This window comes from Strongylocentrotus purpuratus, unplaced genomic scaffold, assembly GCF_000002235.5.
Source record: "Strongylocentrotus purpuratus isolate Spur 01 unplaced genomic scaffold, Spur_5.0 spur5_scaffold_7, whole genome shotgun sequence".
Classification (NCBI taxonomy): Eukaryota; Metazoa; Echinodermata; class Echinoidea; order Camarodonta; family Strongylocentrotidae; genus Strongylocentrotus; species Strongylocentrotus purpuratus.
Window position 1 is genome coordinate 6,320,341 of NW_022145613.1, and position 144,179 is coordinate 6,464,519.

The 144,179-nt window shown below is 38.1% G+C and overlaps 9 protein-coding genes across 10 annotated transcripts; 5 read left to right on the forward strand and 4 right to left on the reverse strand.

Annotated features, from left to right (window-relative positions):
- The first annotated feature begins 5,751 nt into the window (after positions 1 to 5,751).
- LOC577172 (cytochrome P450 2C15) lies at positions 5,752 to 13,336 on the forward strand. Its single transcript, XM_030975034.1, has 7 exons — positions 5,752 to 5,961; positions 7,584 to 7,950; positions 8,894 to 9,045; positions 9,576 to 9,813; positions 10,319 to 10,721; positions 10,943 to 11,270; positions 11,803 to 13,336. The coding sequence occupies exons 2-7, from the start codon at positions 7,718 to 7,720 to the stop codon at positions 11,979 to 11,981; spliced, it is 1,533 nt and encodes a 510-aa protein (XP_030830894.1). The 5' UTR covers positions 5,752 to 5,961; positions 7,584 to 7,717; the 3' UTR covers positions 11,982 to 13,336.
- A 13,103-nt stretch (positions 13,337 to 26,439) lies between these two features.
- On the forward strand, positions 26,440 to 36,153 carry LOC100889327 (cell death protein 3). Its single transcript, XM_030973706.1, has 9 exons — positions 26,440 to 26,589; positions 29,522 to 29,795; positions 30,300 to 30,533; positions 31,452 to 31,567; positions 31,865 to 32,047; positions 32,834 to 33,074; positions 33,481 to 33,771; positions 34,217 to 34,326; positions 34,572 to 36,153. The coding sequence occupies exons 1-9, from the start codon at positions 26,521 to 26,523 to the stop codon at positions 34,710 to 34,712; spliced, it is 1,659 nt and encodes a 552-aa protein (XP_030829566.1). The 5' UTR covers positions 26,440 to 26,520; the 3' UTR covers positions 34,713 to 36,153.
- A 505-nt stretch (positions 36,154 to 36,658) lies between these two features.
- On the reverse strand, positions 36,659 to 43,669 carry LOC115919934 (survival of motor neuron-related-splicing factor 30-like). The gene is made up of 7 exons (XM_030974656.1): positions 43,569 to 43,669; positions 41,857 to 41,922; positions 41,060 to 41,205; positions 40,289 to 40,376; positions 39,679 to 39,755; positions 39,141 to 39,267; positions 36,659 to 38,517 (listed from the first exon to the last, which is right to left on the reverse strand). Exons 1-7 carry the CDS (start codon positions 43,629 to 43,631, stop codon positions 38,368 to 38,370), a joined length of 717 nt encoding a protein of 238 aa, XP_030830516.1. The 5' UTR covers positions 43,632 to 43,669; the 3' UTR covers positions 36,659 to 38,367.
- Positions 43,670 to 44,969: 1,300 nt separating this feature from the next.
- LOC115918335 lies at positions 44,970 to 53,432 on the reverse strand. Its single transcript, XM_030973970.1, has 4 exons — positions 53,047 to 53,432; positions 50,716 to 50,848; positions 47,391 to 49,996; positions 44,970 to 46,724 (listed from the first exon to the last, which is right to left on the reverse strand). The coding sequence occupies exons 2-4, from the start codon at positions 50,843 to 50,845 to the stop codon at positions 46,389 to 46,391; spliced, it is 3,072 nt and encodes a 1,023-aa protein (XP_030829830.1). The 5' UTR covers positions 50,846 to 50,848; positions 53,047 to 53,432; the 3' UTR covers positions 44,970 to 46,388.
- Positions 53,433 to 55,480: 2,048 nt separating this feature from the next.
- Positions 55,481 to 70,879, forward strand: LOC577488 (cholesterol 24-hydroxylase). Its single transcript, XM_777713.5, has 13 exons — positions 55,481 to 56,171; positions 58,575 to 58,655; positions 59,826 to 59,907; positions 60,887 to 61,047; positions 62,789 to 62,927; positions 63,241 to 63,354; positions 63,850 to 64,084; positions 64,931 to 65,003; positions 66,683 to 66,767; positions 67,520 to 67,630; positions 68,480 to 68,568; positions 69,445 to 69,517; positions 70,090 to 70,879. Exons 1-13 carry the CDS (start codon positions 56,026 to 56,028, stop codon positions 70,228 to 70,230), a joined length of 1,530 nt encoding a protein of 509 aa, XP_782806.3. The 5' UTR covers positions 55,481 to 56,025; the 3' UTR covers positions 70,231 to 70,879.
- A 5,755-nt stretch (positions 70,880 to 76,634) lies between these two features.
- Positions 76,635 to 92,143, forward strand: LOC100891437 (cholesterol 24-hydroxylase). The gene is made up of 13 exons (XM_030973921.1): positions 76,635 to 76,910; positions 80,682 to 80,762; positions 81,885 to 81,966; positions 82,885 to 83,045; positions 84,200 to 84,338; positions 84,619 to 84,732; positions 85,307 to 85,535; positions 86,300 to 86,372; positions 87,720 to 87,804; positions 88,849 to 88,959; positions 89,715 to 89,803; positions 90,921 to 90,993; positions 91,721 to 92,143. Exons 1-13 carry the CDS (start codon positions 76,765 to 76,767, stop codon positions 91,859 to 91,861), a joined length of 1,524 nt encoding a protein of 507 aa, XP_030829781.1. The 5' UTR covers positions 76,635 to 76,764; the 3' UTR covers positions 91,862 to 92,143.
- Positions 92,144 to 101,158: 9,015 nt separating this feature from the next.
- LOC588385 (uncharacterized protein F54H12.2-like) lies at positions 101,159 to 102,487 on the reverse strand. The gene has a single exon (XM_788072.4). The coding sequence runs from the start codon at positions 102,485 to 102,487 to the stop codon at positions 101,159 to 101,161; it is 1,329 nt and encodes a 442-aa protein (XP_793165.3).
- Positions 102,488 to 104,919: 2,432 nt separating this feature from the next.
- Positions 104,920 to 107,176, reverse strand: LOC115919766. 2 transcript variants are annotated; one of them, XM_030973922.1, is made up of 3 exons: positions 106,407 to 107,176; positions 106,185 to 106,220; positions 104,920 to 105,703 (listed from the first exon to the last, which is right to left on the reverse strand). In XM_030973922.1, the coding sequence occupies exons 1-3, from the start codon at positions 106,611 to 106,613 to the stop codon at positions 105,083 to 105,085; spliced, it is 864 nt and encodes a 287-aa protein (XP_030829782.1). In that variant the 5' UTR covers positions 106,614 to 107,176; the 3' UTR covers positions 104,920 to 105,082. The 2 variants fall into 2 exon arrangements, with proteins under 2 accessions (XP_030829782.1, XP_030829784.1); XM_030973924.1 differs by lacking the exon at positions 106,185 to 106,220 and having other exon boundaries at positions 106,407 to 107,175.
- A 9,363-nt stretch (positions 107,177 to 116,539) lies between these two features.
- LOC100891495 (adhesion G protein-coupled receptor E2-like) lies at positions 116,540 to 118,455 on the forward strand. The gene is made up of 2 exons (XM_003723225.1): positions 116,540 to 117,325; positions 118,195 to 118,455. Exons 1-2 carry the CDS (start codon positions 116,540 to 116,542, stop codon positions 118,453 to 118,455), a joined length of 1,047 nt encoding a protein of 348 aa, XP_003723273.1.
- Positions 118,456 to 144,179: the final 25,724 nt, after the last annotated feature.

The window sequence follows — 144,179 nt, forward strand, 5'->3', positions numbered from 1 at the left end:
GTCTCTAAAGAGAGAGCCGACCCTACCCCAATAAGAGGCTAACGAACGAAAGAGACGGAAAATTCGGTCTATATGTTGCCCTAATCCTACAACCTAATCCACCGCAAATACTATTTATGTCGACAATATTTTGCTCTTGCTATTTTATCTTTTCAGTATATAATATTACTCCTCCTGTTACTCCAGAGAGACAAACATCCGACAAATTTCCGTTAATGTTCGTCTCTCTGCCCTGCTCCCTCGTGTTGAGTTTGATCGCTGTTGCCCTAATCAACAACTACAAAAAGCCCACATACCAGGTGAAGACAAACATTTCAACCTGCACCAAGGACAACGCAGGGATATTCCCTGTTGCTAACTGCAGGTGGGTCAAACATGTTGGAAAAACTCTTTACCATTAGACGAAGATTAGATTTTTTTAAGGATGATTGGAAGTGATAAGAATTAAACATTAAGATGTAAATACTTAATACGATAAAACATACCAAATGTGTCGTATAATCGAATTTAAAAAAAAATCATCTAAAAGATGCAAAGGTCGTTGGTTCAAACGGCTCAGCACTAGTAATGACACTTGGCGAGATGTTAACCTACATTTGCCATCCTTTATCGTGATGTAAGTGGTGAGATGATATTCATTGAATGCTTTGAGAACTAAACTCATTTTTGTTCTTTCGTTTCTCTACCTTCTAGTGCATTTAAGAATTTCTCTTTTTAAATTGAGCACAACATACTCTAATCTAATGTACATATCTGTTGTCAGATTACCTTTTAGGGGCGGCCAAAATGAATCTACCGAAGAAGGATTTAATGTCACGAAAGATACAGCCAAGCTCTCCGTAGGTGATGACCAACCAGGTACACGTACTTCATGCATGTCGTACGATAACGCATCCTATGCGCATTTACGGGCCACTGTCCCAGCAGGAGACCAACAAGACTTCGACACTGTCATATCATACAATGGCCTATGAAGTGACGATGCCATGCTAAGACAAGGATCGTCATCATCAGGCGCGGATCCAGAGGGAGGGGGGGGGGGGGGGGGCGAGCTGGCCTTGGCCCCCCTATGCCCCCCCCCAAAAGAACAGAATTTTCCTTTTATTTTTTGCCAGGGGGGATTTTCAAATTTCCGGGGGCAAAACAACAAAAAAACAACTACAAAAATAGTGCTCACTACCCCCCCCCCCCCCGCCACTGAGCAAAATTTTCAAATCTCAGCACACTAAATTTTAAATTGATTTCAAGTTTGGGACTCCCCCTAAGAAATCCTGGATCCGCGCCTGGTCATCATTATGCAATATATATTGTTTATTCGCGTTATTCGTGTTAGGCTGCGTTCATGCTTAAATTTTGAAGGCAGAATGAGCGATCTGAAACGCTCATCGTAAACGCTCATCGTGATCGCAGTTCCACGATGTAGTGTTCATGCTTACTTCTCTGGCTCCCCCAGGCAATTCTCAGTGTGTGGCCTTAATTGGTCTTCCAGCTGGATTCGCAAACCTTCACTGTGCATGCTACGTAGACCCACTAGAGGTCAGTGCGTTGACCCCATTTAAACGCGTTTACAAATTGTAAACGCATCTTTTTGTGAGTTTACGATCGGCGATCGTGATCGCCGTTTTTTCGGTGATTCTACAAAAGTGAGCTAAGACGCAACCGTGTTTTAAACTAAACGCGTAACAGATGCCTGATTCTGGCCGTCAAAATCAAGCATGAACGCGCCCTTAGATACTCATTCATTGATGGCGGTGACGGAAACAGAGTTTTAGAATACATGTAGAGCCTTTTGGCACAAAATGTATGCGGATCAATAATGGCTCGAGCTCTGTCCTGACATGCTTGTCCAGTTTAATCAGTATAAGATTATTTTTTTTCTTTTCTCTCTCCCTCGAGTTCAGTTTCTTATTACGTATAAGACATATTCTTTAGTAACATGTGGTGTCACTTTATTATTCTTCGGTTATGGTAATCGGGAGAGAAAATAGCTCTCATGCAATTTAATAATGTGTTGATATCGAATATTGATGAAATTACCCTTACAAAATTGTATCATGGTAACCATGGTACTTTTGTCCAAGTTACCATCCACCATGGTAACCATGGTTTTCATGGTACCAAAACAATGAAATACATTGTTTAATGACCCAATGTATTTTATTGTTTTGGTACCATGATACCCATGGTTACCATGGTGGATGGTAATTTTGACAAAAGTACCATGGTTACCATGGTACATTTTTGTAAGGGTGATGGGGTGGGAACGGCGCTGGTACAGAGAACCAAGTCCTAGACATGACCGGAATTGTGCCAGATAAGTGTGTTGGAAATTTAGACAATGCAAAGAGTTACAAGACTGAGTATATTTTTTCATTGTGTGCTTAGCCAGATATTATGTAAAGATTATGAAACATGTTATGGTATGCTTTTAAATATAATATACATAGATATTTTCAAATAATCAAGATTTGTGAAATAAAACACCTTTTAACAGACAGCTGGATATTGAGAGTATGTGGTATTATGTGTTCTGATAAAAGATATTGAAATTATTTAACCATTCAATCGTATCTTAAGTTGGAAACATTTACGTAACTTGAGTAATGAAGGTACAGTGTACTAGTATTTTAGTTGGATGGCACGTACCTGTTTCACACATGCTATACCAAGAGTATTTGGTCGGTTTTTACCTGACTGATTATAAAGCATGTGTATGCATGTAAGTAAGCAACCAGAGGTACGACGGCTTTGATTCCTCTCCAAAGGACTTGGCTAGGGCGATTAATGCCTTACCAAAAGGCACCAGCGCTTGGCTCAATTGATTTCGAACTCGGGACCGTCTGGTTACAAGATCATTGCTCTACAAAATGATATATCTAAAGCCACCTGTTAGTTTTGTCAATATTACCCTAGGTATATAACATTGTTTGTGTAAACGATTCCTAAACCATGGAGGAAGAAAGCATGTAATAACGCCAATATTTATGTTACAACATGTGTATTTCTGCGGTTACTTTGTCGCCCTCACGCGGCTTGCGATCGCTTATAAATTACCGTACATCTTTCAAAATAATTTTAACAGATACTGAAAGATAGAGATTCAATATTATCTAGATTTCGCTTGGACTTTCAATAGAGAAACAATGTTATCAGAATACAACTCCGATGTGTAGAAGCCCTTTTCACTGATAAAAGTATTTTCATTGTATGTCCTAAGAAATTTAGTGTGAAAAATGGCCGCAGTGAGCTTATAACGAAATATGAATTCTTTTTAATTCTACAGACAAAATGTTTCATTATAATGAAGTGAAGCTCATGAAAACTTATTTTCATTTTTTTTCCTTATTATGCTCCCTATTCTTATATTTCTTGCAGATTCTACGCTTTTTCGATGCATATTCTTTTTTCTCTGTTCCTTGGTAAATGAGTAACACATACGTGACGGTACACATCGACTCATACTCAGATTTCTAGATTCAAATGTCAAATTATAAAATTCAATTATACAATAATGAAACTGAATTGAACTAATGAGATGAGAATCTCATCTCAACTTACGTACCCTCGTAAGTTTCACTTCAGAGAAAAGTGACATTTGGTGTATATTGTACGTCTTACCATGATTATGTTAGGTAATTATGTTTGCCAAGTTATTCCTATTTTATGTAGTCGTTTAATTCACTTTGTATTTCCTTGTTAAATGAATAAAAAAGGAAGCGATATAAAATTGTGTCAATCGTTAATGCTTAATGTTTATTAGGCAGCATAAACCAATTAAGTTTATTAGTGCCAAAGTACAGATACAGACAGGGTCACAATTGGGAATAAAATGGGGCCCTTTATCGTCTTTGGGAAACCAACAACTCGTACAAAGCTTTTTATTTGAATGGACTATGAAGATTGTTACAGGTAGTAGCGTAGCTACAGGAGGCACGGAGGGCCTGTATCCGCCATCAAATGGCGAAAAGAAGAGCGATAGAGAGAGGGAGAGGAGAGAAGAGGAGAGAGAGAGAGAGAGAGATGGAGAGAGAGAGAGAGAGAGAGAGAGAGGGGGGGGATAGAAGGGGCAGGATTAGAATATTCAACGGCGTGGAAATTCAAAGATCCTCCTTAATGATTGGCCTTGTTCATTCGTATTTTATCCCTCGAACGTTAAAAGGGAATCCAACCTGATATTAAGATTTTAATAAAGATAGAAGCAGAAAAATGAGCAAAGCAGGTTCGTGAAAGTTCGAGCGAAAACCAATTATAATTGAAAGTTTTATAACGTTATGAGTTTTCAAAGGTGCGATCAATCAAACGCAAATTGGCAACTCTGTGACGTATCTTGTGAGGTCTCGTCTCATTTGCTCTGTACTAAAAAACTTCATAAGTTTTTAGCTTCCCTTAAGAAAATTTCCAATCATACGTTATCCCTACCTTTGTTTTTATATCACCCCTGTATAAAACAAATCCATTCCTTCATCAATAACTAAGAAAATGAAAGTTTATAATAATAAATAATAATAAAAACGTTACTTATAAAGCGCTTACCACCGAAGTCTCTAAGCGCTATACACACAAAATAGACTGATATACAATTGCATCTTATACAAAAACTAAAAATGCAAATAAACATACAAATTACAATACATATGGAATACACGTCAAAGTGAACAGAGTTAATTAATCATCGAACGCAAGTTACTGCACAGAGCGAATTGGAGAGGAGCTCGCAGAATATATCACAGTGATGCCAATTTGTCTTCACTGATGACGACTTTAAAAATGTAATGACTTTCCCATTTTTTATCGGATATTGCTCAAACATTCACTTAATTTGTTTCTCTCTTTTTTCTGCTTTACTTCCCTATAAGAACCGACTGCCATCAGTGCCCCCAATTAGAGTCCCTTTGTACAGTGCATCTACCTCGAAGGATGCCGGTGCCCCAGACCATGGGGGGGGGGGGGGGGGGCGTTTCACAGAACTTGTCATCAGTGACAAATGACAATTTTTGTTATAAGATACTAAAATCCTTGCTTCTGATTGGTTATCAGCAGATTTGTCACTGATTTTTTTTATAATTTGTCAATGAAAAAAGGCTTTGTGAAACGGGTCCCTGGACTTGCCACCGATGACGAGAGTTAGGCAACATACACGAAGACTTGACACCACCAGGGATTTATCAAAACCCTCAACTTTCCCGCACATTTCCTTTATTTTTGAATGATTTCTTTACATCCACTAATAGAGGAGAGAGAAAAATCACCACAGTTCTTGTCTACCAGTGCCACGGCCATTCAATTTGAGAAAACTTGTCCGAACTATAGTCTAATCAAGGATTTGGAATGGAATCATGGGTTCAATTAATGCAACCATCATTGTAGAGAGAATAGAAAGAGAAGGAGATATAAAGAGGAGGAGCTATTAGAAAGGTAACAAAAAAGAGTGAAAGAAAAAGTAAGTGAGTGAAAGGAGAGAGAAAAGTGTAGAGTGAATAAGTAAAGACAGACAGATAGAGAGGGAGAGAGAGAGAGAGAGAGAGAGAGAGAGAGAGAGAGAGAGAGAGTCAGGATATAGTTGTTGTAATGCCCTTCTACACGTTTCCCGGAGGCGTGCATGCTCGCAGTCGTCTGCTAGCTGGCCATGTTCAGGCACCAGAGTGCACCAGAAACAACTTTCATGATCGAGGGCAAAGGGTCACAGCAAATATCCCTCATTTTTTTTGTTTAGCACACAAGCTCGACCGACGGCTGTGTGCACACATTTTGGCAAGTTCAAATAGTGTGAGTCTATATACTTCCATGCGTCTGATGTTTGAGCATTGAAACGGAAAGATATTGTCGGTACAATAATATATCAGTCAATCTAAAATTGAAACCATTTTCATGTGTACGTGTACTGCAGCTGCAACATTGCATTGTTAGATTCAGTCTAATAGAAGTTCTCGGGCGGGCGAGATCTCGTTGAAATTTTACCAGGTACGTTTTCAAATTCATGAGTTTTGCAGCCCCTAAGATGATGTTTTTTATGATTATTTATTCGACGTATGGTGATCTTGATAATGGTAACAGCTCATCGACAAACTAGACAAGTGAAATGCATGCATTCACTGTTGAATAGGCGTAATTTAAAGTCAAATGTCGTGCTTAGTTTTTGAGTTGGTTGCTACTGCTTGACAAACGCAACTTGTTTATTAAAAAGATTTTATCACAATAAGCAATATTTTAGAGGTAACACCTAAATCGGAGGGGTCGTCCAAAAATAGAGGCCCTGTAGACGAAAAATAATATTACCACGAATTTGATGTCTTATGAAAGATAATAAAATTGTCTACACTCTAAAAACTGAAATGTTAAATCACCATTTAAAAGGGCCGAGGAGTGACCACTCTTTCAAAATGGTAGTTAACACTTTGAACATGCTGGATCCAACACTATAAAGGTTGTATCTAGCAGGTTAAAAGAAACAATCTGACATTTTTAAAGAGTGGTCACTCCTCGGCCCTTTTAAATTGACATTTAACATTTCAGTTTTTAGAGTGTACGTTTTGATATCAATTTTAATGGAATAGAACCTATTTAATCTCTTAGTAAACAAATTATTTTGTGATTTTTTTCCTCAAAAAATGGCATTTCACCCCCCCCCCCAAAAAAAAAAAACGTTCATATATCGAAACCGGAGAGGTGTATTACTTTCCAGGAATTTGCCTATGTTCAAGGAGAATGTCATGTGTGAAGTAGAGGCTTATATCTCTTGTCAGTGAAAAGTTAAAGCAACACAAAGTTATTGACTTGATTTCAACAAAAAACTAAACTTTTGCCCATACGTATTACTGTACATGTGTGTATTGATGGCGTGTTTGGTGTGTTTGAATCGAGTTTCAAATAATACTTTTAAGTAAAACCTAAAATCCTCATGGGTTTGGTGTCATATGATGGATAATTAAGTAACCCTTAAAGTTGATATAAATTTTATAGAGTTATTTAACGTGTGAAATATAAATTTTGAGCCTAAAATATATATTTTTTGGTAGATAACTCCCCCCTCCCCTTATTTCGGCCGGTGTCTTTGTATATTAACTGGACGATAGCTCAACGGGGACACATTTAATAATGCAGAAAGTTCAAGTTCCAAGGTTTGATGACTAGACCTTCAGTATTATGTTAGGAAACACCCATCCTAGTTAGCTATAGGAGGGGTAACATTAGATATCCAGAGGTTTTGAGGGGAGGGGTTGGGGCAGCATCCTTTTCTGCATCTTTTTCTTCTAGTTGGAATTTTCTATAACATTTCATGATGCAAGAATCAACCCCATAATTACTTCTGCATGAGGTGATTCTTGCAACATAAAATTCTGAGAATTATAAGGAAGGGGCACCACAAACATATGGAATTAAGGAGATGTAGGGATCATACACCCTGGCCTAGCTGGACCCCCATCAGCATTTTATAAGGTGGATTTGGGTTTTAGAATGACGTCTTTAAATCCAATTTGAAACATCGGCTTCAGATCAAAAGCAATACTATAACATTATGTTTTTCATTAATAATAAGTGATAGTCTGAAACCTTTCTCCAAATATTTTTTAACATCAATTTAGGTATAATCACTCAACCGTAAAGCACGTATGATCCAATCGGATATCTGTCCTCATTCGCCTCACAACCTCTCGCAGTTTATTGGAGTACCGTTTTACCATCTATCCGAAGAAATTTACAGTCCGTTCTCGTCATTATGGAAAGCTTGAAAGGGTACGTCACAGATTGGTGGAATGACATGGGCATCATCACATCCTTACTATTCGGGTTGTTCGGAAGTGTCATCGTGTTCGGCATCGTTCGGCAAACCTTCGGGAAGCGAGAGAAACTACCACCTGGACCTCTCAAAATCCCATTCCCGCTCAATATCATCGCCAGCTTGTTCTCAAAGGAGGGTAAAATGGACATGATCCTCTCCGCAAAACGAAAGTAAGATCAAATCTAAATGTCAATGAAATAATTTCCAATGTTTAAGGTTAAGCCGATGCATGCACACGAGGAGTCATTTGCCCGACACAATGAAACAGTGGAACAGTGCAAGCATTGAGGTGAATTACTAACGTATGGATCAATTGCTTTTACAGGCTCGATTAGCGCAGGTAACAAGCAATCGAAATGACTCCCCGTGTTCATCGGGCAGTATACTCATCTAGGCCTACGGTGGTACATACTTTTAATACACAGCAGTGAGGGCATTATTAAGAATGACCCACATAAGGTACATTTGGAACAGTCTAACACGCCCGAGGCGATAGCCGATGGTGTTTGGATTGTTTCGAAGGTACTTACATGTAGTTCGAGTAATTTTACTAATGCCTGAACAAAATGATATGTATTATTTGTTTTATAACATATTGTTTTATAACATGATTTTACTAAATGACTAATGACCAGTCATTAGTAATATTACTAGTCAGGCAAAATAAATGCCTGGTCACGTGTACGCTCTCAACCAATCATTTGATTATGATCCGCTTCATCATCTTATACAGAGTAAATAAAACGCCAAATGGAACCGCTTGTATATTTTGTACGGGCAGATCCTGTACTCAGACATTGTGTATGGACAGTTTAAACCCCAAAATTTGAAAAATTCAGGCAATATAGGTTTTCTTATTATTCAATTTTCAATTTTGTTTCATTCCACAATAAGCTTTATGAATATTATTCCAATCAACACAACAACATGATTCAGTTGAATTACAATCTTATTTCAGGAGATAAACAAAGTCAAATCTCAGTAGCCATTAATTCGGGTATTATTTAACCAGTATGAATTGTGTTTTGAGCCAAAAGAGCGTTCACGTTTATCTTTTAAGACAGAGTTAACGCCCTTTGACTCCTTACAGACTTTTAACTTAATATTTTACAGGTACGGAGACCTTGTGAGTATCGAAATCGACGGACAGCCGAAGATTCTCGTCGGGTCTCCCGAACTGGTTCGGGAGCTCTTCGTGAAACATGGTGACGTCTCATCGAGCCGAGCCGCTTCGAAACCATTAAAAGCTATGATCAACTATACGGGTGAGAGAGAACGATTTTCTGTCATTCAGCCTTTCTGTCGTTACCACAGCAACTGATTCCAAAACCACAAAAAAAAAGAAAAGAAAAGCGAATCGAAATTTAGAAACCACGTATACGGGTCCTGCATGACCAGGAGGGAGGTTGGAGTCATGTAGGCCTATATCAAACAGTATTTTGTAATTTTGTTTCAGTTCAGAGGAAAGTAAAATGGAACATAAGTGCTCTGTCTGCATGTGTTTCTCGTTTCCAATGCTTAACATCCCGAAAGGTGACAAAGTTTGTGGTCTTAGTTAACTCGGAATATCTAAATCATGTTGAGTACGAAACATAAGTAAGCCGACAACGTTGCTCCGGAATTGCTTCGTCTAACGGTTTTAGATAAGGCCTAGACTTGGGTTAGGTATATTGTAGGGTTCTAGGCTGAAGCTAGGAAGTGATTTGTGAAGGAAATTATCGCGAACGAGCAAGTGTCGTGCGACCAAGTTTAACTTAGGAGTAAAAACACCAACCTCATATTCTTCGATCCACAGGAGGAATAATATTCGGGGAATCATGGCAGCCGCTTCGAAGGTTTAGTCTCTCTGCCTTGCGGACTTTCGGCATGGGAAAACGAAGCATAGCGTCGAAGATTACCGAAGAGGCCAGGATATTCACAGATGGATTATGGGAAAGTCAGACCGTAGAGGGTGTGAACCCAAGTGGTCTCCTGAACAAAGCGATCTCAAATGTTATTTGCTCAATCACGTTTGGGAAGAGATTCGAATACAGGTAACCAAAGCTCTTTTTTTAAAGGTGTGTGTGTCATTTGGTTTTTTTTACAGGCGTGCATCAATCAGATATATATATTTACGTCTGGGGACCGACCTTTGACGATCCGTCCGACAGACGTCACTCATTTTAGAACCGGAGTCCGCCTGAGCCATTTTGTAGACGTAGACAAGTACTGCTAGACCAACTCCTTAAAAAAAGGATTATACATAAGCTTATACATAAGAGTGGTTTATCCAGCATACGACAAAGTGATGTTGTTTAAAGGCAAGGTCAAATTGCTATAATGGGTCGATAACATTAGGGCTCCCCGTGTATATCCATTGCTGGATATACAGTGTATTGGGCCATTTACATCGAGATTTTTTAAAACTAAAATCGTGATTATGGTGGACGTTCCAACATAACATCAGGATGTTTGGCGTGACGAAGTGGGCCTTATGCGAATATGATTTGTAACTTCTGTTGATAGCAAAGGTTCACTTTTTTTGCCCGTTCTTTCCAGCGACCCCGATTATATTATACAGGTGGAGAACATCAAGAAAATAATGGCAGGTGGTAATATTCCGCCTGTGCTGCGGATCGTTGCTCAACGTTTCCCGGTCGTATTCCGTTCTCCTCTTTCCAAGAACGCAAAGAAACGTCTTCAGAGTCTCAAAGACTTTATCGTCCAACAGGTGGACGAGCACGACAGAACATTCGAAGGTGACGACATCAGGGACATCGTCGACTCATTCCTAGCAGAATGCCGACGCCTCCAGGAGAAGGGTGAGCAGGAATGTTACATTCGGAAAGAAGACATATGGATGTCTGTTTGGGAACTTTTTATCGCGGGAACCGAGACAACAGCATCGGCGCTTGCATGGTTCTTTCTCTTCATGGCTGCACACCCGGACATCCAAGAACAAGTAAGCACACAACAAAATATTAAATCTTAGCCAAAGAATTGACTATGTCATGTCATGTAGCCTACGACAGCTCGATTCTCAGAAGCAGGATAATGTTAAACAGGTCATATGGTCCTTTGATAATGTAATAAGCTGAATGAAAGCTTACTGTGCTGCTCTTAGTAATAGTTTTTCCTTCCTGAAATTTTAATTTATTCTCCTCCTTTCTCATTATAATTCAGGTATTTAAGGAAATTGTTACAACGATCGGGTCAGAGAGGGCGCCTGTCTACGACGACAGAAAGAACATGCCATACACAGAAGCGACACTGGCAGAGGTCCTTAGACACAGACCTGTTGCACCATTTGGATTACCTCACGTTGCCGATGAAACCATACATGTGCGGGACTACGTGATTCCAAAGGGTTCCACGATTTTGGCTAATATTCTTGGGATCCATCACGACCCGGAACTGTTTCCAGAACCGAGCAAGTTCGACCCAAATCGTTTCCTGAGTGATGATGGACAAACTTTTGTCAAGAATGACGCTTATACTGCGTTTGGCCTAGGTATGGTTTAAGTTCCGTGAATTCGTTAGATTGGGATTAACCCTAGCAATTGAAATAATCATTAGACAGTCAAGAAAATCATTTGCTGCCATAAACCATCAAAATATCGCTGCTCTATGAAATAATTAAGTGCTGTACCTATGATTACACCAAAGATTCTGCTTTAAAGACAAAGACAAAATAAAAGATTACTTGCTAAATATTATGTGTCAATTAATAAACACCCTTTGCCGGCGGCTTTCACAGAAAACTTTGAGACACCCCCTCCTTCCCTCCTTCTGGATGCTCTCTCTCTCTCTCTCTCTCTCTCTCTCTCTCTCTCTCTCTCTTCTATCCCAGCCGCTCCCGTGGGCTGATTCGTGTAAACATCCGTATGTCAGCATCAATCATGATTTTTTTCCCCAGTTAGTTTACAATAAAGTAGATATTAGATGGCAACTACAAGAACTCTTCTTCACCCGGGATACATAGGTATGGTTTTGTCTCAGTGATTAATAATGCAATTGTTTGTTTCATATTGTGATTTGTATAGGTCGGAGAAGCTGCCTCGGTGAGCAGTTGGCCAAGATGGAATTCTTTCTCTTCGCTACATCTGTCCTTCAGCGATTTACCATCAGACTCCCAGCGGGGGCTACCCCGGACTACAGCATCGGCCATCGAATGATGACACTGCTCCCATCCGACTTTCATATTCATCTTGATAAACGTTAACCTCGAGTCATCAAGGAGCCGCTAGAGAGGCAAAGTGGCCAGGATAATATTATATGGTCAAAAATGAGAGGCATATAGGTTACACTATGTAGCTTTAGGGTCGGTGCATCTTCTAATATCACTGGCATTTTCAGGAATAAAACGCAATTTATCGATTCCTTCCTTGAAGAAAGAGTACAGTTTTTTTATAAATATAATGCTTTTAAACTTTTAAACATGTTTTTCTCGAAATTGTGAATTTGTGGGTTGACCCACTTTGCCTCTCAGGGGCTTAAAAGAGAGTCGGTCTTGGGCTATCCCCGGCCTTTACATTTGTTGCCGTAGACTCTAACCGTTCGATATGTCATGTTAGATGTTCAGTTCTGTAAGGCTAAACATTGCATAAATTGTTTTTTCATTTATAATAACAGTTCACTGTATGCGAGCTTTCACTTATAAGATGTAGCTCCTTGTACATGATCATGTGAGGGATGAATGATTTATAATTATATAATCATTAGATAACAGTAAGCATATACTTTCTATTGCTATTGTAAAAAATACACCTACATCTTTATAATGAACGCAACAATTCAGCGCATAGGCTGACATACGTATCTACTGTGAGTTATATTCATATATGTACCTTACAGCATCATTAGACGGACATTATGTAGTCGGAAAAATTAAAGAGTCATTAAGTAGATATGGTCATTAGCAAGAAGTTTGCGTGTCCTGTAAACGATCGAACAATAGAATTACTGCCCTCTACGTACGTTTGCAGGCAGAGGAAACTCAAAGGCCTCCCAAGAACAATGGGATTAATCATTAGTCATAAGTTTAGTTAGTTATATTGTTATGAATTTAGGATTAGGGTTAGAGTTAAGGTAATATACCAGTTTGTATGGTGTCCGGTTAATGTTCCACTTTGGGTAGTTTACAGATGTCCTGTTAAAACAACATGTAGGTTTATAATAAGACATTTCCACGGTATGAAAATCGTGCATATATAATTTAAATGTTCAATTTCTCATAGATTTCCAAAATGTTTGTACAAAAGATTCACCAATAACAGCAGAATACGCAGAATACACAATGACTTTAGTAGGCAGTAGCCATAGGTATTACATGTACATAAACTTCAGGGCAATGTCGTAAATCGAGTAATTGCATTGTTGATGTTTTTGTGATATTTGAGCCTTCTATATACAAGGAACGGCATCCCTTATACAGGTATTTCTTTTTTTATAACCATTTCTCCGGTCATTTTCAACGGTCAACATACAATAGTTATATGAATATGTGAAATAAAAAACATGTGCACACAGATGTGTAGTTGAAAAGGGAAGTAACCCCATTTCTATCAATTGGAAGGACAAAATACTTATCCAGTCCGTAAAATTGAAATTATTTTATTCAAAAATGAATATTGTAGCACCACTAACTAAATAAGGCGCAACGGAATTATATATTTGAATATATGTCATCTAATAAAAATGGAAAACAAACTTCTCAAATAATGTTGGTATTATATAAATTTGTGTACGCAGTGATTATGTCCACCTATATCCTACTTTATTTTCATGGCAATTCAACTTAGCTGTGCCCAACCCCTTTCTCAGTTCAAGCCTTTGTCTCAATTATCCCCCCTTCCCCATCCCAGTCTCATCAAGGCGGCTCGTGTGTAAAAGTCTCCTTAATCTCTCTCTCTCTCTCTCTCTCTCTCTCTCTCTCTCTCTCTCTCTCTCTCTCTCTCTCTCTCTCTCTCTCTCTCTCTCTCTCTCTCTCTCTCTCTCTCTCTCTCTCCCCCCCTCTCTCTCTCTAAATAATATATTGAAGTTGAAAATCTCTTTTATTTATGTAGCAAAGTAAATATATTGCTCCAAAAATTGTTTTCATTTTTTCCCTTACACTCGCCCCTCCTTTTAATCAGGTGATAATGATTCTACTCGTGTTATGACTCTGCATGGATCGAGACAAAATGAATTCCCTAAAAGAAATCACCTTGCCCATGTCTGCCGTCCCTCTACGTCCCCCAAATTTCTTGAAGCCCTCAAAACGTTTTCGCCAGGCACATGTACCCAAGAACTAAACAGCCCCCCCCCCAAAAAAAAAGCAACCAAAAACAACAACAACAAACAAACAATTACAAACATAATCGTGTAGAACCGCTCGTGCCCCCTCAAACTTGTCAATTGCTGATTACACCATCTTTTGCTAACTGAAATTAAATTAAAGAATTAAACAATAGCAACTTTCTGTACCCCGATCTCTCACTCCTTTTTGTAATTGTCTACACTTTTTTATTACGACCATGCTCTTCTATCTTTGTCATGTAAAACATTGCCTTGTCCCTTTCTCGTCTCTGTTGGCACCCCCCTTTTTTCCCTCCTATTTTGTAGTTCCTTTCGTAGTTACGGACTCGTTAATTTAATTATCATTTGAGGTGTTCACACTTTTACAAGCCTTGCCTTTTAGTGGACCCCTCTGTTTCCAGCATGTATTTCTACATTTGTTTTAAATGCTTATAATTGATTTGTAATGTTTTGTTGGAAACATGAATAAATTGAAATTGAATTGAAATTTGTCATTGCTCTTCTAATACGAATTTCTGCGTATTTCGGCCGTAAAGGATCGCAACGGTTTTCAGCTGCCGAGAAGTGGCTTATAAGCTGCCTATCGTAATTTTATGTCAACATGATACCTGATTTACCTTGACCATGTTGCTAGTATGAATCAACGCTCGAAAACATTCGGTTTTATAATACAGATGTCAGGTCACCGGGGTCACCGGGACCTAGACCTGACGACGAACTTCATTGATGCGTCTAGAGACAGAAGAAGAAGAGTAAAAGTAATCCCCTCCACATGCCTAGAATTCCATTCTACATACATTACTTAAGCGAGATTTCATGATTGCAAATCGCCATGGTAAACCCTTTATTTACCCTTGTATTTATTTATGACCTCATGGATGAAAGGCACTCTGTGATTCCCACAAGCTTTTATTATGCCTCCTTCAAGTCTGTCCGGTTGTGTTGAATGCCAATATTGGCTTTACCTGTATGAGCCTCCAGCTTACCTAGTGCCAGGCACGTAGCCAGAGTTCGATGTTTGGGGGGGGGGGGGGCACTTACATGTAATCGATCGAGGTCAAAAAGGGGTCTAAAAAAAATCAACCGATCTTGGAAATTTTAGGGGGCACCGTGCCCCCCGTGCCCCCCCCCCCCCCCCCCCCCCCGTGGCTACGCGCCTGCCTAGTGCTATTCAAACACAGTCAGCGTTCAGTCATAAAAAACGCTTTTAATAGAATCTTTTCAATGAGATTTTATTAGTAGCAATATAAAATCACATACGCAATCGCATAAAATATTGCACGCCCCTACAGTACGGCTTCCATTGTATTTTCCAGTTCACTTGAACAGTACATACACTTGGGAAATCAGTCCAAAGGTTATGGATGAAGTGAATAGTTTCTGAAAAACAAATTGAATTCTTTTGATCAAACCCATCTGGCCATGATAATTTAGAGACATTTAGAGTTAATCGTTCTATGGTATTAAAAGAATTAAGTTATTATTTGTTAATGAATATTCTTTTTTTTTCCAATGAATATTCCATTAATTTTTCACGAATATATTACCCTACATTATTTCTAAACTAGGACATTGTTGCATTCTGACATCTTGATACTTTGACAACCAATTCAAGCATCATGTATTCAATTCAGCGCTGTATTCCTATGATATATTTTGTACTACACCGAGTCATACTTCGGTCCGAAATCAATACGTGGTGATGAAGTTCTGTAAACCTTCAAGTATTTAGAAAACCCCTAAGCCTGGAAGTACTTTATTGCTATTATGTCTGGGAATACCGCTTAGAATGGTGAGACGGGGAATCCCCTAAGAATGATGACAGTATGACCTTGCACGGAAGAAACGCACACACTGCGCATGCTGACCGCTGGTGTATTATCAGTATAGTTTTGTAGAGCACCGCGATTATCAAGTCAGATAATATCTCGACGGAAAAAAAACATTTAGTTGGAGAAATTAAAAAAATACATTTTGACTCTTGCCGGGCTTATTTCAGTGGAGCTAAACGTAGTCCCAACCGAATATATCACCAAATGAAGTAGACCGATTTTAATAACCTACTATAAGCCTCATCAGGAATACACATCTCGTATAGATCTACACAGTCAGTGGGTATCAGCAGGGACATGATGTCCCTGGTATCAGCATATAGGAATATTAGCATCGCTTCTTATTAAAACCTGGAATCGTGCATTCCATAACAATATGCTGAAGGTTGGAAATGTATTTTTGCACACCATCGATTGGGTCGAGCACTTTGATGTAGATGTTTTTTTTAAATTGTATCTTTATTATATATATAATAGAACAAGACTTTTATATAAAAAGAAGTTTCGGGTTTCATGATTATTGTGTACTCTAATTTTAATCCAACATACAACTGATATACATGGTACGGATGATTTTTCTTTAAATGTAATGCTGACAAAAGTTTATAGACGTGTACAGTTTTCTTCTTTAGATACATAATTAATGTATACAACGAATATAATACAAAAACATATAGCACACGCGGCATAATAATAATAATAATAATAATAATAATAATAAATTTATATAGCGCAGCTTTTATACAAAATATATTCAGCTGCGCTGGTTAAGAGCTCCTTTTTACTAAATTCTACAAAATAAGATCACTCAGTTGAACAAATAAGTTTTTAAATTGGATTTAAAAACATTGAGAGATGGAGTGCTTCGTATTTCTATTGGCAAGCTATTCCATAGTTTGGGGGCAGCAATAGCAAAAGCACGGTCCCCAAGAGTTACTTTAGTTTTGCCATGGGGAATCTGAAACAATAATTTATCTGTGGAACTGCGCAGGCTACGACTGTGTGATTGGACTTTGAGTTGAAGTAATTCTTTGATGTAATTAGGGGCTTGACCACTCAATGATTTATAGACAATTAACAATATTTTGAATGAGATTCTTTGACGGACTGGCAACCAGGCATATATATATTCAAAATAATGAAGAATATAAGCACTGCTCGAAGATAAAAGAAGCCCTAATTAATTAAGTCTGACATGTAACCAAAATAAAGTGTATTTGTTCAAGTGACTGCAATAACAATGCAATCACCGATCTAACATTATATACCCCCTCCCTCCGCTCTCACCGCCCCCTCCCTACTCCCGTACAAGTGTAGCAATGCCATAACAGCACCAAATCTGTTGCAAACAAGAAAGGCAACATAATGAAAATCTGAGCTTTTTCACATTACAAGTATGAATTGTCATCATAGCATAATTAATTTACATACGGGTTATAAAAAAGGGTTTCCTAAACATGCTGATATGATAATCCCCTTCCACAAGCTGATTAAAAATTAGATTTAGTTTTATTTGTAATCAAATCAGTGATTGTCTCTTCTATCCATTTTCCAGTGCAATACAGTGACGTACCCAGTAAAATCGATAAATAGGGCTACGAAATCCACCTCCTGAGATTACCTTTATTTGATAGACCTTTAGATTTTCTGGGCCTTCGAAAGGGCGGGGCGAAAGTCGGATCCATCTCATGCTGGATACGCCACTGCTTTATCCCCGTTACACATGATACGTTTTTAGTGAAACGTGAAGGTAATGAACCCGTGCCCCGATAATGTATATATTAATGTATATATTAATATATAATGTTTATATATTGTCACTGTACAACGTCACTCTCAGACATGGTACGTCACAAAATGCGCCAGTTAGTGGCTCAGTCCAACGTCATCAAATTAATGAAGCCTCATGTTCAACAGGCATTATAAGATCTCATTGGTGTACTTCAAACTATGGAGGAAGCAATCCCTTAGCCTGCAACGTCGGTAAAAGTTTCGCAACGGCGTGCTCGATTGCCCCCTGACGGCTCTTATAGTGTCTATCTTTCACGCTGGTGCCACTGGCAACATCCCAAGCGGTGCCATCGTAGACCCATTTGAGCTTATGTACCCTGCCCTCTGCTTTGTACACGATGGTTCGTCCATGCAGATCAAACTAAAAAGAAAAACAAAATCCGGGCAAATGTAATATCATGATGACAAATCGATTTTGGGGGAAGGGCACTGGCGTATGGCCGTAGAAAATGGGCAGGATGTAGGGCTCAATTCAATTCAAGTTTAATTTATTCAACCAATCATTAAAAACAATTTTCAATCTCACTGGTACTTGTACAAATACAATATAATGACAGGTTATGGACCCTGAGAAGCAAAGCTTATAAATGGGGCCCATTAACATACGATATTGAAATAAAAATAAAAACATACAATACAAAAAACATATAGGCCTATGTATATTATGCTATAACAAAATCGTTTCAAATATCTTGCAAACACACTCAGCCATACTCGCCCACTCACACGCAATGACATGCACCTTAAAGCAATAGAGAGCGAGCGAGAGAGAGAGATAGAGAGAGAGAGAGAAGGAGGAGAAGAGAAAATAATATTAAATAGAAAAGGGGAAAGAAAAAGAAGAAGAATTGGAAGCACATGCAGAATACGAAACATGAGATGAAAACTTATAGTTCTAACCAGTTTTACAAATTTGAAATAGTTACCTTTTGCACATAACTTTCAATCTTGACTAAGTTGAACTTGATATTATCTCTTCGTTTAAATCATTCCATTAGCTTATTTCCTAAGTTCAATTTCAATTTATTCATGTTTCCAACCAAACATTACAAATCAATTATAAGCATTTAAAACTTTATTTTTTATGAACAGGGAGGAATGTGGCCCCTTATGTCTCCTGGCTACGCCTTTAGGAGGGGGAGGCTACTAAAACTTAGCAAGTCACTATTATTGTTTGAACAAATAAATGAAGACAATAATAAGTTGATGTAATATCATATCACTATTAGCTTATTCTTCGAAGACTCAATCTCTTCAAAAGTATCCAGACCATATAAACAACAACAAGAAAACCACTAAAGGTAAACTACACCCCCCCCCCCCCGGGGGGGGGGGGCCAACGCGAGAGAAAAACTTTGGACATTTGTCATACCGTGTCTGACAGAGCTCATAGCTTTATATAAACCATTTAAAACGGAACTGACCTGTCCACTTTCGTTGACCAAAGTCTTGATAATCAGTGCAATATCCAGCCCTGAAGCCATTATTGATGTAGTTGCTATGAGAGCGAGAGAGAAGTCAAAGGAAACTTTCGATGTTTATAGATCATAACACAACATTGATTTACAGAAGGCCATATGCCATGCCAACCTCTGAGTCTGAGCCACTATACAAATTCATCAAGGGGTAATGTCTTGGATGAAACAGATCTTACATAATGAAGTGTCACTGAAGTAATAAATATGATGACGATAATAATAATAATAATAATAATAATAATAATAATAATAATAATAATAACAATAACAATAATAATAATAATAATAATAATAATAATAATAATAATAATAATAATAATAACAATAATAATAATAATAATAATAATAATAATAATAACAATAATTACGATTTTGCTTTCTTTCTTGAATTACTTGAAAGACGATAAGTATGCCCACAATTATTAAAGATGAACTTGAGTTCTGGTAAAAAAAAAAAAAAATGAATTATCACAAAATCAAACGAAACTTAATCTGAATGTACAAGATTACAAATAAATGTCATTTGCCAAACACTTTTGGTAGAAAATGTATACTGGCTGAGTAATGAGCATAGAAAGATAAGGAAATCAAGGTAAGTATAGGCCCGACACCATTTGTGTAGTCCCATATACATCTTTCTGTGTACAGTGCTTGTTACTTTACCAAGACTCATGACTGGGCCAAATTTATTATGATTTTGATGACTCCAGAAACTTGCAGTACACACCAATACTGACATGCTACATGATCAACCTTTCTGATCCATTCCACACCATTTCTTTCACAATGCAATCGCATGACCAGAACCCAACTTTATCTTTAAACAATTTTCTCACAACTGCGCCAGGAGTGTCAATTTTGACAAACATAGCGCATAACCAATGTTCCCCATATTATTATTATTATAATTATTACTTTTCTAATCCTCTATGCCACGACACCTCCTGCTCCTAAAAGGAGTAAGAAATGCAATCTTTTTCTTCAGCAACACAAAATCGCATGGGTAGTCACATCTAGAACATGGCTTATACTACCAGAGAGTCAAGATGCGAAGGAGTTATCACAGCAAACCCCTTGATGTTAGTTTCTTGACATGGAAATCGTGACCCTCAAATAGTGACCATTCCAAGCTTATAACAATTTAAATGTTATTCCGGCAACCCTGATAAAAACAATGTATACAACATTAACACACGAACTTTACTGTTGCAATGTATATATCTTTTGGCACTGACATGACCATAATGAACCCATAGGCCACGGTGACAACTTGAGTAAATATGCATAAAATGCCAGATTCTTACCTAGTAACAAGAGCACTCCTAGAAATTGCCTTTTCCTTTCTCCAAAACAAAGCAGTCACAGCCTTTCTAATCTGATCTGCAGAACTCGAGGCACTGTCTATTTATGTGTTTTTATGAGACGTGGACGGTGGTTGTGTAATGATGGAAAGAGATTGCAGATTCCCGCTCGGAAACGTGGCTCGTCTGTTGGGGATTTTAGCAAAATGACGTCATGGGGAATCCCCGTTGTCAAAATGGCGATGCGTGTTCACGAGACAATTTATGCCGGGGAGGAGAGAGAGAGAGAGAAACCTAATCGCAGAATAATAATGTCCGGATGTTGCGTTCATGTCTGATACCCTACCCTACATGTCTGGGCATGCTTCGGATCTTTCTTTGCCCCCGGCCGCGAATTTTTTTTCCGTACTCGAGAGGGCAAATACCCCATGTGCGCATGCGCGTGGACTTGTGATTTCTCTGCTACTTCCCATACGAAATGTACATGTATTCGCATCTACTGTGCACGATTCGCGTTCTACGAGTAAACGATGGCATAGTAGTCTTCAAACACAGACTCTGATTTGCCAGTTTGACAAATCAATATGCGTATGTGTCGCGATGTGCTTATTCAAGTCTGTGTAGTTGTATGATTCAGACCCAGTAGTGCATATGGAAATACATTGCAACTTGTATAGAATGGTATAGTAGTCTGCAAGCACAGACGCTAATCTGACAGTTTGACAACATACTAGTAGTGTGCTGAGAAGTACTTTATTCAAGTCGCCAACTTGTATAGAATGGTATAGTAGTCTGCAAGCACAGACGCTAATCTGACAGTTTGACAACATACTAGTAGTGTGCTGAGAAGTACTTTATTCAAGTCTGCGTAGATGTATGATTCAGACCCTACTGGTGCGTGCGTTAGAAATGCATCTCAATGTGTAGAGTGTAGTATAGTAGTCTGCAAGGACATAATAATATATTGTGTATTGATGAGTAGTGATTTTATGCAAGTTTGTGTAGTTTAATGATTCCAGACCCCATGGTAGGCCTATGTATTGTGCCACTGCTCTCTCACACTCTTTCTCTCTCTCTCTCTCTCTCTCTCCATATCTCTCTCTCTTTCTCTCTCTCTCTCTCTCTCTAGCCCTCCCTCCAGTATGCTCGCACTCTCTGTATTACTTTTATTTATAATCATGGTCTGCTGAGAGCCAGAAGGATGTTAACTCTTAACACAACGAATGCCCTTCTGGCTCTGAACAAACCCACACACCATGAGGTCATAAGTTATTGGCCTTCTCAAAACCGTCATTCTGTAATAATATTTCTAACTTTGGTCTAATAACTCCTTTGTCAGTATAATCCATGGTCAAATTAATAATAAAATCGTGATAGAACAAACACACATGATGAAATAAATGATTCAATCATCTTGATTGTGGGCACGAACGGAAAGACAAAGCAAGACAAATATTCAGTTGTAAAATTGATTCGACACATTTGTGCTTGCAGACTACTATACCATTCTATACAAGTTGCAATGTATTTCCATATGCACTACTGGGTCTGAATCATACAACTACACAGACTTGAATAAGCACATCGCGACACATACGCATATTGATTTGTCAAACTGGCAAATCAGAGTCTGTGTTTGAAGACTACTATGCCATCGTTTACTCGTAGAACGCGAATCGTGCACAGTAGATGCGAATACATGTACATTTCGTATGGGAAGTAGCAGAGAAATCATAAGTCCACGCGCATGCGCACATGGGATTTTTGCTCTCTCGAGTACGGAAAAAAAATTCGCCCCCCGGCCCCCCCACTTAGTGTTATTTAGGGTACGCATATGCGTGTTCCAACCGACCCCCCCTTTTCAGCAAAAGTCCGGTGTGTAAAGTCAATACGGCTCGACCTTTTTCTTTTGTATACGAGCCTTTTTCCGGACCCCCCCTTTTCAGCAAAAGTCCGGTGTGTAAAGTCAATACGGCTCGACCTTTTTCTTTTGTTACGAAAAGGACATTTTGGCAACACGCATGCGGTCATTTTGAAACCTGAGTGGGGGGGCCGGGTCTTTGCCCCTTGCATGCCATTTGGAATAATAGACTACATTAAAGGTATTACGTCCCATTTGCAGCCAACACCAAATTAATATGCAGAAGCGGATCTAGAGGGGGGGTTGGGGGGGTTGCAACCCCCCCCCCCCAAAAAAAAATCCAGGGACCATTTTTTTAAATCTTATCTTTTTTTTTTAACTTGTAATTTTATTTTATTCTATTTCTATGTATTTATTTATTTTTATTATTATTATTATTATTATTATTATTATTATTATTATTATTATTATTATTATTATTATTATTTCTTTTTGGGGGGGGGGGGGGGGGGGGGGGTTGGGCGAACAAATGTCACAGAGTCCCTTGCCAGGCGCGGATCTACGGGGGGGGTTAGGGGGTTTAAACCCCCCCTTGGGCGGCCCAAAAAAACAAACAAAAAAAAAGGGGGAAAAAAAAAAAAAAAAAAAGAAAAAAGAACGCACGCTGGAGAGAAACCCTTTCAAGTGCAAATATTGTGAGAAGATATTCAACTCATCTGGTAACTTAACCAAACACATGATAACTCTGGATATAACTGTGTATTTAACTGTTACTTGATTTAAAAAGACGTTATCATGCACTGCTTTTTATGGTCTCCATTGTGTTAATAGATGCCAGGAAAACATCACTTACGGGGTTCAAATAAACCCCCCCAAAAAAATCGGCTCGCCGCTTTGCGGCTCGTGGACGATGCTCCGCATCGTCATTATTTTGGTCAACCCCTCCCTTAGCAAAAAGCTAGATCCGCCCCTGATATGTAGAGCTTTGCATGAATTATGAATATGTCACGTATGTTCTATCTGTGAAATTTAAACGTTAGCAGTGTCCTATAGTATAGTATTCCAAAGATGCAAGGAAACCCGTTTACTTTCTAGACTTCACCGTCAGCCACTATCGAGTGACGGTGAAGTCTAGAAAGTAAACGGGTTTCCTTGCATATTTGGAATACTAGGACACTGCTAGTATAGTATTCAAATAATTTTTCTTTTTTATCGTGGATTATGCGATGCAATTAGACAAGGGTTTAACAATTGTACTATTTTTAACAAGGTGCCACAACCTCTTTTCCCAGATACAATAGCTTTTGTTATGAAACGTATTAAAGGATGTTCACATATCTATGCAATTTTATTAAAGAGAAGAAAAGGACTATGTAAAAGTTTTCTTAAATGGAAATGTATTTTCGACCTGAATGATAAGAGTTGGGAAACATATTGTTCTATTGGATTTAATTGTACCATTGATGTGGGCTTAAGATGGTTTCAGTTTAAAGTTTTGCAACGCATATTATATACGAACGATCTACTGTTTAAAATAAATTTAGTCCCAAGAAAAGAATGTACATTTTGTAATGAACATATTGAAACAGTTATACATTTGCTATGTGATTGTACGCATGTTAAACATATTTGGGGTAGGTTAGAGCAATGGATTAATACTGGAACCGGAAATTAATTAACATTTTCATTACAAGATAAATTATTTGGTTTTAAAAGGTTCAAATAATTATGCATTGAATTGTATACTGATTGTGGTGCGACATATGGTGTAAACTTGCAAAATAAAAAAACAATTGCCCGACTTTGATAATATTAGAATTTCGATTATAAATTACTTCAAAAACGAAAAGTATATTGCAAATTCGAATTGTAGAAATAATAAATTCACAAGAAAATGGTTTCAATTCAGGAATTTGTTTACGTAAAATGATATTTTTTTCTGTATTTGTATTTCTTTCCATGAGTGTCAGAAATGAATTATTGATTTGTTATTTTGTGTTAACTCAACAGTTCATCAATACTTGTATCTTGAAAAGCCAATTTTATTTATGTTCAAATGAAAATCAATAAAATCCCTGTGGAGGGAAGAAAAAATATGGAAAAAAAAAACTATTGAGTGACTGACTGACTTCATTTTTTCTTTGGTATAACATACATAAAATGAGCTGTCAAGGGTAGGCCTACATGAGCATTTGTTTACAATAATTATTCACTAAAAAGATTGCAACTAACGGTCGTTATTTTCCCACAAATAGACATTTTCAATTTGAGGGACGTTCTAAAATTAGTATTATCTGTCAAATGCCGTTGGAATTTAACCTTTTCATTTGTTTAGCCTGCAAATGGGACATAGTACCTTTGAGATAGATATTCCGAATCCTCAACTTTGGAATGACCCGTTCGAGGTTTTTTAAAAACCGCTGGAAAACCCTATTGTCGAAACATGGACTTTCTTGCATTTCCCACATTCACCGACGATCACGTCTCCAGGAGAATTTTGGCAAAAATCCCATTACCACTTCCTGCACACTTAGTACTATGCGTTTTTATTTCAGTGTGGTTGAATATCTGTTGCAGTCATTATCTTAATAATCCCACATCAGTCGAATTCATAACTTCAACAGAACATTTGATATCCCTCATCCTAACTCTAATAACCCTAACCCTAATCTAATACCCAGCTGCAACCCTATCCCTAACCCTAACCCTAAATCTAAACTGGAACCTAATTGCAACCCTAAATTACCCTAAACCCCTGCCTAAGCCTAACCTGGAACCTAATTGCATCCCTGACATTAACTATGCAGCCCGAAAGCAAATGTCGTCAAGACACATGTCAAGGCACCTGGACATAGACCTCTGAGGATGACCTTGCTGCGTCTATATATAGCTATGATGTCATGTAAGCAAACGAAAAACAAAGAAAGAACGGGAGAAGGGAGAATAATATAAGGAATCCATATTATTTTAGCGAGATTTCATAGTTGCAAATTGCCATGGTAAGTCCACTAGATTTTATTTATTTATGACGTCATGGTTGAAAGTCATCATTGGATTCTCACAAGCTTTTATTATGCCTTCCGCATGATTGTCTGGCCGGCTGTGTTGAATGCCAATGGCTTTACCTGTATGAACCCCCAGCTTACCTAGTGCTGTTCAAACACACCGTCAGCGATCAGTCATAAAATACAAAACACGCTTTTAATAGAATCTTTTCATTGAGATTTTATTAGTAGCAATATAAAATCACATACGCAATCGCATAAAATATTGCACGCCCCTACAGTACGGCTTCCATTGTATTTTTTATTCACCTGAACAGTACATACACTTGGGAAAACAGTCCAAAGGTTATGGATGAAGTGAATAGTTTCTGAAAAACGAATTGAAATAATTTGATAGAAACGTCGTCTAGTCATGATGGTATGTATGAATTTAGGGGAAATGTAGAGTTATTAGTACTGTAGTATTCATAGAACTAAGAAAATATCTTTAATATGTGTTCTCTTTTTTCTCCATTGAATATTCCATCAATTTTCAAAGAACATATTGCCCTATAAAGATATCGACTATGCATTCTGACATCTTGATACTTTGACAACCAATTCAAGCATTTAAATTTTAATTCAGCGCTATAATTATATTCCTATGATTTTGTTCTACACCGAGTCATACTTCCGTTCAGTTGTATATTAGCGTTGAAATACGTGGTGATGTAGTTCTGTAAACCTTAAAGTATTTAGAAAATCCCCAAGCCTGGCATTAGATTATTACTTTCTACTGCGTCTGGGAAAACCCGCTTAGAATTTGTAAGGGGAATCCCCTATGAATGATGAAAATATGACGTAACTCGGCAGAAACGGATACGCGACTGACCGCTACATCAGTATAGCTTTCTAGAGCACTCGCGATTATCAAGACAGACAACATCTCGAAAGAAGAAGAAAAAAATCCATCCGGTTAGAGGAGTTATAAAGAATATTTTGACGGGCTTATTTTCAGTGAAGATAAACGTAGTACCCGGTCGAACATAATCACCGAATGACGTAGACTGCTTTTAGGTATAGGTAATAACATACAAAGCCTCATCTAGAATACACATCTCGTATCTAGCTACACAGTGGGTATCAGCATAACATTAGCATCGCTTCTTATTGAAACCTGGAATCGTGCATCCCATAAGAGTTTGCTAAACGGAAGGATGTCGTTTTTAAAGGGCCTCGTGAACATCATTAATGTGGTCGACAAGGCGACGAACGACGAATTCGAGGTAAGAAAAATAGGAGGGAGGAGAGAGAGAGATAGAGAGAGGGGCATAGAAAGAGGGAGAGGGAGGGATAGAAAGGGGAAATGGAGGGATAGAAATGGGAAATGGAGGGAGGGAAGGAGGGAGAGAGATATAGAGAGAGAGAGATAGATAGAGAGAGAGAGAGTAGGAAACAGGTAGAGAGATAGAGAGAAAAGAGAGGGAGAGAGAGCGAGAGATACGGAGAGAGAGAGAGAGAGAAAGAGAGAGAATGGAGAGCACAATGGAATGGTACATCAACTCTTGCTGTATTCAAAATATTTTGGGACGTCTGATTCTTGATACCCGGTCGACATCGCAGCTATGGAAGACAAAATGAACCTCCCGATCTTTAGAAGAATTCAGGAGTTAAAGAATAACAGGTTGACAAATGGGTCTATGGCATAAAACCAGCTATCTGCAGTTATAAAAAGTGTGTTCATTTTTAAAAATAAAATAAATGATTATTTCCTGCTTCTCTCTCTCTCTCTCTGCCTCTTTTTCTCGGTTAACAATGTTAAATATGTGATGCATGGCCCTACGTGCTATCAGTGTTTGTGATATGGTGTAATATTGAAGCCCTAAATTGAGCTTCAAAATAATCATAAAGTGCCTTAAAAAAGTAAAAAATCTCATTTTCCCCAATAGACTGTGCATGTATTCGAAAACAAATGTTGTCATTTCAATTTCAATTCATCAATATCTTGATAATCAGACAGGCGATCGGCTTGTAAATGTCATGGGATTCCTGACTGACACAAAGGTATATCATTGCAGCATGAGTTAAATCCATAATTTTCTTTCAGAATCTAAGACAAAGATACCCAATCCCTTTAAAGGTACTATGTCCCATTTGCAGGCCAAAAAATAAAAAGGTTAACTTCCAACGACATTTGAAAGATAATACTAATTTACAACTTCCCTCAAAACGAAAGGGCTTGATAATGTCTTTAAGTGGGAAAATAATGAGCGAAGTTGTCGAATCGACTTTAGTAATTGCAATCATGTTAGTAATAAGTCTGATTTTCAGACCCTTGTACCAAGGGGTGTCGATTTGTATCCGTGGTTGGGGGGGGGGATGATAGGTGCCCAAATATTTTCGGCAATGGATCAAAGCAACCAAGAGGTACAAGCGTGTGGCAAGTTGCACCCCTCCCTTCCAAGTTATTAACTTTTTCAATTCACTCTCGATAAAGATAACATTTCAGAGAAAATGGGACCCATGTTAGTCCCACGTGGACTTGCTACCTGGGTTATTATCCTCTCAGGCGCGTACCAGGATTTTATTTTAGGGGGCGTGCGAATCACTAACAGAGCGCGCTCCCTAGGGGTGTGGGGGCAGGGGAATCAGGTTCTCCTTCCTCCGGGCGTAGCGCGGAAGCTCTGACGTTTCATTAAATTATTAAAGAAAGAAGACGATTCGTTGTACCATTCTCGACTCATAATCCTTGTCTGAATTCAGTTCCACCCCCCTCCCGCGCAAAGCGCGGAAGCTTTGACGTGTCATTAAATTATTAGAGAAAGAAGACGATTCGTTGTACCGTTCTCGACTCTTAATCCTTTTTCTTCCTATGTCCTCTTCCTTTCTTCCTTCTCTGTCTCTCTTCTTCTTTTTTTTGGGGGGGGGGGGGTGCCCCCTCGGTACGCGCCTGTATCCTCTCTGTCTCTCGTTATCTCTCTCTCCCACTCTCTACTTCTTTTTTTCACTTTTGCGCTTCGTGCTTAACATTTAGCTCGTTGCTTTTTAACGCTGCGGCTTTGCATTTGGCGCACTGCTTGATGCTGTTGATTGAATAAATTGAATAAATTCATCATTTCCTGATGAAGTGGTATGAGCGAGAATTCAATTTATTCTTGTTTCATATACGGTTGTCTCATTTACTTCGTTTTCTATTTATATATATGCGAGTAATAACCATTAACTACTCTCATCGGGCTCTCATCATTAATTTTTCTCTTCATTTTTTTTATGGTGAATTATTGGGGGGATGATTGTACAGGCCACCCCCCCCCCCAACTTGAAATATTGAGGGGGGATATATATATCCCCCCCCCCCCGGGATCGACACCCATGCTTGTACCGAATGGTCGTACGTTTATGCCTGCGCAAAGATTCAATCAGTTTAATTTTGGCCATTACAAGAAGTGGGTTAATGTTAATGATGTAGACAAAATGCTCATGTACCCTACAGCTCATTTCATGTATGTTATAAACAAAGAACAATCTGAAGTCAGTCACTCACTCACTAGTGTCTGACGGTGAAGTCTAGAAAGTAAACGTTTTTTGGGCATAATTTGAATAATAAGACACTGATAACGTTTAAATTCTACAGATAGGATTATATACATGACATATTCATATTCCTGCAAAGCTCTACAGAATTTGATTTTGGCTGTAAATGGAACATAGTAAAGCTGTACCTTTAACATAATTGTATGTTATCTGTAAGCCTACTCCACCACCCTTTCCCCAAGATTGTAGTCGAATGGTTCGAGCACGATGATTAAAAATGAATGTTGAGAATTCGATTCCCGACGTGACATTACAATTCTTAAAAATTACCCTTCTCGACCAAGGTGCATGAACTAGGTGTAGGCCCTAGGCATTTGAACTTTGGCCTGTAATTATGCACTATGTATCAAGGATCCTCGATATAATATAGTATAGCCAGTGTAGTTATTTCGAAAGAATGGAGGCGATAATTGTTTCGGTGTGAAATACGCTACACACATCATCATCATCATCATCATCAACTTCAGGTGGCGCTGTAAAGCGCTGCTGTGGTCTTCACGAGAGCACGCCATGCAACTCTTTCACCTGCCATTTGTGTTGCACTTTTCACACATAAGGATTATCGGCACAATTTCGCTTGCTTTCTTTCCCTCCACTTCTTATCTGTTCCCATGCGGCTTGCAGGTAACGAGGGAGGGTCGAAGATTCAAGATACTGGTTCATGGTCGCTTTCATCACCCGTCCGAACCCTGGGTTTACGACGTCACCGCCACCGATGTGATCACGGGAACATCGGAGAAAATCAGGCACTTTGACAGGAAAGAAGACGGCGTGAACGAGGCCACCAACGCCGTCCTCCACGCTTTGAGAGAGAAAGGCGTGGTAGGAGGTGTTCCCATGGTTACCACAGAGGACCGTGGACAGATAGCGCTCGCCTCACGGAGTGAAGGCATTAACCGTAAGAGTCTCTCTCTCTTTCTCTCTCTCTCTCTCTCTCTCTCTTTCTCTCCCTCCCTCTCTCCCCCTCTCTTCCCTGTCCCTCTCTCATCATTTCTTATTCTTTTCAAGGGCTCAACCGAATTCACTATTTTCATGTTGATTAATTGTGTTTAATTTGAAGTTACAAATGTATTTAATCTCTGATGTGATTTGAATAACGTCATTCCCACAGACAAGTCAGGTGTCATCGCAAAAGATGTAGGAATATTTTTCAACAAAAAAATTAATGCATAACTAATTATTATGTGCTCACTATGAAAGAGAAATATCGCATCCATAAGGTTTCAATGTAATAAGGCTTCAATGTAATTTGGAAAACATGTTGTTTTATCTTCTGTTCCAACTGGACTCTTTGTCTGTCTTTCTTACACTCTCTATTTCTCTCTCTCTCCCTCTCTTTTTCATTCTCTATAATTATGTCTTTCTTACTCTCTCGTTATATTGGTACATTTCATTACAAAAGAAGCCTTGCTGAAAATGCTAGCCAAGCAGGGCTTCATGTCTGAGCCGAACCCACCGGCCCCTCATGAACCCAGATCACCACCTCCAGCATATCAACATGAACCCAGATCGCCACCTCCAGCATATCAGATCATCCAATCAACATCACCCAATCAGCCAAGTGAAACAGCCTGCCCTCAAGTGAATCCTGTTAGTTCTCAGACGTCTCAGAAAGTTCCCCTTACTGCCCATCAAGGTAACATTGTGATAACATAAACAAGTACTTCAATATGATCGTGATTAAAACTTTCAAATTCTTTTAAGCATAGACTTAACAGGTAATGCCTTTGCCCGAAAAGAGATTTTAATTTTAAGACGGTTTTGTCTTGGGGTCATGGCACGGACACGACCCCACCCTTAGACAGACATGACAAACGGAAGGTACATAAGAACGAATTTGAAATTAATAAATAACTATAAAATACAGTGATCCGACCAAATCTCTGGAAAACAAATGAATCTTTCAAACTATTTTTTTCACTTGTGTAATAATGATTATGCTTGTGTTTTGTAACACAAAATATTCATTTACCATGTGAATGAACTTTTCTAATAGTAATAGATCCAAATACAAAACAATGGGAAAGAAAAATTGCTGCTACCCCCTTCCACCCCCAAGAAATAATATTCTCCAGAAAATAAATGTCTAGTATTCACTATTTATTCTAGGTACAACCTCCCCCCTCCCCCAACATGTATGTATGACGATCCCGGATCAACTTTTATCGAAAGTAGAAATAGCTTGCTTCTTGAAAATAAGATGATGATGTTACATACATAATCTTTTCACGAAACCTGATTTTGCCACGACTTAAAGCGTTACAATAATTAATGGTCACCTTTGACGCTCTTTTGTTTACGTTCGGTATAACGATTTAAATTTGTTACCGCCACACTTTCAATACAGTATGTTATCTCCTCAAACTCTTTTCGTAATCTGTAACATTTACTTTGATTACCCAACTTTTCCTTTTCTACTTCCCTTTCAAGCCTAATTTGGTTTCATGTTTTACGCCGTTTGTTATTGATTAAGTTAGTGCACTTTTTATTAAAAAACCATTTGTAATTCAACTATTACTATTATTATTATTATAATCATATATTTTAATCTTAGTCGGGGAAGCACCAGCAGTATTTCAGTATGGCATAGAACCTGATGTAGATGGCTTGTACACTTCTGTTCTGATTCCTCCCGCCCACCCTGATCAGGCGCTGCTCGATCCCAGATCTGTAAGTATACTTTTATGGCAGATATATTCAAATATTACTTCAATCTTTCGATGGATTGTATCGAATCATTAAAAACAGGGGTTTTATGCAATGAAAAGGAAAAAAAATCATAACAACAAATAACGTTCTGTGTATGGAGGGATGGGGGCTATAGAACACTTTTTGCAGTCGTAATCTTCATCCATGCTTATTTAGTAATCTCTAAATTAGATTGGACTACACTAATTTTATTGCAGAATTACCCATGATCGTTTCTTCATCCAAGTCCTCCTTTTTCCACTAACCCTGATTCTGCAGACATACGTCACATGGGAATCACCAAGAAAAGGACTCGTCTACATCTTAAACAACAGCCACTTTCCCTACCTGCCTGATAGGTCGAAGTTGAGGCGAGGGTCAGATGTCGATCTCCAGAACGTCAAACATGTATTTTCCCAGCTCGGCTTCGAACCACTGGTTCATCAAAATCTCACCAGGGTGGTAAGTAGGAATATATTTTTTCATTTTTATTTTTGACCAGCTTAGTAGTCAATCATGTTGTGGTCGACCATGCGTTGTCATGCCGTGATTTGGCTTCGGATTACTTGGTTCCAACCCTGATTCGGCATTTATGATTGATTCTCTCTATCCAGGTGCAGTAAGTAAGATACCATATATTTAGTAGCGTAGGTCCAGCCTGTAAGGGGGCATTGGTGTCAGGGAGGGGGGGGGGGCACGTAGTGGATGATATGAATGTGGGCGATCAAGTCCAGCGAGTGTAGGGAGGGTATGAGAAGGGGTCGCATCATTTTCTTTTTACGTCGTCTCCCACTCTTCTTTCTTTTTCAGTCTCTATTTTTGTCTTTCTTGGGGAGCTGTGCCCCCCCCCCCCCACAGGCCCACCCCTCCGTCATGCCCGTTACTGATAACTGCATTGAGTCGGGAGAATGAGAGAATAATGGAACAATAATTTCTTTCAGTAGACCTGCTAGCATTCAGAAAGTATGCCCCTGATTACTTCTGAATACTGACAACAGTCATGTGTTTCAACACTGATTCCCCCATCCTTCCTCTGAACCCGTGTAGATAAAAGTGGAGGTGTGTTATGTTTACTGTACCTGTTGGAGTGTTGGTACAAGTTTTCAATTCAATTTTGTAATGTTTGCATTCATGATCGCTCAGAATTATTAACAATGAAACAGACTCGATATTCAATTCCTCGTGTACAATAGTGCCTTTGTGGTTGAGTGTGTTTTACACTGTGTCTCCAAATGTATCATTGTGTAGGAGATTCTCAGTACACTTGACGAGACTGTTAATCGGATCAACGCAGAGGGCGACGCTCACAGTTCATTCTGCTTGTTCTTCATGAGTCATGGCAATTGGGAAGGCGTCTCGGGTACGGATGCACGCCCTGCAGACCATCGTATCGTCACCAGGGACGAGATAAAGGCCAAGCTTACTGGTCGAAGATGTAAAGCTCTTCTTGGGAAACCGAAGCTTATTTTCATCCAAGCTTGCAGAGGAAGTAGGTTTCAAGACAATGTTGTTCATTGAAGATTTCAATATAATATATATAATTTCCTCGGATTTTCGGTTTTCTGTTACTGTTGATATAGTATGGAACTAAAGATATTGAATAGTTATATAATAACGTAGAACCACAGCGAATTGATATAATGTACTGTGCACATAAAATGAAACACAAGATCATATTCAAAGTACATATTATAATTGGTTGAAATTCAAAATGCTTTTGCTCCTGGATGATCGAACTTGTTTCAAGAGGACACAAGAATTGAGACATTCATCCCAAGTAGTTTTCGCTCTCTATTCGGTTGTTTGGTACAAGAGAAAAAATATTAATCTACCATTCCGGGAATGATAGACAATTCCACTTTCTTTATAATTATGCTCCTATTACCATATTCTAGATGCATTTACTCGTAATGCTGATGAGCTTGACGCCATCGGGAAGTCAACGACAGAGGTCCAGGACGAAGAACCTCACTTCGAGATGGACTACGTATCAGCGACACAACCACTGCGGAGCAAGGAACAACCTTTCGAAGTGGATTTCGTACCACGGGTCACTCCGACTCCGTCACCTGCCATCGAGCTAGATTCCCTGGACAGTCCTTTCGGTACAGTCCACTTGGATGTTGATGGGGGCGGAGAGCTGCCTAATAACTCTGATATATTTGTGGCCAATGCAACCTCGAACGGTACGACGTTACAGTTGGTATAATAGTTCGTGTATATTAAGCTAGAATGGACAAAATCAGCCTCAAAAAGCTTTACCTGGCATTATAATTATAGGTTACCGGATAACGAGTATAACGAAAATAACGAAAGTCATAAAACTCCTCCCAAAACCAAGCACGGAAACTCCCCCCCCCACCCCACCCCCAGGACCAATGTTGAGGGTCAGTTGGTTGGTTTGTTTTCCTGACTGCTTAGCAATTATGTGTATGCTTGTAAGTAAGCAAGTCTGGAATCTTGCGAGGTGAAAATCCCTATAAGAGAAAATGACAAGGAAATGAGCCCTAACTGGTCGTTAAACGTTGTAAAAATATAACTGTGGTTTTCTCGTTTTGAAAAAAGTGCATTCTTACACGTTGCCATGCGAATCGTTCTGTGTTTAAAAACCTCGTTATGTTTTTCTTCTAGGGTACTACTCAATCAGGATGCGGAGGGAAGGGTCATGGTTTATTCAAGCCATCTCAGAGGTCTTTCTAGCGCATGCACACGAAGATGATCTTAATGAACTAATGAGGAAGGTGAGACACATTGTTGCAACGGTGTTTGTTTTATCAATTCGTGATATCTGTCTTTCTATCTATTGATCTATCTGTCTATCTGTCTACCTATCAATCTGTATGTATGTATGGATGTATGTCTCTCTATTCATATATCTACTCATCTGCCTTTGTGTCTGTCTGTTTATCTATCTATCTACGTAAATATATATTAATATGTAAATCTGTCTATCTTTCTATCTATCTATCTATTCATCTATATACAGGTGACCTGCCTTGTGACCGAGAGCTACCGGTCACAGTTCTCGGATGAGGTGACGAATCGTCCTTTTGAGGTGCGTCAGACTCCCGCATACGAGTGTCAAGGGATGCGAAGACGATTTTACTTTCTGCCCAAGTATCCATAACATAGCAGCGTCATCCTTTTTAAACTTGCACACGAGGCTGCTGACGTAGAGCTGCGTCAGGTCAGAGATTGGTGCGACCTTTGTGTGAGAGTAAAATCAAACATAAGTGAAATAATAATGAACATCGCAAATAATTGACTTGCAATACTGGCGTATGCGCTAATTGCCGTCATTGTGGCTAGATTGGCGCAGGAAATAACCCAATCGAAATGACGCCTTGTGTACAATGGGCATTTACAGGAGATAAAACAAATAACCGTGTTCCTCTTGAAACAAAATGACAAATGGTGTTTCAGTGCTGATTTGGAAATATATAATAATAATAATAATCCGTTTTTTTATATGGCGCTCAATCCACCGATCCAACGATGTGCCTAAGATCTTTACAGATATATATTTGTTTCTAGTAATTCTGAGGCTCATGCTTGATAACTCGTCTACGCTCAACTGCCACGATGTAACTATAACAAAATTACCGTGTTCATCTTGAAACAAATTACATTGTCGTAGCTACAGGGGATGGGGGACGTGCCCCTCCCGAAATAAATGGCGAACAGTTATATCTAAAAAATAAAGGTAAAGGTGGAAATGAGATGAAAGAACTCACTCCTATAATCGACGGCTCTGAAAATGGGCAATCTTAAGACGGCACTATCACAAAAATATAAAAGAAAAACGAACAAACTAAAACTGAAAGTATAACCCCATGCACAACTGGAAAGCATAATGCTTTTGGAGAGATGATGACGAATGAAGTATAGATAAATGATAATTTAATTTGAAAGTTATAGGCATCTTTTCCATTCTGAAGTATATGTTGATCATTATCATGATTAATACAATTTTCTACGCTGTATGATGTTTTGTACTTTGTTGTATGAAACTAATGATATTTGTGTTGGGTTATGGATTTGGTTTTGTTTCCTAGTTTTTTTTTATCACTATTTTGTAAATTTGTTATTTGTGCTATGGGTTCACCCGTAAACCTGTAGCCGCTTGCTTTACAGGGTACAGCTTCATACTTAATTTCTCGATATGTTCAAAGATTTCATGAAAGAAAGAAATTGAATGGAAATGTCTCTCTTTCCACTTTCCCCAATCTTTCTTCTCCGTTCACCCCTCAAAGGCTCAAACTGTCACAAATGCATTTATGTGGACGAGTTGACTTTAAAGTATTAACTTATATATAATTACCCCTATTACAATAATGGTTCTCTGTCTGTATCTGTTATAGCTGTGATATCTCCTTGGTTTAAGTCCGTTTGTAAGAAAATTATGTTTTCAAGGACTATACATAATTATATTTGTATACGTAATATTTTTTCCGTTTCTACATACGTTATACTATTTAATGTTACAGTATTTGCAATAATCGCTCATATTTCCCGTTTCTACACAGGGTATACTATTTAATGTTATTGGTAATAAATAATAATGTAAATAATCTTTTGTTAAATGTATAACTCATGTTTTAATATAGCTGTCATATATCCTTGGTTATAGTCCATGTGTTATAAAACTATGTTATTAATGTTGAGGACTACATTATTGTACGTAATATTTTTCCCTGTCTCTACATACTTATTTAATGTTATTTGTAATAATCGCTCATGTTAAAACATTTTGTTTGTAGATTATGCAGAATGCAACCTTGTGTTGCTTTGCATGAATGTTTTTGTTTGTTTAATAAATACAATTTTTAATTGAATTGAATTGTTTTGAATAGCCCCATATATTCCAAGTAGAACTAAATATGCTTATGGTTATAGTGCTATCAAATTAGATTTTAAGAGGGTTTATGTTTGAAATGAACTTCTTTAGTACAATACAAGTATACATTATACACTCCCCAATAATATCATTCTCTCTCCTTCTCCCTCGCTCTCTCACTTCAAGATTAGCTCGTCTTCTGATAAATTGAAAGATTAAGAACCCAGCGCAAACAATCATATTAAAACAATGCATTTATTATATTCAATATATTTACAATCCAGATACAGGATACACATTAATAAATATCATAACAACATTTGCAGATGTAAATGTGTGATTACTCTCAACATGGGATCTCACGCTGAAGCATACTGTCAGTAATATTTTGATTTAGAAAATAGGGCTTTACAATGATTGGGACTGAACTGTGTATGGAGGAGCAATAAACAAGGTATAATTACAGTATGCGAGTTAATGCCCTTAAAGGAATTGGACATCTTTGTCCAAGATTCCTAAACATAATCCTGGATTTAGCTTATGCTGCAATCATAATTATTAATCTTTAGGTCAGTCAGGAATCCCATTACGTTTACAAGTCGATCGCTCATCTGATTATCAAGATATTTATGATAGGAATTTGAAATTTCAAACTGATTTCCCAACGGGTTTTATTACACTACAGTTTATAGGGGAAAATGAGCATGGTGAAACTGGCCCTCAAACATTTTTTTAAATTTTTTTTCATCATTTTGAAGCGCACTTTTTTAGGGCTTCAATATTACACCATATCACAGACGCTAATAACACGTAGGGTCATGCATCTCAGATTTGGCATTGTTAACAAATGCCTTTAAAGGCTGGCTGATCAGACCAGTCACCAGAGTCCGATCACAGAGTCCATCCCTTGACCAACTCAAATACGCCTAATAATGAACATACATATAGTGTGCATTAAATCAATGTTCAGTGGAACATCTCTTCTTACAGATTCCATGGCACCAAGGAAGCTACCTTGTAGCTTCGGAAACGTGTTACAAAATTGTTTGAAAAAAGCAACCAAACAAACAACAGAGTAGAGGGCACTCTTGATACGAGCAGGAATACAATGAGGCTTCGTTATAACTTGACAATTTTCTATGGTTTTCCAAATTTTCATATTTTAGTTTACTTACCGTGACATTAGACAAAGAAACAATATGTATAGATACGGTCTATATGTCTTGTTTCTCATAAGCTTTCAAATTTATTTTGGGGTTCAATTTGATACTCCACTTTCTACCATTTCATAATCTCACTGCCTTTATATGCCATTTAAGAATATTCTTCAAGTTCTTTAGAAATGACTTCATGATTTCATATCATTAAGTTTTATTCTCTATTCTCTAACCCGTTATTCTTCGATGCTTTGTTTTCTTCTCTCAAAAGATTACTTCCTGCGCAGCATGCAACTTTGTGATCCTTGTCATAGTAATTTATTACCGTCCTTCTCCTCCATCTATCTTTCCACGTCTCTAACATCACCTTCTCAAAGCTTGGCCTTCTACCTGTGTTTATATCAGTTTGTTCACATCATCTAATGCTACGGTCACAAAGCTTCGTACGAACAATAATTTCGTACAAATCTCCGTTTTTCCATTGTCTTCCTGAATTCCATTGCCTGAAAATTGTTCGTACGGCGTTCGTAGCAGTTCGTAATCGCATTTGTGACTGAGGCTTAACATCTTGTCTTTCTGGTTTTCCTCCCTTCATGTACCTCTCCTTTCTGTTCAGTCTTCATTGGTACTACTCCCCTCAACTCTCCAATTCTATACATTTCGTTCTTCTTCACAGCATGTCCATCCCCATCCCTTCTGTAGATCATTTCCTTTTTCTGTTCACTTCCACTTCAATCCTACGCTCACTCCATCAAACCTATGGTCCTAGCAGCTGTCCTTGACTGCTATCATTTTCTCACAACATTGTGTTTTGGCATCTTGAACTTCGTCATCGGTTGACCCCCGACCCCACAGGTTCCGACACCCACTTTACCATCAGTGACATCGGGAGAAGCAAAGATGCTCTTCTTGGTAAAACCCTTCTTCCCTTTTGTGGCCTGTAACATTAAAGGGATTGGCAAAAAAAAACTGGTTAAAACATGAGTTATACAAATTGGTAAATATATCAATATTTATACATTTCCATACATTATAACTACATACATATACATTGCCATACGTTACATAATCCAGAGCAAAGGGGGATTCGTAGCAACAGAAAGGGGGAGGGGGGGGGGGAAGATATATTAATAAAAATTATCATATCGTCTTGCAAGAAGAACGCAAAATAACTATAATAATAATAATTATAATAATAGGAATTTCTCTAGCGCTGTCTATCTAGAAATTTTATTCCGAGGCACATTTATTATTACCCCGGCTTTAGCCTAGCTGCCTTTACAGCGCTCCAGCATTTCAAGGAATTAATTCCTGCCAGGTGCTCACTTACGTCACCTGGGTCGAGTGTGGCAAATGTAGGTCAATGTCTAGCCAAAGGACATTAGTGCCGTGGCGGGACTCGAACCGCGGACCTTGTGATCAACAGTCAGGCGACGTATCCACTCGATCACGACACCTCTACTATATATCAAGTACCGGTACATAATTACTAGTTGCAGTTGGTTTCTCAAATTGAACTGAATCATGTTGCTATATCTGGCATGCATGCTGGTCATCTTACCTTACTGCTGAAGTTAACCCATGATTTCTTCTGGTCTTCATGTAGCTGCTCCTGTTGCTTCATCCTATCAGCTTTCTTCTGCTGTTTCTTTTTCTTGTATTCCCGCTGTTTGATAAGCAACTGTTTCCTTTTGAGTGGAAAAGACCAAACAAATGTGATTGATTCAATGCTCATTATGATAATGAGCATTCAAATATGCTCTATCCATCCACAATACAAACTGTGTTTGAATTATCTATCATAATATGAATACTGTGCTAACTTGTAACGTGATAATTAAGTTGGTATTTGAAATCCTTCTGGCAATCAAGCACTTTGGTGCTATTATTACCCTAATCATTTAATCCATATCACACATAAAACGGGGGCGTGTCACAAAGCCTTCTTTCAATGACAAATGACAAAAATCAGTGACAAATCTGCTGATAACCAATCAGAAGCAAGGATTTCACTAGCTTAAAACAAACACTGTCATTTGTCACTGATGACAAGTTTTGTGAAACACCCCCCTGGATTGCTTGCATAATGTTTTACTTACTTTGATATTGATGAGTCTGATGATGGAGGTTTTATATTTGACTTGTAGTCTGCTGGTATATCCTTCAATTTGGATAACTGTAAGAGAAACAACAGCAATGCAATAGAACTTAGAAGACATGAGCTAAAGTCTGAGTAGGATGTATACAGGGTACATGAATGGCAGAAGCTAGGAGCTAGCAATGATTTGTACAATTAAAATGTACTACCGGTACTCATTGTTTAATTTACATGATGCAAATTGTGTTCAAATTATTTGAAGCAACATTATTTCTTCAGCCTTTAGACACAGATATATGTAGAATAAATGTGGATAAAAAAATATTTAAAAATTCTATTTCAACATATAAAGTAATAATCATTTTGTTTAAACTTGTCAACATTTAAGATGTTTTAACATTTGGATACATTTGTAGACAGTTTCATCAGGGGGGAAAACCTTCTTCTTAATTTTGAAGTACAATAACAGCTTTATTAAAGCTGGTTATATATGTCTAAAACAGCAAAAAGATGGAAAACAGAATTTCTTTTATCTATTGTCTGGCAATTCTGTTCAATATAAAACATTAGAGTGATAAAGACATATTTAGCAAAGCACCAGTTTAGCATACCTGTTTAACCTCCACATTCTCGTAGACATCAAATATAACAGTGGCTGTAAGCTCATCATCGATCTTGTCTATTGTTGCAGGGTAATACCTGAAAAAGATTGACACAAATACAGGTAGATAAGATTACATACAGTAAGAAGTAAATGTGAAATTGAATTCAAATTAGGGGGTAACATTAGAGTACCAATACTCATGGATATAAAATATACACACTAACTAGAAACTATCAAACATTGGCATAAACTTAATTTGATATACAGTCAAATCTGCTTTAGTGACCACCTATCTACCAAGACCACCTGTCTACAACAAGCACATTTTTTGTTTCCCTTGAAAATGGTTTCTCATTGAAACATGTACCAAAGGAATCTGTCTACAAAGACCACTTTTTTGTGTTTACCTTGGGCGGTCGCTGTAGACAGGTTTGACTGTACAAGTCTAAATGTAAAGAATAAAGGTTACTTGGATGTTTTAACGGATGAAGTGCACTCACATGAAAGGGTTTTACATCCTCTGTGTCAATGTGCAAAGTTTTAATTTTTTGACAAGACAAGCTTTGATACAAGGCCTCTGTCTCATGAAACTGTCATAAGTCGTAAGTTGGTCACCCCAATAAAAACATTTGTGAGGAAATTAACAGGAGTTTCAATTTCAATGTGCATGTATAACGGTTTCATGAGATGCTGCCAGCGTTTCTGTCATGATAATGGTGCACACAAGTTTTCTAATGTTTCATTTGATAACACATTCATCATTGCTTCTACTACTCACTGCTGCTCCTTGCTCCAACATGCTAAGCACCTGTCTCCTACATTCCATGGATGTGTGACTACGGGAACATCTTCTGCATCTGGTTCAGCTGAGGTACTGGCTCCCTGCGATGATCTGAGGAGATCTGATGTGAGTTCTATAACGTCCTATTGCCAAAACATGGTGAAAAGACATGTTTAAACCCTGATAAAGCTTCATATCACGATAAATACTAATCAACAGTAAATTGTCCAAATATCAGAGGGGTCACAAGATCATTTACAGACTCCAACTGGAAGTCTAACAAAGAATACGCTATAAAAATACATTGTGACAATTCATAATTATTATTTGAACCTCAATCAGATAGATTTTGCAACATCAAAATTCCCATTTATTTAAATAAGCGCTTTCTTTAGAAGTTCTGTTAAATGGTGTGTTCTGTTATTCTATATTTTGAGGTAGTCAGTTTGGTGGGCATGTTGCTGATTAAACAGAAAGTAATTATCCTGCCAAGCTGCCAAACCTAATAGGGCAGTATAACTATCAAAATGGCTTTCAGTTGCATTCAACACTAAAAAAGTATGCGTGTGACGGGTGTGAGGGCCTTACAGTTATATCTCACCGCAAAATATTGCATTTCCTCATGTGGTAAAAATGGCAGGAAATAAATAAAATCTGTTCAATCAAAATTTATGACTTATTAAGAGCTACTTAACATCAAAATCTCATGCATCATGGGGATAAATCACTTTGCAGTATGCTAGGCGCTTTTTTTCCCCTTGTTATTGTTAAAAGCAAAAGAAATTAAGACTTACCCCTAAATCATGCTTTAGTTTTAGAAGTTCTTCATTCTCTGGATCATTTGTTAAGGCTGCTTCCACCTAATCAAACATGGGGAGAGAACAATGTACAAGAGTATAAGCTTGGTTTGTAGTTGTTTAGTCGATTTTCTCAAGAAAGAGTAATTTTTGGTCCATTTCACCATGGCACCTCACATCGAGGCCCAGCATATATCATCCTCCCAGCGAAGCTTCGACTGGGACCTTCTACTTCTTGGTGCTGCTGAGAGGGACTATCACGCGCGTGCGCCTTATTACACAAATCCCTATTATTGTTGGGCAAGTATCAGATTGGCAACATGTAAACAAAGCTTTTTCACGTACATCAGGAAGATGTGGAGGTAAGCAAGCAAATTGCTATCGCTCCAGTATCAAATTTTTGGTTGAATATTTGACCGATTTCAAAGTGCTTTGTACGAGTAGAAAGAAAAGTCCACTAAGCACTAGCAAACTCTGAAAGGTAGCTTGCAAGACAAGCTTCGTCAGGAGCAGGAATGTGTGATTACGAATGCATTTGAGATTTTGTTTACATCACTGCGCCATCTACACATTCGTAATGGAGTTATCACAGTTTTTCCTTCATTATCATTTTGCCTTCGGCGTAGACTAGAAGGGATGAGATTGATTTAGATGACTCCATGCGCAGCGAGAGTTTAACACGGCTTGCAAGATTTTCAACATGGATGTCGATTTTGACCCATAATTTCTTTAAAAGGGACCATTAAACAGATTATTTCAGTCAAGTTAGTAAGTGGAACCGATGTACATGTATTATAGCCTAGGCCTAATTTACAATTGGATATACACGAGGTAAAATGACATTTTGGGGGATTTTTGGGGCATAACAATACGACCTGAAATGGCCGTGGCGTTATCAAGGGAATGTGTATAGACGCTTTCCGTCTCTAAAGAGAGAACCGACCCTACCCCAATAAGAGGCTAACGAACGAAAGAGACGGAAAATTCGGTCTAACCCGGTATGTGCTGCGCCGCTACCGCGCATTTATACTTTCTCTTCCCTATGTTGAATCAACGATATAAAACATGGATTAATTGGTTAAGGACAAGGAATCACCCTTTTTTCCTATTAAACTAAGACATCTTCAAATTATAATTGCAAGTGGTTGCTAGGATGCCCAGAGCATTCGAAAAACATTGATGAACCTCAGTTTAAATTTAATTTGTTAGATTTCAAAGAAATAAATAGTCTAGATCTAGAAGAATGATCTAGATCTAAGTTAGTAGGAACAAACCTGCTTTTTGAATCGTTTCCCGGTTTACATGTTTACGATTTAGGATTCCTTCGGCAATAGAGCTCCCTGCCTTCCTGGAGTTAAATATAACCTAGCCCTGGTTTAACTTGAGGCTACTATTAGAATTATGATTACAGTGCATGGGCACTCACTCAACATGTTCAATGACAATCCCTGAACACACACAGACCGGTATTTAGACTTTTTAGTATTGGTACTTGCTTACCTTTTGCTCACATTCACGCTCATTGACTCAGCTCAGTTCACACAACAATGCAATGCAATGCCAATGGTCACTCAATGCACAATCAGAAAGGCACTTGCAAATCCATTCTAATTAGAACATCCTAATCATATTTTTTAAAATGTTAAAAAATCTATGATATCAAATGAAAGTTAACTTTAGTGTCAAAATAACTCATCGTAAGACCTTACCTGCTGTAACTGAGCCTTGTAAGTTGCCAAATTGAGAGCGTATTCGTCGCTGTTGGACGCCATTTTCAATGAATTACGGTATCGCTTAGATACAAAGCAAAAAAGAGATTCCAAAAGAGTTAGAACTCTCTGCTACCAGATCGTTTCGCTCGTATCGGCTGACAAAAAAATGCATTCGTATTTCATTTCATTTACTTTTTAGATCGGCATAAAAAGGCACATCTGAAAGATACAAAATGAACAAATTTTGAGAAGCCGTTCCTTAATGTTTTGCTTATTATTATCATTAATATTATTATTATTGATAGACTATTTTCTTCTTGTACTTAATATCATTTCTATCATCAGTTTAATGTTGTTATTATTATCTTTAATAAGTAGTTCTTTTAATTTTCTTATCTGTCTGTAAATATTACTATTTTAACTTATTAATTTTATACATGTCTGTAAGGGACCCCACTGGAAATAAGCTCTCGAGCTTTCGTGGGTTATCCTGTTCAAGCTGACTTATTTTTGATATGTTATTATTGTATATTGTTGTATGTTGGAAGCTTGTCGAATAAAAATCAATCAATCAATCAATCAATCTATTATTATTATTATAATTAATATAATCGTTGTTATTATTATTATTATTATCATCATCATCATCATCATCAATATCGTCCTCATCATAGTAAGTAGAAGGAGTAGTAGTAAAAGTAGTTGTTGTGTATGTTGTTGTTGCTGTTTATAACGTAATTGATATGCATTTATTTCATTTTGTATTAATTTATCATATTTTGTGTTTACTTTTATTTATCTATTTGTAAATTTCATTTGTTATTTTGTTTAATTGTATTCATTCATTCTTTCTTTTAGGCCTATATACAAATCTGTTTTTTATTTTTTGTGTGTGAATACTACATGCATTTACAAAAAAAAAAATTCGGGGGGGGGGGTGGTATTATTTTATAGATTTAATTATTTGTTTAGTCATTTATTTTTATTTTTATTAAATTCTTCTTCTTCTTTGTTTGTTTGTTGTTGTTGTTGTGTGTGTGTGCTTTTTGTTTGGGGGGGGGGGGAGGAGGTGGGGGGGGGGGGGGTTATTATCGGCATAAGGCCATCATCAATGTATAAACTGAATGCATACACCTAACTAAAATGGGTATTTTACATGGGACTTTATCTTCAGTAACTTAATTTCTGTCGGTAAAAATAGGAGATTCGGGGTTGTCGGCGGGGTGGGGTACTTGATCCTCCCCAGCCAAACCCAATCAGGCATACCATATAGTACACACATGAAATACGAGAGCAGAACCCCCCCCCCCTTCCCCAACCACCTTCGAAAAGAACCCTGCATCCTACACGGCTTCTCTTTCCTATCATATAATATCAACCTTTCATATCAAACAAAGATTTAATAAGATCAAAGTGGCATTTATTCTCACGAAACATGATACATGTATTTTCCATCAACACTATTGTACCATATACTAGTAGGACTACAATTCATGTAATATTATACGTTAACAAATTCCTATAACACAACACAAGTGTTAAGTGTACACGTTACATTGTCGACGTTTTGTTCAAGGAGTGAATGATTTTTTAAATTTTACTTTTACAATCTTAATCACCTTAAAATCTTACGTCAACATTGAATTGCGTCAAAACACACTTCATTCGACTTTAATAATTAAATTCAAATCATTTATTTATTCATCGTCATATAAAAAAAATACACTTTGAAGGTCAAGTCAAACAAATATTTATAACGTATATGAAACCTAGTGCGAATCCGTAATCACAGATTTCATTAAACTGAAATCATATTATTGAGGATCATTAATAGGCCTAACACAAATTTGCCTGGGACATGAAGTTTCATACTTTGTTCATACTTCGTATTCCTTATATTGGATGATACCCTATTTAAAGGAGTGACCCAATATTGCAACCTGTTGTACTATATAAGACTGTTTGTTTAATTGTTTTACTGTATTTACTTTCCTCGGTGCAACTGACATGTAATCTACATTTCTTTAAGAACATCAATTATAACACACAAATATGTACAAGGTTGCAGATGTGACAATATAAGCTCACATTTTTTCAACTTTATCTACATTTTTTGATAATTGTAGTCGAAAATATTATAATTGCTCGAGTATGATACCATGATGTGAAATGGGTTATGGAAAATAAATTAAGGGTGAGGGATCCCCCTTGTTTTTTTAATGGGGGGGGGGGGGGTCAAGTGGCAAATCAAACATCTTCATTTTAGGGGAGCTGGCGCGTGTAAAATGGATCTCAAGTAATGCCATACTATCTCCGACCTGTTCCTTTTTGTTCTCTTTTTTTTGCAATATTTGTATTCGCACACTTAAAGGCAATCAACAATTAACAAACCATAACAGGTAATTTCTAGAATAAATGAACAAACAAACATGAACATGATGACATCTAAATTCTCAGAGTGATCGATTCACAAATAGGCGGAGTAGAAAAAGGCTTAAATGGTATCAAGGGTAACACTACACTTGCTCTCATGGTAGATAAAAGAATAAGATTTTTTTTATTCATTGAATTTTTTCTCAAAACTCCAATAATCTTTTGTACATGACATATAAGGTGGGGTAAAGTTATCGATATATTCATGGATACGATCTCAGATTTCGTGTCTCAGGTGTCGTGGTGACGAAGCCATTAAATTAAAATGTCTGAAATATGGCAACCGTAAAAGCTGTACAGTTTTTGCTCGACGTCGCAACTATAGTGGATGATAGTCTGTCAATATTCCGTTTGCAGACAACCCTGTCAACTCAGTGTGACTATTTACACCTTTGACACGTCTGATGAATTCCAAGTTGTGAATTGGTTGGATATTCTGTGATCCGTTGCCGTCGATACTGTTCCTGCCACCAGCGTCAACGTCGTTGATTTGCCGCTGCTGCGATGGCCTTTCCCGTGCTTCCTAAGCGCTCCACCTCGTCTCCTGTAGCACAGTACGCCGGTCCAGAGATGTAAGACTCGTTTATTGGCCATGAAAGCCAGGAAGATGTAGACGCCCTGGAGAGAGTTGAGGATGATGAAGACATACCACAGGGCTGACACGCCGGCAAAGGCTGCTACGAACCCGAACAGCCAGGTGAAACCCAACAATGTTGAAATCTATAGAGCAGAAAGAGAGAGAGGGGGGGAGAGAGATAAAGAGAGAGAGGGGGAGAGAGAGAGAGGGAGAGAGAGGGGGAGAGAGCGAGAGAGAGCGAGAGAGAGAGAGAGAGAGAGAGAGATAGAGATAGGGGAAGGGGGGGGGGGGGCGAGAGAGAGAGAAATATAGATATGTCAAATACTTGTAGTTCCCAAGAGAAGGTGATACGTTATATCGAGACTAAAGACTAAACCCCCTTTCAAGCATGAAGTGGTAATTCGCCTCAAAACAAAGCAAAAAACGTTAAAAAAAACAAAACACGCGTCTTAGTTGTACATCATGTCCGTTGTAAACTAAATGCCATTCCAGATAATTAAGCCATACGTTAGTAACTCAGTATAATCTAATAAAATATGTGGACTGTTCATTTTGCAATCATTTGTCCGTAATATGTCACCCTCACCCTCACAGGGCGAGTCAAAGACCACAGCAGCTACTGATGCAGCCCTACGTCATTCGGGAAACGAAGTTTCGTGTGCAACATAAAGTAAGAGAAAAAGTCAGACTAATGGAAAGGTTCAATTATACATAATGAAATCACAGGACCTTTCTTTTTTTCTAAATTGTCTTCTCCAAACTATTTTAAAGATTGTATGCCAGGATAAAGAAATTATGGTGACTTATACCTTCCAATATATCCGTAGCTCCTTTCCCCTTTCCTTGAGGGTGCTGGCATGTCGGATGGCGCGATTTCGGACCTTGGTCACGTGTCTTATTCCGTGGACCGTGTGCGCAAATAAAATTGTGTTGACGAACAAAAAGACGGCAAGTGGGCCACCGAATGCTATTAGATTTACAGTTCTATCACCGATCCAACATAGAGTTTCACTCCCATACTGAAAGTTTATCTCATCGCCTATTGTGAAATGAATTGCAACGCATGTGCCCACGATTGCACTGGATAATGTAAAGGCGAATGCTGAATATTTCAAAAGCGATATGAGGCTGTCTGACGACACGGTGAAGTTGTTCAAACTGCCAAAAGTCCTATCCAGTTCAATCGCTAGAACGGTTGTCATGGCAAAAACTAAGAGCCAAAGAAAGTGACCCACGACTGCTACAATCATGCATGTTTCCTCATCCCCTGTTGCAAGACCATTCAGTAACTGGAAGAGTTGAGCAGCAAAGAGAGCTACACAGAGGATCATAATGAGTTTATTGCTGACGCACTGCCGGAGGACAGGGAAGGTACTGTACGTCAGAAAGGTGACGATCAGCGCAAGTAGCGACAAACACACACCAACATAGCTAAGAATAATCTGTGACTGATCATACCGAAAGAAATGTTTCACAACAGTGTCGTTCACTGTTCCATTTTGACCAGAGCCCACTGGCACACAAACTTGGATGTTGCCGTCTGATGTCAGCATATATTCATCTGGACCAATCAAATCCTCGGTCTTCCTATCTCTAAGAAAGAGCGCCTTTCCTGTAACTGTTGTGAACAATGATGCATTTCGAGTTATCAGCGGACAGGAAAGAACATTTCCTCGATCGCAGATACGAACCACTTCATTCTTATGGAAACTCTGAATGGGTAATGAATCTTGACGATCATAGCTCGCTACCAACTCCGTTTCATAGGGGTGGTACAGATCACCTGTTTCATTGTCGTAAACAAATGATGTGCCATTAAAAGTCTGAAATGAAGGGTCTAAAAGCTCCTCATGGCCGTCTTGACATTTGTGAAGTCCTTCTACTGCGATACATCTTTGTGAAATTTCAACCTTCTGAATTGAACAACCCAACGACGACTGATAAACATTCAGAAGGGATCTGTCGATGGATTCTTCAAGTTCGGCATACGTAATGGCCTTTGCGTCAACTCTGTACTCTACGGATATGTACACGTGTCCTTCTTGCGGGATATTCGTGTGGTCAGAAATGCTTCCAGAATAATTAGTGCTATTATCCAATGAAATCTTATCGTTGAAGATTAAAGAATCGTTGGACAATAGGAGGCTGGTAGCAATGCAATTCGTAAGACGGTCCAACTGATCAATATCTGACTGAAGATATGTCTCATTGAGCGCTGTCAATATCACCGCAGTCAGTGATAATTCCAAATCAGCTCCTTCGTTTCCACATGTGAGATTAAACGACGGCGAATCCCTGACACACCTGCTATCAGTGAGGGTATAACCGTCAGCACAGGTGACGGCTACACATCCATCAGATGTCAGATCGAAGACTTCACCATCGTTGCACGTCACTTGCCTTTTTACGACTATGTTCTCAGAATAGAAGATGGACACCCCGCTCTTACCCGAAAAGTCAACAATTACGGAGATCGGAATCAAGGAAACGCTGTCGGTATCTTTGTCGATGAAGCTTTCATCGTCAATTCCTAAATCAAAATCAAAGCTTCTGCCGCTGCTCTGGATGACTGGTGTGAGTGACTGTTCTGGTGAAGAGCAAATTCTTTCCAAGTACTCACTGTGTTCATTCATCGTCTGATTTGTACTTATAACGCCCTCATTGCAAAGTTGACAGTATGGATTCTTGTAGAGTCGACCTGTCGAATCATCTGTGTAGACACTACTGAATGACATGCATCCCTCTCGTAGACTCTGTGGCGCATCAGTCGGGCAACTTGCAACATAGTTATTGTTTAGACATGCGCGAAGGCTACTTTTTGGCACATCTGTTGGAGGTGAGAAACGTGGTTCACAATTTGCAGAATTAATTAGTTCCTGAAGGGTTACGTTTCTCGACTCAAGACGTGTAGCATACTCCTTTAAGCAATTGAACTCAAATTTCCATCCAGTGATACTATTATTATCGTGATTAAGCTCAATCCCATTGCAGACAGCGCAAAATACATTTCTGTAAGTAACGCCACCATGTACCATCGGTAGAAGCACCAAATCAGTGTTTGACGAAGGCTCCCTTGATGTGCACTTATATCGCACAACGTCGCCCTTCCATTTATCTGGGCATGACTGGATCATCCAGTAGGCATCTACCGCACCTGAATTCGGAGAGATGCACGCCAGATCAACTTCTTCCAAAGCGTCCACTGTCTCATAGAAACCCCTTGTGCTCTCTGCAGATTCCATCGCAGAGCAAGCACTTTCGAAATCCCCGCAACAGTCGTTGTAGAACTCACAGGCATAGTCGCAATGGCAAGGGGTTTGGTCACCTGGTACGTCTCCACACTTCACGTCGTTACATAGAGAGGTGGTGCACACCTTAAATGTATTTTCTCCGATGTTGACATCGCGAGTCGATGCTGTAATAGAAAGGGAAATAATGAGAAGGGAATGCTATATCTAGTGAGAAGAGTGCATCGATCCTTTTTCCCGTCATAATTATGAAGAAAGGACACTATGAACTTTGGTGACGTTTCACAGGAAAATCGGGACCTTTGTTTTCTTACAGATTATTTTGTTTTCATCTTTATTGATATGGTGACAAAGGGCAAGGTTGATGTAATGGGAAGACAGGGATTCACACCACACCCCCCTCCCCGACATATTCGAGCGACGCTGTATTTAAACAAAACAGGTGAAAAAAGGAGGAGGATATAGACATCAAGAGAGATGGGGAGAAGGGGAGATATACTATGAGACAAAGAGGGGTAGGGGGGGGGGGAGAGAAACAGGGGGGGAGAGAAGGGAGGAGAGAAAGAGAGATGCCGATCGAGATATACATAAAATAAACAAATTCCCGCTTGGATCAGCTGAAGTTACTTTAAAGAAGATAAATATTACAGTGGCGTATCCAGTAACAGAATATTGATTAAAAAACAAAAGCGGGGGGGGGGGGGGGGTATTGAAACTAAGCAGACCGGTATGGTACGACATATATTTTATTTCCTTAACAGAGTGTTCAAAAGGGGTAGGAGCGTACGTACGCCGTTCACATCAATGTTGGTTATGTCACTCCGACGCCAAATGAAAACAAAAAAGAAAGTGAAACTAATATGACGAATGACAGAATTGATCATACCTGACACGCATATCAAAAGCTGAAGAACTACAGAAAGCCACAGAGGTGCCATGAGGAGGAAATGAAAATAGTCCATCGTTGAATAACCTCTCCAGTGGATAGACAGTCGTCGGGGACAAACAGAAAACATCGCCTGTGAAACAAACGACAAATTAATCACAATTGTATAACATATCGACAATAAAGGCATAGTTTTTAAAATTATATCACATCCAAGAAAACCTGATGTTCAGATCAAATGGATATTTTGTTAATTACCCGAGTTTGGTAAATCGACAGATAATATCAATGTCAATCGTTTCAACGTATCACCTCATACAAGATGGTTAAACTAACATGATTGTTAAGTAACATCCGTTATCTAACTCCCCCGCCCGCCCCTTCATGACGCCAACAGTGCCCCCCCCCCCCCAACAGCCTGACACCGGCTATGCCCCAGCAGACTAGCGTACGTGTAAATATGAACATGACATTATGACGAGTAACCTAGTACGCTGATAATGGTATCACTTTTGAATTGTCCCTTAGTCTCGTAAATCGTAGGCTTTGGTAATGGTAGGCTTTGCAAAACTATCTAAATCTAAACTACCCAGATATGAAACCATTTCGATGCCCTAGTGCCCTAGTGCCCTTTGGTAAGGCAATACTTCTCATTACCAAGTACCTCGAAGAATGAAGCCGTTGGTCTCCTGGTTCCTTACGTTCAAGCATACACATGTTTTCTTAGCAGTCAGGGATTACAAACAAACCACCCAATGTACACACAACAAAACTGTCATCTAAAAGGTTTTGATTTTCCAAAGACATTGATACTCATATTGATCATAAAAATACATAATATCTCCTGTACGTGCTGTAATTAGCACTGTCTTTTTTTATCCTTCAAATTTATATTCATCCGTCGTTCATGATCAAGTTAACGCTATAGGATACTGAATAAATTGTTCGTTTTCATCAATGAACTTGATGTGTATTTTGTTGTGACTAATAAGTAATAGAATTCAAATTATATGGTATTTTCGTCGCGATTTTTAAACAACTTTTCTAAACTTAAAATGTATATGATTCGGCAAAATGTGTATTTCAATAGTACGTGTATAGTTTCTCTATTATAAAGTCATTGTTTTATTGGATTCCTCTGTGACTTCTGCACTCCCCAAAAAGATTGTTTTTCTTTCATATTTGCTTTTGGCTGCGAATGTTAATACCAAAGTCCCGTTTAGAACACACAAAGTTGTGTTTACATTCATTTTACAATATTGATCAAATATCATATATATTGCTGGGTAAATGGAAGTTGACAGCAGCAGGAAACTGCAAAATGCGGCAACACGTTGTACTTGAGACACGGTTGTCTGCGGCGTAGTTACAGAGATCATAAGGGTACAGGCAAGGTGGACAGAATTTTTTTGAATAAAAAATGGAGAGAGGCAAAGAGGAGAAAGAAATTGATATTAACAGAAGACAATGGGACCCCTTCCATAACCTCCATCTACCGATCACAAATGGCCTGGTTAATTAATTTTTTTTATGAACCCAGTAAGATCGGTGCACAAGCTTTGTCAGAGCCCCTTAAGGCTTGGCTCACACTAGATGATCATTAACGCTTTTCAGCGAGGCACATAATATAGAAAAGAAGCAAATCGAAACAAAAAGATTTTTTAAATCCCCGTGCACACAGGATTCTTGGTATTTCTAACAGAAATAGCGATAACAATCATGTACTCAAATATACAGATGCATTAATTCTCATTGAGATTCTGATAAGCTCACTTGAATATTGGACTTGTTAACTATGCAGTTGTGAGTGTCGATGCATTTTCTTCAGTGTGCTCAATGATGGAGTGCACACCAAATTAGTAAGAGAAAAGGTGTATGAAGAGGATTTAAAGAGGAAGGGAGACATATTAAGATATGGAGAGGGGTGAGAGAGAGAGAGAGAGAGAGAGAGAGAGAGAGAGAGAGAGAGAGAGAACAAAATGAAATATTAAGATATTGATTGATATCTGCCGTGCTGATTGATTGTAAAACTGATTTGTCATCAAGCATCAATTATAATTATCGAGATACATACAATTGTTATTATGCAAATATATTTAACACTGAAGTTCCATAAAACTGTGCTTTACAAGACTACCAGGGCACAATTCAATGAAATAATGAAAATTTTGCAAATATATTTTGCAAACACTGCAGCATTGACCATGTCTACTGTAGGCTACATTTCCATGTTTATCAGTTATTGTGTAAACATGATTTATTAATGCAAGGATTGAGGGGTCATGATAAGTTTTTATTATAATGAAATAACAGGTAGAAAATGTTACTTACCTCTTTACTATCACAGAGAAAGCATGAAGATTATTACTAGTACATCAGTGGGTCTCTGCATACGCGGAATTAATCGCAGTATGATAATCTTATAATCATGTAGCTCTGGGATATCACCTATGCTCACAATTGAATCACGTGTAAATATTTGTGGAGTTTTGAAATCGAGTCGTCATCACTATTGGGGCAAGGCTTCCTCAAAATAATGTCCACAGTCAATCAATGTAAATCGGTTTCAAAACAAATGACTGTGAGAACTAAGTCGGGAGACTGCAACATTTGGACAGATCAATTGTGACGTTGGCTAAACAATAGTGAGATAAAATGCGTCCGTCCCAACTTCCGGAATAAAGTCAGATCATGACATATAGGCAGTGTGTATTGTATTAGCAGCCGCGTGACGCAAAATGTAAATGATGGGAAAACTTTTGGTGATGCTGCGTGGGTTTGTGCGTGTTTGTGTGTATGTGTGTGTTGGGGGGGGGGGGTTGAAGGATAAGGTAATGGGTTTTACCTGGATAAAATTATGCAGAGTGCTGATTCAAACACTTTCTACACAGCATTATTTATCCATAAACTTCTGAAATATGTTGAAGCAACTGTCCTATGAAGCAAGGGGCAGTTGACAATTTGGCATTGCGGTAAACATCAGGAGAAGGGAACGTAGCGGTGGCGGAGTTTTATTTAATTACTGAATAGTGCTTATTGCTGAACATATATTTTTATATACATCTCTTTAGAAATCTAGCCATCTGATTGGTCGAAATTAGAGTCGTGATTTTAGCCATTCCCGCAGTAAGAAACGAACAATGCCAGTAATGGTCAATAGTTCATGAGTGAGATTAACTCAAGATTCCGGGTACCGTGAAAATAGTAACATTTTGATGAGATGCCATGGCTTACGTGTTAAAACTTACATTATGCGAGCGCGGATACCATCAGTGCTTTTTGTCTGCGATTCCCAAATGATTGTAACATTCATTCATCTTTCCAGCGAAGATGTACAGACAGTGTCTCAGATTTTTTGTGATGTTTTAACCAATCTTTACTCAAGAAAGGGATAAGGTATAATTCTTGGTAGATTTTTGGGTCAATTCGGTAATAAAAAAATTATACCGATTGCTTTAATATTCGAGGCCTGGCTAGCTGTTTCTATACTTGAGCCTATAAAAACAGTCGGGCCTCTCACAGCCAGGCGATTACGCAGGGGGTGGGGGGAATTGTAAACAAAAAATAGTACACACTACCCCTTCCCCCCCCCTTTCCCCCGTTGAGCGAGAGAAAAAATGCTCATTGCCCATCCGAGGGAAGAAATGTTTTCCACTGTTACAGAGCTTGCGTCTGTTTTATTTTTAAACATTTACACCGGCAAGCAAGAAAGGATGCCTGATGCCAGTAAGCATACGCTTGTGTAGGGTACGCCTGATTCACAAACAATACAATCAGGTAATCTCACCCACAAAACTCTTTTTTTTTGCTATTTATATCGGGTAAGAAGGATGAATTCATTCCAAGGCTTCGACAAAAATGGAGTACCCAATCCCCTAATCTGCGTTGAACGGAAAGATGGGAAGTGTTGTGAAAGCAATCGGAAGTTGTGACCGAAGCTATATATAGTCTAGAATTCATTAACCTACTCAATGTGTATAAATTAAGAGACACGCATTAAAAGATAAACAGCAGGTGAAAAAACATACGGGTACGATTTCTCGAGGGGGGCTGAGAAAATATCAACTTTGGGGAATCTAAGTTTTGCAACCAAGTGAAAACTTATGGCATTTTATAATGCTAGAAATAACACTTCATCACCAAATAGATTTAATGTCTAATTTCTCGTCCCTCCTCCTTCCTTCTGTTGGTCCGCCTCATTTCTTCTATTTTTTTTATTCGAGAGTTTGGTTCTAAAGTTGAAATATATACCGAGCTGAAGACAGTCAGACAATAAAATTATTAAAGGTAATACAAAGTTTGGGAAATTTAAAAAAATGGGTGGATAGTGATTCTTTAAAATGTTGATATATTTGGATGCCCTTAGACAATTTAGCCCCTAAAACACTTCTGCTTTCGGGAAAAGTTTAATATAAAAATTTACCGGTGCTCCCGGTAAATTATGATAAATTTCAAATAGCGCCTACGGCCGTACAATGGTAGCTGTGACCATGAAAATCTCCAAACGGGATTGACTAATTGGTCGATTTGAGTCAAGAAACATTGTTTTATAGCTTAATCAATATCTTGATCTTGAGAGGGAGGTATACAACATAAAGAGTTTATTGTTCACAATTTCATAACTTTAGACTCGATTTCAACTGCGACAACGATCACTGAATATTGTAGGATCGCATATGTTTCCAATTTGTTCATTAAATATCAATTAACATATAGCCCCTCCTCCTCTTCATCTTCGACAGATTTGAGCAAGAAAATAGGTTTAATCAGTTTTTCTTGGAATAATACCATATGATTCCTAAGTGAACTCAATAAAAATTCAACACGCGAGTTTGATTTTTAGCATTCAAATTTTCAAAAGGACATTTTTTGAAAAGTTTATCATTCCAATATTTAGGTATTCTTTTTCTCCCTTATCCTCAATGTTTTAACTGACGGAGTGCTGCCAATTGTGAGTGCTGGCTCGTCAATCCTTTTTTAGAATTGTACAGAAAATTTGTTTTGTTTAGTGGTACCCCGAATCCTCACATACCGCACGGATAAATGAATTCATACCTTAAATCAAATTGTTACCATGCATGGGGCCGACTCTCCACCTATTGTGCTATTGTCATCGTTCTTGAACAAAAGCAAAAATGTCTACGGATCAACGCAACTGGACTCGGGTGAACGGGCCGGTTATAACTCAACACACGGATCTCAGTAAGGTACATTCATACGCTCCACATACTGGCATAACATCATATTCTCAAGATATACTGAGTGAATGCTCTCTGGTCCGACTCTGCGCTGCTGGAAAGACAATCTAAAATGGAGCTGAATGCCGGGTTTAGAATATTACTCTATGCACTCTTGGTCATTACTTCGACCGTTGGTGTTGCGTTTGTGGTGTTTTCGTGGCTGTTGTACCGATTTAACAGGAAATATGGACATTTGCCTTGCCCGCGACCTACAAGGTAGGCTAATAGTTATTAATTGATAAACAAACGTACTTTAATGTTTGTTGCTGATATAGCTGCACTATGAACCAATGGATCGCTTTCTGTTTACCGTTTTGCTCAGTGTAGTGTGTTGTATAAATGGCAGGGAGTGTAGTAGGTTTTCCTTCATCTGGGAATGAGCTTAAATAATGTAAACTTATATTAGAAGCAGAATAATGATCAGCACAGGTCCCTTCCCTTTAGTAAACAGACCAGAATATGACCCGTAAAAATATATTTAAGACCTAGCTGTTATCCTATTGCCATTGTGTACATTGTATATACATGTACATTACAGCGAGAGTAGAGGGATTTCTTGAACAGAATCGTGGTACGCAGGCGGCCGGCGGTAATTCACGACGTGAAAGGTGCATATATATAACAGTAGCTAGTGTAGAAAAGATATGAGACCATATATTTTGTATTCATACTTTTTAACACGTAAACAGGGAAGTGTAACACCTCCCTAACGTAAACTAACGAACACGCACACACATGTACCCGGATATCATACATACAAAATATTGAGTACATACATACATAAACATATTTATATATTAAATATAACATGGTCATATATCATTTCTACACTACTGGTATGTACTTTTAACATTATGAATCACTGCAACGTTCTGTTAAAAAAAAACCTTTACTCTCGCTGTATATAATTATATACAGCATATAATGTATATATGTATATATGTCAATATACATGTATATGTGTGTTTGTGCACATATCTCCGCTATATATATATATATATACCGTGGGTGTGAGTGTATGAATGTGTAATGACCCTGTGACTCTGTGACCCCTTTCAAACTCTCCGTTGGCAAATCTGTAAGTTCTTGAACTTTTCGAAATCCTTCTGGCATAAAAAGCAGAAAGAATGTTTTAGCTCCTCCCTTTCCCGCCTGCACAATACTCCACTTCCCCTCCACAATACTCCACTTCCCCTCCATATCAAGATATTCTCTAGGCGCTTCTATTGAAGAGATCCGGTAACTTTGCCTCAGATTCTGAAACAAAATCCTGGATTTAGCTCATGCTCAATGATAATTATAAACCTTTAGGTCAGTCATGAACTTCATGACTTTTAAAAGCCGATCGCATGTCTGATTTTCAAGATATTTATGATTGAACATCATAACCAAATTTTGCGTTTGCCAAACGGTTTTCATAACACTACAGTCTATTGGAAAAACGAGTATGATAAAACCGGTTACTCAAGGATTTTTAATTTCCTGATCATTATATATAAAGCGCGATAAATTTAGGGCTTCAATATTACACCATATCACAGACACTTGCAGCACGTAGGGCCGTGCGTCTAAGATTTAACATTGTTAAACGATGCCTTTAAATTATGCTGTTCTACATGCGTGTGTAATTTTGTTGCTTGTCAGAGTATATGAATTTTCGGTGTAGCTACATTTGTCATGTCGTTTCATAATATGATGTTCATTCTACATGTACATGTAAGTGAATACAAGATGTAGCAACTGGAATTTTTAGTTTTTAAATTATGACAAAAATAACAAAATTGATTATAATCCCAAGCGAATCAAAATCATGTTGACGGTTTGTATTATTAAAAAAACAACGACGACAGTTTGCTTGGTATCGAATAATTTTTGACTTAAAGCGTTGAAATTACCTTCTCAGTGCACTAACACAGATATTGAATAAAATACTAAGTTTGTATAAATATATTCATGAATAAATATATAACATATATATAACAGTTTGTATAAACGAGTATATTTCATATCAGAATTTTGACGCATACAGTAATGGTGTGAAGAACTTATCACATCGAAATATTTATTCAGCTTTTAATAATGATTTATTCAAATTTGGACTTCATGGTTTGGGTTATAATGTCCAGTCACAAGTCTCAAATTAATATGGAAAGACTCATTTCATTCCCTTCAATATTCCTACAGTGTATGTAATGAGATGCTATATATATTAACATCAAATTATATCTATAAGTGAATGGTTAACTATTGATCAATTCAATTTCACTTTATTTTTTTAAAGAAATTACAATGCGGTATTCCATAGACTAATGATGCAATGCTTATAAAGTAAAGTGACACAGAGATTTGAATATTGATTAAAAAATCGCCAGAATGAAGATTTAATAAATAAGCTTATGTCAAAAATAGACAGTAACCACTTTCTATGTAGTTCAAATTGAGAAAACATTTCGAAGACAATAAAACAACATCAATTTAGTGTAAACGTTCTTGTGTAGCAGCTATTAATTAAATAGTTACTGAAATACTTCGCTGTAAAACTAAAACTTGTTAAAATAATAATGTTGGAAGAAATTATGCAATTGTTTTGAATCCTGTTTCTATTTTTTCTTAATTTAGTTTCTTCTTTGGTCACTTGTCTCACATTAATGCTGTTTCAAAGAAGATGGATATGCAAACGCTGACTCTAATGCATCAATGGTAAGTTTAAAGATGGAAAATTTAAAGATAGCAAGTTTAAAGATGATGGCCCGAATTCACAAAGGAGGTTTGTAAACAAACCTATGTTACTGTGCGTCGTATGACGAGTTTTGACGCGTTTTGACGCGTTTTAGATTTGTCTGAACCTTGGTCTGAAACGCACCGAAACGCGTCATATGACGCACATAAACCTAGGTTTGTCGACAAACCTCCTTTGTAAATTCGGGCCGATAAGTTTAACGATGGTAAGTTTATAGACGATAAGGTTAAAGATGGTAAGTTTAAACATAAATTTAAAGATATTATGTTTAAATATTGTAATTTTAAAGATAGTATGTTTAGGGGTCCGAGGATAATAGCCCCCTGAACAATCACCCCCCGACCAATTACCCAAGGGACAATTAACCCCCCGGAAAATTACCCCTTTGGACAATCAGCCCACCCCCCCCCCCCGAGGACAATTACCCCCGAAAATTCTGCTATTATTAAAACCAATTTATTATCAGGGTGTACTTCCCCTTTAATGAACGGGGGGGGGGGGGGGGGGGTAATTGTACTCGGGGAGTAAAGGGAGGTAATTGTCTTACTTGATACGCTTATGCCTAGGTCACATTTGCCGCGGCGGCCGTGCGGTCTAAAATATCTACGGCCAATAGCAATTAAAGGAACGCCGCAGCATTCCCACGGTCACATACGGAAGCGGTCACATAATTATGTTAGGGGAGCCGCACGGCGTATTTTGAATGTGTGGAGACATACAATCTACGACTGCCGTACGGCCTTTGAAGTGATGACGAACGGTCACCTTAGGGCGTCCCTGCGGCGGCCGTAGCTTTTTGACAAATACTAAGGTAGACGCAAGGAAGACGCAGAGTATACGCAATGTAGACGTACGGTAGCCGCAAGGCGCATGCAAGGCGCCCGAAGGGTGACCGTACGGCGACCGTGCGGCCAGACTGATGCTACCACTTCACCCCTGGAGTATATAAAACGCAAGGCTACCGTACGCCCGACGTACGGTCCCCATGGAACCGCTCTACGGCATGGCTACGGCGCGGCTAGGCTAATCGCTATGGCGAACCTAGATATGAAAAAAGTTATAACTCCGTTTTGTAATTGTGACAACATAAACTAATAACTATTATGAATTATTTGATATTTCTTTGAAAGGATGAGAGATCTTGGACCAGTCTACTGTATACGATTCATATTACAGCCAATGGTCATATGCTCTAACCCTCCAACAGTCAAGGTAATAAATCTATTTTTATAAACATTGCAATTTTATCATAGTCATAGGATATATTTATACTGTAATTTGGTGGAGTTAATATGGTTTAAAATTTAAAGATAAACTTGAGTTCTAATAAAAAAATAAAATTAATTCTTACAGAATCAAACGAAACTTACACTGAATGTTCAAGATTACCAATAAATGTCATCTGCCAAACAATTTTGGTAGAAAATGTATACTGACTGAGTAATGAGCATAGCAAGATAAGGAAATCAAGGTTAGTAGCCCCGAAACCATTTGTGTAGTCCCATATACATCTTTCTGTGTACAGTGCTTGTTACTTTACCAAGACTGGGCCAAATTTATTATGATTTTGATGACTCCAGAACCTTGCAGTACACACCAATACTTACATGCTACATGGTCAACTTTTTCAGATTCATTCCACACCTTTTCTTTTATAATGCAATCGCATGACCAGAACTCAACTTTATCTTTAAATGTTTTTTTAAATAGTGAAATGAAAATCAAATGTGAAATAATGATAGAAACATTATACGATTACGAGTCTAACAACAATCTACAAACTGATCGATTCTCGTCACATCGTCATACAGACGCCCCATCGACCCAAATTAACGCCCCACCGACTCCAAACCGACGCCTCTTCATATTTTACTCCATCGTCCCCCCACATTTTAAAAAGGATTGACCCCCCCCCCCTGACTCACTATAGTCATAGTTAGTTATATTTCTCTGATATTATGACTAGGTTAATTGTTTTATTGTGTTCATTTGTTTTGGTGTTTTTTGTTGGTAATGTTAGATGTATCTTTTATGACATTGTCTATATGGATTTTGTTCATGTAGAGGGCATTCTTTTCAGGCAGTGTCAAAAGCACTGGTGAAGCCACCCTGGTAAAAGAAAGACTAAATGAATAGAATATAAAGGTTAATAATATTCATTATTATTATAATTAATTTCTTTAAACATCAGAAAGTTTGCCTGGACAGCCGCCATCTCAAGCCTCGTGCCTTGTATGATTTCTTCTACTCTGTGTTTGGTCAGAGATTTTTGGGATTGGGGCTCGTCTCACAAGTTAACCACGAGAAGTGGCATACTCGCCGAGCATTGCTAAACCCTGCCTTCAACCGCAAGTGAGTAATTCCAAGTTCATAAATCAGGGCCCTATTTCACAAAGTTTGTTTTCAATAGCAAGTGTCAATCACTGTTAAAAGCTACTGAAATCATTGCATTTGATTGGCTGAGAGCAAATTTGTCACAGAATTTAAGCATCTTCTACTGATAAGAAATTTTATGAAACGGGTCCAGAAGTTCATTATTTTGTGTTTTGTGTTAGGTGTTCAATGTTTTACTAACATGTGTGAAGTAGTGCAATTTTTTAAACTCAATATTTATCTCAATTTACAGGCAGGAGACACCTATTACTTGAATCAACACGTATAAGTTAACTTACAGTACTTCATGTGTGTCATATAATTGGGCAGCAACAAGTTAAAAAGGGTGAAGAAAATGGAGATAAAAGAAGTAAAGTTAAACGTTGAAGAGAGAATGGAGAAGATGAAAATCAAGAAGGAAAAAGCGAGAAAAAAAAATCAAGAAACAAAAAGAGAGAGGAAAAGAAGACGATGAATGAAAATATAAATAGTAGTCGAGTATTAGTAGTAGTAGAAGTAGTAGTAGTGGTGGTGGTAGTGTCAGTCGTAAACTTAGTCGCATAAGCAGCAGTAGTAGTAGAAGTCTTAGTCGTAGTTGTAGTAGAAGAAGCAGCAGCATCAGTCGTAATCGTTATCGTAGTAGCAGTCGTAATAGTAGGAGTAGTAATAGTTTGTTTAATTATGTCTTACATTGTACTACCCTTATATAACTTTTATTACTTTAATATGCATTGTATTGGATATTAACGACAGTATATCCTATATGTTTCAATTCATACCTGTGTATCAAGCTTACGTAACCACGCTTTTAGGTTTTTAATTTTTTTTATTGTAATTCTATTATTGAAAAATTATGCCCTGAAGTATGTTTAACTTTAATTTATGGGCATTTTACCTTCTTTCTTGAATCACTTGATGGTCGTATGCCCACAATTATACAATGGTCACATAAATGAGCCAGGAGTGTCATTTTTGACAGACATGATGCATTATAAATGTTCAATATTATCATTATTATTATTATTAGTAGTAGTAGTAGTAGTAGTAGTAGTAGTAGTAGAAGTAGTAGTCGAATGCGTAGTTATATTAGTATTGTTAATAATAATAAGACTACTAGCAGCAGTAGTAGTAGTAAAAGTAGCAGTAGTAGGCCTACAAGTTGTTATAGTTGTAGTCGTAGATTTAGTAGTAAAAGCAGTAGTAGTTATAAAGGTAGTAGTGGTAGTAATATAAGTAGTAGTGGTAGTAATAGTAGAAAAAGCAGTAGTAGTAGTAGTAGAAGTAGTAGTAGTAGTAATAGAAGTAGTAGTAGTAGTAGTAGTAGTAGTAGTAGTAATAGAAGTAGTAGTAGTAGTAGTAGTAGTAGTAGTAGTAGTAGTTGTAGTAGTAGTAGTAGAAGTAGAAGTAGTAGTAGTAATAGTAATAGTAGTAGTATTAATAGTAATAGTATTAGTAGTAGTAGTAGTAGAGAAGAAGAAGAGGAAGACGTAGAAGAAAAAGAAGGAAAAAGATAAAGCTGAAGAAAAAGAAAAAGGAGAAGAAGAGGATGTGACAGTGCTGCTGCTACTGATGATGATGATGATGATGATGATGATGATGATGATGATGATGATAGTGATGACGTTAGTGATGGTAATGTTGTCGAAGGAGAAAGAAGAGGATGAACAGAAGGGTGAACAGAAAAAAAATTAGTTAACGCTTCCAAATATATTCCTATCAGGTATCTAATGCAAATGATGGACCATTTCGACGAGAGTGCGACCCGTCTTCGAGATCATCTCATGCCCCTAGCCGACGACAAAACGCTTGTTAGAATGTTGGAGCATTTCAATAATGTCACTCTGGATGTCATTGCAAAGGTAACACTGTTTCCCTCCCCTTTCTTATCAACCACACCCACTCTCTATTCTCGCTTCCCCCCCCCCCTCTCTCTCTCTCTCCCTCTCCCCCCACTCTCTCTCTCTCTCTCTCTCCCACTCTGTCTCTCTCTCTCTCTCCCTTCATTGTCTCTCGGATCATTGAAAGAAGGCTAACCTTCCTTGATACAACTGCATAATACGACGAATTTATTGTATGCATATGAGTTCATATTTCTGTTTTGTTATCATTGATAATACACATAACGTTAATGATCCTGTTCCCATTTTCTCATATTAATTCTCTTTGCTAAAGGTCGGCTTTGACATGGATATTAACGCCGTCGAAAATTCTGACTGTCCCTTTCCGTCGGCGATTGCGCTAGCACTTCAAGGCATGGACGCTACATTTAAGAACCCCCTCTTAATGGTATGCTTTTTCAGCAGTCTTTTCAAGGAAAATCAAAACAAATGCTATTAAAGATAGCTAAAAATCAGGGTAGCAGACTGGTGAATTTTTGAACGAAATCGTTGTATATAACCCTTTTTTTAAACTATTTTTTATTTTTTGAATTGTATTAGTTGCTGTTTATTGTATCTTTTTATTCATATAAACACATGTAAATATACATTTGAAATGTATACAAATTTTAATGACATTCGTATATAAAAACTTGTGATTTGACTTGTCTCAATAATGTTTTTTTTTAGTATTATTAAGTTTAATCAAGGCAGAATAATTACTAGGTTTGTGTCTTACTTTACTGTAATGGCATAAAAATATGATTTTTCAACAATTATGCATTTTAGTTCTGGACGAGTCTTTTCGTACTACTTTAGTCACGTAATACATTGCAAAAAAGTTATTGCACACGCCTTCACAGGCATATCACACACGTTATCATCAATATTTTACAAATTATAGGTTGATCCTCGCAGCAAAGCACGCCAATATCGCCGATCGGTGCGCGACGCCGTCAAACTGGTACGAAACATTGGCCAGGATTGCATCGAAAAGAGAAGAGAGGCAAAGAAGAAAGGCGAGGAGTTGCCGAAGGACATCCTGACATGTATTTTGCAAGCAGAGGACGATGTCGGGAATGGCGAGAAGATTGAAACGGCAGATTTGATCGACGAGTTCGGGACATTTTTCGTAGCTGGTTAGCTAGTAATACATTGATTCGTCTCTTAGTATAAAGATTCTTTCAAGGATTAGTTGTGATGATTATAATCAAGATGGAACTGGTCGAAGTAATGGAGGGTTAACATACACAAATGGGGTCAATATCACAAAGATATTTTTCTTCATATTATATAGACATAGCCTATGCGTAAAAATTAAATTAAATTCTTTCCTTATGTATAACATACAAGGCACATCAATGCACATTGGCGTAGCTATGTTTTTGTTTCATGTTGGGGAGGAAGGTAGGGACAGCCCACCATGAGAATTCACCATCAAATTGAACAAAATTGATAAACCAGTACCTAAGCTAAACAAATTAACCAATGTACAGTTGAATCTCGTTTATATTGCAAACTCATTTTGACCAAGCAAAATTACTTCATTGTATGAGGGCTAAAAATAATAATATGAACACAAAATCAAAAGTGCGACCGTAATAATTCCCTTGTTATAAGGAGTATGTTAAAACATTGTTCTTTCTATAAAAAAAGGTTCCACTTTCCTTATTTCACTTTTCCGATGGAATGTTAGAATCACAAACTTCCAAATATATTTTCGGGGAAGAGGACATTTGGCCCCCTCATGACACTGGTGATACCCTTTTCCCCTCTCCAAAGGTCCAAAGGGCATGGATGCTGAATGGCTACACTTATGGGGGTCGATACTTCTGAAAAGACTGGTACAATAGCCCCAAACAAACAGGGAGTCTTTATAACCTCATATATGAATGTCATGTAGGCTATTAAACATCCCCTTTGTCATAATAATTTGATACGTAATATGGTTATAACCTTGAACTTTATTGTTGTTCAATACAAAGGTCAAGAAACAACGAGCAATCTCCTTGCATTTACCTTACTGGAGATTGGAAGACACAAAGACGTGGCTAAGAGGTAAATAACAACCTACAATTGTATTTTATAATCTGCATGGAAACAAACACGATTGCGAAGACTTTCATTAAATAAAACTGAGGCCATTTCAATAGCCTCGTGTGTCACCTACTGGAAGGCGCGAACATGACAATATTAGGGACTTTTAGATTGAGTGGACGAGAATTCGACGAACGCCGACTGGTCATGCGTGTCAACGTACTCAACTGCCCATGTTGACTACAAGAAATCTTTTAGATTGCACTCGGCGATATACATGCATGCAGGAAGTAACACTATGAACATGACGAACAAAGAAAGAGGACAAAATATACAGTTCCATATTCTACCCTCAACAATTGCTGTGGTAGAACATCCCTTCACTGCTATTATGTAAAAATGTATAGAACAGGTGAATATGCATGTGACACCTGTTCTACACATTTTTACATAATAGCAGGGAAGGGATGTTCCTTTGTCTACCTGAGGAACTGTATATTTTATGCGCACGCGGCATATACTAGTACCGTACTAGATGTAGGAAAATCAATGTTTACGCATTCTCGATCGCCGACTGAGACGACGTGACGCATGCGCAGTGCCTTAAAATGACGTCACACGTTGAAGTCAAACCTGTCGACGTGCAAATCTAAAAGTCCCTAATATAACGTGGTACGAACATTGCATGGCCCTATGTTATCAGTGTCTGTGATATGCTTACTTGCTTACTTGCTTAAGTCGGGTCAACTGCCCGAGCTGTGATGGCCTTCCACACATTCCTGTCCAGCATGGCTGCTTTTACCTCTGACAGTTCAAGTCCCGTATCCTTCTTGAGTAGGTCTGTATAGGTAAGATGAGGTCTTCCAGGTTTCTTCTTCCCGTGATAAGAGTAAAAGCTGAGATATTGGTTCGTTGATGTTCCTACAGCTGTGATATGGTGTAATAATGAAGCCCTAAACAAAAATTGCGCTTCAAAATGATCATAAAGTGCCTCAAAAAATAAAAATCTTTGAGTGACCGGTTTTACCATACTTGTTTTCCCCAATAGACTGTGATGTAATAAAAAAAAACGTTGGGAAACGGTTTTTTGAATTTTAGAATTCCAATCATAAATAGCTTGTTAATCAGACAGGCGATCGGCTTGTAAAAGTCATGGGATTCCAGACTGACCTTAAGGTTTATAATTATGATTGCAGCATGAGCTAAATCCAGGATTTTGTTTCAGATTCTGAGGCAATGTTACCGAGTCACTTTAACTTGATTTTTTGAAAGTCTTTGCGATCACGTTTCTAGCATCGATACAAATCAATTGACCAATTATTACCAAGTATGACTGGAATAGGCAGGAGAAAATATATCTTAGCAAATCCCACGCGTCATGTTATAAAAGTTTTGTTGACGTCATTTAGAGGTACCATATGTGCAACTTTAGATTTACAGGGAATTAAAATCAGAATTTAGGGACTTTAATCATACTAATTGTGTTTTAATCACAGTGAAAATAAAATATAAAGGAGGGATAGCAAAATACAAAGAGGGAAAATAATATCGATGGAAACGAGAGCTCAATATAAACCTGGAAAGAAGCAAAAGAGAATGTAATATACAACTCAAATCCAACTGTTTTTGTATAACTTGTGTGAGTTTGCTAACCATGATAGTAATCGTTTCCTGTTATGTATTCCGTTTTTTTTTACTAGACTAAAAGATGAAGTAGACGAAGTCCTCGGAAGTAAATCGATTATTGAGCACTCGGATCTCACGAAATTGGAATACATGTCTAGGGTAGGTAGTACATAGGGCATGGCGGAGAACAACCGTTGGCTGAAGATAGTGTCTTCCTGTTGAAGAAACAAACAAAAATACATGTATAAAGAAAAAAATGATAAAAAAATGATAAATGAATCGATAAATAAATTAAGAAAATCATAGATTAATTAATTCATGAATTGGTAAACAAACAAACTAATACATAAACAAATAAATAAATATATAAAGTATTCCATTGAATAATTACTAAACCCAAATAGGAATATTTCCTAATAACTCAGTGTTTCAAGATAATCCATAAATATTGTTACGTTGCAACATTAAGATGATATGATTATGAAAATGATTATGATTTTCTTAAGTAGATAGGAGTTACTGTTTAATAAACAAACATCTAAATGCTACTTTTTCCCTTTTTACTTCTTCTACATCATTCTGTGAAGGTGAAAATCAAAAGGAAATTCATGTAAATTCATGCAGGTTGATTTTAAGAGAGCTAAGATATGTTTTATCACCCCATCGTCGTAAGTCTAAGGGTTTCCCATAGTTTATATCACCGCATGTACTGTATAATTATATATATATATATATATATATAGTCATTTATTTGTTTATATCACACAGGACCTCTGGTAGCCTGTTTGTATTTTATTCAAATACATGAGTGAAGAAATCAAGAAAGGAATACATATTTTTTTGTTAAAGGCCACGTGTCATTTCCAGTAAAATAAAATGTCCACATTTTAACATTTCATTCTTTTTCGTAGGTTTTTAAAGAAACAATGCGCCTTAACCCACCTGTAAGTGGTGCAAGCCGTGAGCTTGCTTCTGATGTTCAATCGTGTGGTTACGTCATCCCAAAGGGGGCATCTGTACTGGTAGGTATAGTCACAAAGCATTTTATTTCGGTTGCTTCTCTCTACCCAGATATTAAATAATAATAATAATAATAATAATCTGGATTTATATAACGCCTGATACGGAATACCGTCTCTAAGCGCTTTACAGATATTATAACCCCTGGTCATCGGATTCATTCACGCACAATGTGCACCATCTCCACACCCTTGGGAGCATTCCTTCCATAATTATGGTCACCGTCAGGGCATAGACAATTACTAACACCAAATTGGTGTTTAAAGCATTGAATGCTTTCGTCATCCTAACAGGTCCCCATTTCTCTCTTGGGTATCGAATGTCAAATGTAAATTAATGCCTTGCCAAGGACATTATTCAAATGGGTAACTGTTAAGATCTAGCGTATGCTCGTCAGTGACATAGCCTAAAAAATCCTCCCAAATATATTTTGAAATATACATACTTGACTATCTAATTCATTACAGATGTTATACAGCGTTACTGAGCATTATGAATTTACTTATGTTTCATGTTTACCTTCTAATACTTTGTGTGGGAAACGGATTTGCGGATGATTTGTTCCAACGGTTGAGCTCAGGTTAAAAATGGAGATAAATTTAACATTTTGAAACGGTTGGGACGACAATTCTGCCTACTTTTATTTCGTCATTAGTCAGCTGCTACGAATTCCTTCCGAAGGTCTTTTTGTAGATCAACGTCTATTTGCATTTCTAAACATTTAGTATTAGCTTTATTATATTCTTTGAAAATGCCATTCCAAGATTAACATAACGTAAGATTAATTGTATCTTATGACTTTGGAAAGCTATTTTGTTTTAAATTCTTATGACATGACTTTCTCGATGCAGTTCTTGTCCTACCTGACGTCACGATTGGAAGAGTATTTCGATGATCCTCTTCTATTCAATCCTGATCGATTTATTCCAACTGATGAAACGTGAGTATATTGACTATCATGACCTTATAAGCTCACATGAGCCACTCGAATTCTTTGTAAGTACGGCCCTAGTTTGATAATGCGTGTGCATGTATGAGCTTCATTTAAGAAAAAGAAATGCTACCGATTACACTAATGTTAATTCGAATTAATCAGGGTAGGTTTTGCCAGATTTCGTTTTACCCCCGTCGCCCTTGGAATAGTACAGTCAAACCTGATTTAGCGATCACTTATCTATAAAGACCATATATTTATTTCCCTTGAATATGGTTCCTCATTGAAACCATTGAGTCCAACCGTTAAGGAGGCATGCACTAGAACAATTGGGGGCACCTGTTTAACTCGGAAATAAATTAGGGGGAGATATGTGGGGGGGGGGGTGGTCCAGGTTTCTTCTTTTATTGTCCTTTGCCCCTTCTCATTTTCCCTTTCTCTTTTTTCTCCCCCTTCTTCCCTTTAGTCTTATTCATTTGATGGTGGAAGGGGTGCAATTTTCCCCATGTTCCCTGTAATTACGCAAATGTATTCGTATCTCCATCAGCTTTATTCAGCGTTCACAGATAATAAGTAAAGTTGCAAACACCCATTAAATACTAATTATCATTATTTTATATTTATTCTTCTTCTTATTATTATTATCATCATCATCATCATTATCATCATTATCATTGTTATTATTATTATTATTATTATTATTATATATTATTATTATTATTATTATTATTATTATTATTATTATTATTATTATTATTATTAATATTATCATTATTGTTATCACCATCATCGTCGTCATCATTATTATTATCATAATTCATTCTTCTCATAACTAACGATACATTATACGTGGAAGATCATATTTGTATAATATCTTTTCAGGCCGAGGCACTTCTTTGCATACTTTCCCTTTGCAATTGGGCAACGGAACTGTATCGGACAGCAATTAGCTCTAGTAAGTCTTCCCCCCCCCCCTCTCTCTCTCTCTCTACATACTAGTCAAATGGCAATATAGTATTAAATATCACAAGTCATTAATCTTCTTCAGTATCATAACAAACAAACATTTAAAGTCGTTTATGTTTTATAAATTTACTCGTCAAGTGTTTAGTGCAAACAATGTACTGTTACTTTTGCTAGTATTAAGCAACAGTTATTATTTTTATAACTATGATATTTTTTAAAGTAGTTTTACTTCGTAACTTCAACTCGTACTACTTTTACTACTAATACTACTACCACTACTACTAATTATAATATCAATACTGCTGTTGTTGCTACTACTAGTCTACCACTGCTACTAAAAGGTAAACTAGTACTACTACTATTAATACTACTACTACTACTACTACTCCTACTTCTACTACTCATACTACTACTACTACTACTACTTTACTGTTACTACTACTACTATTACTGCTGCTGTTGTTAATTCTAATACTACTACTACTACTACTACTACTACATTATTACTACTTCTACTGCTCTAAACCCTTCGCTATTGACTAACTGTTTTTGATTTTGCAGATTGAAGCAAAGGTGATATTGGCAAAACTGTTGCAGAGTTTCGACTTTAGACTGGAGCAATCTCAGCGTCATATCATTGTGAGTCAGGTCACCAACAAACCGATTGATGGATGCAAGAATTACATCAGCCTCAGGGACTAAAGACTGAGTGTATCAACCTTTCCAACCACATGGCGGAGTGAAATGGCACCGTATGGACAGCACAGTGTCGTCTTCCAAACCAAGGCGTCATGTCTGATAGACGCTGGGCGACTAAACGCCAGAGCGAGTGGCCCAGCCAAGTGGCCTTTAGTAATCTGGTTTGGATTTCTTATGTTAACCCTTGTTTCCGACTGGAATTCTCTGGAAAGTCCAATTATCTCACTTACAATTGTTAGCTCGAGTCATCAAATGCTTCCTATTTTATTGTAATTTTGCATGTAAAATAGATTTGGATGTGATATTTTGTATTGATCATTTATATGTTCATCTTATACGCAAAACCAGTTTACGTCTTTTACCTTTTCATAATGAACGTATAACTAACGAAATCAACTGGGAAATGGCCATTGTGATTGGTCAATGAATCCAACATATAGCTCCGTTTAGTCTCATTTGACAACGCCCCCCTATCGTCGGAGTCGGCAGCCTAACATGTAAGCCAATGGAATTTTACCCCCAAAATCGCTAAAAATTCATTTTTTGTTTAAACGAAAAGCACATCCACCCGACGTACGTTATCACTAGCTCTTTCATTGGGACCATCATGTCCCATTGACTTTTGAAAGTTCACCCACCGTAATTTGATAAAAATAGGTTGCAAGCTCGCCGTTGCCTATATAACACATGTGAAACAAGTCGAACTTTGGACTCAGTTTGCCAAGCGATTGTAAGATTATAGGTCAAGCACACAAAGGATAAGAAGCATGAATTTTCACATATCACTTCTGCTTAGTTCATTATGTCCATTTCATCCAACCCCCCCCCCCCCCCGTAATTTTTCCATTTAGTAAAATCAAACATTTTGCCGAGGTAAGCAAAAACATGAATATTCATGATCACCATGGACTATTCGATCATTTACAGAGGGGTGCAATTGTGAACCACATCAAACTCCCCTACTTTAAGTCAAGTATTTCATTGTATAATGTAGTTTGGTAGGTTTATTTTAATAACGGTTTAATTATCAGATATTAATGATAGTTTAAAGATATGGAAAATGTTCTTTTTTTTATATTTAGCAAAGCAATCTCACATACAAAGTCACTACCAAGTGTCGTCTAATCCGCCGATTGTCGTCTGCTATATACGTCCAGCCAGCGAAAATGAGACAACCGGAGCAATATGAGTCATGAATAATTCATGCAGAGCATTTAATAAAACCATCCATTACAGGTCAAGAACGTGAATGTTTTTGTAAATATTTCATTACGTTATCTATTTAATCAAATGATATATAAATGTCATTTGATTTTTATATTTTCCAGACGTTATTCATGAAAAAATATAAGTTTGCATGGATTTCGTAATATAAACTGTATACCTTGTTCATATATATTAACAAAGCATAGAACACTTCGATTATATCAAGAAACTTCAGTTGTCTAAGAACTAGCCATTGTTTTTAATGCTTATAAAACTCTTAATACCTTCTGACATGATCTGGATATGAATTCGTTGATTATTTGCATTTTAAAGACTTCAAAGATTACATTGAAGCTTTTTAAAATGAATATAAATAATTATAAACTTCTAAATAACTTTTAACATACTTGTAATGAGGACAACAGAAAAGGCAATTGATGAATGACGTCAATGACCTTTACTTCTTGAAATGTTCAGTGGTAGCGTGTATAATGAAAAAGTATTAATCCTGTGTAAATGTAATAAATAGATCAAAACCTGTTTCCCTCAATCAATACTCTCATATTTGACAAGCTATCATGTTTTCTCCTGATCGCTATCCTTCTAGGTTTAATTAGAAACACGATTTATAGTTCATATATGAAGAACTGTCGATGGCTTATGATCGTGATGATGAGTCTGGTATAAAGAGCATGACAACATACTCGATAAGCACGATTTAAGTCCTATTTATTTTAATTCTATGCTATTAAGATGACTTGTCATGGTCAGATGCTTATTCATAAAACAAACTCAGATGTCATTTAACCTACAATATATAAGTAAAAACTGAAATCAAATGAACAAAGTTAAAATGAATACTTTACATACAGGTAGAACTTAAAAGAAGGTATCCTCAGTTTTTGAAATCAATCAATTTATAAAAAAAAAAAAGGGAAACATTAATTGCTTATTTATTATGAACAAATGAAACACTTGACAATATAAAATAGTGCTATACAGGCTTTATGATTTAGAATATACAAATAGTACCCCATAGGGAACCTTATCAAATACTTTGGAGAAATCAAGGAGTGCCATGTCCGATTGTTCAATGTCATCAATGGCTTTGGCGGGGTCCGAGTCTGGACAGCAAGGGTGGGCTTGGAGATGCAGGGTCGTTTCTTTCGAAAGCCATGATGTGCATCAGACAGGATGTTGTGGTCTCCAAGGTAGGTCATGATGCTGCTAAGAACGATATGCTCCAGCAATGCACAGGTCACTGACGTCAGAGAGATAGGTCTGTAGTTATCTGGGTTGCTACGGTTACCTTTCTTGAAGATGGGAGCAATATTAGCCATCTTTTATTGACACTCTGGTTAAATTAATGGAGGTTTGGAAGAATCGAGTGAACACATGTGTCATTTCGGTGGCGAGTGCCTTCAGAAATCCGGCTGGGATTCTGTCAGGACCAGTGGCTTTATGAACATCAAGCTCAGACAGGATCTTCAGAACCCTTGGTGGAGATGTGTAATGTGATCCATGGTTGGGTATAGGAGTGGTATTTTGTCTCTCCGACTAGTCATAGCTTCATTGCAGTTGAAGATGGATGAACACTGATGACTTAGGATGTTCGCCTTTGAGAGGCTGTCTGAGTAAGTCATTCCATTACATGATTTCAATGGAGCCAGACCTGAAGCATCGCATCGCTTGCTTTTTATGAAACACCAGAAACGCTTTGGGTTGTACACAGTGGCGTAATGAGCAAAAACATTTTTTTGTTTTTATTGGGGGGGGGGGGGGGGTTGGCAGACCATGCAGACCCTGATGAACGTTTTTTCAAAGAGGGTCTAGGGGCAAAGCCCCGGCGGGGGTCAAGGGGCAGAGCCCTCGAAGCTCAAGGGGTATGGGCATTAGTGGCGGAACCAGGAATTTCTTACTGGGTGGGGGGCACAAAATGGCATGGGTTGAAATATATGTAAATCGATGAGGTGACATAGTGAGGCTTTAGCGGCGAGGGAGCGGGGCGACCTAGCAGGGGTGGGTCTGGGAGGAGGTTCTGACCCCCTCCAAGAGTAGAAATCATTTGCAATTTTAGAACCACATTACACGCATTTTCAGACATTTCCGGGAGTACTAAAACGTAAGATTGCTCTCTCCTCCCCCCTCCAAGAGTAGGGATCTTTTGCAATTTAAGAACCACATTTGGCGCTTTAATGTCCACCGGCATTTCCTGGAGAAAAAAATGAATTCTTCTGATTGGTTAGAAGTTAGAGAAAAGTGATCTGTGACGACGTGAGACGTTGTATATGCTTAGTTGCTGCACAATGCACAAAGACGGTGGTCCGGATTTCGCCCTAAGTATTCGACCACGTTTGCATTAATAGATTTAATTGAACATATTAGGTCAGCCGTCGACACTGGTAATGTCGTCGGTATAGTGTCACTCGATCTCGAAAAAGCGTTCGATATGGTATCTCACGATATACTCATTCGTAAATTAAAGTTCTATGGTTTTCATGAAAATATGATAGTGGTTCAAGGATTAATTTTTTACTTGCGAAGTCAAATAACAGTAATAAATGGCAATGAATCAAATGTGTCTTTTATCAAACACGGTACAAGAGGGCAAACAAAAGGTTTTCATGAAGCAAATAATGACTTTAGCATTGATTATTCTAAAATACACTAGTGGAACTCCTCCATGAGTAGAAGATTTGTGGATATTTGGGGTCAATTTGACCCATGTGCTAACTACGAAAAGGTCTATTGAAAATAAGTCATGGTTTAATTTCATTTGGGGGCGCTACCAGTACGCCAGTGGTTATACATATGTTATCAGGGCTAACAATGTCTGTCAGGAACCTACTGTAGGCTTTCTTGGAAATTGTGTTATATAATCCACCAGGTAATTTCTGTTGAACCTCATGCATCTGTCTGGTGCTGATGTCAACTGCTTATCCAAATTCACCGAAGCTGGACGGGAGCAATGCTGGTCTAAATAAAGCCTATTGATAGAACAATAATGTATATCGTAAACCCACTTCTCATTGATTCGATAAACATTCTTTTGTAGGCATATTTTATTCTTTACATGTATCTAAATTTAGACCAAAAAGGTGAAAGATAAATGCAGTAGAATCGTAATATAGCCATACAAAGCATATACTATATGTTTTTAACGTGACGTACATCTACGAAATTGGCATGAGGCTGGCACACATATTTTATGCAAAATCAATGTTTATAGAGGGCGCTGTTTCATAATATGCAAATTAACCTGTCATCTATGGCAATGCAACATCACGAAACATTTTTGTAGTGGTGGTCATAGAGATATACAGACATTTGGCTGCCCAAAATTGTAGAAAAATCCTTATTATATAATTATTATACATTTTTAGAGAAAAATCATGTACTTCGGCGGTCACTTTGTATGACGTCATATATCTTAAATTGCTTAAGGCTGGCACAGTGTCAGCAATCGAATTCTTTAAATAGAAGGTTTAGGCAATCATAATCCATTGAAGAAAAAACACTATAGAGTACCCTAAAATAAGGTTAGTCCTATAATCTGGACTTGGCTGCCAGACTATTATGCTAGAAATGTCACTTCATCATCAAATAGATTTAATGTCTAATTTCTCGTCCCTCCTCCTTCCTTCTGTTGGTCCGCCTCATTTTTTTATTTATTTTTTATTCGAGAGTTTGGTTCTAAAGTTTAAATAAACAGGGACTTTTAGATTTACACGACGAGAGCGTGGACTGCCGCGTGTGATATTAGGGACTTTTAGATTTTCACGTCGACAGCTTTGACTTCAACGTGTGACGTCATTTTGAGGCACTGCATGCGCATGCGTCACGTCGTCTCAGTCGGCGATCGAGTAATAGTATATGCCGCGTGCGCATAAAATATGAAGTTCCTCAGGTAGACAAAGGAACATCCCTTCCCTGCTATTGTAAAAATGTGTAGAACAGGTGTCACATGCATATTCACCTGTTCTACACATTTTTACAAAAGAGCAGTGAAGGGATATTCTACCACAGCAATTGTTGAGGGTAGAATGAGGAACTGTATATTTTGTCCTCTTTCTTTGTCCATAATATTCATTATGTTACTTCCTGCATGCATGTATATCGCCGAGTGCAATCTAAAAGATTTCTAATTGTAGTCAACATGGGCAGTTGAGTACGTTGACACGCATGATCAGTCGGCGTTCGTCGTGTTCTCGTCCACTCAATCTAAAAGTCCCTATTGTGTTAAGGCATTGGGCAGTGCCTTAAAAGGACGTCACATTACCTTAAAAGGATGTCACACGTGGCGGTCATCGTTCTCGTCGTGTAAATCTAAAAGTCCCTATTAACAATCTGAAGACGTCTGGAGACAGTCAGACAATCAAATTATGAATACAATGCAGTTCCAACTATTTTTTAGTCTTCGAAGCGCATATGAAGTCATATCTTAAAGAGAAGGTTCATTGATTTAAAAAAACTAACTTTAATGTCATTATTGCAAAGGTGACACTTTGATTGGCCAAGGTTATCAAAAGCCAATGCTTGGAAACATTCGAAGTAATGATTATTAACAATTACAAAACGCTTAGATACAGCCCTGACATATAGCACCTGAAAAGTTCTCCGGTCGCTGCTGAGATATGACGTCACATGTTGAACATGATTTACACAAGCAGACCATGTCCCATGACATCTCACACAATTTCAGTGCCTGTTTTTATCATCTTTTCTTCAGTTATTTCTCTTACTTCAATACCCTCAGGCGAAATGTTTAATCTATTGCCTCACTCTAAACCCCGTGCATGGTATTATTTTGATGAAAAATGCAAGGATAACAAAAAAAGGGAATCCGTCGCTTGTAAACAAAAAAGACGCCATTGTGACGGCATTAAAACATCGTTATTTTTCCGGCGAATCTCTCGTATATCCCGGATGCTATGGAGGTTGTTTTATTTGTATTTTTATAAATCACCCGATATGTAGTTGACATGAAACTTGCATGATGACCATCTGTTAGCTTACCAGTTTCTAGTAATACGATATTTGCCATATGTGTGATTTTCTATGAACCCGCACTTTAAACTCAAAATGTAGCATTTGGTCAACCCTCCCCCCCCCCCCCCCCCCCCACTGATTCCCCTAAATTCCTTTCCTTTAAGATAACAGAATCCACTAGACCGATGATCGCATTGTGCTATTATTATTGTTCTTGAACAAAAGCCAAAAGGCAAGTCACGGGTTGCATGCATACATGCACCCCACATATGCTGGCATGAAATCACATTCACAAGATATACCGAGTGAATATTCTCTACACTGCTGGAAAGAAAATCTAAAATGGAGCTGAATGACGGGTTTAGAATATTAGTCTATGCACTCTTGGTCATTTCCTCTTCCGTTGGTATTGCGTTTATGGTGTTTTCGTGGCTGCTGTACCGAGTTAACAGGAAATATGGACATTTGCCTAGCCCACGACCTAGAAGGTAGGCTTGTAGTTATAAAGTGATAAAAATACGTACATTAAATGTTTGTTGATGAAACGGCTGTTTGCCGTTTTGTTTAGTGCAAGTGTGATGTATAAATGCCAGGGAGAAGCGGCGGATCCAGGGGGGGGGGGCGAAACGGCCCGCGGTTCCTCCCTTTTATTGGCGGCGCAAAAACAAAAAAGAAGAGCAAAAAGAGGAAGAAAAGAAGAGAAAAAAAGAAAGGAGAAGAGAAAAGAAAGGAGAAGAGAAAAGAAAGGAGAAGAGAAAAGAAAAGAAAACAGAAGAGATACGAAAGAGAGAGAGAGAGAGAGAGAGAAAAAAGAAGGAAATGGCTGTGACAGTTACGACGAATAAACATGAATGAATGAACAAAACACCCCGTGACTCTTTAATTATCGAGTTTTAGTTCAAAACGATGCCCAGACCCGCGTTTCGTTATACCATGGAGATATGTAATCATATCTCCATGGTTATACGATGTTTTCTTTATACGACCAAAGAGATACCAGCTGGTATCTCTTTGATACGACGTATCGTTAGTAAGCGTACACACACATAATTTCATCGTATTGCCAAAGAGATACCAGCTGGTATCTCTTTGGTATAGCTATCCCAAAGAAATGCTGGTATCTCTTTGGCTATCCTGCTTCGGGATAGCTATACGAGGAATTTTTGTGTGTGGACACGGGGTCAGTCTAGTGTCGTTAAATCGTAACAACCACTCCCTTGGACCTTGTATTATTTACACAATTTCAAGCTGTCGAAATCACTGGAGCGAAGGAGAGTAACATGTATAGCAAGAATGCCTATTAGTATTATACCATATTCTACCATTCTTGACCAGAAGTACGTTTTAAACTCTATCCCATTGAATGTTGTGTCCAGTACTAAGGGCGTGTTCTGCTGTTTAATTCGAGGGCTTTTTTGTGCTCTTTAAAAAGAGCACATAACAGGGGCAGTGCAATTTAAATATCAGGGGGTGGATTAGAGTTTATTTATAACAAGAAATGAAAGGGTTTTATGACTTTAAAAGAGCGATAAATCTATCACTTGAAATTTAAATTGCACTGCCAGTGTGTGCTCTTCTCAAAAAGCACAAAGGCCCTCAGATTGAACATTCCATCTCAAAAGAGTCTGTAAGAGCTAGAGGTTAGTACTAGGTGCTGTGGCGTGCGTCCGTAATCCAGCTAACAATGGAAGTTACAAACTGATTCAGCCGAGGACGCAGGTTCCAAACTGAGTCACGTCTCTCGAATTGTGACGTTAAAAGTCGATCCCCAGACGTAAATAATCATATCTGATTGATACACGTCTGTAAAAACCAAATTACACACACACAAATGAAATAAAAGGGCTATTTGACATTCAAGGGCCCTTTCATTTCAATTTAGAAATAAACTCTCTCTCTCTCTTTAAGACAATTTTCTCTCTTGAAAGTCAAATAGCCATTTCATTTCAATTTAGAAATAATCTCTTTTTCTCTGAAGACAATTTCTCTCTTAAAAGTCAAATAAACTTGAAAGCATCCAAGACAGTGCTCCGCCCCGGAACATCCGACAGTGGATCTGACTGGCCCTTCAAGCTCTGCCATGTTGTATGGATCCATTCGAAAGCAAAATAAGCCCACTCAATAATTAATATATATATATATATATCCAAACGTCATAGCGATTAAACAAAATAAAAAATCCACGTATGAGGCATTTTGAACATTTTAAGAAAATTTCTTTTTCACTGTCGGCTCTGTGTTTTTAAAGTGTAACAATTCTCCTCGGATCAGATGTAGACCCAAAACAAGCCTCCTTGTCTTCAGTATATACAAATGCCATTTCGGACCTTATAGCTTTTATAGAAATCACTTCTGGACCGTCAAAGAAAAAGTGTAAGAACTCCTGGCCTACGCATTACACATCATGTCCAACTTGACAAAGAGAAAGTTATCAATTTCGAGTTTCAAATTTCATAACTTTCTTCTTTGTTCGATTTATATAATCTCACCTCCCCCTCCCCCCCCCCCCCCCCCCCCCTCTCCGGGGTGCCAAATAGTACGCGTGAAAGAGACAGAGAGAGAGAGAGAGAGAGAGAAAGAAAGATAGATAGATACATTATCCCCTTTGATACGGAATACTCAATATGGAAATGCAATCTGGGGGTGGGGGGGGGGGACACTTTTATTTTTTATTTTTTTCGGGGGGGGGGGGGTCTCTAAATTTGAAAAATTGACATTTTACTCCGTAGGGGGGTAAGGTCAGTTTTTTTTAGTTCAGCCATTGGCATAATTTTTTTTTTTTTTTTTTTTTTAAATCCACAAAGGGGGGAGGAGGTTTACTCAAAAATACACACATAATACACACATAAAAGTTTTGTTAAGGGGGTGGGTTAACCCCAACCCCCCCCCCCCTACGTACGCGCCTGCAAGCGTTATTTACTGTCCCAGTAAGTTTAAGTTAAAATAAAGACCAGTTATGGTCATGCGATTGCATTGTGAAAGAAACGTGGTGGAATCGATCAGAAAAGTTTGATCTTCTAGCATATAAGTGTTGGTGTGTACTGCAAGGTTCTGGAATCATCAAAATGATAAGAAATTTGGCCCAGTCTTCGTAAAGTTACAAGCACTGTACACAGAAAGATGTATATGGGATTAAACACACGTGCATGACACGTGCGTTTATCTCTCACACACCAATAGATAAACTAATTTAACAAATATATCAATTAGTAGGCGGTTTCCCGGCAAAATTTGTATCATCATGTATTAGTCAAACAATATTCTTTCACATGAATGGTAATTAGAGCTTCCATTTCATTTTTTGAAATTTGGGCATTTCCAATACTGGTCTTTACCTTTAAATGTAATTTAGTATGTAACCGTCAGCAACCTGAAATTTATATATATAATTTTGTTCACTCTTTGTAATGGGTGTATCAACTTGTCAAGCCACATAGGCTTTTACTGATACACCCTATTTCATTTTACAACTATTTACATTTAAATGTTATTACTTTGTTCCACATATTTAAGTTGATTTTATGTATCAATCAATCAATCAATCAAAATATAATGTCAAGGAACAAACTAAAGAAAAAGCAGGAACAGGTGAATTATGGGGAAAATTTTGCCAAACACATAGAGAAGGAAATGTAGAAGGAAGTATAATTACTGTGTATGTAACATTACAGTTCATAGTGCCATATTGAATGTCATTCATACAGAGTAAAACAGTTAAAATAAACTAAATGAAGTTATACTTTTAATGAAATGGAAATGCGCATACCGAAATTGTGAGTAATGCGTAAACTATCAAAATATCACACTAAACATACTTTAAAGTGCAGCGTCCCATTAAAAATCGAAACCGAGAATTATCGTTGCTTTATCATAATCCAATCACAATTATAATTGATAAATGATACATTTGATGCAACTCATATGATGCATTTTTCACGCATGAGTGATTAAAAACAATTTGAAGAGAGGGTACCAAAAATTCCTTGGCAAATTATCTCTATAAGTGAATGATTTATTATTAATCATTTTAATTCAATGTCACTTTATTCTTTACTAGCCACTTTCTTATTTCAAATTGAGAAAGCATTTTGGAGATAATAAAACAACATCGATGTTAGTTTTTTACGTTCTTATGTACAGCTCTATATAAAACAGTAACTGAAGTACTACGCTATCAAACTAAAACTTGTTAAAATTTATATGATGTTGGAAGAAATATACAATGCTTTTAATCCTGTTTTTATCATTTGTTAATTTAGTTTCTTCACTGGTCACTTGTCTCCCATTAATGCTGTTGCAAAGAAAATGGAATTTCCAGTGCTGACTCTTTTGCATCAGTGGTAAGTTTACAGATGGTAAATTCAAAAATGGAAAATTTAAAGATAGCAAGTTTAAAGATGATAAGTTTAAAGATGACTTTGGCTACGAGAACCGGGTGGTCCCTGTGTTAACTATATGGGAATGAGAAAATTCAGTTGTCAACGGGTTAAAGATTGCAATTTATAAGATAGTGAGTTTAAAGTAAGTATATAAATGGTAGTTTTAAGGATAGTAAGTTTGGGATAGTAAGTTTAAAGAGTGTAATTCGAAGATGGTAGGGTTAAAGATTAAGTTTGAAGGGTCCTAGGACAATTATCCCCTGAACAATCACCCCGGTCAATTACCAGCGGGACAATTACCCCCGAGGACAATTACCCCGGAATGTAAATGTTATCCCCATGGTCAACCTCCCCCAGGACAATTAACCTCCGGAAAAATACCCTCCCGGATAATTACCCACCTTAGAAATCACCCCCTAACCCCCCCCCCCTGAGGATAATTACCCCCGAAAAACTGCTTTTATTAAAACCAACTTATTACCGGGGTGTACTTTCCCTTAAATGAGGTAAGTGTCCTAGGGGGGGGGGGGGGGAGGGGATAATTGTCGTAGGGGATTATTTCTGGGGGTAGTACTCCTCGGGGGGTAATTATCCACGTTGGGTATTTTCCTAGAGGGTAGTTTTCCGGAGGATAATTTTTATGTGGGTTATTGTCCATGGGGTGATTGTCCTGATACAAGTTTAAAAATTGTAATTGTAAAGACGGTAAGGTTAAAGATAGTGAAAGATGGTAAGCTTAACAAGCCTCAGATGGTAAGGTTAAAGGGATAGTTGAGTTCTTGTTCTTGTTGAGTTCACATTGTTTTCAGCAAAATATACACTTTCGCATTTAGATTCTGAGCAGTGCATATTTTTCTTTTGCTTTGATTTTGTAATGATTACAGACTCGTTCAGATGTGATGCGGTTAACCGTCGCAAAAAGGAAAGAAGGACGCAGCTTTATACGTGTAAATGAATGGCAACTTAGAGCCTCAGAAATTTGACACTTATTTCACTTAACGTCATATCTGAACAAGACCTTTTTTGCATTTGTGACAGCATAAACTAATAATTATTATGAATTATTTGATATTTATTTGAAAGGACGAGAGATCTTGGACCAGTCTTCTGGGTACGATTCATTATACAGCCAATGGTTTTTTGCTCTAACCCCCCAACAGTCAAGGTAATAAACCAAATACAGCCCTCTTTTTTGTAACTCTTTTGCTTACATTGCAATCTTATCATAGTCTTAGGATATATACTGTAATTCGGTGGAATTTATATAGTTTGAATTTTAAATGTTTTTTTTAAATAGTGAAATGAAAATTAAATGTGAAATGATTATACGAAACCTTATACTATAACGAGTCTAACAACAATCTCCAGACTGACCGATTCTTGGTGTGTTATCGGTCTCATCGGTGTGAGATAATACCTCAGTCACATCGCCATACAGACGCCACACCGACCCCAAACCGATGCCACACCGACTCCTACCCGACGCCGAATCGACCCCAAACCGATGCCACACCGACTCCAAACCGATGCAGCACCGACTCCTAGCCGACGCCGCATCGACCCCAAACCGACGCCACACCGAATCCTAAACCGATGCCACGCCGAATCCAAACCGACACCACACCGAATCCTAAAGCGACGCCACACCGACTCCGAACCCACTCCAAACCCACCGATTCTTAAAGCCATGAAATGCATCATTTTGTTCGATGTTCTACCCGGCAGCTGTAGCCCGCACAATTATGTTTGCAGACTGCATCTAGTTTCACATTTCGTTAACTTTACTTCTCAGTACTTACTCTTGATAATATACTCACTATAGTCACAGTTTGTTATTTTTCTCATGATAACTTTTGATAACTTTTGACTTGTATGTTAATTGTTTTATTATGTTCGTTTTGTTGTTGTAATTCTTTACTGTATTCTGCACTGTCTATATGGATTTTGTTCATTTAGATGGCCTTCTTTTCAGGCAGCGTCAAAAGCACTAGTGAAGCCACCCCGGTAAAAGTAAAACTGAATAAATAGAATATAAAAGTAAATAATATTTCTTATTGTTATTAATAATTTCTTTAAACATCAGGAAGTTAGCCTGGACAGCCGCCATCTCAAGCCTCATTCTCTGTATGATCGGTTCCACTCTGTGTTTGGTGAGAGATTTATGGGATATGGGCTCCTCTCAGAAGTTAACCACGAGAAGTGGCATACTCGTCGAGCATTGCTAAACCCTGCCTTCAACCGCAAGTGAGTATTCCCAAGTTCATAGATCAGGGCCCTGTTTAACAAAATTGGCTATCAATAGCAAGTTTCAATCACTGTTAAAAGCTACTGAAATCATTGCATTTGATTGGCTAAGAGCAAATTTGTCATTGAATTTAAGCATTTTGTGCTTATAAGAAGTTTTATGAAACAGGGTCCAGAAGTTCATTAAACCGAAGTGTTGACCGAAGTTGTTTGTGTTTTGTGTATTAAAAAGGTGTTCGATGTTTTACTAACATTTGCTAACATTTTTAACAAATAGTGGCATTTTACATTCATTCATGTGTGTGTGTCATATAATTAGGCAGCAACAAGTTAAAGAGGGTTGAGAAAATGGAAATTAAAGGAAGTAAAATTAAACGATGCAGAGAGAATGGAAAAGAAGAAAATCAAGAAGGAAAAAGCGAGAGAAACAAAAATCAAGAAACAAAAAGAGAGAGGAAAAGAAGACGATGAATACAAATATAAATAGTAGTCGAGTAGAAGTAGTAGTAGTAGTAGTAGTAGTAGTAGCGGTAGTAGAAACAGTCGTAAACGTAGTCGTAGAAGCAGCAGTAGTAGTAGTAGAAGTCATAGTTGTAGTTATAGTGATGGTAATACAAATAATAACAGCAGTAAGAGTAGTAGGAGTAGTAGGAGTAGTAGCAGCAGCAGTCGTCGTAGTAGCAGTAGTCGCAGTAGTAGTAGTAGTAGTAGTAGTAGTAGTGGTAGTAGTAGTAGTACTCTAACGCATAGTCGCCGTAGTAATGGGAATAGTAGACTACTAGTAGACGTACATGTAGTAGTATTAGTAGAAGTAGCAGTAGTATAGTAATGTAAGTAGCAGTAGTAGTAATGTAAGTAGTAGTGGTAGTAGTAGTAGAAGAAGTAGTAGCCTAGTGGTAGTAGTTGTAGTAGTAGAAGGAAAAGATGTAGAAGAAGAAGAAGAAGAAGAAGAAGAAGAAGAAGAAGAAGAAGAAAAAAAAAAAAAAAAGAAGAAAAAAAGAAGAGGATGGTGAGAGTGCTGCTACTGTTGATGATGATATAGTGACGATGATGATAGTGATAATGATTGATGATGATGGCAAAGCAGAAGGAAGAAGAAAAACAGAAGTGCAAACAGAACAGTTAATGAACGCTTCGAAATATATTCCTATCAGGTATCTAAAGCAAATGATGGACCTTTTCGACGAGAGTGCGACCCGTCTTCGAGATCATCTCATCCCCTTAGCCGACGACAAAACGCTTGTTAGAATGTTGGAGCATTTCAATAATGTCGCTCTGGATGTCATTGGAAAGGTAACACTAACCGCTATTAATTTCCCCCTCCTCCTATTCATTAACCACTCTCACTCTCTCTTCTCGCCCCCCCCCCCCACCTCTCACCCCACTCCTTCTCTCCTTTCATTGTCTCTCTGCATGATCATTGAAAAAAGGCTATCCTTCATTCATATAACTGAATAATACGACGAATTCGTTGTGCATATGAGTTCATATTTCTTGTTTTGTGTTCATTGATAATACACATAACGTTAATGATCCTGTTCCCATTTTCTCATATTCATTCTCTTTGCTAAAGGTCGGCTTTGACATGGATATTAACGCCGTCGAAAATTCCGACTGTCCCTTTCCGTCAGCGGTGGCGCTAGCACTTCAAGGCATAAACGTTGCATTTCAGAACCCCCTTACTTTGGTATGCTTTTTCAGCATTCTTTTCTCGGAAAATCCGGACTAAAAGAAAGCAGAAAATCAGGGTAGCAGGCCGGTGGACGTTTGAAAGAAATCGTTGTATATCTGTAACTGTTTTTGATTGATTTTTTTTTTTTAAATGAACACATGTAAATATACGTTTGAAATGTACATTTTTTTATTAAACGGGCCATTATTTTTTGATATGTGAAATATATAATTTTTAAATAGTAGCTTGGCGAGATAGTGCGGCAAATAATGGCGTATCCATAATGGGCACGATTCTTAATGGCATTATATAAAAACCTGTGATTTGACATGTCTCAATATGTTTTTTAGTATTATTAAATCTAATCAAGGCTGAAGAGATGATTACTTGGTCTATGTCCTACTTGCATGGTTTTACTGTAATGGCATAAAAATATGATTTTTCAACAATTATGCATTTTAGTTCTGGACGAGTCTTTTCGTAACACTATATTTCGCTAAGCCACGTAATAAATTGCAAACAAAGTTATTGCACACGCCTTCACAGTCGTATCACATCACATTATCATCAATATTTTTACAAATTACAGGTTGATCCTCGCAGCAAAGCACGCCAATATCGCCGATCAGTGCGCGACGCCGTCAAACTGGTACGAAACATTGGCCAGGATTGCATCGAAAAGAGAAGAGAGGCAAAGAAGAAAGGCGAGGAGTTGCCGAAGGACATACTGACATGTATTTTGCAAGCCGAGGACGATGTTGGCCAGAAGATTGAGATGGCAGAATTGCTCGACGAGTTCGTGACATTTTTCTTAGCTGGTTAGTTAGTTATACTTCGTCTCTTAGTAGTGTAAAGATTCTTTCAAGGATTAGTTTTTGATGATTATAATCAAGATGAAACCGGCCGAAGTAATAAAGGGTTATCAAACACAAATGGGGTCAATAATACCACAATGATAGCTTTCTTCATCTTATATAGCACGTAAACGTAAAATTTCAATCCATTTTTTTCCTTTTGTTTAATGTACGAGGCACATCAATGAACGTTGGCTAGGCATAGTTTTTCAGCTTGGGAAGGAATGGACAGCCCACTAAGAAAATTCACCAATAAATTGTTCAAAATTGTTATACCATTTCATAAGCTAAACGAATTTACCAGTTTACAGTCAAATCTCGTTATATTGCTAATTTATTTGGGCAAAGCAAATTACTTCATTGTATGAGGGCTAAAAATAGCAATATGAACACTCACAAACAGTGGGATCGACATAATTCCGTTGCTCCGTCTAACGAGAGTTTAAACAGTGTTCTTTCTGTCGAGGTTCCACTGTTCTTATTTCATTTTTCCGACAGAAGGTTTGAATCACAAACTTGCCAATATCATTTCGGGGAAGAGGGCATTGCCTCCTCATGACACTAGTGATAACCGTTTCTCCTCTCCAAAGGTCCAATAGCATGATGCTGAACGGCTACACTTATGGGGGTCGATACTTCTGATAAGGCTATTATACATCACCCATGTCATAATATTTTGATACGTAATATGCTTATAACCTTGAACTTTATTGTGGTTCAATACGAAGGTCACGAAACAACGAGTAATCTCCTCGCATTTACCTTACTCGAGATTGGAAGACACAAAGACGTGGCTAAGAGGTAAAAAAACAACCTAACATTGTACTTTTATAATCTGCATAGTAAAAAACACGATAAGAGTCTCATTAAATCAAATTGAGGCATATTCAATGGCATTGTGTGTTACCTACTGGAAGGCGCGAACATGACAATAAAATATTTCGTGATACGAACATTTTTCGGCAATACAATAGTCTTGTTCAGACGATGGCAATTTCGGTCGGGGTAAAGGTCGTGTTAAGAGCTAGTCGGGGTAGATATGGTGAGGTCGGTGTAAAGGTCGAAGTAGTGACCGTCTGAACGATGGTCCTGTTAGCTACACCTACCTTTACCCCGACCGACTTACTCCTGGATTTATCCAGGAGTAACGCGCTAACACGACTAGAGGGTAGCGTAAGTTGACCGTGTGGGTGCTCTCACTTGGCACTCGGAGTATCTGTGACCTTATCGAAAATGAAAATTAGATTTTGCACGGTTTAGATGAGGAAGGTGTGTTGAGGTCGACTGGATGCGGGTGCCACCACTTCCAAGGGCGGTTCCAGGGGGCGCACTTCCCCTTTTTTACCTTTAAAAAAAATCACATAAATTATGTTCAGTTTACTCATTCAGAAATGCGACAGATTGTACCATGATAGAGCATCTTAAGGTTCAATATTTTCCGGGGCCCTTTAAGCGGGCCCTACCCCACACCGTGAAGGCTTTGCACTATCAATTTCGTACATTTCACGCCCCTCCCCCCTTGTAAAATCTTGGATCCGCCCCTGACTACTGGAAGTTACGCTGAGTCAGACTGGGTCGATGGAAGGTTGTGTTAACTTAATCGTGGCAAGTTGGTCCGAGTAAGAGGGTGTGGCCAACTAATGACGTAACTTGTAAGTGAAAAATACATGAGATATTTAATGCTGCAGGGATTATCTTACGTCGACTTAGAAGACCCCTCTGAACATGGCTAACGTCGTATTAAAACTGCTCTTAAGTTTATATCTCGAAAATCTTTTCGATCATGATTTAAGCATCGATAAATATCAATTTACCAATTATTACCAAACATGACTGGAATAGGCAGGAAAACAAATAATCTTTAACAAATCGCACGGGTCGTGTTATAACAATATTGTTGGCTCATTTAAGGTAGATCAGAATTTGGAGACTTTAATCATACTATTTGTATTTAAATCACAGTGAAAATAAAATATTAAGGAGGGAAATAATATCGATGGCAAACAGGAGCGCAATGGATACCTGGAAAGAAGCAAAATAGAATGTAATATACAAGTCAAATCCAACTGTTTTTGTATAACTTGTGTGGGATTGCTAACCATAAATAATCGTTTCCTGTTATATTATATTCCTTTTTTTTTTTACTAGACTAAAAGATGAAGTAGACGAAGTCCTCGGAAGTAAATCGATTATTGAGTACTCGGATCTCTCGAAATTGGAATACATGTCTAGGGTAGGTAGTGCATAGGGCATGCCAGAGAACAACCGTTGGCTGAAGAGAGTGTGAATAGATGAATGGATAAAAGAATGAACACAATTTTTATTCATAAATTCATTCCTAAACACACTAATAAATAAATTAATAAAGTATTTCATTGAATAATTACAACTCAGTGTTCCAAGATAATCTCAAAATATTTGTACGCTGCAACATTGATATGATATGATTATGAAATTTATTATAATGCTCTTAAGTAAAATATGAATTAATGTTTAATAACTAAACATCCACAAACTGGACGCCATTTTTCTACCCGTTTTACGTTTTCTACATTATTTTGATAAGGTGGATATCAAAAGGAAATGCATGTTATTTTCATGCAGGTTTGATTTTAAGTGAGCTAAAATATGTTTGATCACCCCATTGTCATATAAATTAAGTCCCTTTCACATCGGATCTGCGTAGGGTTGCGTAGTGTGGCGTACCGATTACACCGAAATTAAGTTGCGTATTCATGAAATAAATGTCGCTTCGGCGTAGTCCCTGCGTAGGTTATGCGTAGGCTGGCATACGATGGCGTATGGTTATGTATCATGTAAATAGGCACCGCGTACCTACGGCGTATGCAATTGGCGTATTTACGCGTACGATTTCATATAACCGGCGTAGTTTTGAGTATATTTACGTATGCCTGGCGTAGTTTGCTTACGGTTGCGTACGCTTGCTTATTGTGGGCGCAAGTGCCGTACGTGCAAGCAGTCAATGTGCATAGGCTGCGCGCAGGTAGGATTTAGGACGCCTTTATACGCTTTTACTGCTTTATCGGAGTTGCGTAGGGTAGCGTACTATTGCGTAGGCATTGCGTACAGTAGCGTTGACTTGTTTTCCACAGTATGTATCATCGCATCTATTGTATATCATGTATTATATATGGTCATTTACTTGTTTATATCACACAGGGCTCCTGGTAGCCTGCTTATATTTTATTCAAATACATTGGACCAGGTGAAGAAGAAAAAAAATATGCACACTTTAACATTTCATTCTTATCCGTAGGTATTTAAAGAAACAATGCGCCTTAACCCACCTGTAAGTGGTTTAAGCCGTGTCCTTGCTTCTGATGTTCAATCGTGTGGTTACGTCATTCCAAAGGGGACAACTATAATGGTGGGTATAGTCACAAATCATTTTATTTCGGCTTCGTCTCTCCACCCAGATATTAAAGATAAACTTGAGTTCTGGTTTTTTTTTTTTTAATTCTAACAGAATCAAACGAAACTTTCACTGAATGTTCAAGACTACAAATAAATGTCATTTGCCAAATAATTTTGGTAAAAAATGTATACTATGAATATTTCATTGATGATATTGTCCAACATATTTACAATGGCTTCTGAAATATTGCATGGCATACTTATCTGTCGAGATACCCTACCCGTCCAGCATTACTGTTTCATCCAAACGAGACAAAGGCTGGCGTATGCTCGTCAGTGGCGTAGTCTAAAAAATCCCCCCTTAATACATTTTGAAATATCAATACTTGAATATATAATGCATTACAGATGTTATATAGCGTTACTGAGTATTGTTTTTTTATCAGGTTTCATTAGTTATACCCTCTGATTCTTCGAAGTTTGTGGGGCACCGGTTCGTGTATGGTTTCAACAGATGAGCTGGGATGAAATGTGAAGAATTTTTTTAATTTTCTTATTTGATTCCTCACTAGTCAGTTGCCACGAATTCCTTCCGAAGAACATTTTGTTAGATCAGCGACTATTTCTATTTCTGAACATTAGTATAAGTTTCACTTGATTCTTTGAAAATGCCATTCCAGGATTACTAGAATGTAATATTAATTGTATATGATGACCTCGGAAATTCTATTTTGTTAACATTCTTATGACACGACTTTATCGATGCAGTTCATGACATACGTGACGTCACGATTGGAAGAGTTTTTCGATGATCCTCTTCTATTCAATCCTGATCGATTTATTCCAACTGATGAAACGTGAGTATATTGACTATCATGCCCTTATAAGCTCACACGAATATTCAGAATTCTCTGTAAGTACGGCCCTAGTCTGATAAAACGTGTGCATATATGGGCTTCATTTAATGCAAAAAAAAAATGCTACTGAGTACACTAATGTTAATTCGAAGTTTGTTGAAGCATTGACCATGACCATGACCATGACTGGTGACGTCATCTAGGCGCCATTTTGTGAAATTTTCTGAAAATCAAGATCATATCTTCATAACGTGTCATCAAAACTGAACCATGTTTGAAACACATAAACTTCAGGTTAAGGTTCACCATAAAATGTCATCAAAATCTGCGCACGCACCACGACGCGCACGTATGCGCGCGTCAAAATTTGTAATCAAATGAGAGTATATTTAAGGCCATTAAAGCATAAATAAAAATTGCGCTCGGGCGTTGTCACGCGTAACGCCATTACACAACATAGAATCGCCATTTTTTTCTTTCAAGATATTTCCCATTTTTTCCCGAACATTTTGATACCCTGTTTATTTCTGTAAGACTATTAATAACGGAATCAGCGTCCGTCAAGATAATAATGTTCGTGCGCGCGAGTTCATGTAATAGCATATATGGGCAAAAACATGCTTATACAAAAGTAAAGCTGTTTGGGATGCACCCGGGGGGGGGGGGCGTTTTACAAAACTTGTCATCAGTGATAGATAACAGTTTTTGTCATAAGCTACTGGAATCCTTGTTTCTGATTGGTTATCAGCAGATTTGTCACTGATTTTTGTCAATTGTCATTGAACAAAGGCTTTGTGAAACACCCTCCTGGACCCCCCCCCCCCTCATTTTTTCATATTTTGATAGAGTATGAGTCGGAGATATGATTTCATGTCTCATTTGACCATTAAAAATATTCTGACGTCATCATAATGGCCTTCAACGGAACTCAAAATATGAATTTGCATATTATGACGTCAGCATATTTATGGAAAATTGATTGTATCTCTGTAAATAAACGACTTTATTGTTACTATCATCATCGTTTTCATCATCATTAGTATTATCCAAATTTATTCCGTTCAAATCCGACAGAATATTATACGTGGAAGATCTTATTTGTATAATATCTTTTCAGGCCGAGGCACTTCTTTGCATACTATCCCTTTGCCATTGGGCAACGTAATTGTATCGGACAGCAATTAGCTCTGGTAAGTCTACTCTCTCTCTCTCTCTTTCTACATACTAGTCAAAGGGAAGATTCAGGAGACAGAAAAAATATTAGGTACCATACACTAAACCCACTCTAAATTTGTACACCTACAAGAATCATGCAAAGAATGGGAGAGACAAAAAAGACACAAACTATATTATCACCATTCATTAGCCGTTTTCAGTATCATAACAAACGAAAATATTAATGTCGTTTTTGTTCTATAAGTCGTCAAGTTTTTAATGCAAAATATGTAAATTTTATTTTCGCTAGTATGAATGAACAGTTTAATATTCGTTTCATAACTATGATATTTTTAAGTAGTTTTACTACTTCTACTACTACTACTACTTATACTACTTCTAATAATAATAATAATGATTATTATTATTACTACAATTATAATACTAATGATATTAATAATAATACTAATAATACTGCTGCTGCGGTTGCTACTACTAGTCTACTACTGCTACTATAAGTCCTACTACTACTACATGTATTTTTACTATGACTTCTACTACTTTACCATTGCTACCACTATAATACTACTAATACTACTTCTGCTGATGTTGCTCATACTAGTCTACTACTGCTACTATAAGTCTGACTATTACAACTACTATATTACTACTACTACTACTACTTCTGCTGCTATTACTTCTTACTACTACTACTACTGCTCTAAACCCTTAATTTTTGACTAACTGTTTTTAATTTTGCAGATTGAATCAAAGGTGATCTTGGCAAAACTGTTGCAGAGTTTTGACTTTAGACTGGAGCAATCTCAGCGTCATATCATTCTTAGAGAGGTCACCAACAAACCGATTGATGGATGCAAGAATTACATTAGCCTCAGGGACTAAAGGTCCATTTAATCAAACTTAATTTCCAACCACATGGCGGAGAGATATGGCACCGTATGGACAGCGAAATATCGTCTTTCTAACCATGGCGTGATCAGAAAGAAGATCAATGCAGAAAGAATTTTTTGGTTGCAAAGTCAAAACATCATCTATAGAAATAAATGCCGCAGTTAGTAATAAAGGAAACAAGTCGTGTTGCGAACGACCGAAGACATTCCTTATTAGACACGGCTTAATTCCCGACCCCACGAACACGATAATGATAAGCAAACTCAGCTGTAACTACGATAGCAGCTGTATAGGGCCTTTGAGGGAGTTTTTAATCCGGGGGTATTAATCCCTTTTAATTACTTAATCCTTTTTAATGACTTCCATAAAACAATAGGGAAGAGGAAATGAAATTTAACGAGGTATTTCCGGTCAGGAAGTGTGTTAATTAATGCAGGTATTTCCTGTCAGGATGTGTGTGAATTAATGCAGGTAGTTTTTTCATGGAAAGGGTGGCATCTGGGTCATAAAACTTGAATTATGAGGGTCTTTCCTCTGGAGGAAGTGTTTACATCATGAGTCATCATCATGGGAGAGGTCTGGGGATGGACGTGTTACTGATAGGACGGGCAATGACCAAATGACCAAAACAATGGGCCTGTGCCAGTTATGTTGCTTGTACGCAGGTACGTATTCCGACCAATGAGAATGCGAGTATCCTTCTTGTTGGAGTGACGTCACCATTGTGCGTGCTTGTGATTGGATGAGGAAAAAAGGATGGGGTGACTGAGAGGGGCGGAGCCTAAGGGGGTGGGGGGTGGGGGGGTAAAGTATAAACATGGAAGGATTCGCCCCATTTTATATCATAGACATCAGCGCTAAAACAACATTGTTCAACCATAACCTATTGTAGATTTCACCATGATTACCACAGTAGAATTAATGAGGATGTTACAGGCCTGCACATGCCTGGAAGAAGTTTCCAACTTTCGTGAGGAGTACTCGGATGACTTGGACCCTGAACAGCATGCTTTGATTTTTGCGAGAACAACTTATTTTTTGAGTTTGGAACCGGAGAACAATGAACAGATACATCCAGAATTTGATGACGGTAAGTGCCTATCGAGTTTATCATGTACGGTAAAATTTTATTATTAAAATCTATGAATATATTGTGTGTTTTTTTGTTTTTTTTTAAATTTGTTTTATGTGTTTTGCTAATTTTTTTTTTTGTTGTTGTTGTTTTGTTTGTGTGGGTGATTTTTTTTTTTCTGTGATGATGAATTCTACATAGTTTTAGTTCTTTAACCATGATTACCTTTTTTTCAAAAAAAAAAAAAAAATTGTACAATAAATTTTATGCAATAGATGTTGCAAGAAAAATTTGTTTTGTTTGTTTTTTGTTTACAAATGATGGTTGCAAAAGAGTGTAGTTCAAGATGACTAAAGATCTTTTATTTGTTTTGTATTTCAATATTTTCTAGAAATTAGCGAAAAAGATCTTTGGGAAGTGGATATGCCCAGCCCCACCTCTGGTCTCGCAAACGATCACCTCCAAAATCCTGAAGCTGAGCACGCCAATCCTGGAGGGGCGACCCCATCAAATTTCAACTTAGACATTGGCGAAAATATATTTGGCTTTGGACCGTCTACTATGCCATCAACAAGCTACACCAGAGCTGGTCCCTCCACGAGCCACGATGTCGCTGGACCATCCAGTACGCCATCGACAAGCTACACCCGAGCTGGTCCCTCCACGAACCACGATGTCGCTGGACCTTCTAGTATACCATCGACAAGTTACACCAGAGTTGGCCCCTCCACGAGCCACGATGTCGCTGGACCATCCAGTATGCCATCGACGAGTTATACCCGAGCTGGCCCCTCCACGAACCATGTCGGAGGATCTTCAACCAGGGCAACAAAACGCCAAGCAGAAACACTCCCCTCAAGAGTGACGCCACTTCCCACGCACCGTGTAACAAAAGTGAGTGAAAGGCACGTTAAAAAGTACAATGCCAGGGTCATGGATTACAATATCGCTTTTCAGCCTGCAGAGAATATGGGACCCATGCTCGACATGATGCCTAGGGTCAATGACATGTTTGAAAATATCATCGATGAAATGATGGTCGGTGTAAGGGATAGGGACTTTGTCAGACTTGTACTCAATGCGCCACAGCTGGATAGACCAGTGAGCCTCCCATTCATCCGGAGGGATCAAATGAATTACCAAGTCTTTGCTTCAAAGTTAGAGTCCACGCTTCAGTCCCACGAAGATATTACCCTCGATGAAAACCTCGACTTCAACGTGCTACACATGGCTATGCAAGAAGGGGGCAGGACTAGTAGAAGGATTGTTTTGAATCTCAAAGAGCGACTGCTCAGTAAAATGAGTATCATTCAAATTAAAAATAAAGATAACATGTGCTGCCCAAGGGCAATTGTGACAGGCTTCTGTCGTATTGAGAAGCATCCAAATTGGGAATCCATCCGGAAAGGATACAAGGAGCAACGGACCTATGCGGAGGACATGTACAGACAAGCCGGAATACCCATTAACACAAAGTGCAGCATCGAAGAAATTAGAAAATTTGAGAGTACAGAGCGCATGGCCAAGTATCGCGTCGTCGTTGTCTCAAAGGAACATCTAGACTTCATCATCTACGCAGGGCCGGAGGAGAGGGAACACACCATCTACATCTACTCGCACGATGATCACTACGACCTCATAACCTCTATGAGCGCATTTTATAACAAGTCGTATTTCTGCGAGAACTGTTTCAAGGGCTATAATGCCAAGAATGAGCACACTTGTTACAATGCTTGCAAAATGTGCCGTAGCGTAGAGTGCCCCCCTCCTTCCGAGGATGAAGACCATATACACTGCGAACGTTGCAACCGCAACTTCAAGAACCGACGCTGCTTCCAAAATCATCGGTCCAACAAGGTATGCGAACGATATTTCCAATGCGAACACTGTGAAACACTCTGCAACAACGCGCTGTTGAAAAAGCAGAAAAGGAAGCACATCTGTGGACAGACGGTGTGCAAACTATGCAGAAAGTATGTGGATCCTGGCCACCAATGCTACATCCAATCGGAAAATCCTTTCGCCACAAGAGCGGCCATGAATGATGAAAATGATGAACGCGAAGGAGATGAGAACCGTTCCCAAGACAACGACGACGACGAGAGACCAAAAAAGCACGCCAATTTTGTATTTTTCGACTTTGAATGTACGCAAGATACTGGCAAGCATATACCCAATTATTGCGTGGCACAAAGAGCTTGTGGTTATTGCGCAGATATTCCATTTGAACAAGATTGTAAGATTTGCGGCAAGGCAGAGAAGAAACAATGGGTGTTTCAAGGACCCAGAACAGGCGATGATTTTTGTGAATGGGTGTTCGACACAGAAGAGAACCGTGGTGCTACTTTCATCGCTCATAACTTTAAAAGTTACGATGGAATTTTCATTCAGGAATTTCTCTATCGCAACTGCATCATCCCCCGTTTGATCTTGGCTGGTGGTAAGATTATGAGCATGACCGTGCCCAACAATGGCATCCGTTTCATCGACTCCTTGAATTTTTTACCGATGCCTCTCTCTGCCTTGCCAGCCACCTTTGGAATAGAAGAAGTCAAGAAGGGCTTCTTTCCACATTTTTTTAACATTGACGCCAACATGAACTATCGGGGACCCATGCCAGATGCCAAATACTATTATCCAGAGAGTATGTCCAGCAAGAAGAGGGAAGAGTTTCTGACATGGTACGATGGAGAAGTATCGTCTGGGCGGGAGTTCATCATGTCGGAGGAGATTCATGCCTATTGTGTCAGCGACGTCGACATTTTGAGAAGATGCTGTCTCCAGTTTCGGACTCTGTTTAAAGAAGTGACGAAACTGTGCGAGTTTGATCTGGGCGTCGACCCCCTGACCAAGTGCATCACCATCGCCGCTGCCTGCCATCTCGTCTTTCGGAGAAACTATCTCCAAAAAGATGCCATTGCCATCATTCCTCCTCGAGGTTACGCCCCAGAGGACATCCAATCCAACAAAGCCATTCGATGGCTTACTCACGTGGCCGAGGAGGAACGAGTGTACATCCGACATGCACGCAATGAAGGAGAGGTCAGGGTCGGAAAATACAAGTTAGATGGGTACTGCGAAGAAAACAAAACGGTCTACGAGTTCAACGGGTGCTATTGGCACGGGTGCGCCAGATGTTATTCTTTTGACACAGACAGTGGGAGAAGAGGCGTCCAGAAAACCATGGGAGAATTGCATCTCGATACCTTGGCCAAGAAAAAGTATGTCCAACATATCCTGAAAGATTGGAATTACATCACCATGTGGGAATGCCACTGGGATGAGGAGATAGGAAAGACCATCCCTCAGCACATCAAACGGAGGCTTCCAAATCCCATCCCCCTGGATCCTCGTCAAGCTTTTTACGGTGGACGTACCAATGCGAGTTGCATGCTGTACGAGTGCCAGGAGGGAGAACGAATCAAGTACGTCGACTTCACTTCTCTATACCCAAGCATCAACAAATATGGCTCCTATCCCTTGGGTCATCCCAGAGTGATCACCGACAACTTCGAAGATGTGTCTGAATACTACGGTCTCATCAGATGTAAGGTGTTACCTCCTCAAAACCTGTTTCATCCCGTTTTACCCTTGAAAGTGAATGGCAAGCTCATGTTTCCACTGTGCCTCACCTGCGCCGAAACCAATCAGCAAACGCCTTGTCACCATAGCGATGGGGAAAGGATGCTTCGTAGTACCTGGGTCTCCCTCGAATTGGAAAAAGCGGTCGAAAAGGGGTACATCGTCACTGAAATTGAATCTGTCTGGCATTTTTGCAATAAATCAAAATTCAACGATGAAAAGCCATTCCTGGAGAGGTCACGGGAGGATTTTGGTTTGTTTACAGGATTCGTCAACACTTTTCTGAAGATCAAACAAGAGGCATCGGGCTGGCCTGACTGGTGTCGCACGCAGGAGGAGAAAGCAAAATACATCAGCGACTATAAGAAACACGAAGGAATTGAACTGGACCCCGAGAAGATCGTGAAAAACAAAGGCCTACGATCACTGGCCAAACTCATGCTTAATTCATTCTGGGGGAGGTTCGGAATGAGAAACAATCTCCCTGAGACCAGCATCATCTTCGATCCCGCACAATTGTACGAGCTCCTGACGTCGGACGAGGTCGAAGTCAACGATCTCAATTTTGTCAACGATGATGTGGTGGAGGTACGTACTGTCAGAAGAGACGAGTTTGAAAAGGTGAGCTCCAAAGCAAACGTGGTGATTGCTGCCTTTACAACGGCGCAAGCAAGAATGAAATTGTACGACGTGTTGGATCGATTAGGAGAACGTGTACTTTACTACGACACAGACAGTATCTTGTACATCGAAAGATTACACGTGCCCGGAGAATGGTGTCCTCCTCTCGGCGACTATCTAGGAGAATTGACGGATGAAATAGACGGCAAGCACATCACATCCTTCGTCTCAGGAGGCCCAAAGAACTACGCGTACAAGCTCAACACTGGCGAAACAACCTGCAAAGTGAAGGGCATCACACTAAACTACAAGAACTTCCAAGTGATCAACTTTGAGACCATGAAACGCATGGTAAGGCGAGTAGAAGACGATGAGCAGGAAAAAGTCACGGTCACCAATCCCTATCAGATCACTCGAGTCCACAAAAGGCAGCGTATCGAAACTCGAGTGGCTAGCAAGGACTACAGAATCGTGTACAACAAGAGAGTGGTCCGAGATGACTTCTTTACAGTTCCTTTTGGGTACATGACTGCAAATTGATCATCACCCCCCCCCCCACCCCCTCCAATTACAATTCCATTTAATGAAACGTACATTTTACTCAAGCGTCAGTCGTTTGAAAACTGTGAAACAAGAAGCATGCTAACTTCTCCGGCTCTGCGTTTGACGCTATCTGCATTGCAGCAGAGACCTAAAACGTGGGTGGGATTTTTAGTTCTTTTTCTCACGACGATTGCACTTATTGCCTATATTTACTTAGAAGATCAGTTGTTGTCATCGTCTTCATCTTACTTAGAAGCAATATATCTCTCATCCGATCTTACAAATCTTACAGAGGGGTATAATTTCAGTCAAATTTGATAATGGGGTCGCATCATTGTCAGAATAGAGGGGTAAACCTTATGTTACCGTACCAAAATCGGGTAGTCGGCATTTATATTGGTATGTATTCTCGCATCAGTCAATTTTTGAATCGCATCAAGCGAGCATGCACCTTCATAAGTCCGCGGACTTTATCTTTTTTGTCATTTGTGGTGGGTAGTGCGATTCGAGGAGGGTTGACAATTTATAGACGGTTTTCATCATGAGTGTAAAATTTGTTCATCCTTTTACATGCATTGTGGCAGGCCCTACGGGGAGTGGCAAGACGGTATTTGTCAGAAAACTTTTAAAGTATAATCAGGACATGATTGAACAACCACCTCAAAAAATAATTTGGTGTTATGGCGTGTATCAAAAAGCCTATACCGAAATGATGGCTGAAGTGCCTCACATCGAATTTATTGAAGGATTTCCATGCAATTTTGATAATGTCGTTGATCCCAATGTACGTAATTTGATCGTTGTCGATGATTTGATGTCCGAATGCACCAAAGATGCAACTATGACGACCCTATTTACACGTGGTTCACATCATCGTAATATATCGGTCATATTTATCGTTCAGAATCTATTTCATGCGGGCAAAGAGACACGCACCATAAGTTTAAACGCTCAGTATTTGGTCATTTACAAAAATCCTAGAGACAAATCTCAAATTACCCATTTGGGACGTCAACTCTACCCAGGTCAAACGAAATATGTACAAGAGGCCTACAATGACGCTACCAAAAATCCTTACGGGTACTTGTTGATAGATTTGAAAGCCAACACGCCAGAATCCCATAGGTTAAGAACACACGTATTTCCAAATGAGTTCACCACGGTGTACGTACCAAAAAGTATAAGGTAAGATGCGATAGTACAGGACTTATCATTTGAGCATCATGACCCACAGCGTGAAGACCCATTTGCCTGAACTGCGCGTCCTTCTCAAGTCCACTCCTCGGCAGAGGAAAGCTTTATTGCAGCATGCGAACAAGACATTGATTACTTGCCTGTCAGAATGCTGCGCAAATACTTTAAAAGGCAATGTACCTCTAACATCCTCTCAAAAGAAGACTTTATCGCGGCATAAAAAGTATATACGCCAAGCTGCTGACAAACGTAGCAGTCATAAAGCAAGGAGAAATACATTTGTACAAAAGGGAGGATTTTTAGGCGCAATACTTGGCCCTGTCTTACGGCTGTTGATGGGATAACATGGAGCATACAAAGAAAATGACATTGGTTCCTGAAGAAATGGCACGCGCAGTGCAGGCATCCATGGGAAGCGCTCAACCAGCACAGAGGGTGTTATCCAAATTGGACGAGAGTATTCAATCCATTCTAGGGTCAAGCGGTGTATCGGACAAAGATAAAGTGGTCCAGTATCACGAAGCTTTGCAAAAATATTTACAATTGCATAAGCATGAGGCAAACCCCACATCAATTCATCTAAGGGTCACTGAACAGCCTTCTACAGAGAGCATGGGTGGAGATGCACACCCACAGAGTGAGACGGAGCATACAGGCTCCATGAGGGAAGATGTTTTAAAGATGTTACCCGTGACATTGAAGCACAAGGCTAAATTATTGATGGATCATATTTTCAAGCAGACAGAAGATGCCAATTGGAGGTGGAATGCTCGTGGGGAATTGGTTTTTGATGGTCGGGTCATTGATGGGTCTAACATGATTGATTTAATGTATGATGTATTGAAAGATCGTAAAATGGTCAAGCCTTTGGGTTGGCAGTATTTTTTACACGTCCTGCGAGACGTTAATGTACCAGAATCGTTGATCATGAACAAAGACAGACGTGAAACATTGCAACAAATTAAACTGAAAGGTACTCCTGCGAATAAGTCCCCAAAAGTGTTACCACAAACACCACCTATCATCACCACGAGGTCTAACCCAATGCCTCCTTCTTCCCAAAAGAAGCGAAAACCTTCTTTAAAATGGGAACGTTTTTAAACCGTTTTATTTTGCAAATATATATTATATTTCTCCTTTTGTTTTCTCTCTCCCTCTCTTAATTCTCTTTCTCTCTCTCTCTCTCTCTCTCTCTCTCTCTTATCTCTATCGTGCGATTCAATTTCTGCAATGTTTCTCTCATAAATACATACCGTGATTATCATGATCATTATTATTATTCAAGAACTCTGTAACAACGCATAAAATGACAACAACAAAGACGACTGTGATTGTACGATGTAATTGAAACTTTATTTGTAACAATAATAAAAAATTGATATCAATTCTATATACGTGACAACAATGAATGTGTTACATGTTTTTTTTTTTTTTTTGTTGCCTATCTCTTGTTTGCGTGAGCTAGTGTGAAAGAAAACAAAATGAATGAATGTATGCACTTTTGATTGAAATGATAATGACATTGACACATATTCACAGATTCTAAAAAAAACAAAAACATTCTAAACACTCTACATAGCTTCTTTTTTTTTCAACTTAATTTTTTTTTAAATTTAATTTCTTTTTTTTTTTCTTTTTTCATGCACACATCAAATTTAAAACGATCATAAAACATTTACAACAACACTATTTACATCCATGCATGGTTGATTTTAATTGAATGACGTAGCAATTTGATTGAGAATGAAGGTTGGATCGTGAATGGGTGTATTGATGGTCGGAGAGTGACGTTGGATGAATGCGTGAACCTTTTTATCATTTTCAACACGGCTTTGATTGAAGGTAGAAACGATGCTAGCCATGCTATTTCCCCTTACTCGTCGTAACAAATAATACAAGCAATATTGTCCACACACTGCGGACCAAAAAGATTGCATCGACCTTTGGTTATAAGTCCATGCATCCGACCAGGTTTCCAAAAAGGGTTTAAAATGACGAGAACACATGGATGGGTGCCTCCCAAATGAATCAAAAAATTCACCTCGTTTCGTTTTGGTCAAATAGATGGCTACCCAATGGCTTCCATCTTGGTCATGAGTATCAATATTGGCAATCAACGCTGCTGGATAAGTTTCAATGAAGGGTAATTGATCCGAGGGAAAAACCCCTATAAACGTGGATTTTAATTTTGAATCAGACTGCCCCACGTGTTGCAACTGTTTGGTATCCATGGTGCACTCTTTTTTCTTTTTTTTCCTCCCCACCCAAACAACCTCTCAACCACCAAAATCTACGATGACGTTACGGTTTCTATCAATTTCGATCACGCTTTCATATTCTGCATAGACCAACACATTCACAGTTTCTGGAAGAGCACTCGCAAATTGCAACTCTAGTCGAACATTCCCGTGTTTACGCAAGTTAAAACAATCGCCCGTGGAAAGATCGGGTGTCATGTCAAACGCATAGAGCGTGTACCCTTTGTTATAATCGTTTCTGGTAATCTGATTTCCCTTGTCATGAAACATGGAGTTGATGCCCGAGAAGAGTGTCTGGTAGGCCAAGATGTAATTGGGGTCAGGTGCTGAAAAGTTGGGGCGGATGGGTTTCCATGGAATTTGCTCCGAGTCTGCGTAGAGGGCCAAGAAGTTCAAATCGTAATGATGAAAGTTGAAAGGATTTTTGGAGTAGTCTCCGTTGAAGGCCGTGTTGCTGACGCATCCAATCACAAGCCGTTTGGGCAGTTGTCCCAGGATAAGGCTTTCTCTGGTAAAAGACAGGTTCCCTCGTGGTATTGAAAAGGTTTTGACCTCGCCTCGCCGGATGGGATACTTGGCCGTTTGTGTTTCCAACGTCTTGGCATGGAGAAGGGCTGCCTCTGGGCTCAGTTTGACTCTTCTCACGTGTAGCGAGGCGCTGGTGATGAGGACTTTGTAATTGGCGTTCTCGACCGATGACATCAGACTGAAGCTATTCTTGCTGCGATTGAGTTTAAGTTTGATATCCACGCCTCCCAGGAGCAGTCTATCCTGAAACACCATGTCGAGATGAAGAACGCCTACCATGTCCACAATATTGCTCCCTTTGATGAAACGATGCCTTTCTTTCAGACCCATGTTACCATCATCGTTGCGTAGGGGGTTCCCATCGTCCATGTGACCGGCCGTGTCCTTGTAAAATAGAGCGGACGAGAGCTGAGATTCTTTGGCTTCAGCCCCGTACGTGAGCAGCGTTTCCAGGGCTGCCCTGTAGGCATAGGTGTTTGTCGATGGGGTGATGAGTCTATCATTCAGCATCAAGTCCACATCACTAAACAGGGAGTGTAAGAACATGTTAGTAGGGCCAACCTGGGCATCGTCGGCCAACGGTGTGCCGTCTCCATTGACGACTTTTGCTTGGAGATGGATTAGACTTTGTGAGAGGTCCGTGTACTCCTCCGTGGATCCTTGTAGGTGAAATTGGATGGGGGCCGTGTCGGAAATATTTGTGAGTGGGAAAAATTCAACCCATTTCCCCTTTTCCACCGTCGTTTGGGTCGGAGGAATGCTGAACAAATCAATTTCAGATTTTGAGCATTCGCACGACAACTGATGTATTCTCTCCATTTTTGTAGGGTCTACCGTTCAAAGATGTCCGAAGTTCTCCGTCTCTTGGCATTTGACACACTGACGGGATTCTTCTTGGCACGCTTCCTTTTACCCCTTTTTTTTATTTTGCCCGAGGGTTTGGAGGCAAATTGCTGACCTAACCTTTTGAGATTGGACGTCGTGGCTGATGCCAGAGATTCTCCATTGGCAACGTCACGCATCACATTCATGCCTGTCTGCAAGGCTTTCTTGCCGAGTATTTTTCCTCCCGATTTAACGAGGGGGATGGCTGAACGGAGAAGCCCTTTCAACATACTGCCCAAACCGTAACCCCTTTGCATCCGAGCTCCTCTAAAGATGGGTAAACCTCCACCCCTTCCTCCGTACTCCATGATTTTTTTTCCTTTATTTTTTTTCCTTTTTTTTTTTCTTCAATTTTCAATTTTATTTTAAAAGCCAAACGTGGGTCTCCGAAGGGAACGAAAATGTAGTTTCAGTACGACCTTCCCGTTTTGAAATGGCACCTTGTCTCCAAAGTCACTCCTTATATCTATGTGTATGCTATCGATGTATTTGCGCTTGACAGGGATATAATGGGGACTTTGATAAGTACGCTCGACGACCTCGCCAGCACGTTGGTGATCCACCGCTACGATCCTGAGCAGAGGTGCGCTGGTGTCCCCCACTCTCTGATTTTCGATAATGTCCGTGTAAACGTACATGGCAAATAAACCTCCATTGATGTCGGGGAGGAATTTAGCTTCCTGGTTGGCACGAAGTGTCCCTTCAGGGAAACCTAACAACTGCCCTAGCCCCTCGCTGAGATAAATACCGGTGTCTGGTTGTATCGTGGCCCTCACTTTTAGCGTCGATGGATTGATGGTGAAACAAGCCTTGTTTCGCAAATGGGGTGGCAAGGATTGATTGAATGCCGTGCATATGCTTAGCGCTTCTCTGTAATGTCCCTCGGGAATACGCCCCACCGTGATGACCTGATCAGTGATGGATAGACTGTATTTGTTGTTTGTAAAGTTGACGTTGGACCACGAATGAGGATAGATCACGTCCACCAAAGCCACTTCGTATTCCCCACGCAAAACCAAAGGAGTTGCTAACTTGGTAGTAAAACTGGTCAACGTGTTGTTTGGAAAATAATCGAATGAACTGTTGCTTGGCAGAGTCACGTAAACTTGGTCTTCACTCTCCATGATGGTACATTGAAATGGCAGAGTTAGAGGTCGTTGTACGATTTTTGAATATTATCGACCCAAAGATTAAACGAAGAGGGATACCCCCAAAATTTGACCAAGTATTCTTTTTTACCCTTGCGTGTTCTCCTCTTCAGTATTTTTTCAACTCTGAATACGCCCTCTTTGTCCTTGCGAACCTTTTGTAATTCTTGTTGATAAAAAGTACCTAAGACTTTCTCCCCCAGATCATCCTCTATATCGTACACGGGAACATCACGCTTCTTACGTTGACTCACGTTAAACACTTCTTGAGTCCAATTTGGTCGGTACCCCTTTTCAAAAGTGTGCTTGGCTCTGCTGATACGAACACGGTCCCCCACTTTATACCCGGGATTTTTCTTCTGATTTTTATCCAGACCCTTTTTCATGTACAAGGTTTTCCAAATGTCACCTTCATTGGCTTTTGTCACGAGTGTGGGTTTGGTTTGGATGGAACGGTGAAAAGAGTGATTGTAGGCCCTAACAAAATCGGGAAGCACGTGGATGTATTTTGAACTATCACGATGGGTAAGGTATTTGTACATCTTTTCCTTTAATGTGCGGTTATACCGTTCAATCACCGATGCTTTGGTGGTATTATAGGAGGTGTAGAAATAGATTCCCTTTTTCTTCAAAAAAGACTGAAATAGCCTGTTGGTGAATTCAGTCCCTTTATCCGTTTGAATATTCATGGGCTCTCGTTTTGATTCTAGTATTTTCTTGAGCGCCTTTACCAAAGTTTTTCCCTTTTTATCTTTGAGAGGAACTACCCAAGCAAATTTCGATAACACATCGATGCATGTCAAAAGGTACTTGTACCCCAAATTGTATCGTGATAAAGAAGACATATCCACCAAATCAAGTTGCCATAATTCATCCATCGCATACGCCATCACTCGACTCTTTGTAAACTTTCTTCGAACGGGGTAATGTAAAGTATAAGTCTCATTGCCCGCCAACCACTCTCGTACTTGTTTACGTGTCAGGTTATACACCCCATCCTTTTTCACATAACGATATAACTTTTCAACTCCTCCAAACCCCGCCTCATTCTCAGGATCTCCATAAATCTTTTTCAAGTACTCGTCCATCCTCACTTTCTCACCAATGACCATTCCAGAACCAACATCAATCTCAAAAATGATCAATCATCCCATTTTCCATCACTTATAACTATAAAACAACTGGAAAAAAAATAAACACACAAGGTCAGAATAATTCTTTTCAGTTTAACGCAAACAATGTATTTAACATTAAACCAACATAAATAACCAAAACAGAAAAATGACAAAATAAAATCATGAAAGAAATAAATCGGTACTGTGTTTGGATAGGTATTATCAAATAAAGAGTCCAGAGGCATAGTGCCTAAGCCATATTCACATTACTGCTTCATCATCTTTGTTTTTATAAATTCCCGTACGTCGTTGTTTTGAAAGTCAAAGTGGAAGAATTCGACCGCCTCGGCCAAGGCTTCGTCCATTTCATCGTCGAACATGATGGATGTGTTGTAGACGGACGGTAAAAAATCCAAAAATTCTTTTTCGTTGAGGCGGTTGATGGCCCCGATGAAGTGTGTGTCCACCTTCTCGTGCCATTCCTGATACAGGCAATCCAGGTGGGCTTCCTGCCCTGGCTGGTCGTCCTGACATCCCTGGCATCCCTCGACAACCAGGGTATGAATCCTTGCTGATAATGCCTTCACAGCCATCAGGACTGGAGCCACAGGCAGTTGGTCGCTGATATCCCTCCTCTGAGATGGCTGCACCACCGAGATGATCTCTCCTTCTTCCACAGCCTCCTCCTCCTCCTCATCGCCTGAAATAAAGATGACGTCGTCGTCATCAAACCTGAGGACTTTCTTAATGGTGTCCATGCCTGCATGATTTGGTCTTTCCAGCTCTCTTCTTGGTGCCCAGCAGCTCGGGGATGGTGCTGTCACGCTAGGTGTAGGCTCGAAGGGGCATGTGTTTTCCAACTCTTGCTCCAGTTGAAAGATGGCGTCCTAAGGTGCGGGTGAGAGAGCAAGCGTACAAAAAGTGCCAATATGTATATATATATATATATATATATATTTTTTTTTTTTTTTTTTTTTTTTTTTTTTTTTTTCTTTTTCTTTTTTTTTTAATAATTATTATTATTCTTTAAATTTTTGTTGAGAATGAAAATGAAAAGCAAAACTAGTCTTTGTCTTCCTTGATTTTGGCACGGACTGCATCGCTGATGCTCATGATGGATTTTGTCATGTGCCACCAATTGTCTGCCGTGAGATTGATTCCCCTGATTCCCGGTAACATCCTATTTGGAGTATTTCGACTCTTTTTGTCCTTGTAATATTCCCGAATAGCAACGTATGTGACACCCCTGTATTTTTTTACCACCGCATAACGTTGCCCACCCAAATGAAATGGTTCTGACCCCGATTCAAATTCAAACAATTCAAAATTTTCTTCATGACTATGATGACAACCTGCCTCTTCACGCACCTTGTATGTATTTTCTTTACCCTCGCCGTTTAGATCCTATTGTGAATAAAAGACAAAAATGAGTATCATTATGCATGCTACCACGATGTAAGACCTTCATGCAACCCTCCCATCCACTCACCCGTCATGCATTCAATGTAGCTATACATATATACTAATATATTTATTCAAAATACTTAGATAAATAAATAAATAAATAAACCATACGGCAAAAGCACATACCTTCATAGCCAAGATGTGTCCCGGTAGGCCTTCTGGCGTCAGTGGTGGTGGTGGGGATGCTGCCGCAGCTCTAGCGTTGTATGAGGGCCTAGTTAAAGCGGCAAAGTCATTGGCTGGTACTCTCTTCGTAGGTGGAGTATTGAGCATGTTGAATGATGATACTGGGGTGGAAGTCATTACTCCAAAGGTTGAGGTAGTGGCGGCCATTTTGAATGATGTTGTCTTAGCGCTGATGTCTATGATACAAAATGAGGCGAATCCTCCGACGTTTATACCCTACCCCACCCCTTAGGCTCCGCCCCTCTCAGTCACCCCATCCTTTTTCCTCATCCAATCACAAGCACGCACAATGGTGACGTCACTCCAACAAGAAGGATCCGCGCATTCTCATTGGTCGGAAATACGTACCTGCGTACAAACAACATAACTGGCACAGGCCCATTGTTTTGGTCATTTGGTCATTGCCCGTCCTACCAGTAACACGTCCATCCCCAGACCTCTCCCATGATGATGATGACTCATGATGTAAACACTTCCTCCAGAGGAAAGACCCTCATAATTCAAGTTTTATGACCCAGATGCCACCCTTTCCATGAAAAAACTACCTGCATTAATTCACACACATCCTGACAGGAAATACCTGCATTAATTAACACACATCCTGACCGGAAATACCTCGTTAAATTTCATTTCCTCTTCCCTATTGTTTTATGGAAGTCATTAAAAAGGATTAAGTAATTAAAAGGGATTAATACCCCCCGGATTAAAAACTCCCTCAAAGGCCCTATACAGCTGCTTACGATTGTTATGTAACATTCTTTTTCGATAATACGAAATATCAACCCACTAGGGAAACAACTAAGACAGCCGACTCACACAAGTGATGGATTTATAAATGATGAGTAATTTACGTATCTTTTACAATATTACAATGCCCAATAAATATGTTCGCTTTGAAAAGCGTTATTCACTCCTATCCCACAAGACAAAGAGACAATTTGTATCTCCCCCCCCCCCCCAAATCCGGATTTTTTTTTTTTTGCCACCAAAGCAATTATGTATACCGGTCCCTCTTTTTGGAATGGTTTGGATTCGGAGGTTAAGTAAACACCATCGTTAAATTGCTTTAAACGTAAAATTCGAGTTTTTCATTTAAATTCTTACATCTAATATGATTTTTTGCCATCCCCAGTCCCTTTTTCTTCAATGCTAATCTTAATTGTTAATTAATGATGCATGTTCCGGTTTTTTAATGTATATAAACAAATTATTTTGTGCTATGCTAACTAAATTGCTCGGGTGACTACGCATTTTGACTACGCATTTAAACCCGGTGACTCTGGGTATTGGTGCCATTGCATTATTTTGTATACAAATGTCCTTATTTCATTGTGTTTTAAATTCTCCCCTCTAAATTAAGTCTCTCTCTACTGCTACGGTTTTTTTAATCTAAATTACTTATTTATTTTTTCCAGGAACCTATAATATACAAGCACTGCTTTTTAATAGGTACCTCACATTCTACTCAGTTATTCTATTATATGAATTGAGAATCATTGAGACGTGCTCATTTATACTACAAATGTATCATTATTTTTTAAATTGTATATATATGTCTATATTGTTTGTAAAATGTGGAACAATAACAACTTCAAATTTAAAACTCGAAAACCCAACCATGAACCAAAGAACAAGTCTTTGCAATATTTAATCTGGACACCATGTTGCCGTGGTGTGCTGTAGTAAATCTATCGCTGTGGAAATAAATCCGTGCATCGTTTCGCGAAACCGACTTAAAGGCTAAATCGATCCATTCCAAAAATAACTTGCTATTAATAGATGCAGAAAAACAAGAGAAACAGAGAAACAAAAAAATTAGTAAAATCAGATAACTAATAAGGAAATTATGCATTTTGGAAAAAAAAGTATAGAAAAATGGAAATCACTACACAAATTGCTTATTTGGTTATCAGTTTTTGACGTCATTGTCTCACTATTTATCGATTGCTATATATATTTTTATCCCATTAATTTCCCTGTTAATCCCCCAAAGCTTGATTTCCCCATGCTTTTAACCAGGTTATATGATTTGTATCATATTGCGTGCATGACATTTTACAAAATCTTTAATGAACTTTGGAGAATTGATACTACTTTCTGATTATTGTATATTCATAATCATTGATTTTTATATAAATAGTTTATCAAAATTCACATGATTTTACTCAAACAAAATTACTTTTTATTAGTGCACCCACACAAAACATATTACTATCAAAATAACTTGGATGATGGTGTGAGGAAATAAGATTCTTAGGGGGAATCCAATTTTGCTCAAACTTGTTTTGATTGGTTTGTCTTATTTGTCTGCTTCTATCGAAAGTAAGCTGTTTTTGGAGTGGACTTGCCAGTTCAACGACATTCTATTAAAACGCGTGTTAATCGCAATACAGGCGTTTCAAAAGGATGTGGGTGAACTTGTACTGACTACAGCTGTCTCGTGAAACGCTTGCCCTGGATTCAGACCTATGGGTCTTAATTCAGTCTGAAAATGAAAGAAATGCCACACGAACACGAGACCCGGACATTTTGTTGTCTCTGTTGCTATTCATATATATTATTGGACAGTACACTGTATCCTGTACATTGGAATTTACTTTTCTTCAGACTGTGTACGTGTATGTTTTTTGTAAATTTTTCAATACGTTCTTAATTGCATCAAATGTTATATAATCGTCATTTGATGTTTATGTTTTTGCAGACGTCATTCGTTATAATAATATTAGTATACTGTATACCTTGTTCATGTATATTAACAAAGCATAAAATACTTTAATTATATCGAGGAACTTCAGTTGTCTTAGAACTTGTCGCTATTTGTAAAGCTTATAAAACTCTTACCTGCCGACATGATTTGATATGAATACAATAATGATATGCATTTTAAAGACTTAAAAGATGACATTGAAGCTTTTTTAATCAATATCAGTGATTACAAACTTCTATTTGGCTTTTAACATACTTTGTAATGCCAGGCAAACAGTAAAGGCTGTTGATGAATGACGTCAATGACCTTTACTTCTCATACAAATGTTCAGTGGTAGCGTGTATATGAAAAAGTATTATTTCTTTGTAGATGAAACAGATAGATCAAAACCTGTTTCCCTCAATCAATACTCTCTTATTTGACAAGCTATCATGTACGTGGTTTTCTCCTGATTAATATAATTCTAGCTTTAATTAGTAACACGATGTTATAGTTCATATACAGTGTGAGTCCAAAAAAAAAGTTTACACATAGAAAAGTGCTAATTATTTTAATAACCATCTATGAACAGTAAATTATTATCCATCTTATGAAAGAGTGTTTTCTCCCAAATCATTCGGAATCATTTTTGTGTGGTATGTGTTCACGCTTGGATAAACAGGAGGCATTGTTTGCGAGAGTGCAAAAATCGACTTGCGCCAAAGTTGCTTATGTGATGTTTGAATAAAACAATTGGGATTTCGGTATTAATTCGGTCTTTGCAGATCCAAATAACACCCATTACAAAATTAATCATGCTACACATATCAAATATCGAATATCAATAACCAACGAACATTTTGTGCGCGCGTGTGTTGTGTGTGTGACTTTGCTTCTGCAAAAAGCATATGCAATGCAATTCATTTGATACATTTAATTCATTCTCTCCGCTAATCCCAACATAATATATACTGTAGGCATCACGCATGCCGTTTCCATCATCATTTGATGCTAAAATTAATCCTGGGAAAGTTGAATAGATGGCAGGTTTCGGGTGAATAGTCAATAATAATGTGAATAAAAGTAAAAGGAAATGTGATCAAGATAGCGCCCATATTTTCGTCACCGTATCAAAAATTTAAACCAAATACAATAACAAATAAATGACAACAAAAGAGCAACAATAAAACAATACACAAAAGAATAAGAAAGTACACAGTACAGGAGATTTTAAAAACAATCGAACATAGAACAACAATTGTACAATTCACCTGGGTAGCACGTCCTTTTCATGTTTGCCTGTTTCCTCTTATCATTGAAACAATTATTGACTTTTATTGAAAATGTTCACGAAATATAAAATGATATCGAGGTTAATATTTTGTTATTTTAAATTTGACTTTTGTTCTCTCATGAGTTAACATTAATAGAGGGTCTACCTCTACAACGCATGATATATTTGTCGTTGAGAAACTGTTTACAAAGAAAGTTAGTAAAAATGAATTCATATCTTATGTTAATGGTGGAAACAAACAGTCGTGCATAGTGGAATTAAGATATTCTTATTCGTAAAAATGGAAATTGATATCGTGATATTTTTTGCTGAAATTGCGTCCAATCAATCCCTATGAATTTTTCTTCACTGCTCTTTAATTGTTGCTTTTTCTTCACATCTTTCATAATAAGCTGTCAATATACTAGAACAGTACTCATGATGCGATTACGCCTCGAATTTAAGAATGTTCTATATCCGGCTTTAATTTCTGACCAAATCGTTTGTAAACATTTTCAACTGTACAAATGTCGTACGAATATATTACCTTTCCTCCCACTCATCCTCTTTCCTCGCCTTTCATTAAATCATTCGCTCTTTTGATGAAAGGGGTATACTTTAATGCGAGAAATGTAAACAATCACAAACTGCTGCCATCATATTTCAGTCGTTTTCATTATCAAGCAGTGTGGATTAGTTTCACTAATTCACTCGTCGGAGAGCCGATGTGTCTGTATTTTATAAAAAGATAAACAATGATAGCCACTCTCCTCCTCCTTTCGTCATCGTATCAAGTCTCCGTTTCCATAGCGATTTTTAGTATGTCTTTGGTTTCATTAACGTAGCAGCTTTAACCCTATCGTTGCTAATCCAGACATATTACATGTTCGTGTAACGTCAGTGACCAGTTGATGCGAACGAGAGGTTTAACCCTCATCAGAGATAGGGATGAATGTGGGAGAGTTGGAAATAGGATGGCCTTTCACCTAAGTACCTTTTCCTCTAATGGTAAAGTTCTTTACTGTAATGAATGAATTTACAAGGCAACCTTAATGTACATACCTGGAAACATTTCAATGAAAGTTGTAACTTTAATAGTTATTTAATTGCCTCCCACTGATGGAGGGATTGTCTTAAGTTTGCGGACGTCATACTATATAATTTATTTTAATGATTTAAAATCACAAATGTTCATGATTTCAAAATTACATCTCAATACATTATTGATACACAATTGCCTTAATATTATACATGTATAAAGTTAATTTCAAAATTAGCTTGATGTATGCCTCTGTCCACAGTATCGCAGCTCCTGACAAATAGGCTATTGCTTTGTTTTGATATTCCATCAAAACATTCTTTTTTTGTTCTTTAAAAAAATGTTCGTCAACAGCTATGTGAATATAAGGCTACAGCCCGAGCATGAGACCGACAGCTCAGATCGATCTTCTTCAGATTGTCAACTTATAGCTGACAAAGTCGTTGTCTATGGCTGACGGTCCACTAGGATGTCTAAAACCAGAAAATACATATGACAAGGCGGCTTTGAAACGGTCATTGGAATTAATATTACATTTCCCAATGCTCGCGTTTTAATGAAAGTGAGCATCCCAGCCGCGATGCATTTGTCAATCTTCATTTACAACATCCGCCTCCGACATCCTCATGTATACTTAAGAGACAGTTCTCGGGCGATGCCTCGCATTAATGGTACCTCTGAAAGCGAAAAGCAGTCTGTTCAAGGAACATCTTTGTAGTATCACCGCTTAAAGTATGAATTCATGATTCTATTTTAACATTCAGTTGACTGAGTGACTACGTTTCATTTCGATGCTACCGATGGGTAGCGTTGCCTAATGGCCATTGTTAAATTCATCAATTCATCCAACTTGCACTAGCATTAAGAAAAACTGAGAGCTCAGATAGTCTCTACCGAGTTGAACGAATTATTGATTTCAGGAAATTTGAAAGACGACCACTGATCATTTAGGTATGTATTACTTTTTGTAGTCTATGGATGTTCTATTTCTATTCATCAATAAAACTGGAGCATCGATCTTTCAAGAATAAAAAACTGAACGTAGTTCTGAAGCAGATTGTAAAGTGTTTAGCTCATGAATCTATTTCGACAAAACCTTAATCTAAAATGAGAAATATTCCATGCTCATCTTTACAATGCCCCCCCCCCCGGCTTGCCAGGACTCAGGGGCATCCCTTTTACGGAATGCAACAAGTCTATGGAAACGAAGGCTTAAAGGTAATACAAAGTTTTGGTATGGGGTCATGAATTTGTTTCAAATAAACATACTGGCAGCATATGTGATCCTACAATATTCATTGCTCGTTATCGCGGTTGAAATCGAGTCTAAAGTTATTAAATTGTAACTAATTAACTCTTTATGTTGTATAGCTCCCTCTCAAGGTCAAGATATTAATTGAGCTATAAAACGATGTTTCTTGACTAAAATCGACCGATTAGCTATTCCCGTTTGGAAATTATATATCACAACTACATATTCTGAAATTTTCATGGTCGCAGCTACCATTGTACGGCCGTAGGCGCTGTTTGAAATTTATCAAAATTTACCGGGAGCACCGGTAAATTTTTATATTTAATTTGTCTTGAAAGCAAAAGTGTTTTAGGGACTAAATTGTCTAGTGCTTATTATACATCAACAGGGTCATCCAAATATATAAAAATTATAAAGAATCACTATCCACCCAATTTTCAAAATTTCCCAAAACTTTGTATAACCTTTAACTTTAGGTAGATTTTTTCGAAAGTTCATGTTCATTTAAAGAGATGCTGCTCATTGGATTGCTGCTGGTAGGAAAAGGGCTATTTCAACGCCTTCAGCCGTTGACCAGGTGTCAGATTTAAATTCACATTTCGACAATCGCATGATTCCCCCCCCCCCCACCCCCTTATACAGTATTAATTTTTTTTTCGCTTCTGAGTTTTTGAGTAGTCCGCCGAAATAAAAATAAAAGATCGGTCAAATTCCGATCGCTTTTTGCATTTATCTTGATATCATGAAAAACTTTTCATTTAATTACATATTAATGCACTATTTTCCAAACATGTCTAGTTTCTAGGAATCAGAACGAACTATGGCTTCGACCAAATGTCGGTCTGGCGTACTTATTGTTCCCATCTTGCTATGGATGACCAGGACTATCATCTCGACACCGATGCCGACAACTGACTTTGCCAAGATCACTACATTTTCGGAGTCCATACCTCGACGTCACAGGCGAAATTCAACAGACAGGAATAATAGTAGAGCTATGGAAGAGCTGATGAATCCACCTGTAGAAGCTCAAGGCAAGTTTGGTAATTCTTTCCCAAGCAAGAGGCGAAGGGCTTTTGTACACATTTTGATCTGCCTCTTTTTTGTTGGTTTTTGCTCACAAAAATAAGTTTCAATAAACTATGAATCAGTTTGACAACTGCGCGAAGACTCAAACGTAATTTCGATTAGCTATTGCATAGCCGAGAGATATTATACTCGTACAACGTAATGTGTCATTGTAACGTGTGAACATGTTAAAAAGCGATGGATAAGGTTACTGTTTATTTTTCGAAAGTGCGATGGATGGTGTTGTTAGAAGGAAAAAGAAGCATAAGAAAGTGAATGTCACAAATTAATATTACATTCTGACTTTGTTTCAAGATTGTTTATGTGCCTTTATTCTATACTGATGTATAAAACCAATTATAATTTATGATGATTAAAGTTTTATTTAAAGAGAAATATGGTCAAACCATACAGCTTTGTCATATTTTTGACATCTATTGAGATTACAACGCAAGAGATTTGACTTAAATCGGGATGACATGTTTCTCTACAGGTGTACGTTTTTGCTAGGCTAAGCCGAGCCTACATTTTTTTTTTCTTCTGAAAGATATATTCTAAAAACTTGAAATCAATATGTCAGTCTAGGTCAGGAATAACTGCTATCTAGTATAAATGTGAGAATGTAATAATAATTAAACATTTATAACTACAAAATAGGGTATCATAAGAAACAAGTATACGTTAATAGTAGATTATCCTTATATATTCCAAAGTACATGAAAAGTTGAAATTATTCAATGATCGGTCAAAATTCGAAAAAATTAGTTATTCAGCTTACTCGGCCTTCTCATATTAACCCCTTGTTTGTATCCAATAACATGCCTTAGTACTAAAGAGGGTTAAGAATTATATTCATGATGAAATAAAACACTTTAATCGCTTCCACAAAAATCTCCATATTTTATTTCCGGATTACCCTTAATTTTAGGATGGTACTGTAAGTGGACATTTTATTGCTGTAAACATTGTTATACCTTCTAGTTTCTACATGAATATCATCATGTATACACTATTAGCGAACTTGTCATCAGGAAGAAATCATGCTGTGGCAATTATTGCTGATCAGTTTTGGGAATCTTTTCTTTATGCGCTCACCGTACTACATAATATTATAATGGACTGCTTGTACTAATATTTTACTCTCAATTTATATAAGACCACTAGAATCTTAAATTTACTTCTCATTTCCATCATTTATTTTCCAGATGATCAATCTAACATAACGGCAGGAAATTTGACGATTCCGATTTGTCTCGACAAGCACGTTTGTCCCGAAAGATCATGTACAGTTCCTCAGGACACGAATCAGGCATGTAGCTGTGATGAGATGTGCACCTTCTTCGGTGACTGCTGTCCTAGGACCCTGTCCAAGGAACATCCAAGAAATTGCCACCTAAACGGGGGAAAGAAGTTTTCAAGCATATATGACCGGTCGCAATTTAGCTGTGCACAGGTGGCGTCGTCTCCTAGTTCAGCCTATTTCTATCTTATCTCCAAATGTTCAGGTCCAGTGGGCAATGATTGGATTAGGGAGAAATGCGAATCTCCCTCCCGCTCTTCAGGAGCATTCAGTCTTGAGTCTGTCCCACTTTCTTTGGGAAATATCGTAAGCTACAGAAACGTGTACTGCGCGATTTGTAATGAACAGGATCCTTTACAACTAAAACCATGGTTGGTAACGATGCAATGTTCTGATGACATCACTGAAGAGCTGAAAAACAAAGAGCGAACACTAGAGGAAGTAGTTCGTGACCAACTCTGCCAGTTTTCTGTGGATCCTTCTTCCAACGGTACATCGGCGAGAGAATGCGTAAGAAAGGGAGATGCATCAAGTTACATAGAATCTTGTCCGCTTTCCTCTGACACGGGGCTTCAATTAGCATGCGCGTCTTTTAGCGCGCATATTTTCTTGAAGAGCAACTTAGGATGTGTTGCCTATAAGAACCCAGCTTGTTACGCGTGCAGCGTCGGACATTTGCCGGACCAAAAGCGAATTTGTACTAGTGGTTGCCTTAAATCTAAAGTTCCAGAAGTCATACTTCCCTTGTCAGTCCTTTTCGACTTTTCATCTCAGAGTGGGGTTAGAATACTTCAAGATGACACGCTCGTTTCTGAAACTACAGTTGTGTGTCAGTCAGGAGAGGTGTTCGATCCATACGTCGGATCATGTATGAGACTTTCATGTCCTGGAGGCTACGAAATGATTGGAAATGAATGTGCAAAGGAAATTTCATCAGATGACTTGGCATGCAGTCTCCTAACATCAGACAGCAGCCAAGTCGTCACTGCTACCGTGATTACAAATGACCAAGGCTTGTGCACAAGTCAGCAATCGAGAGTTCAAAATTGCAATTTGGACAGGTTAATACTCGCTATGCAAAACCATTCCCTGTTAGAATGTAAGGAAAATGAACTTGATGATCAGTACGAGACAATTTTCATATGGAAATTTGAAGAAGACTTCCAACTGACTGATTATGAAAGCAGCATAATCTCTGCTTTATCTGAAAAGAATACAAACGACGCAGTTTGCAATATCTCCTCTTTTTCCATGTACAGTCGTTGTAAACCAAATGATATTGGCACGGGTACACAGGCCTTCAATGAAACGTTCACACAGCCAACAGATACTACTGCTCACGAAGGCGACTTAAATCCCTTCACCAGGGCTCCGGACACAAGTTCCAGCAATGAATTTAAGGTAATTAAAACAAAATACAATTTGATCCACGAAAGAAATAATAACATGAAGAACATGTCTACGTTCACATGTAGCTTAACTGCAACGGAGCTTCTATGTTCAAGTTCGGTATTCAATATAAGTCTGTTCGTTCGTCTAGGGGATGATGGCATGCTGCAGTACGTGCCATCGGGTGATGTAATCAATCCTGCAGAATATGTCTCACTTGGTGATGGCACGATCCGAGCTTGTCAGTTCTTGAGGCAAAATGGCACCGTCAACGAAACTACAATTTATTCCTTTTTCCGCTACTCATCCACACAAACAACCCTTAGCCTGGCAGGCACAACCCTGTCGCTGGCGTCTCTATTCATAACCCTTGTCTGCTACATCACGTTTCCTACACTTCGTCGACTAGTCAGCAACCAGCTAATCATGGCTTTTTGCGGAACGCTCTTCGTAGCACAGTGTCTTTTCTTGTTCGGCGGTATGGCCGGTTCGGTGTCCCAAAACCTGTGCAGTACCCTCGCGGCGTTCTCACACTTCTTTTGGTTGTCTGCGTTCACCCTGTCCTCTTCAATCGCATTCGATCTTCGTCGGACCTTTGGATCTAACAAGACTATCAGGGTATCTACGGCAAGTCGCAAGGTCTTGTCACTTAACATAGCAGTCGCCACTGGGATACCCTTGTTAATTGTGGTTATCAGTCTGATCCTGAGTGTCTTCATAGGTGATGACATTGATTTGCATTACGGTAACGAGTTAGCTTGTTGGGTTGGAGGTGGAAAAGCCAACCTCGTCGTGTTTGGTGTGCCAGTTGTTGTCCTGTTGGCATTCAACTTCTTCTGCTTCATGGATACAGTACGTGGTATATCCCATTCCAAAAGGGACAGCATGAACTTACACGAGGGAACAGAAAATCGAAACAACCATCAGGAACTTCTCAAAATCGCCATAAAGGTAGAAATATTAAGATGAATTTGTCCCTGCCCATCAGAAGCAAATGAAAATATCATTCTCTTCTTAGCTTTGCGTTTTCCCATACCTTATACTGCACAGAAATTCTATAAACGTAAATTTATCACATTTCGTGCATTTAAATGCATCAAACATCACGATGTAACCCCTTTTAATAGTCTTCGCAAGTATCATACTACCAGTCGATAAAATATATTGTAATACATTCATTTAGAATATTCATCAGAATCGACTAATCACCATAAGATAACCGAGTGTATTTCACATTTCTATGACTTCTGATGAATTCTCTCTTTCGAAAAAAAAGCGTATTACTTTATCCTTTATTGACATATTATTAAGTACAATATAAATTATAACATACATTCATGGTCATATAATTGCCATGTCAAATCATTTTTTAAACCAAGGAACCAATGGAAGTGCAACTATGTTCCTGGTATTTCATGAGATTTAGCAGATAACTCCAAGGCCTAATTGCTCTACATGTATATTGATGAACGCGTCAGTAAGTTTGCTGGGGGAATAAGTAAATTTTCTTCACATCTAAAGTAGTTCTATTTTCTGTATTCTTGATGAGGCGGTTCGGGCGTATAGGGTTAATTGGAATGTAATGAATGAATCTCAAATATAACGACTATGTTACCGCAGAAAAAATAAAGTGAGAATGGGAAGCTCTATCTTTTGCTAGTCTGCCAACTATATTTCACCATGATTCTTGAATTGTTCGATGTTTTCTTCCCTCAATACAGATCTCTTCGCTCATGGGTTTCACATGGTTGTTCGGCTTCGTAGCTGCTTTCAGCAAACATCAAGCCGTATGGTATATCTTCATCATTCTCAACTCACTCCAGGGTGTGTACATCTTTCTGGCTTTCGCTGCTACCCGCAGAGTGTTCGATCTATGGCGTGGTCTAGTGCTGGAGAAGACCGTCGATACCAGCCTGCGTGATTCCTCTCTGCAGCTTAGGGATAGGTCGACGTCGAGCTATGTACAAAAGACATCCACATAATTGATACCTTACATCTTAGGTCGTTCCTTCCTGGGGAGGATATCGATCTGCAAGTTCCCTGCAATGCTTTCTGTAATAAACATATTACTATCAAATAACTTGGATGCTGGTTTGAGGATAAAAGATTCTTAGGGGGGAATCCGATTTTGCTCAAACTTGCTTCAATTAGTTTGTCTGATTTTTCTGCTTCTATTGAAAGTAAGTTGTTTGTGGATTGGACTTAATTGCCCTTTAAGTATATACCAGTTCAACGACATTCTATTGAAACGCGTGTTAATCGCAATACAGGCGTTTCAAAAGGATGTGGGTGAACTTGTACTTACTACTGTTTCGTGAAACGCTCCCCCTGGATTCAGACTTATGGGTCTTAATTCAGTCTGAAAATGAAAGAAATGCCTCACGAACACGAGACACTGATATTTTGTTGTCTCTGTTGTTATTCATATAATATTGGACATTACACTGTATCTTGTACATTGGAATTTACGTTTCTTCAAACTGTGTACGTTTATATTTTTTGTAAATATATTATACGTTATTAATTGTATCAAATGTTACATAATTGTCATTTGATGTTTATGTTTTTGCAGACGTCATTCATTATAATAATATTAGTATGCATGCATTTCGTATACTGTATACCTTGTTCATGTATATTACCAAAGCATAAAATACTTCGATTATATCAAGGAACTTCAGTTGTCTTAGAACTAGTCGTTATTCATAAAGCTTATAAAACTCCTACCTGCCGATAAGATTTTATATGAATACAATAATGATATGCATTTTAAAGACTTAAAAGTTTATATTGAAGCTTTTTGAAATGAATATAAATGATTACAAACTTCTATTTAACTTTTAACATACTTTGTAATGAGGAAAACAGGAAAGGCAGTTGATGAATGACGTCAATGACCTTTACTTCTTATACAAATGTTCAGTGGTAGCGTGTATATGAAAAAGTATTATTCCTGTGTAAATGTAATAAATAGATAAAAACATGTTTCCCTCAATCAATACTCTCATATTTGACAAGCTATCATGTTTTCTCCTTATCGCTATCCTACTAGATTTAATTAGGAACACGATTTTATATTTCATATATGGAGAACTGTCGATGGCTTTGATCCGGTATAAAGAGCATGACAACATACTTGATAAGCACGATTTAAGTCCTTTCTATTTTAATTGTATGCTATTAGGATGACTTGTCATGTATATATTTTTAATGATAATAAATATAGTATTTCAACGGTTGACGAGAAATGACCAATTGAAGGAGAAACAATAAATCAACCGTAGAATATACCCAATATACGATTTTAGGCTTTCAGCCTTTTAGCCTTTGTCAAGTAAAGGCTGAAAGCTAATGCAAAGTTTTAGGAAATGTTGAAAATTGGATTGATAGTAATTCTTTAAAATGTTGACTTTTTTTTATACCCCTGTGGATGTATTATATTCACTAAAATGTTAGCCCCCTAAAACGCTACTGCTTTCGAGAAATTGAATAATCAAAAATTTACCGGTGCTCCCGGTAAATTTCAAATATTTCACGGCCATTCACTTATAGCTGCGACCAAGAAAAACTCAGAATATCCAGTTCTGATATATAATATCCAAACGAGAATAGTAAATCGGTCGATTGTAAAAAAAAAAAACAACAACATTGTTTTGAAGCTAAATAAATATCAGTCTTGAGAGGGCGCTATACAACATAAAGAGTTTATTATTTAAAATTTCATCACTTTAGACTCGATTTCAACTACGATGACGATCATTGAATATTGTAAAATCGCATATGCTTCTAATATGTTCATTTGAACCAAATTTATGACCGAAAATTCGTATTTCTCGTATATATCCTTCGTTCGTATAAATATTTTTTCTTCTTCACTGTCTTGTATATAGAAAAAAACAATTTTGATTTTCATCATCCTCCGTCACGGAAATATAATGATTAAAAAATTGTAATAAAAATCCTCGAAAGTTCTCAAGTTCTTCCTATCAGAAGAATGGAACTATCAAGGATTATTTTTCGATTGTTCTAATTACTATTGACATAGAGAGAGAGAGAGAGAGAGAGAAAGAGAGAGAGGGGGATAGAGGGAGAAAAGTAGAGAGAGAGGGGGAGGATGAGGAGGAAGCGAAATAAGGAGAGAGGGGCTTGAGGAGAAGATGAGAATGGGATGACGGATATTTGGTAAGAGAAAAAAAGGAGATTGAACGAGAAAGACCTACACAAACGCTCGTCACACAAAAAAAACACACACCCACACTTTCGTAATCTTGTAATTGAATTTCACATCAACAATATATGACTTCATTAGATTTGCAAACGTACAGACATGCAATCATTGAAGGAAAATAGATTTGTAAAACCCAGAGGAGAGCAACAGTTAACAAGTCATTTCTACAATGAATTATTAATCTTTAAAATGGTATCCAAATAAATGAGATATACATGTACTCACATGAAAATCGGATCCACCATGCCTGGTCACATCTTGCAATCATCGAAAGTGATGTTCCTATTCATTCTCCTGACGGCTTGTTAGAATCTCGACAATGAACGAGTGAAACGCATGCCGTTTCCGTCATTATTTGTGGCTAAAAAAATTAATCCTTGGATATTTGAATAGATGGCAGGTTTCGGGTGAATAGTCAATAGTAATGTGAATAAAAGTAAAAGGAAATGTGATCAAGATAGCGCCCATATTTTTGTCACCATATCAAAAATTTACACCAAATATAATGAAAATAAATTACAACAAAAGAGCAACAATAAACCAATACACAAAAGAAACAGGAAGTACACGAAACAGGAGATAAAAATAATCAAACATAGAACAAAAATTGCACAATTCGCCTGTGCCCGGGGATAGCACGTCCTTTTCATGTTTGACTGTTTCCTCTCATTATCATTGAAACAAATACTGACTTATCTATTTCAGTCTCCAAAACCCAGAACTCTAAGGCAAAATTATATCCACCGGAACATTTTCACGAAATATAAAATTATATCGAGGTTAATATTTTCTTATTTTAAATTTGACTTTTATTCTCTCATGAGTTAACATTAATAGGCGGTCTACCTCTACAATTGTTTACGCATGATATATTTGTCGTTGAGAAACTGTTTACAAAGAAAATTAGTTAAATGCTTTCATATCTTATGTTAATGGTGGAAACAAACAGTCGTGCATAGGGGAATTAATATATTCTTATTCGTAAAAATGGAAATTGATATCGTGATATTTTTTGCTGAAATTCATCCAATCAACCTCTATGAATGTTTCTTCACTGCTCTTTAGTTGTTGCTTTTTCTTCACATCTTTCATCATAAACTATCAATATACTAGAACAGTAATCATGATGCGATTGCGCCTCGATTTTAAGAATGTTCTATTCCGGATTTAATTTCTGACCAAATCGTTTGTAAACATTTTCAACTGTACAAATGTCGTACGAATATATTACCTTTCCTCCCACTCATCCTCTTTCCTCGCCTTTCATTAAATCATTCGCTCTTTTGATGAAAGGGGAATACTTTAATGCGAGAAATGTAAACAATCACAAACTGCTGCCATCATATTTCAGTCGTTTTCATTATTAAGCAGTGTGGATTAGTTTGAAATTCACTCGTCGGAGAGCCGATGTGTCTGTATTTAATAAAAAGATAAACAATGATAGCCACTCTCCTCCTCCTTTCGTCATCGTATCAAGTCTCCGTTTCCATAGCGATTTTTAGTATGTCTTTGGTTTCATTAACGTAGCAGCTTTAACCCTATCGTTGCTAATTCAGACATATTACATGTTCGTGTAACGCCAGTGATCAGTTAATGATCACGAGAGGTTTAACCCTCAACGGAGATAGGGATAATTGTGGGCGAGTGGAAAAGAGGATGGCTTTTCACCTAAGTACTTTTTCCTCTATAAATGGTAAAGCTCTTTACTGTAATGAATGGATTTACAAGGTAATCTTAATGTACATACCTGGATACCTTTTGATGAAAGTTGTAACTTTAATAGTTATTTCATTGCTTCCGACAGATAGAGGGATTGTCTTAAGTTTGCGGGTGTCATACTGTATAATTTATTTTGATGCTTCAAAATCACTAAATTTCATGATTTTAAAATTACATCTCGATACATTATTGATACATAATTGCCATTATAAATATATAGTTTAATTTCAAAATTAGCTTGATATATGTCTCTGTCCACAATATCGCAGCTCCTGACAAATAGGCTATTGCTTTGCTTCGATATTCCATCAAAACATTCTTTTTTTGTTCTTTAAAAAGATGCTCACCAACAGCTATGTGAATATAAGGCTACAGCCCGAGCACGAGACCGACAGCTCACATCAATCTCGAGGCTCTTCTAACTTTTCATTTCTTCAGATTGTCAACTAATAGCTGACAAAGTCGTTGTCTTTGGCTGACGGTCTACTAAGATGTCTAAAACCTGGAAATGCGTATGTCAAGGCGGCTTTGAAACGTTCACTAGAATTAATATAAATTTCTCAAGGCTCGCGTTTTAATGAAAGTGAGCATCCCGGCCGTGCTGCATTTGTGAATCTTCATTTACAACATCCGCCCCAACATCTTCATGCGTACTTAAGAGACAGCTCTCGGGCGATGCCTCGCATTAATGGGACCTCTGTAAGCGAAAAGGAGTCTGTTTAAGGAACATCTTTGTAGTATCACCGCTTTAAAGTACCAATTCATGATTCTGTTTTAACATTAAATTGACTGAGTGAGTACGTTTCATTTCGATGCTACCGATGGGTAGCGTTACATATTGGCCATTGTTAAATTAATCAATTCATCCAACTTGCACTAGCATTAAGAAAAAACTGAGAGCTCAGATAGTCTCTACCGAGTTGAACAAATTGATTGCAGGAAATTTGAAAGACGACCACTGATTATTTAGGTATGTATTACTTTTTGAAATATATAGATGTTCTATTTCTATTCATCAATAAAACTGGAGCATTAATCTTTCAAGAAGAAAAAACTGGACGTATTGACATCAATACGTTAGTCCTGAAGCAGATTGTAAAATGTTTAGCTCATGAATCTATTTCGACAAAACCTTAATCTAAAATGAGAAATATTCCATGCTCATCTCTTCAATGCCCCCCCCCCCCCCGGCTTGCCAGGACTCGGGGGCGTCCTTTTAACGGAATGCGACAATTTTATGGAACGAAGGCCTAACTTTAGGTAGATTTTCCGAAAATTCATGTTCATTTAAAAAGATGCTGCTCACTAGATTGCTGAATGGTAGGAAAAAGGCTATTTCAACGCCTTCAGCTGTTGACTATAGGCGTCAGATTAAAATCACATTTCGATAATCGCATGATTCTCCCCCCCCCCCCCTCCCTCCATTATACAGTATTGATTTGTTTCTCTTCTGAGTTTCTGAGTAGTAAGCCGAAATAAATATTTTTTCGGTCAAATTCCTATCACTCGTTGCCTTTATCTTGATATCATGAACAACTTTTCATTTAATTACATATTTATGCACTTTTTTCCAAACTTGTCTATTTTCTAGGATTCAGAACTAACTATGGCTTCGACCAAATGTCGGCCTGGCGTACTTATCGTTCCCATCTTGCTATGGATGACCAGGACTATCATCTCGACAACGATGCCGACAACTGACTTTGACAAGATCATCATGGAAAATTCAACGGACATGAATAATAGTAAAGCTATGGACGAGGAGATGGAGCCACCTGTAGAAGTTCAAGGCAAGTTTGGTAATTCTTTCCCAAGCAAGAGGCGTAGGGCTTTTGTACACATTTTGATCTGCCTTTTTTTGTTGGTTTTAAGTTCTCACTACCAAATAGGGTATCATAAGAAACAAATATATGTTAATAGTAGATTATATTTATATATTCCAAAGTACAAGAAAAGTTGAAATTATTTAATGATCGGTCAAAATTCGAAAAAATGAGTCATTCATCTTACTCGGCCATCTCATATTAATAATAACAATAACATTTAGCTTTTATATAGTGCTTAATACAAATGTCTCTAAGCGCTTTACAAATATACCATTACCCCGGTCATTGGATTCAGTGCTTGCCCGCACACACTGTGTGCACAATCTCCACTCCCTGGGGAGCATTTCAGCCAGGCGTTACTTGACGCTCATAACTGTTTGACCGACAATTACGGTCGCGTCCTACCGGGTACCCATTTAACACCTGGGTGGAGAGTAGCAAGTGCAGGTTAATATCTTGCCAAAGGATGTTAGTGCCGTGTCGGGATTCAATTCCTCGACCTTCGCATGTACAGTCAAGCGCCTTAATCCGTTGTTTGTATCCATTTATAGGCCTCTAGGACTAAAGAGAGTTACGAATTTTATTAATGATGAAATAAAACACTTTAATTGCTTCCACAACAATCTCCATATTTGATTTCCGGATTACTATTAATTTTGTTGCTGTAAACATTGTTATACATTCTAGTTTCTATACATGTATATCATCATGTATACAAAAATAGCGGACTTGTCATCAGGATAAAATCATGCTGTGGCAATTGCTGATCAGTTTTGGGAATCTTTTCTCTATGCGTTTACCGTACTACTTATAATGGACTACTTGTACTATCGTTTTAATCTCAATTTATATAAGACCACTAGAATCTTAAATTTACTTCTCATTTCCATCATTTATTTTCCAGACGACCAATCTAACATAACGGCAGGAAATTTGACGATTCCGATTTGTCTCGACAAGCACGTTTGTCCCGAAAGATCCTGTACAGTTCCTCATTACACGAATCAGGCATGTAGCTGTGATGAGATGTGTACCTTCTTCGGTGACTGCTGTCCTAGGACCCTGTCCAAGGAACATCCAAGAAATTGCCACCTAAACGGGGGAAAGAATTTTTCAAGCATATATGACCGGTCTCAATTTAGCTGTGTAAAGGTAGCGTCGTATGCTTGTTCAGCCTATTTCTATCTGATCTCCAAATGTTCAGGTCCAGTGGGCAATGATTGGATTAGGGAGAAATGCGAATCTCCCTCCCTCTCTTCAGGAGCATTCAGTCTTGAGTCTGTCCCACTTTCTTTGGGAAGTATCGTAAGCTACAGAAACGTGTACTGCGCGATTTGTAATGAACAGGATCCTTTACAACTAAAACCATGGTTGGTAACGATGCAATGTTCTGATGACGTCACTGAAGAGCTGAAAAACAAAGAGCGAACACTAGAGGAAGTAGTTCGTGACCAACTCTGCCAGTTTTCTGTGGATCCTTCTTCCAACGGTACATCGGCGAGAGAATGCGTAAGGATGGGATGTGCATCAAATTACGTAGACACTTGTCCGCTTTCCTCTGACACGGGGCTTCAATTGGCATGCGCGTCTTTTAGCGCGCATATTTTCTTGGAGACCAACTTTGAGTGTGTTGCCTATAAGAACCCAGCTTGTTACGCGTGCAGCGTCGAACATGTGCCATACCACGAGCGAATTTGTACAGGTGGTTGCTATGGAGGTTTTGGAGCGCTCTCTTCCATACCCTTGTCAGTCCTTTTCGATTTTTCATCTCAGGGTGGGGTCAGAATACTAGAGGATGACACACTCGTTTCTGAAACTACAGTTGTGTGTCAGTCAGGAGAGGTGTTCGATCCATACGTCGGATCATGTTTGAGACTGTCATGTCCTGAAGGCTACGAAATGATTGGAAATGAATGTGCAAAGGAATTGTCAGCCCCGTTTTCAGCAGATGACTTGGCATGCAGTCTCCTAAGATCATACAGCAGCCAAGTCGTCACTGTTACCGTGATTACAAATGACCAAGGCTTATGCGCAAGTCAGCAATCGAGAGTTCAAAATTGCAATTTAGACAGGTTAATACTTGCTACGAAAAACCATTCTTTGTTAGAATGTGAGGAAAATGAACTTGATGATCAGTACGAGACGGTTTTCATATGGCAATTAGAAGAAGACTATCAACTGACTGATTATGAAAGCAGCATACTCTCTGCTTTATCTGAAAAGAATACAAACAACGCAGTTTGCAATATCTCCTCTTTTTCCATGTACAGTCGTTGTAAACCAAATGATATTGGCACGGGTACACAGGCCTTCAATGAAACGTTCACACAGCCAACAGATACTACTGCTCATGAAGGCGACTTAAATCCCTTCACCAGGGCTTCGGACACAAGTTCCAGCAATGAATTTAAGGTACTTAAAACAAAATACAATTTGATCCACGAAAGAAATGATAACATGAAGAACATGTCTACGTTCACTTGTAGCTTAACTGCAACGGAGCTTCTATGTTCAAGTTCGGTATTCAATATAAGTCTGTTCGTTCGTCTAGGGGATGATGGCATGCTGCAGTACGTGCCATCGGGTGATGTAATCAATCCTGCAGAATATGTCTCACTTGGTGATGGCACGATCCGAGCTTGTCAGTTCTTGAGTCAAAATGGCACCGTCAACGAAACTACAATATATTCCTTTTTCCGCTACTCATCCACACAAACAACCCTTAGCCTGGCAGGCACAACCCTGTCGCTTGCGTCTCTATTCATTACGCTCGTTTGCTACATCACGTTCCCTACACTTCGTCGACTAGTCAGCAACCAGCTAATCATGGCTTTTTGCGGAACGCTCTTTGTTGCACAGTGTCTTTTCTTGTTCGGCGGTATGGCCAGTTCGGTGTCCCAAAACCTGTGCAGAACCCTCGCGGCGTTCTTACACTTCTTTTGGTTGTCTGTGTTCACCCTGTCCTCTTCAATCGCATTCGATCTTCGTCGGACCTTTGGATCTAACAATACTATTAAGGTTTCTACGGCAAGTCGCAAGGTCTTGTTACTTTACATAGCAGTCGCCACTGGGATACCCTTGTTAATTGTGGTTATCAGTCTGATTCTGAGTGTCTTCGTAGATGATGACATTGATTTGCATTACGGTAACGAGTTAGCTTGTTGGGTTGGAGGTGGAAAAGCCAACCTCGTCGTGTTTGGTGTGCCAGTTGTTGTCCTGTTGGCGTTCAACTTCTCCTGCTTCATTGATACAATACGTGGCATATCCCATTCCAAAAGGGACAGCATGACCTTACACGAGGGAACAGAAAATCGAAGCAACCATCAGGAACTTCTCAAAATCGCCATAAAGGTAGGAATATTAAGATGAATTTGTCCCTGCCCATCAGAAGCAAATGAAAATCATTCTCTATCTCGCTTTGCGTTTTCCCGTATACCTTATACTGCACATAAATTCTATATACGTACATTTATCACATTTCAGGCATTCAAATGCATCAAACATCACATTGTAACCCATTTTAATAGTTTTCGGAAGTATCAGACTACCAGTCGATAAAATGTATTGTATAACATTCATTAGAATATTCATCAGAATCGAATAATCACCAGAAGATAATCGAGTGTATTTCACATTTCTATGACTTCTGATGAATTCTCTCTTTCGAAAAAATTCGTACTTGGGTATTACTTTATCCTTTATTTACATATTATTAAGTACAATATATTGACATTCATGGTCATATTATTGCCATGTCAAATGGTTTTTTACACCAAGAAACCAATTGAAGTGCAAGTATGTTCCTGGTATTTCCTGAGATTCAGCAGATAACTCCAAGGCCTAATTGCTCTTTATGTATACTGATGAACGCGTTAGTAAGTTTGCTGGAGGAATAAGTAAATTGTCTTCACATTTGAAGTATAGTTATATTTTCTGTATTCTTGATGAGGCGGTTCGGGCGTATAGGGTTAATCGGAATGTAATGAATGAATCTCAAATATAACGACAATGTTATCGCAGGAAAATGAAGTGAGAATGGGAAGCTCTATCTCAGGCCTTCTCAACTAGTTTATTAGAAGTGCCAAAACAAACATTTATTGAGGTTGAAGTGCCAACCTGTATGTTTGGTGACTGTGTTGCGAGGAAGCGTAGCGACCGAGCCAATACCGGGTGGGGTCCAGGGGGCGAAGCCCCCGAAAGCTAGTGGAATTAGGGCTTTTTTAAGGCCCAGATGTGGCATTTTTAACACCTTTTTGTTCCATACAACATCAATCATAATTTCATATAGATGTAAAATATTTAGTATAATTCCTGGCTAAAATCTACATTGGAAGTTAATTTATATGTAGTTATTTTGGTGCAATAAACACGGAAAATGTCAAAATCAAGTGAAAATCAAACAAACAAAATGGCTTGCTTATATTTTGGGCTCAACTTCGACTGCGACTTTTTGATTTTGCTGATTTTTTAATTTTTTTAAATTTTTTCTTTCTTTAATTTTTAACGTTTAATTTTAATTAATTTTTTGGAACAGCCGCGCGCCGCTTCGATTGACCGCGCGCGCCGCCAGTTGAGAAGGCCTGCTCTATCTTCTGCTAGTCTGCCAACTATATTTTACCATGATTCTTGAATTGTTGATGTTTTCTTCCCTCAATACAGATCTCTTCGCTCATGGGTTTCACATGGCTGTTCGGCTTCGTAGCTGCTTTCAGTAAACATCAAGCCGTCTGGTATATCTTCATCATCCTCAACTCACTCCAGGGAGTGTACATTTTTCTGGCTTTCGCTGCTACCCGCAGAGTGTTCGATCTATGGCGTGGTCTAGTGCTTGAGAAGACCGTCGATACCAGCCTTCGTGATTCCTCTCTGCAGCTTAGGGATAGGTCGACGTCGAGCTCTGTACAAAAGACATCCATATAAGTGATGCGACATGAATTGGAGGGGGGGGGGGATTTGTTGACGAGACCATCAACCATTACTTACCATACATCTTAGGTCGTTCCTTCCTGGAGAGGACACCGATCTGAAAGTTCCCTGCAATGCGTTCTGTCTTGTACTTTTGACCTTGCTTGACTCCCAGCGCAGGAAATGCCTAATGGCGTAGTCTAGTGCTGGAGAAGGCCGTGGGCCCCAGCCTGCGTGATTCCTATATCAAAACCCCTTTTTTCTGTTGAAGTAAACAAAATAAGTAAATGTTTTTACATGAAATAACATAATCTTTCAATACAAATTAAAAAACAGTACTCCTCCACACAGAGAGAGAAAGATAAAAGATAAAAGACAAAAAAGCACCTGGTATATACTGCGATCATTCTTACCAGTTAAGAAAACAAAATATACTTCTTTTCCTTTCTGCAGCTGGACATATCAAACATATAGTTTTTTGCGGCCAATTTTACACTTTTTAAATTCAAATTCATGAACGTGCATTCAAATTCACATAGTGGTCGCTCACATGTGAATTCGGGCATTCGAATTCAAAATCAGAGCAGTCAATTTCATTTATCGGCACTCTTATTCATCTTCCGTGAAATCAAATTCACGAATGTGCATACAGTTTCCTTCTTCGTGCATTCAGGTTAACGCGGCGCTCACGATAAGCCCGTTTGAGGCACTCAATTTCATTTTTTGGTGATCAATTTCCTACTACGTGGATTCAATTTAGTGAAATATTGAGAGGGATTCCAGATAAGAGGGAAACTTTGATTTCTTTAAATAAATTATTTGTAATTTTTGTTAATCACTGTTACACGAGGAAATCTCTACAGTTTAATTAATGTTCTTTGTTTATCTGGCAGTAATTGTTGCCTTGTGATAATGTATTTGATTATCATATCGCTAATTATATATATATAGGCTTAACATGAATATCTCGTACTACACCTTTATTTCAGTATATATTTATACGAGTTCTAAATTATTGGAAACATTAGTAGAGTTTTAAAACCTAAAAAATAGTGATTTGAAGGTGATGTCTGCAATATAACTGCAGAAATGCATTATCTCTCAATTTAAAAAAAAAAATCAATTAATGCATTTCTACAAACCTTAATGAAAAGACTTTTCAATGAAATTGTTCTTTTGTATGATGTATATATACCAGTTATGTGCTTGTGTTCCTCTCTCTCTCTCCACCTATCACGCCCTTGCTCTCTCCTTCTCTCTCTCTCCACCTATCACGCCCTTTCTCTCTCCTTCTCTATCTCTCTCACTCTCTCTTCCATGTCACCCTCTACCCATTCTCTCTCTCTCTCTCTCTCTCTCTCTCTCTCGCTCTCTGTTTCTCTCTGATCTCTCTCCTCAACTTGTCTCCCCTTTCCTCTTTTACCACCCCCCCCCCCCAGTTATTCTTCATATTTATATTTTATACCCCTTTTTTATAGGCCTAATCAGATATGATAAGCTGAATACCAGTCACCTATGGATCCAAAGATAATTCCTATTAAGATCCACTTTGCTGATGAAATCACACATTATTAAACATGGATAACGCTCCCTACAAGAACAAATATACTTCACCCATCCTAAGATCAGCATACACACTTTTACAATACTCAGACATAATGCCGAGTCCACTACAAAATAAACAAAACCCTTTTATATTTTCTTATCTTTGGCAAATCTTGGTAATTACGTGCATTTATAAATTTTGAAAATGCCACGAAAAATGTGATGTTTGTACAATATTTGATGAGTTGAAAGTAACCGAGTGTCATTCTTGATCGAGTGATATTGCACTTAGGCAGTTTCTGCAGTTTCCATATACACTGTATACAGCTTTTTGGTATGTGTTTGTGCCCAGGCCTGTTTGTGACATGAGTAATATGGCAAGTTATATATTTATGTCTTTAACTTTTTGTTAGTTGAGAGAGTTTACAAATGAAAATGAACAAGATAATGCAAATGTCATGATAATGAAGCCTACATTTTTCACAAAATGAGCAAAAAAAGCTTCTCAAAGACCCCAAAGAAACTAAACGCAATACTTTTTTTGAAATTGAGTGCACTTATTTCAAACATGCTTGCTCATTCACGAATTTGAATGACCAACGAGACACTGTAGCCGACATTACATGAATTTGAATGCTCTTTGCACGAAATGTACGCTCTTATTTAACATTTGAATGACCCGATTTAACAATTGATTGCACGGATAGTGAATTTGAATGACGGATTTAGAATTTGAAAGCTGATTCAACGCTGCGAGTGCGAATTGCGCGAATTCAAATGATCGGAATATGAACTTAAATGAAAAAAGTGTGAAATGGCCGCAAAAACCTATATTATGAAATGCGTATTAATTGTATAAAATCATTCATATGTTCATACATATCTATCGATGTTCTATAGTGATAATTTAGAGATACATATATCCATTTTGCACAACTTTGTGAAAGATATTATTAGATTTATCATAAAACAGCGTACATTGGTCTCAACGTTTTACCAATAAGGTCAACTTTCCAAATTAGGAAATTTACCTATCAGAGACACGTTGACTCTCTAGAGTCTCATAGCTTAGCATATGTATTGCGAGTCACGGTGTGTATGTTGGTGGGTCTGCGTGTATTTATACGAGTAAAAAGCGATGTGACGCTGATTTAAAAACTAAATCTAGGCCCTTAATTAATGCTTATTTTCTTGTACGTATTATTGTATTTGCATCATTTTATATTAAGCCTGCGATATGAATGCACTACCTGCAATATCACAAAAAAAAGTATTTAATGTTTAGCTAGACATGTTTTAGAAACTTTATATGGTGAATTACAGAATAACATATGTATTTGATTCAATGAAATATTTTAACCGACTGCCAAGAAAGCAAGTACGTGCTTGTCTGTAAGAAACAAACGAGACGGCTTTGTGTCCTATCCGAGGGACTTGTTAATTGAGGAATAATGCTTTTCCAAACGGCACCAGTACATCAACTTCAATGAACGGGACCTCCCGGTTACGAGACCACTGCTCTACCACTGAGCCATCATTATTAATATACATGTATATATACTAACGCTTTGACCGGTAATGCTATGGCAAGGATTTACCTTCATACCTATTGCAGTGCTCACAATCAAAATAACTATAGTCGAATATTTCTAGAATGGTATCCGAATAATTGGATTAAAATAACACTCCCCCAAATAATTGTGTTATATAAATGTAAACAGATGTCGTCTCTCACGTGTAAAGTCATAAACCTTTTTTGTCCTGTTTTGACACTTCGTGTAATTTCGTGTTCATTCATCGAACATCGTTTCTGTAGTTTGTTTGTTGTGAGTGTTACATGAATATACCTTTGAACATATTCAAAGGAAATACACCTTTAGCAAGTAATAAATTGGTGATTGTGGCATTAAACGTAATGTTTCTTTGCGCAAGGTTTCGTGATTGTCAGTTATTGGTCTGCGGCTTCTCGTGTAAATATGTAAAAACGATGCTCTAACACAGACTTGTGGAGATAGATCGAGCACATATTACTTTAGCCATGATTTGTGAAACCAATCTTTTTCAGGTCTTTTTTTTCGGGTAGGCCGGTCATAGGAAGTAAAACATGACTTCTCGTTGTCCTATTCCTAAGCTTGTTTTATTATTTACAGTGATAAGCATTGCACTCTGGACTGTGACATATCGAAATATGTCAAAAAGAAAAAAACATAACAATTATCAGTTTTTTCCTCTTCATATTCCCCAATTAGCTCTCAAGTGTTCTAAAAGTATAGATAGAGCAATGTTTTGGAGGAGGATCATCTGTCCGTTCCACCTTATGCCCGCCCCAACCCCATTTTGTATGACTACTCTTTCGATCTGGTCCTCGGATGAACTGGACGAAAGAGAAAACAACTGTAACAAATTATATCGTATCTAGAAAAATCATTTGCATTAAACTTTTAAATCTATGTTTAAAGAGAAGGTTGAGTTCTTGGGAGAGGTGAAAAAAATAATTTGTGAGCATTTTCATTGTTATTATGACAGTGGTGTCAGTGTTCCCTGAAAAGCATGGCTTTATATTCTAAATATGACATGTGTACAGCTTAAAAATGTGGGCCCCATTTGTATGCCACATGTTTGTGTAGTCCCATATACATCTGTCCGTGTACAATGATTTTTACTTCTTATCATTTTGATGACTCCAGAACCTTGCAGTTCACACCAATACTTTTTCGCTATATTATGATCAACTTTTTCTGATCGATTCCACACCGTTTCTCTCACCTTTCCAATCGCATAACCAGAACCCAATTGTATCTTTAAGAGAAAATGAGATATTTATTGCAGGAGAATGACAGTTGTCGAATATATTTCATGGGGGAAATACTTTTAGCCGTCGAACGTGAGGGACTTCCTTAGTGATCTGATAATTCTCGTAAAACGCACGTAAAAGGAATGGTTAGATGAGACGGATTGAAGAAAAGAAATGAATTTAAATGATATCAACTACTCATGGCATTGCAATGAATATACCCAAATAACATTAACGTGGCCATCACAAGACTGACAACAGACCAAACAATATTGAGTTACAATTATTTTCTTCCGCAACATACAAATCAAATAATAGCGTTTCAGCAATACAACATACACAAAATATAATTTAAAGAAAATGTTGAATGTCTACACGATAAAATAAAAATATACGATGACATTAAAACGAATTGAACTGATAACACAATACCAATAATTATTCATTAAGAAAGTTGCAGAAGAAGAAGGGCTATTACAATAAGCGATTGCTTGATAGCGTGATAGCCCGGTGGAATGGGAAGGGTAGGGTGTGGATGTGATGATAACCAAACAAATGGTGATGGTGTTGATGATGGTGATGATGGTGATAATGTTGATGATAATGATAATGTTGATGATAATGATGTTGGTAAAAATGAAAATGACAATATGCTGATGTAAATATGTCTGACACAGAAAGCTCATACATTTATACGGGAGTTATAAAATATAGTGCTGGATGTTTTCTAGGAATGTAAAGATAATATTGAATAATATTTCAGCACTGGAAATAGATCAAACAGTGTACTCTGATAGAAATGCTTTCTTCGTATTGAATTTAAATGAATTTAGGGTTTTACATGAGTTGGTCGAGTCTGGGGGTGCATTCCATAAATCTGGACCATGATGTCTTATTGATTTATGCAGAATAAATAATTTATGATTTATCACATGAAAGTTTAATGAGTTCCGAGTAGGGAAATGATGGAAAGTTTAATTTAATACCAACAAATATTACAATACTCTGATGGCTCAAAATAGGTCGGATTAGTATCGATGAAAACACGTTTGATGTCAGTTTGGCGGTGTTCCTGCAAGCAACATAGCTTGGCAAAACATCCGAATTCACGGATTTCACTCATCCCTGCAAGAAAATACTTTCCTCGTATCTGGAATGTTACATTAAGAGGGGAAAGAAATCAAATTAAATGGGCTATTTTATTCACTTCATTGACCTAATTATACATCATCTGTATATAAGTTTATTGTCCATTTATCAATGATAAGAATATTTTCAATTATCAGATACGAAAGTTTTCCAACTGTGGTGCGTTGTGGTTCGATATCGAATTTGGAGCCCGCGAGATGTACAAAATTCATAGTCGATAGAAGTCTCTACAATTGCGCCCAGGTTTACCCTTCGTGTGTTATAAATTGGTTTATATGCAGTTTTTCAAAATAGAAGAAACTGTCATCATGAAAGCTATATAAAACGTGTGTGTTATTGTATGTTTAATTGCAAATGGGTCACTTTTATGTAAAGCACAAAGAACCTGTGGTAAAGGATAATGGCCATTTGGACGGTACAAATACATATCCCAACCTTCAAGCAATACTGTAGCTCATTGTCACAATACTTTATACTACTTTTCTCAGAAGATTTCATCAATTTCTTTTCGGGTAAACATTTAATCGATCCAGCCTTAACATTACAGGCTGGGCCATAATTCCTTTCTTTCTGGGACACTCTGTAGTATAATGAAATTCGTTCACAACCGATTACAGCAGCGTTTTTCAACCGGGGTGCCTCAAGACATTACTAGGCGTCCCGCAAGACAAATTTAGCTTATTTTAAAAATACTTTGGAATGATTTGAAGCAGGATGATTTCAGCCAGCGAAGTGCCTAAATAGCTCCATATTTCGGCGAAAGAGGTGCCCGAATATTTTTCAATATGACAGCGAGAGGTCCGAATATATCTTATATATTTTACATCGAAATCACATGTTTACCAAGATCGATCGCTTCACTCACTTGCAACATTTAGAAACAAGGATGGTTCTAGGCAACGAGATGCATGCCCGATCATATCCTCGGATTCGTATATCGAAGAGATCGGATATTATGATTTCCGTATTCATGTATATTCGGCGGCGAGGTGCCCGCAATCATTTTTTAAATATCTTATCTAGTGCGTTGATAACATTTTTTTTTGTTTACCATATCAAAAATACCTTCCTGTTTTGCTCATACGTTTGGGTGACGCGAAACGTTATATTTCCGGCTTAAAGGTATACCGACGCTTAAAAACGGTTGAAAAACGCTGGCTTAAAGCATGAAAATCAAGCCTCTGATCTGATACGCCTGTCACGCTCCATACCATCATCACATGAATTCATTCACTTTCGTTTCAGCATCAAATGTGACTTGGCATAAACACGAACAGATCATAATGCACTTAAAAGCTATAAGCCGTGCTTTGAATATAAACACCCTCCCATACGGAGAAATAAGTGCACCCTGGTTGAGCGCAACACCACCACTTGCATTAATTTTCACGTTAAAAAAAAACTTTCATTTCGCGGAGAGGCAATTTTATTTCGACAATATTTCAACTAAGCAAAGTAGTAATTTGCTTTTTTTCTTCTCATTTGCTTGCTTGGTTGAAAATTCAGTCTTGGGGGTAACCCTGCCCCATGCACCCCCAGGTCAAAATTGTATTGCGCTGACTCTATTTGTCATAACATAAATATGCTGGCACATCAACCTCTTCACGCACGGGCACACACACACACCACGCACACATGTGTCATCATTACATTGTTGCTAAGATCAGAGGAAACTTTATGACCTATGACAGCCTCTTTAACATCGATATCTAGGATTTTAAAAATGATTGTCCACTTTGCACAACTTCAAATATGCCAGACTGTTACGACCAATGCACTATGGACCTCGTTTGATCATAAAACCACGAACGGTAAACGTGTACATTGCCCCATGTGTTTGTGAAATATTGAACGGCCGGTTATTAAAAACATAACATACGTTTATTACAAGGAAAATTAGGAAGCTGCAAGTGGTAAGTTGTTTTTGTCTCAGTCGTTTACATTGTTCTTTTAACAGGAAACTGGATTTTGTATAATAAACATAAATCCCATGATATGACGGTAGTGCTCTTTCACAGTTGAAGTTACTTTAAAATGCAAATTAAGACTTAAGAAATTAAAAGATAGGCGTGTGTCATTATGAAGAATTTTCCGCAAAAGCTTTACAAATTACCTTCGTAGTTCTGCTTAACGTAGAGCAAATGGTGTATTTCATATACTTTGGTTTGTTTGTTTTCTGCCTTAATCTAACGTCTAATAAAGGTCTTGGTCTGAAATTAATCAGCTTATATGACCTACTGTGACCTTGGTCACTAAGACAACTTACACGAACAATAGAAAACCTTGCATTAACATTTGATACTAACGTGACCGTACTTCGTCTATGATTCACCGCAGTGGCGCAGATACAGAAGAAGGATGGGCATGTGTCCATCCCCCCCCCCCTTCCATCGAAAGAGAGAGAAAAGGGGGAAAAGAAGAAAGGTGGGGTGCAAAAATAAAGGAGATAGTTGCACCCTTTGCATCCGTTTCCAAACCCCTTACCCAATTTGACGGCGTTATTCGTTTGCATTTCACACACCGGTTCCCCCAGCCCCATGAGTACCCCAATAGTATACGTCACTGATTTTCTCACACTATCAGCAGGTAATGAGATTTTTTTTGGTATTTTTTTGGTATTTTTTTTTCCTGCAAAATTAGTCCGACATGCATCTTCCCGCACCACAAGTATGTAAGATTAACGTTCTCTATATGCTGTTTAAAATATAATTCAATATAATTCGTTGCCTTCTGATCAATTGCATCACTTAAAGGTGAAATTCAAAGAAAATCACAAATATGTGAACTAATGTATCCCTAGAAACTGGTAAGCTAACAGATGGCCATCGCACAAGTTTTAGGTCAACTACATATCGGGTTATTTATAAAAAAAAAAATACAAATACAACCACCTCCATAGCAGCTGGGATATACGAGAGATTCGCCGGAAAAAATAACGATGTTTTAATGACGTCACTATATGGACCAATACTGCCCAAGCAGACGACATCCCATAACGAATGATACATAATTGGAAAGCTATTATTTGTCAAATTATAATGGGTTTAGTGTACATAAAAGTAATGGCATGTCAAACCATTCAAAAGAGGATATGACCCGATTCTGATAACTGAAATCGTTTGCTTGTAAATACACAGGATAGGGGGTTAATTATTAATCAAAGAAACCAGACTTTTAAACTGAAAAGCCCTCGGAATGATATTAAGGACGGCATTTGTTCCCTCTTTAAACGCCGAACATACCGCGGTGTGTGCAGCTGACTATACAATGGCTTCTTATTTTGTTTACAAGCGACAGATTCCTTTATTTTTGTATCGCTGCATTTGTCATCAAAATAAAACCATGCGCGGGGTTTAGAGTGAGGCAATAGATTATACATTTAGCCTGACGGTAGTGAAGTGAGAGAAAGAACTCAAGAGAAGATGAAAACACAGGCACTGAAAATGTGTGAGATGTCATGGGACATCGTCTGCTTGTGCAAATCATGTCCATACTGTGATCTCACACATCTCAGCACCCGGCCCCCCCACTCAGGTTTCAAAATGACCGCATGCGTGTTGCCAAAATGTCCTTTTCGTAACAAAAGAAAAAGGTCGATCCGTATTGACTTTACACACCGGACTTTTGCTGAAAAGGGGGGGGGGGTGCTGAAAAAGGCTCGTATACAAAAGAAAAAGGTCGAGCCGTATTGACTTTACACACCGGACTTTTGCTGAAAAGGGGGGGTCGGTTGGAACACGCATATGCGTACCCTAAATAACACTGAGTGGGGGGGCCGGGTCTCAGCAGCGTTCGTAGAGCTCTTCAGGTGCTATGCCGGGGCTGTATTTAAGCGTTTTGTAATGTATAATAATCATTACTTCGAATGTTTCCAACCATTGAATTGTGATAACCTTGTCAAATCAAAGTTTTAACTTTGCAATAATGAAAATAAAGTTAGTTTTTAAAATCAATGAATATCTACTTTAAATTTCCAAGCCCATTTAAATATCCCATTTTTTCAGTATAAACAATATCAATATAACAAGTATGACCAAGAGCCACGGAGAGCAGACAACTGATGACTCACTGTCAACGTCGACATCAATGTCCATTCCGTCTAGATATCCATCAATATCAGAGACGATGGCTACCAAAAAGGATGGCTCAAAGAAGACGGACTATGGTTCCTTACCGCTTGAAGCTAGTGAACAGGACAGAAAACCACTTCTACAACCTTCAAAGAAGAATAGTGAGTACAGAAATTCATCATTACCATACTGAAAACATGCTGTGATCAAATTTACAATTTTGATGTATGCGTGCTGTATATATGTTTTCTGTTCTTTTTCTTTGTAGTCTATGACATATCATTGTATACAACAAAAGAATCTCACTTCTGAATGAATTGAAGTATGATGATTTAAACTAACACATAAAGGATCAGGGAGATGGAACGGTAATGATGGCTGAGGAGGTGGAGGAGAAGGAGACGAAAAAGTCTATTATATTCGTTATCCATGCACCTTACACCCACCTCTCATACGTACTCTAATGTATACGTGTTCATATCTGCGTCTTATTTAATTTTACAAGTACCTGGGTTCATCCAAGTCCGCCATCAGATGGCCATACTGATTTTCTTCGGGATGACGGCCGTCTGCGCGATGCGGCAAAACGTAAGCGTTGCCATGGTGGCAATGGTTAACGGGTCTTACGTCACATATGACGAGCCACTCGGGAACGAAAGTTTGGAAGGCGTGGATACTTGCGCAGAATCTCTGGCGGTGAACTCGACAACTGGACAGACGGTAATCCCGAAGATTAATTGGTATCATTTCATAATTTAATACGACGTATATCCGAAGTGAACATGGTGAAGGGCATTGTGTAGACGTGTTGATAACATACGAATGAGGCGCCATCATCACAGTTTACATTCTTGAAGTGTTCTTTAATGGTCTTGGTAAATATTTAATTAAACTCTCTGAACACACCCACAGAGAGATAGAAACTTTAAGGTGAAGACCAGTTCTGGGCATGCGATTGCATTGTGAAAGAAACGTTGTGAATCGATCAGAAAAGGTTGATCATCTACCATATAAGTATTGGTGTACTGCAAGGTTCTGGAATCATCAAAATAATAAGAAAATTGGCCCAATCTTGGTAAAGTTACAAGCACTGTACACAGAAAGATGTATATGGGACTATGCGACACGTCGTGCGCGATATCTATCCGGTCCGGATAGATATAATAATTTACCCAATATATGAATTAGTAGCCGGTTTCCCGGTAAAATTTGTATCATCACGTATTTTGTCAAAACATATTCTTTCACATGATTGGTAATAAGAGCTTCCATTTCATTTTTGAGAGGGGGGTGTTTCCAAAACTGGTCTTTACTTTTAAGGAATGAAAAAAGTATGTCGGGGTCCGTTTCTTTTGTTCATTTCAGTGTCAGTTTCTTTACACTCACGTGTTTCAAAGAACCAGACATTTTAAATGTATGTCCAAAAATAATCAAGGAAACACAGTATTACCGCTGAGAGTATGTACGATACTTCAGTTCCATATGTCTCCTTGGACTGCCCTTGAGAGAAGTATAACTATAATCGATTAGACCAACTCTTACGAAGGATAAATTCAAATTAAGTACTTACAATCAATATCATAATTTTTTTTGGAGAAAATTTAGTGTTACTACAGCTATTTGTTGTTGTATCTGTCGGTAACATTTTGTAGAGTTCTGGCGAGTTTCTGTGGGATACACAAACACAAGAACTACTCCTCGCGGGCTTCTTTTACGGCTACATCTTCACGCAAATCCCCGGCGGCTGGCTTTCTGACAAGTTTGGTATGAAATGGGTCCTCGGGTTTGGATTTCTGCTGTCAAGTGTATGCACTCTCCTGGGGCCAGTAGCTGCTTATGCTGGAACAGAGTGGTACTTTGTAACTAGGTTCTTCAGTGGACTGGGTGAGGTAAGGAAAGACAGACAAGATTGAGCTTCCCCTTCGTATCAAGTAGCCTAAGTATGATAACCGAAATGGTTTAACAGTCACTAGAAACATCAGTAAATTATCAATACAGAAAAGCCCCATGAGGACCTACCGAAACTGAATAGCACCATGTAGTAAGTCCATGATTCGATCAAATGCTGTTGACACAGCCCAATTAAAAACAGAGCAGGACATTCGAGAGGAAAGTTGTGTCTGGTAAGTGGTAACCCTTCAATCTGGTGAAAACTTATTTGGTTTGTCATGTCCCTTGAACGTTCCACATACATTCCACAAGGTTCGGCCAACCAAAAGTTTAGGTCAGGTGAAAAAATCATTCTCTTGAACATTTCCACATTTCTGAAAGTTCAAGAGATCGTCGGGTTTGTCAATCTTTAGCCTTGTAAGCCTTCAGTCTTGTGAATGAACCTCCCTCCCCATATCCCATTCGTTACCCTCTACATAGGCTATCATGATTCTTCTTTCAGGGCGTCTCTTTCCCAAGTTTGCTTGCCATGTGGTCTAAATGGGCACATCCAGAGGAAAGAAGCAGTCTAAGCGTGATCGGTTTCGTAGGTAATGATATGGAAGTATAATTCGCTGCTTAGTTTTCTCCTTATTTCATTTTTGTGGTATTACAATAACTGTCCATATTCTTTTCCCTTTCTTGCAACCTAAGAGGTTTGAAGACAGCTTTCTAATTATTATTCTCGTCTTCATTTTCCTTCTGCTTCATCATAATCATCTTTACATATTTCATCATTATCACTATCATCATCTTCTTCATCCTCTTCTTTTTCTTTCTTTTCACATTTTCTTCTGTGTTCTATATTTTCTTTCTCAACTTTTAATCCTGATGAACTATTCAACTGTCCATGTTCATCCGTAACTGCACAACGCCAAATTCAAGAGTAACCCACTAGCAGACACCGAGGGGCAAATAAGTTTTGTATAACTTTATGCCTACTTCCAAGGTATGATATCCAAGGTATGATAACTTCCTCTACTTTTGCCATCTCCTTTTCTCACCATGTTATCTTCCTTGCTAACTAATGAAAGCTTAACTGAAACACTGAAAGCTAAATGTTATCGGCCATAAAAGAAAAAATACTCGAATAAGGAAGATATATTAAGTTCATAGCATTAATGATATATATTTTATCAAATAAATTAGGAAACATACTAGACATTAGAATATAAAAGTTATAAGGTCTTAACAATTAGACATAAAATACTTTAAATTTCTTCAGCGTAGTACTGCTCTTCCTCTTCAAGTAAATTTCCTATAAAAATGTTTACCTTAGTAAAATGTCGAAGGTAAAAATTTCAGAGGTAAAACTGCCACAGAGGTACAGTACATATGTCAGAAATTATTGATATATGAATTTAGTACAGAAAGAATTTATTTTGTGGGGAAAAAAAATTATTTAAATATCAAACGATGTTCCACCGAACTGTGTACTGTACGATAAACAATAGTATAAATACATGTAGCCGAATGTCTCTCTGCCGGGAACCCCAACTCTACTATGCGTTAATATCTATATTTTGTTTTCCGATTTCAGGATTCAACAGTGGAAATGTGTTGGGTAATGCATTGACAGGATATCTCATTAATCTAGATGTGATAGGCGGGTGGCCTCTTCCATTCTACGTATTTGGTTAGTGATAATTGCTACTTACACCTACTGCATTTTCTCTTCTGTTTCACCCTCCTCCCTGTCTTTTTCTTCTTTTTTTCAATATAAAGTTTGAAGGATCCATGCAAAACTAAAATACTGCAAGGGTATTATAAATGTCGGCCTTATCATAATATTTATCTCAATTCTCTGAAAGTGGAAGATTGCATAGGGAGGCCGGCTTATTATATATTAAATCATTCATTTATTGCAACCATAAGTTGGATTTCATACAGTAAAAAAGGCATGCATATAAATGGTTCACAATATAGTTATATGTATATATACTTTGTACAATAAAACTGTATAAATTGACACTTTAAATACATAGATATGAAAAGAAGAAGAAAAAAACAACAACAAAAAAAACACTCAAGAGCAATCGCATTTAAACATAATTAAAAGGTACATAAGACTTCACAGGACCAATAATCATATATCAACTGACATCAACGTATTGTCCAACAATTAAAATTGAGAAAGATTTTGAAAGAAAGAGAGAGACAGTAAACCTAAATTGAGTGGTGGTATAATGCATTATCCGTAAAAAAAAAAATATCCAGTCAAATTCAATTGGTATTAAATTTGTTACATTCTAAGTTATTATAAAATACATACAATAAACAAGTGTGCAATTTTAAGTAAAACATCTACACGGCACCTCAATTCAATATAAAATTGGCAATAATGATTATTAATTAAATGTAATACCATGTACAAAGCTTGAATACAAGTACCCCCAAGTTTGATACTAATAAACCGGTGTCGTATAATTATAACAGATATGTAAAATAAGATTTAAACATAAATATATGGACCAATAATCATATATCAACTGACATCAACGTATTGTTCAGAACAGTTACAATTGAGGAAGATTTTGAAGGAAATAAAAAAAAAAGAGAGACAGTAAACCAAAATTGAGTGGTGGTATAATGCATTATTTGTAAAAATTAATCCAGACAAATTCAATTGATATCAAATTTGTTACATTCTCAATTATTTTAAAATTCATATAATAAACAAGTGCGTAATTTAAGTAAAATGTCTAAACGGTACTTTAATTCAATATAAAATTGGCAATAATGATTATTAATTAAATTTAATACCCTGTACAAAGTTTGAAGACACTAATAAAACGGTGTCGTATGATAATCACAAATATGTAAAATAGGATTGATGTCTTCTCATTAAAATTATTACATTTGATTAACGAGAATATACTCAATAAAAAGGACAATAAAAATACATTAAATTTGGCAAGATCATTGTAGATTTAACAGACACCAGGGTATGAAGCTATTTTTGTATCTATTAGTTTTGCATTTGGGAGGGTACAGGTCTTTGCTGTTCCGAAGAGAGTATCTTGTTTCTCTTGGAGCAGAAAGAAGATGGCTTAGCATGTGACTGGGGTTACGAATTTGGGTAAACAAATTAAGGCATAGTTTTTGTCTACGTTCAGAAAGGGATTGGAGGTTAAGAAAGACAAGGGCGTCAGAGTATGATAGTCCAGGTGAAATAATTCTAACTGCCCTTTTTTTTGATGGACTCTAACATTTCGGATTGTTCTTTGGTCAGACCTCCTTGAAATACTTGGCAAGTATACTCTAACACCGATCTAATGCATGCCACATAGTATCTGCACATATCAATCTGATTTAAACCTGCCCTTCGTAATTGAACAAGAAGGTACAAGCGTTTTGCTGCTTTAGTGTAGGTTTCTTTCACGTGGGTATCCCAATTAAGTTTGTTATTGAGGTACAAACCGAGTAGTTTAACTTCCTGAACCCTCTCTACTTGATTTCCACCGATGGTAAGATATGGTAAGTTTGGATCGTCTTTCATGAAGCAAACAACCATTTCCTTGGTCTTCATTGGATTTATCTG

Bases quoted from the DNA above. Each gene is read 5' to 3' on its own strand.
- LOC577172 (XM_030975034.1), top strand. From the start codon at position 7,718: ATGGAAAGCTTGAAAGGGTACGTCACAGATTGGTGGAATGACATGGGC. The intron at 7,951-8,893 runs GTAAGATCAAAT...AATATTTTACAG, and splicing joins ATCCTCTCCGCAAAACGAAA to GTACGGAGACCTTGTGAGTA. The intron at 10,722-10,942 runs GTAAGCACACAA...ATTATAATTCAG, and splicing joins ACCCGGACATCCAAGAACAA to GTATTTAAGGAAATTGTTAC.
- LOC100889327 (XM_030973706.1), top strand. From the start codon at position 26,521: ATGTCGTTTTTAAAGGGCCTCGTGAACATCATTAATGTGGTCGACAAG. The intron at 26,590-29,521 runs GTAAGAAAAATA...TGCGGCTTGCAG, and splicing joins CGACGAACGACGAATTCGAG to GTAACGAGGGAGGGTCGAAG. The intron at 33,772-34,216 runs GTACGACGTTAC...TTTTTCTTCTAG, and splicing joins GGCCAATGCAACCTCGAACG to GGTACTACTCAATCAGGATG.
- LOC115919934 (XM_030974656.1), bottom strand. From the start codon at position 43,631: ATGGCGTCCAACAGCGACGAATACGCTCTCAATTTGGCAACTTACAAG. The intron at 39,756-40,288 runs GTATGCTAAACT...TTTCTCTTACAG, and splicing joins AGAATGTGGAGGTTAAACAG to TTATCCAAATTGAAGGATAT. The intron at 39,268-39,678 runs GTAAGTAAAACA...TCCACTCAAAAG, and splicing joins TCAGACTCATCAATATCAAA to GAAACAGTTGCTTATCAAAC.
- LOC115918335 (XM_030973970.1), bottom strand. From the start codon at position 50,845: ATGTTTTCTGTTTGTCCCCGACGACTGTCTATCCACTGGAGAGGTTAT. The intron at 49,997-50,715 runs GTATGATCAATT...TTTCTATTACAG, and splicing joins GCTTTTGATATGCGTGTCAG to CATCGACTCGCGATGTCAAC. The intron at 46,725-47,390 runs GTATAAGTCACC...TCTGCTCTATAG, and splicing joins AGCTACGGATATATTGGAAG to ATTTCAACATTGTTGGGTTT.
- LOC577488 (XM_777713.5), top strand. From the start codon at position 56,026: ATGGAGCTGAATGCCGGGTTTAGAATATTACTCTATGCACTCTTGGTC. The intron at 65,004-66,682 runs GTAAATAACAAC...TTTTTTTACTAG, and splicing joins CACAAAGACGTGGCTAAGAG to ACTAAAAGATGAAGTAGACG. The intron at 69,518-70,089 runs GTAAGTCTTCCC...TTGATTTTGCAG, and splicing joins TCGGACAGCAATTAGCTCTA to ATTGAAGCAAAGGTGATATT.
- LOC100891437 (XM_030973921.1), top strand. From the start codon at position 76,765: ATGGAGCTGAATGACGGGTTTAGAATATTAGTCTATGCACTCTTGGTC. The intron at 83,046-84,199 runs GTGAGTATTCCC...TATTCCTATCAG, and splicing joins AACCCTGCCTTCAACCGCAA to GTATCTAAAGCAAATGATGG. The intron at 90,994-91,720 runs GTAAGTCTACTC...TTAATTTTGCAG, and splicing joins TCGGACAGCAATTAGCTCTG to ATTGAATCAAAGGTGATCTT.
- LOC588385 (XM_788072.4), bottom strand. From the start codon at position 102,487: ATGGAGAGAATACATCAGTTGTCGTGCGAATGCTCAAAATCTGAAATT.
- LOC115919766 (XM_030973922.1), bottom strand. From the start codon at position 106,613: ATGGCCGCCACTACCTCAACCTTTGGAGTAATGACTTCCACCCCAGTA. The intron at 106,221-106,406 runs GTATGTGCTTTT...TATTCACAATAG, and splicing joins GACACATCTTGGCTATGAAG to GATCTAAACGGCGAGGGTAA. The intron at 105,704-106,184 runs GTGCGTGAAGAG...CCCGCACCTTAG, and splicing joins GTAAAGAAAATACATACAAG to GACGCCATCTTTCAACTGGA.
- LOC100891495 (XM_003723225.1), top strand. From the start codon at position 116,540: ATGTCTACGTTCACATGTAGCTTAACTGCAACGGAGCTTCTATGTTCA. The intron at 117,326-118,194 runs GTACGTGGTATA...CCCTCAATACAG, and splicing joins TCTTCTGCTTCATGGATACA to ATCTCTTCGCTCATGGGTTT.